Genomic DNA, 122,995 nt, shown 5'->3' on the forward strand with positions numbered 1-122,995 from the left:
CAGGCATGCGGCAAGCTAAATCCTGTACAATTCAAAATATTTACGACAATTTTTTTTTATCATCAGTGGTTAAAGAACATTGGTAAAAAAAACACGATACATTTTGGCATAATTATTTTATTCATCTACGCATGAGATACAATTTTAATTTTCACAACATCTATGAATGATATATGTATATACTATTGAGACAAATTCATAGTATACACGAATCACGACGAATATATAAATACATAATCGATTCCCACATGCTCAAAGTACATAAAAAGTCTTTCAAAAATTTCTCATGGTTCAAGATTTTGTAAATGTAATCTCATAAAAATATCCATCATTCAGATCATATCGTCAATGCAGCCTCATTTTAAAACGATGTCCGTATATTCAATCTGCTGTTGAAATTCAACAAACTATAAGCTTCATGTTCAGGCACACTTTCAACAAACAAGAATTTTTATACTTTCAACTTCGGCTATATAATGAAATATAGGTATGATACTATATTTGTAAGGTCAGGGTCATTTCTCAACACATAATTTTATAGAAACACGAATTGTTGGTAAAAAATAAGCATTGTAACAGAGAACGGCAAATCACATAGATAATTATTTTCATTATTGTCTACATTCTTTTACACTTGCAACATCTTGACGTGGAATACATCAGATAAACAGATTATTATATTTCACATTTATGATTACAACTGCTATAGCTAAGTCATAATGTACATAGATTTTTTCCAACCTACACATTTAAGCTCAGAGACAATTTTAAAAACACCTTATTACCATCTCAGATAAGAGTTAATGCACAGATGGGCAACATACAATTGAAATTACTCGTGACATTCATAATAATGAAAGCACATATATTCACGGCAATTACTCAATAGTTTGAGTTGATAGCAGTTACTTTTTATAATTTTTTTCCCATTAAACTTTTGAACCTTGCAGAACAATTCTAGGATTGTTTCTGTCTCGAGCCGGATCTCTCTCGAAGCAGAGCAGCTTTCGAAAGGCACTTCGGAAATCCGGGCTAAATATCGTGTATATAATGGGATTAATCATTGAATTGATGTATCCAAGCCAAAGTAATATACTTGCCGCCAAGTTGCTTATTTCCAAATTTGGACAAAAGGGCATAATCAAAGCCATCAGAAAAAATGGAAGCCAGCAAACAACAAACACTCCGGTGATGATCGCTAAAATTTTAGCAGCTTTTTTTTCACGCTTTGCCTCGATGCTGCTGCGTTTTGTTTTCTTACGGCGTTTTTTCTGGTGAATTGGAGTTGTAGTATTACTGTTTCCTGCAGTACTGCCGTTGACTGTACTATTATCAGAATCCTGAACTGATACTGAGAGCTCTGATTTTGGACTCATTTCTAATGCCGGGGGTGCCAAATTCTGAGCAGAAACTTTTTGTGTACCCAAAACAACTCGATTTCCAGGACGATTTCGTATCCTCTGTTTCGCTACTTTGTAAATTCTCCAATATAAGAATAGTGTGAGACTCAGAGGACCATAAAACGTAGAAAAAGTAGCGAAAACTTGATATCCCACATCTTGGCTTACCAAACATCGTTTATCTTCAAGTACGCGCCTCCCAAAGTCCGGATCCTTCCATCCAATTGCTGGAGGTAACGATACTGTGCAAGCTATTGCCCAAGCGGCAGAGATCATACAGCCTGTTCTGAATCCATTTCTTTTCCTAATGTAATCTAGCTTAGTAACAGACCAATATCGATGCAGGGCTATAGCTAGAAGGTGAAGTATTGAAGCTGTGCAGCAAAGAACGTCAAAGCATGTCCATAAATCACAAAGAACCGTTCCATACGGCCATTTTTCGGCTACTTCTGAAATTACCGCGAAAGGCATAACCAAGCATGCTACCAGAAGATCAGCAACTGCTAGTGATACAACCAAGGAATTTCCTACGCATTGCAACGATTTTTCCTTAACAATCGAAACAATTACCAAAGTATTTCCTGCTATGGTCAATAAAATTATTGTCCCTAATGTGATACATAAAATTATCTGCCTTAAAAAACGTGGAGATACTTCAATGAATATCTCTGTCGAATTGGTCGTATTAAGCTGGTCATCCATCAGTTCCGCGATGAATGATAAATTTTCATTATTGTTATCGTTCATATCAGTCAGATTACAGCTATCGAGGTTGCCGTCTATTATGCAGGGAGTGCTATTCATGATTATAGATCGCTTCGAAATTGAGCTTGTTTCCAAGTCTGAAAATATAGATACATAAAAAATATTTTAACGTTTTCCCAATTACAAATGTAGGAAACCTAGAAGTGTAAAAAAAATATAAATCGGAAATCAAATAAAATATATATTTAAATCATAACACACTACCTGAACATAGTAAAGGTCCGTTCACACGGGTTAAGTAATTTAAAAACCAAATATAAATTTAAACATAAATTTTAAGTGAGTTCAAGCGTTAAACAGTGTGTTAAGTAATTGTAAATTAACAATTTAGAGGTTACGTTGACAAGTAGAACAGCACACCCAGCCCATTTATTATATTAAGTAGGCACTATGTGCATGAACCGGTGGGCATGGCCTCGTAAGCTCGTTCTTCTGGTTATATACTAAACTAAAATACTTGTTTACTTGTTAATTAACGTAGGGACAAAACTTTTCTGCTTGACTACTTAAAACTAAGTTAACTAAATGTTATTAAACTAGTGTAAACGGGCCTTTAGGGGCATGAATGAATGAACGCCTGAACTCTGCCGACGGACTTATCCCATTGCCGAGATCTCCTCCAGGTCAGCTTCGTGGAAAAGTCTGGAATATGTACCTAACATTCTGCGTGCGCATATAGTATGGTATCTGATTTTTTAGTGCTGGCATCTATATTTCAGAAATGAAGTGAGTGAAGTGTAATGATTGAATTATTTGTATCGTTGTAAGCCTGTTGTTTTCTGTGGCAAGACTTTTAAACGGGGAGATTGGCTTGCATTCGCGAAGTTGGTAACCACAGAAAACTAACTTCACAGGCAACCGTCACTGTGGCACCGGTGGGGTTAAAACCGGGGATCTCGCGAAGGGCCTTTATGGCCCTTCGCGAAATTTCGTGAATCCCGAAGGAAAGGATCGAGCTTTGGTGCCTTATCAAGGAGAACGGACTCATCGTTATCCCTTTTTTAAGAAAAAAACTGGTTTGCCACTCCAAGTGGCATCTAATCATTGAAAAAAAGAGCAGGATAGCGAACAGTGATTGGCTATAGCGATAATACTGACGTCACACTTTTGCTCAAAAATAGCAGTTGAATCCGCTTAGTATTTCAATGAGATTTGATTGAGCTGAAAATTATTGGCGTAATGATAAAAATGAATGATTCCTAAAACAGAGCAGCAGTACAATTACGGCTGAATTTGCGGTACATCGTTTGGTCATATTTAATTGCATCTCATACCACCTCGTTCTGTTGTACATGCTGCAATATCATCTGTCGAGGAGTCAAACAGACATGCAATATTGTCCTACACGGCCACTGGAGCGGCAACTACACGGTTATTAATGGGGATGCGGTTTGTGCTTCCACTGTTATGACTGCAGGATATACGATGATTCGTATATTGACAACACTTGGATCTACATAACAACAGGTCACAATCTACGTGTTTGCATAGTTTTATTATTGCATAACTTTTACTTCGTGGTGCGGAAATTTCATTATCCGTGAGTGTACTCGATGTACATGATAAAAAAATTAACCTTACTTGATTTGGATATTGATTCAACAGTAAACGGGTAATATCAATACTGCTTTTGATGACGATAAAAGCATGCTATTCTAATTATCGTTTTTTCAGATTTAAGATAAACACTATTTCTCAAAGTTCTTCCAGAAAAATCTTCGGGGATAAAAAAGAATGTATGATCCGTGAGAAAACAACGTTTAATTCTATCTAAAAAGTTCAGGAAGTCGAAGAACATCCAAGTAAATAAGACGATAGTCTTAGTGGCTGTTTCCCGTTCCCTCGTCAAAATAAACACATGATACGGAAAAAACCACATCCACAAGCAGGTGCATAGGAAAGCCTAATGCGGTGACTGTGTGAGAATATGTCAACTTTTTATTCTTGTTCGGAAAGTCAATAAAAGTTCCAGACATGCGGAAATGTGCCAAAAAAACTCGTCTCAGAAATCTCCCAAAGGAAATGTTTAGAGCTTTTTTCCCCTTGTCTAATTGGAACTATAAATCTGGGTTATTACACATTGCATGGCGTACGTTTATCAGATTGTTTAAAATCAGAGGCAAAAAGAAATTGAGAGGCCACAAAAATACCTAACCTCTACGGATATTACTTGGTAAATCACAACAACAACAAAAAATAAATAAAGCTGAAATATATTGCCGGCCATGCCCGATCAAAGCATCAGGACGTGTACCTCCTCCCCCATGAAATTTCACAGTTCAATAACAAAGTTTTTTTTAAATGTCAAATCCTTATTTTTTCTTTGCATCCTTAATCACCCTCCCCCCCCCCCAGAGTTTTTCCCATACCCCCGCTACTTGTAATTCTTGTTATTCAAAAAGTAAACTCTTATTAACGTTGAGGGAGCCAAAAAAGGTCATTTACTTGGTCGAAAATGCAATGGCCGTTAACCAGTACACTTTAGATAGGCTTGGGGGAAGGACGGGGGGGGGGGGTTCGTGAGCTTGGATGAGAAAACAATTTAAACATTGTTTCTACATTGCGATATACAGGACTACCTGTTACCCGCGGCTTTACTCGCGTGGATTTGGTAATCTGAATATTACTCGACGATGATTCTCCCCTATAACAGAAGTCCTCATGGCCCCCTTGGGGGTTGCATTTTCAGAAATCCCAATTTATTGGGTATCTATATTATAGAATATAATACTGAACACAAATTTCATATCTATAGCTTCAGCGCTTTCGGCCAACACCACCTATAGAACAAGGCCTCCGCACGAAACTCGTGACGTCACTGAAGAAGGCCATTTCCTCTATTGCCATTGGATATAGTAGGCCGACGCATGCAATATCTTTACCTTTTCTTGCAGTATATACATTGGCAATACGAGAAATGGACTTCTCATTGACGTCACTAGCTTCGTGCGGAGGCCTTGTTCTGTAGGTGGTGTTGTTTCGGCTCGGCCCTGATAGCCCCATATAAACTTTGAACTGCCTTATGGATGCCCCCCCCCCCCAGAGGTGAAATTCAAAAAATCACTTCTTAATACGATTAAATACTCGACGTTTGGGTTTACCCAAAATTCAAAACGAACACGGCTATACGCGTTTCAGAACTAAAAGAAGTTCTTTCATGAGTAGCAGAAACAAAGAAGAAAAAGAAATATTGAAAAAACTCCTTATAGCGGGAGTTACTCGCTGTTGTAGGCAAGAGTCAAATTCAAAATGAACCGGCAACAAAAGAGCAAGAGGACGGAAAAAAGAAGAAAAATGGCGGAGCCAATCACAACCGAGAACGTGATAGTGATGCTGATGGAGAAGAATAATTATTGTAGAAACTGTTGCCAGATTTTTGAGAAGGGAGGTGTGCTAGATAGGTCGTTGACCAACTGGTTTGTGTTTTTGTTGATGTGGAGTGATTCGAAGAAATCCAAGTCAGACAGTGAGGGACATTTTTGGATGATTTTGGCAGAAGAGAAGTCAAATTTATGGTCAAAGGACCAGCAGTGTTGGGCTATGGATGAGCGGTTAAGGTCTTGGTTGCTTACGTATCTTCTATGCTCATTTAAATGTATACGTTTTTTAGAGCAGTTTTATTGTCGAGTTTAAACGAACACAGCGTATAACCGTGTTCGTTTTGAATTTTGGGTAAACCCAAACGTCGAGTATTTAATCGTATTATCAAACCCAAAAGGTAATCCTTTTCTAAATCATTTCTTATCGAGTCTCTACATTATAAAATAAAAACAGTGACAAAATTTCATATTTATAGCTTCAGCGGTTTCATCTCGGCGTGATTTTTCTATATGTTACCTTTGAACCCCCTTATGACCCCCTTAAGAGTCTACTTTCAAAAAGCCCCTTATTAGTTGGTCTTCACGTCATGAGATAAAACTACTGAACAAATTTCATAGTTACAGCTTTAGCGGTTTAGGCTCGGCGTGATTTATCTCTTACCTTTGAACACCCTTATGACCCCCTTTAGGTGTAGAATTTTGAAAAAACCCTTCTTATAGTGAGTCTTTACACCATGAAATGGAACTATATACGGGGTGATTATAAAAAAACTATCCCGACATATGGGCCCCTAACTATCATACCATTCACAGAAACTGAATGAAATTTTGGCATAAGGTATTTTGAGGTATGCGCTCAAGAATGATATGGAAAACAGCAGTGTCACTTTAACAGTTATGGTTACAGTGAGAAAATTTCGAAAATATCAAATGGCAACACCAAGTTTTTTGTATTGGAATGCGATCTCCATACTGAAAAACACTAAATAGCGTTGGAATGGAACCTGTAGCACGAAAATCCCCGGAGCTAGGCAAGGAAAAAGTAAAAAGGACTTTGCCGTGCACCAGAGCATTAATGTTCGTTTCATTCGTCACACCGTTTCTTCGGCTGAGATCCCAGCCTGATTAGTCCTCCACAAGGTCATGTGGAAAATTTGTGAAACACAATAAAATGCTTTATTTTATGCTGCTTCTCTGTCCTTATTGGTTGTCCTCATTTTTAGCCTATCTACCGCCGGTGATTTTCATGCTACAGTTGCCGTTCGAACGCTATTTAGGGTTTCTCACAATGGAGATCGCATTCCAGTACAAAAAAACTTGGTGTTGACATTTGATATTTTCGAAATTTTCTCACTGTAACCGTAACTGTTAGAGGGACACTGTTGTTTTCCATATCATTCTTGAGCGCATACATCAAAATACCTTATGCCAAAATTTCATTCAGTTTCTGTGAATGGTATGACAGTTAGGGGCCCATATGTCGGGATAGTTTTTTTATAATCACCCTGTATATATATATACTAACAAAATTTTATATTTATAGTTTCAGCGGTTTCGGCTCGGTGCTCATGAATCAGTTAGTCAGGGCATGTTATTTTATATACAGAATATTATTTTGAAAAGGGAACGTGAACTTCATCTTACTACTTTACCACAACACCAACTCCGGTCATATATCGCCATACGACAATTTCCAACCAGTCGAGTTGGGTGGGAAATGGAGGCGCCATCTCTCGGTGGACGCCCCAGGCTCGGCAGATAAAGAACTTGTTTCTGATATTCCTGTCCAGATTCGAACCCGCGGACCTTGACGGCAGCTTTCATAGTGGAAGACGAGCATCTTACTACTGCGCCACTCAGACTAACTTCATCTCACTGGCACATACTGTCGGTTGAACACAAAACGTTAAGAACCTCTAGTAAAACCTCTTACACTGAAAGAGAAAAATAAAGACGTCATAAAAAATATGTTTAAAATTATAAATTTAAAGTTTTATGGTGGTGATGTAATGGTGGGAGTTCAGAAAAGTTCCACACACAAACACAAGCCTTAATAGAAAAACTCATTCTTAAATTGCTCCCTTGTGGGGCGTGGGCCGTACGTTGGGAACAGGACCGCCACTACAGGGCAAATTGTCACCCGGGGCAAACCAGCGTTTTGGCGCTCCTTTCCATGTAGAAGACGCAGTTGAAGGGTGAATTCGGTGGCCCTTCTGGTCCGGCGCCCGGGACACCAGACCCGCCTGTCCTCCCCCCCCCCCCCCCAGTTGAGCCCTTGTTGGGAATATCATCGATCTATATGAATATATATTGGTAAATAAACGCATCCCATTAAATAGCTTGCTGGAAAGTACTTGACGGAAGACTAATAGTGCACAGAGAGAATTATTATTATCGACTTTGGCCTAAATGTGCTCGATGGGTTCAAGTTCGGACAAACCGGAGGGAGAACCAGAAAATTTGTATCTAAAAGTCTTGATTTTTCTAAAATTTTCAAACATATTATTGCCAGATGTTATGTCGTATTACCGTTCTGGAAGATCTCATATAATCCCAGGAACATCATCCGAGGAAGCAACCAACGATTTGCCAATCAGAAAAGAGGTCCAATTTTAATATTGACTTCCAAACTGAAGTCGATAAAATTGTATTGAAGCAACTTCGCTACTTTGGTTTCAGTAACTATTCATCTGCTTTTGAGCACCATACAAAGTAGGATTCGCCACGCTGACGTTTGAGATAAAAGCCCGGTTTTTCCCCTGGTTCATCTGGACAATGAATTGTGGACACTCAACTGTAGAGAGGCTGTTGGATCTTTACGTCCCTTTTCGTAACATCCACCTCTCGCATGCACTGCGCTTGCTGCTACGCTATCTTTACTTCAGTTAAATGCAGTGGTGTCATTTGTCCAGTTACGGTGCACTTCAGCGACAACAGCACGTTTATATCTCAGAAAGATATATTTCTTGCTTATCCGCTAAATGTTTTGTCACTGTGTTTCTAAAAATATTGAATAAAGGAAACTTTAACTTAAAAAAAAAAAATTGTCTAGTTCCAGACATAGGGTGATGCTTGGCTGGAAAGCCGATAATCATCTTTTTTTTTTAAAAAAAGATAAATAGCTTATTCAACGTGTCATACATTTACAGAATACTTACACCTCACAGCGTATTTACAACAAACCAGATTGGGACACTTGCTATACTACAGCAGCTACACACAGTTGATGTTAGAAATAGGAAGTGGCTACAATAATGTGACTCGATGGTGTACTTTCACTTTGTATGATGCGAATGATTCGTATAAGGGACTGATTGAACATATGTATTTGAGTTCTTTGGCAAAGTTTTTGAAACTGACTTCGTTAAGTTGATCGTTATCGTGTTCATGTAGCTACTTGGAAAGGTAAATCAATCGCATTATTAGACATAAGAAGGACTTTGATGAACAAGTGTGAACGAGCTTATTCTAACGATAGTTCTATGAATTGAAAACGCAGCATAAATTACACTGATGCGACTTTACTAGAGAAAAAAAAGTATGTATGTGAAAAAGAAATGGTGATTTTGGAAGAAAGGGAACAAAAAAAGAATTAATTAAAAAAAAACAACTAAAAAATAGTATAATATAGACTTCTCTATATTTTTTGAAACTTTGCGATGGTGTGTTCTGCCTTATATAATTATTTTGAAAAGAAATTTACAGAGCACCCATCGCACCTCAACTTAATAAAACACCGGACATTAAAAAATTGCCAGTCGCCACCTCGGATTGTATATGAATTAAAAAGAGGTTCTCCAGATCAGCTGGAGCTAATCTTATGTGAAATTCATTCTAAAATATTCATGAGCTTCGTATTAACAGACGTTGCAAAGCTGTATATTTGTTCGCGATGATCCTTTTTGTAGGTTGTTTGTTAGTGTCCTTTCGTTTTTGGGAAATGAAATGAGCTTGAGTATCTTGAACAATTGAAGAGCTGGTTGCGAAATACACATATAAAGTGGAGCATCTATTTTGTAAATTAAAGAATTATATACAGGGTGAACATAAATAAAGTTCCTCTGTTCTGAGCAGTCTGCGGCTGTAATTATCCATCAGAAACATACGGGAACTTCGGAAATGTCTTAATGGAGAAATAGGAAATAAATTAGGAGTGGAATGAAGAGGCTCTTAAATTCACCATTAGATGGTGATTTCTATGCAAATGGTATAGTACACATTCTATGTTTTTGCAAGCATACTGACCAAAAAATACCTGAAACTTGACCAAACTGCTCAAGTTTGAGGGCAGGGTATCTAAGCAACCATCATTCTCATTTCTTCAACAAAGAGTATGGCGTGAGTTTACACGAGAATGAATGCTTCGCTGGTGAAACTCTTTTACGAACACGGTGATTTCACACCAAAAGGTATGTGTAGATTTTTCGTATTTAGAGAAACATTCTTTCCGATCCTTCATTGAAACGTTCCAAAAGTCTTTTAATTTTGTGATGGGTAGTTAAGGCTTAAGAAAGCCCAAAACGGAACTTTAATTATATATACACTTTATAAAACATAGAAAAATAATGTATTTTAATTTTACTGATTCTACCAAGTGTCACCATAATAAGTGTTGAATAACAATATAAGTATATCAGATATATATATAAATTTAAGTATTGATACCGAATCAGTACCAAACAGTACCAAAGCAATTTATTTCGAAATACTGACTTTAGTATTGTTTCTTGTGTGTTCTTGTATCTTAAATAGGATATCTCTCTTCGAAATAGGATATACAGTACATGATTCCTTGCTACACTATATACGATAAAATAAGTAGAATTTAGTTTCTCGTGTTCTACTGCTCAGTAGATGCTATTCAGTTCCCTAAAGATAAAAGAACAGCGGGAGTCACATATCCCTCCTAAAATTACGTACATCAGTATATTGTATGGCTAAACCATGAACCGGAAAAAAGAGGGTTTTTATTCAAAATCGTTCATGCCCCTTGTTGTATTTTTTTAAGTCAAGCTGGCCCACGAAAAACTCAGAAACAGTGCAATGCCAAGTCAAGAAACAAATCATAAATGCATTTTTAAAATGACATTTAAGAAATAAAATTGTATTTCTATTCATGATATTAGAAAGATGATGGATTTCTAGCTTAAATCAACTTAAAAGTTTAAAAAAGAAGTTTTATAAAATAAAATGTATCTATATACCAAGATTGAAACTATGATAACGTTAATGTTCGCTAACGGATTCACTTTCCTGAAATTATCACATCAAACACATAATTACTGTTAACAAATTAAAATTATCTTAGTTTGTTACGAGCTAATATCTATGATAGAACAAATAAATTTTCATGTTACACAAATCATCATATATGTATTACCCAACAACAAATAGCAATTCTGTGAGGAAAAAGGGATGTAAAGGGTTTATAGCAGGTTGTAAACAAGATGGATTTATCGCAATCAAAAATAAAATCACTTGGCGGTTCACTAATGGTAAACGGAAAAATTTAATTTCCGGAATATTTAATCATAGTCATTTTTATAGCAATTAACTTAATAATTATTAATCACTTTCAAAGAGGGTGAAAATGAATTAAAACAATTAGTATCCATAGCAGCCGCCCCAAAAGCAGACGTTTGTCTAGACTTCTTTTCATGACGGTCTGATTACATATTAGATTGAATCAAATAATCCAAATCCGATTATTCACTTATTCCGACTTTCATTACATAACATGTAATTTTGATGGATTTTTTTTTGAAAAACATAATAATTTCTATACATAGAATTATATATTTAAGCTCTGTCAAATACCGGCAAAAATTTCTATTCGTCATACATGATTTGAACAAAACAGAGCATCAATCAAATATCTTATTGAATTACGTGGTTTCATTGGAATGGAAAGAAATTTGTAACTTTTTCAAATTTCTGTTTTCTGTTTCAAATCTAGAGAAAATAATTTTCCAAGTGACGAAATATCTGATAGAAAAAAAATTCCATATATACCGTACATGCAATACTTTCTCATGAAAAATGATAACTCATTAACTGATCCGTTGGGCAGTGGGTTAGCATATCTAAACCTGGCTTGACAGGCCTAGGATTGAATCCCTGCTTGAACGTGAAGACGTTTAATCGATCACTATCGATTGTGCATAGAATCGATGTTCGTGTGCATAGAATAGCCTTGATGTGGCAAAACGATGTGATCCTTTGGTAGCAAATGGTCCTTCGATTTGTCATGTAAATTCAGATTACAGTTACTGTAAAACAATTATGATTTTGAGATGTTTATGTTTTTGATATATGCCAGAAAACGATTTTGGAAGTAGCCTGAGTTTCTATTTAATGACCTACAGAATAATTAATGTCAACTTTAAAAACGAGTGTTATTCAATGAAATATCCTAAATATTAAGCGTTCGCTACATTTCGCCGTGTTACATTTTTGACAGATACTCGCTAAACTCAATGTTATTAAACATGAGAAAGTTCAGAAAAATCTTGTGAGGATAGTAATATGTAAATAGATTTATTTATATTTAAAACTAAACTAAATGATTGTCAATCACTTCAACAATGATTACGAAACATTGACAGATTAAAAAACAAATTGCAAACGACATTTTCAATTTTTTGAAAGGAAATGTCGGAAATATATGGCTGATTTTTCCAACTAGATGTGCCATAAATATTCAGTGGTTATAAAACTTTTTAACCTGACATGATTGTAATGAATGATTTAAGGACCTTACTCATGATTTAAACATGCGGATCGTTATTGAATTTTCTTAAAAGTATGTCAAGATAACGCTTATACGTAATTTCAACCAGAACATCTTTAAGGAAAATTTCGATCCATTCGATTCGATCAAACTTTGATAAAATTTATGCATTTTCTTTTTACTTTGTGTTCTTTGGATACGAGAAAACAAATGAGCTATAAATGTTACATACTTTTCATTCTAATTTATACGATGAGTTATTGTTTTTATTTACACATTAAATTTGATATTTTTTTATTTTCTGCATTGTTGGTTTTCAATAAATATGGTTTGCACAAATGAAGGACACTATTTTAAAAAATTATTCTCAAAACCATTTCACATAACCAGTGATACATAAAAATCAAAAAAAGCATTCGGAATTTTTTTTTTAACATTGCACAATAAATGGCAGCACTTCCGTAGTGTCTGAAATTAAAAATGGTGGCAATGAGAAAAAGTTTTTGTAGAATATGAAAGTATTGTTTGCGCTACTTTTGTGCAGCGTGCATTTAGAAATTTGTAACAGAAAATGAACAAAACAATGGCTCAGTTAGTTTCAGTCACTGCATTTTACGGAAGTGCTGCCATCTATTGAGTGATGTTGAAAAAACTTTGAATGTTTTTATTTTTATGTATCACAGATTGTACAGTATTATGTGCAATAGTTTTGAAACTATAAATTTTTAAAATCGTGTCTTTAATTTGTGCAAACCCTGTATTATAGGAACAGTTTGTACTTGTTTCAATTTATATAGGCGTACGTACACAAGCATCCAAGAAGTCTTCTGATGTATTGGTCTCTATTTTCTGGTTACAGTAGCTGAAGGCTTTGTTTCAAGATGTAAAATGAAGCCTCCATCAAGAACTCAGCTATGTATATCGAACTTTACCATTGCTTTTGTGTTTTCGTGACATCTGATGATGTACGTCCTGACAATCCTATCTTGAGATTGTGGTGTTATGCTAAAACAAAAGAATCTATCCAAATGCAATCCAGCTATTACAACAGTGTGACAATGGGTTGAGGTCCTATCCATATTTATGCCGAAGACCTATTGATTCAATGTCTTGATGCATAAAATCCATGATCAAAGATGGCCGCAGTACAAGGTATTCTTTCGATATCAGCACATGATTTTTATCATACTGTCCAAGTAGATACACACGTAATTTCACGTTTGTAGAAAATTTTGTACCCGTAATGTTAGACTTGTAGGATTTTAGGTTTGTATACATAACCAAAAAAGACGTACAACAATTATTCGGTTAAGTTTATACTCATTTGTATCAAAGTATTTATGCAATAATCCGTTGTAAGTCAGATGTTCTAATTTTTTGTAACAAAAAAAAAAAAAAAATTTGACATTTTAGAAGGCATTCAATCTGATATACGCAAATTTTTCACAACTAATATGCTCAAGAAGAGCCTCTTATAATATGCAAATGACAGCCAGACCCCAGAAGTTTTTGCTTTCCAACATGAGCATTTCATAAACTGCGCTCGAGAGTTTCTGGGGTGTTCTAATATTTTGAAACAAACGAGAATACATTGAAAATATTCTTTATTCGACTACCGAGAATGGAAGGTTTAGAGAGTTCCATTTCGAATCTCATTCGTATTTCTCTCTTAAATATATGTTTACGCAAAACATATAGGTGCATTAATGCATCGTATTTTTTTCCTTCCTCCAAAGGTATTCAGGAAAGAACAGGAAAGAAGAAAGATAGTAATAAATGAAGCCATCATAATCACAACTACGTGTCAGAAACGGGAACAATGCATTGAAAAACGTTCAGTAAAAGTCAACGACACGCACATCATCACAGAATACCCCCCAAACTCATTTTCTGTTATGACGACACAGGCAGTCGTTTTGGCACTGCTAGATTTCGATATTAACTGAGTCATCTGTATCGATAATGAAGAAAGGGAAAGAATGGACATAGAATTATTTTTGGAATAAGAGTTGGAGAAGAGTGAACAGGAAGAAAGAGAACGATGGTGGCCGTTAAGAAATGAAAATGGACATTTGCTAAGACGCTGGGTAGTATTAGCGAGTATATCATTGTGATTACACTACCGTAACCCTGCCTTCATGTGCCTCACCCACACGGGGTTATTAAATGGAAAGAGGAAATGAACGGCATTGCTCTTCTGAGTGTATGTCTATTAAAATATATGTCCAAAATCACCGTTGGAACGTTTGGATGTTTCGTCCTTTTCACGAAGTTCGAAACTTTTTTAAATTAATCATTTTCTGTGAATAAGAGAAACCATTTTCTCGTTAAATACAGATTACTGTTGTTCGCTGCAGTTGCTGGATAAACCTTTGACAAACTTTGCTTGTATGATTTAATGCCCTTGAGAGCTGTTTAAGTACTGTAGACCTTCTGACGAAGAGAAGCTTTCATCAATCAAGTTTAGGTTCAAAAATTAACGGCAAAGAATTTGACTTGATAATACTTTGAGTGAAGAGGCCAGAAAACGTAACGTATGGCTGTAGAGTAAGAATGCGAAACTTTGTCAAAACAGTTGCTTAAAATTTAATAGCGTTTATGAAGAGAATACTGATTCATACGTATATTTACGTTACTTAGTACTTGGTCACTCAGAATTACAACAGGACAGGAAACTATAACACATATAGAGAATTAAATATAAACAATTCAGTTCATTGAATCGTTTTTCGTTTTGCAACTATTCATCAGGTTTAGTTGAAATACTAAAATAAAAAAAAAGCATTTCAAACAATCAGGTGTGAAACACTATCAATATCTAGAAACTGGAAACGAAAAAATTCATAAATTTAGGTGCCTTGGGCTCACGTGAAAAAAACACCCAGTCGACATTTCTGCTTTTCAATATACGTACGTAAATTAGGATTTGATCGTCCGACAGTCACTTTGCGAGCTAACAATAGTTTTGAAATTTCCAGCATTGAGAGAAGTTTCATTTGACGATGCATATGATTTGTCCAGCACAACAAACAATTTATTTCGTTTCGAACAAAATAATTTCATCGTTACAAATGGCCCAAACATTCAAATACGCAATGTGCTAGACACTTTACAAGTATATATTCAAATATACTTGTATTTAAGGAAACAATTATTTTCCGGATATTATGCTGAGGTGAGCTCGGAAAGAAAAGTCATCACGTCTCCGCCGGGACTTGAACCCAGGCCCTCTTGCATACCGGGCAAGGTATGTGTATCTATCTATATCTATATCTTCTAATAATAGAAGCCATCTATATCTCTCTAATACTTGTATTTGTTCATACAAAAATGTAAGTTATTTGCATCTAGAAATCCAAGCTCTCAAAAATTGAAAGTAGATAATGCTTCTTGCATTGGTTTTAGAACACGATACAACCTTCGGGAAAAAATATCATCTGGTAACTGAGATACCCGTTAGAAACAGAAATACGTATATGTAGTGCTCGAGTAACTCTACACTAACTCTCACTAACTCTATATCTCAAAAACAGCTGAGCAAGATGCTTTTGTCCAAGGATTAGGCTGTATCACTCAAAGTAGAAGAAAAAATAAGCGTTAAAAATAGCAAAATACTTCAATAGACTACATACTTTCAAAGCGAGTGCTGCGTTCTCTTTTATACTTGGTCCCTTGTGAGTTTTATGCGAAGTTGGTAGAGCAGAAGGTCTGAAAGCGTAGAAAATTGAAGAAAAGTTCCCTCTCGCGTATGCCCAAAAAATAAGTTTAAATCTTTAAAAGTTCACTGTCGGGCAACAATGGCAAGCAGGAGAATTCTTAAAAAATTGGAAGAATCGCCTAGTAATGCAAAGCATGGGGAGTAACCGAACGAATGAGCTAATACCTTGGGATGTTCTACTCTGTTCAAAATGATATGGATTATACTTGTAACTGTTGTTGACAGGAGTGTATTTGCTTTTGCGTGTTTACTTTGCTTTTTTTTTCAATCGTTTCACCCCATGAATATTCACACTCATTTACATTTGTTTTTCATCGTACCCTCTACTTTCAGAAGCTAAGATTCCAATTCGTCTTTTGAATATGCATATTCGTTAGTTAGTAACGTGTTAATTTCATTAGTTATCAAATAATTAAGTTACTTTTGAAATTCCTGCAATTCGTTCTCACACATGAAAATATAAAATTAAATTAAATAAAAAATTATCCTTTCCCCACAATCCTGTTTGATGGATAATAAAAAATTATGAAATTAAGATAGCATTAAACGATCAAACTAACGAAAGTTCAGTTTTTTTTCTTCACAATAGAGTCGAATTTTTGATTTGTGAGTTTTCATCGAGCAGTTTCACTGATTTAATTTGAGTTGAATATACTCAAGAATTTGATAAAGTTGTTAATAACGTCTGGTACAGCTTTTAATAATTTTATTCTTGTTTTTTTATGAATCATGAGTAGGAAGATCAGCAATATTTTAATACCCAACAATTTGAAATAGAACTTTTTCAAAATTATCTTTTCATCAGTTCTATTTAAATGACTTGTGGAGGATATGAATACAAAAATATATCATACATACAAACAAATTGGAAAGAAATTTTTGCTATTATCATCAAGACATATACAGAGTGCATAGCAAATAAGGGGTATGGCATTTTACTGGCGAACCGTTGATCGTAGAGGTATACTTCCAATTAGAAAAAAATTCCCAAATAACGTGTATAGTACTCAGATATGTCATTCATAATTCAAGGGGTTGTATAGTTATTAAAATAAAAGAATGAACTTTTTATACAGTCCCCTTGTGCCCAAGAATCCAATAAGAAAGTTGTAGCCCTGTCTCTCCTCATATCAATAAAAAATTTCATCTTTCTAAGTGCAATATTCATTGCAATAATCGAATTCGAAAAACGGAGGAAAGGTGTTAAAAACAGCGTTAAATGCGGAAAAAACCATTTTACCCATATTTAAAGCAGTTCTTAGGAACACGGAAATTTTTTTGTTAACATCAGACAGGGAAACAACGTCCTAATTGGGTTTTGGGGCACACGGGGACTGATTAGAAAGTTAATTTTTTTTATTCTAGTAATTATACAACCCCTTGAAACATGAATTACATATCTGAGTACAACACGTTATTTGAAAACTTTTTTTAATTGTAAGTATACCTCTAGGATCAACGGTTTGCCAGTAAAATGACATACCTCCTGTTTACTATGTATCCTGAATATGACTGCGTATAATGTTAGGTCAACCCATTAGCTGCCACGATCCTCATTTGGGGATTTTGGAATTTTAAGTGTTTTACGTTTACAATTTTTTGCGTATATATATAATTTATCCGGCCAAAAATTTCAAAAAAAATTTTGGAAGTTAATGGGCTAATATAAATAATGAATACTTTTCATGAGTGTAATAATTATCCAACAAATTTTTAATGTCCAAGAAGGCATGTTCTAGCAAACTGAAATGATAAGATCAGAAAAAGCAAGCTAGATCAAGCAGCGAAAAATACAGAAATTTAGAGAATACATATCCAGCAATGGAACGACAACGGTTGATGAGACCTTATAGTGATAGCATGCAATTTTGAAATCCGTGTTACTATGAATCATCTAAAACATGGAGATGTGGGGTAATAAAAAAAAATATTTCCGTAACGTAATGCAACCCGTAATGGATGGAATGGACTAAACGTGTACAGTTTATTAGTTTTTAATGAATAGATAGAAAAGTATATATATATATAAGTATATATATATATATATATATATATATAAAAGGCCAAAAAAATTAAATTTCCATTACACATTTTGTACTTCCCTACATTATTCTCAAAATTGCGACCGCATAAACAAGTTTTCAATCTCGTGGGAAAATACACTGCTAAAAAAAATTTGTGATATGTGTTATTCATGTAAATGTATTAAAAATTTATATATTTTATGGACGTTAGGATGTTCAGAGGTGTCACGAGTTCGATACCCTGCTCGTCCTTGTCAGAAACATTCCTGACACAGGGGTACAACAGAAACGGCGACATGACCACAGAAAAAGAGTGCTACCGCAGGTAGTCCTACATTGAGGGGTTAGCGCACCAACCTCTCGATGAGTATAAAAAACAAGCCTGCCGTTCGGAATCGGCAATAAATTGTAGGTCCCGGTCGAATTAGCCCTCGTGTGTGTAGAAAATGACCGTGGTGCGACAAAAATTATCAAATGATTCAAGTAAAATCATTCTCATCAAATCTTGTCATTACTAATAAATACATAAAATCACAACTAGTTTGTTACAATGCATTTGGTGTGATTTTAAAAGGTAGTACGATGATTAAGGGAGAAAATTATTCATATTCGTTATTTATGAATTGAAACATCCCCATATATTTAATACTAATGACTAGAACTGTTACTTGGATCATATAAACTTTGAGACGGAAAGGGAAGGAAAACAATGTAGAGCACTAGCAAATAATAAATTTTTCATCACTGGGCATATGTTACTGCACTCATAAAGGCCGAACCATATGTCAATGATAGAAAAAAAAAAATACTATTTGCTATTTTGAAGTTTTTGTTTTAATTTGTAGAATATAAATTCGTTTTTTTTCTCTTCTAAATAAACGTGTCTCTAGTTTTTATTTCGAATGATGTATGCAGACTCTTAGGGTGGAGAGTCTTTACGTCATTAGTTTATAGCTCAAGGGATATGAATTTTAACATCTCGTGAGAGAGATCAATAATTCAACACTAGACTGATATTTGATAAAGAAGAAAAATATGTGAAAAGTTAAAATTTATTCTTAATGCCAAGAGCAATAATAAACATGTCAGATGCTATCATTTTATTTTTAGTAAATGAATTAAAAAGAATGTAATTAAAACAGTTTTTCAATGTTATTCATTTGCAGATAAGTTAAATGATAATTGATATTTACCCGACTGTAGTTGAACGCGCTTTCTATAAAAAATATGTAATGAGAGAGAGAGAGAGAGCGATATGTGGAGCAAAATGAACATTGATTTAAATAATTACTGTATTCTTATCAAGATTTGATACAGTGATAACTCATGCAATAAACTGATTAATCGAAACAATTGAGTTGTTATGACTTTCAAAAAATGTATAATCATTAAATTGTTTTCCTTACGTCCTAGTTAAGAAAACAATTTAATAGAATGCATATTGCACTTAAATGATCATTATTCGAAGTATTTTTCTAATCAGATTATATATAATCTGCCCAATCACATATAGAGGTAAGGAAGAAAATCAGAAAGTTTAGATTGGGAAAGTCTAGTGGTTTAATCCATTTTCATCTTCCTTCAGTTCTCTGATCAAGCGGAAAACGAAGTATAAAAACAAGATTTTTCAATAAGAAATCCTAAGTTTTCAGTTACAATCAAAATACAGTAAATTGTTATTTACCCTGCGGAACATAAAATAAAACGGTGTTGATCAACGAAAGGAATGTATATCTGTATGCCGGAGGTAAAGCGCTCTATATGTCCATTTTTTTTCAAAATTGGGATAACGCTATTTGCTGTACTTTCATTACACTACACATAGGTACTGTGGACACCAAGTTCTTTATTTCGATAAAGTCCAGAGATATTCACTTCACGAAAAATATCATGTCACAGTTTGTTTAGAGGCAAACGACACCAAGTAGACTTGAAGCCGTGTACCTCTATGTATACTAGTGAAGGATAGAGCACCATCTGGACAAATTACTATACATGGTTTCTAGATACAATTATGCACTATTGATTGTGGGCCAGTAACTATGCAAAAGTTATTCCAGCATCAATTGCACATTTTCAAATCAATTTTATCCCTGTTTTCATTGTCATATGGCCCGTGCGAGCCGAAAAGTTTGTGCATCTATGTCAAGATCCGAGTTAGACATAAGAAACTGGGGAGGGATCCGTGACCTGGATAAAAGACGTTTAGTTAGTCAGTGAATATGTTGTTTAATTGTTAGGGTCCCTATAATTGTGGGAGGAGCAAACTCATCACCTCCCCACGCGGAAATTTCACTATTTATGAAAGTAAAATTATTTCTCCAGCTCATCAGCATATTGCATGACGTGGATAAAAGTAAAGGGGCTAGTGGCGGGAAAGTACTACTTCACATAACTCTGGCCATATCGCAATTTACTGCCATTGATGAGATGGGTTGAAAACGAAGGCGTTGCCTATTGGTGGTCGCCTCAAGTTCGTTAAAGAAAATATCTATATTTTCCCGCGGGTTCGAACCCGGAACCATGACAGCAACCTTTACAGAGGTAGACGAGCATCTTACAACCACGCCAGCACTGGCTTCGTGTCCGTTAAAATGAGCAAATAATGTGATACCTCTACCATTCAAGAAATAATATGGACAATTGTTATGATAAAAATAAGAATAAGTCTCTTGTTACGGATTTTTTTTGGATTTTGAAAAGCTCCCACAGATTCAACGAATTTTTCTTAAAGAGCCACACGCTTATGGAAGCTGACGCAGTTCATGATCATACAGAAAGAAAAAAACATCAAACATGACAATACGGATGCCATGAAACTGGCAACAACTTGTACGCCAAACATCTACCAAATACCTAAATACACGGTACACAATATGGGGAATGCGAAGACTTCACCTCATTGTTTAAAAAGCAAAGAAGCTCTTTTTGTCTTGAGAAATCTTGATACTGATAAATAATCTATTTTAATGTGCAAATGTCTTCACCTTCAGGTGTGTCAAGACATGACCGTCTGAAGAGCATCATGGACCCACGGGCAAAGGTAATTTTTCCGTGGCCCCTTACTTGAACAGAAATGACTGCCTACCTATTTACATGCTTACTGACGAAAGTTTTAAACAGATCTGATTTTTCATGAGGTCCCCTCTGCATTGCATGCCCCCTGGCCGTGTCCGGGTGGGCTCATGCGTCAAGACGGCACTGCGCCAAGATGATATTGGAAAGTTGTTTTTTAAAACTTCTTTTGATGATGACTTCAAAGAACTTGATTTAAAAACGAAAGTCATTAGATGGCCTGAAGCTGAAGCTTTACTGCCCGTCACTAATGATTTATTACCGATTTTTAGGTAAAATATGCAGTTTTGATATCGTTGTTGCTGTTTCTACCTTCTGTGTGTCATGGTTTTTATATGAATTTAACAACGCCTACCAACGCCCGAGATTACAAAGAAGTTCACGAACATAAACGAGTTTGACTGATATACAAAACTTTTTTTTTAATATCAATCAACATTTTTACAGCATTGATGTCATTAATATTATTTAATGCATATTATTTGTCGTAAGAGTGGAATAAATCAATTTTGCATATGATAGAATGAATTTTTATTAACAATCAAACGTAGAAGCATTATGCACTATGTCCGAGGTAAAACGTCACCATATCCATAAGGTTTATTAAACTAATAAATTACTACCCTAAAACTTAGTGTTACAGTCCGTACTTTTTTTAATAATAACGTGATCCTCATATATTCCGAAGGGATCAGCATGATCCGCCCAGGGAATTTCATGGGTCCTTCTAATGAATAAATGTAGAAAAGTTTATTGAAAAATACCCATAAACAAGCAAGCTATAAATAAAGAAACAAGAAAAACCTTTAAACTGCTCTCCTGTAAAATTTCATTTTTGTGACATGGTGCCCTTTACCTCCGATATAGAGATATATATATATTTTTCATTTCCAAGTGACGGTGTGTTATGTGATAATACATTAATAACGTTGACATTACTAATTGCTTCAATGTTAACGAGGAAGTCTTCCACGTCAAAAAAGCGCTTAATAAAATGCACTTTAGGAAACAAATAATTTTTTAATGACCAGATACTAAGACCATTTCTTGCAAGAAACTAATTCCGAAGAGCAAAAATTAATTACAAAATTTCAGAAAAATATATGTTTAAGACACGAGTATTAGAAAATCATATCTTCAAATAAAAACAAAGAAATCATAAATATCGAAATTGTAACTTGTAAAAGCATTTTTTGTCCCTTTCTCTTTTAGACGACAAAAAATGACTTGTTTGACAAATAAATTTAGAAATGTATAGACGTCATTTGTATAGTCTTCTTTACTTGGTAAAACAATGTAACTTTCTCACTACCTTATACTTAATGAACAAGTTCAATGAAATGTTTGTTATTCTCTCATGTTCTACAGGAGAAATAAAAAGATAAACAGAATAATCTAACAACTAAATTTGAACCCCTATTCTGTTTAGTTTCATTTAAAAGTTGTTAATTACTTCGGACCAAAACCAAGCGGAAATTCAAAGTACCACCACTATTCGTGTGTGATTGATTTGAAATTAAAATTCTTTTCTTGAAAGCGACGAATACGTCTGGAATTAAGTCTGAATGTGTTGTGGAGAATTGGATTTCCTCTGTGATGGCTCCTTTTCAAGCAGCAGTGAAATTTTCTTATTAGAAATAATTATTTTTTTCTTCTATGTGCGAAAGGATTTTGGTTAATCCGTCACCATGTAAACAACTATTTTACTCTGGTGACGATACTCTTCTTTTGTGCTTATCTGTTAGAGTAACTTGTCACAAAAATTAGCCGAAAACAATCACAAATTGTTTCAGTTAATTAATAGATATTTCAGTTGATTAATACAAAACAAATAAAAAACGTGTGCCTTACACATATAATGATTCTTTGAGGAGATTCACGGTAATCAGTAATCACATACGAAAATAAGAAAATAAATGCTTTTATGTAGAGAAAAATGTCCTCTCTCCACTTGCTAATATAAGATATACGGAAAACTGGCTATATTTAGAGATGCTGGTATTTTTGGGAATAAAAATTCATCTCCGACTCTACGGGGACATGGACCTGCGTCTCTCGTAAGAGAGACCGGGGGTTCGTGTCTCCGTGAGGCAGATATGGATGTTTCTTTCCAAAAATCACCATCGCTACATACAGCCAGTTTTCCGTATACCTTGTATTAAATGTTTTTGGATTGCATAAATGTTTTGTTCAAAACCGCTTTTTTATCAAAATTAAATGATAAACAATGTTTCAATTTTTCATGATCTTTTTCACAATACCGTGTGTATTACATACCTTCAATTTTTGTTATTTTTCAAATGTTTATCAATTTCTAGCTCATTTTAGTTGAACCTCGTCAATCCTTAAAATAAATGATGTCATTTGAATAAATTTTCTTATTTAATAAACATTCAATGGGTATTCGAGTTATTTCTTAAAATATTTTTCACTTCCAGATCATACATACTTGCAAAATTTACCACTTCCCCTTGTGTAGCATAATTTTCAGCGTGATTCACTGAATACAATTCAATATGAATGAACCAGTTCTGTTACAAATATACATGATTTGAACGATACCACATGAATTATCCAGTTGATAGAGAAAAACAAATACGTTTATGAGAAAAAAAATAGTGATAATAAAATTTTTATTAATTAAAAGTGCAAAGCGTCAGCTCGGTAAAAAAACAAAAGCTTTTCAACTTTTTCTCCTATGATATGCATAAAAAATAATTTTAATTTTATACCTTTGTTCAACACTGAAAAAAAACTCCTAGAAAACATAGAACTCATCACGGTAGAGAATATATTGTTTTCTTTCAATCAAAATTTTCAATTGTCGTTCTAGACCGTGAAATTAAGAGCTACAAGTTCACTTCTATAATATGACAAGTTCAATTTATTTTCATTTTCGTTTTCGTTTGCATGAGAGCATTCAATCTTTCTCGGAAGAGCATGCAATAAATACGGACAGTTGTCGGTACGCACGCTTTTTTGAAGTAAATTGTATGAACTCGAATAACTAACTAGAAAATTGTTTATACAAGGCAAAATTAAGTAAATTTAATCGCCTTCTTTAAATTATATGACTAATATTCCCCAAAAATTACTAATTCAAAGAAAAAACCCTCTGTTTTAATTCATATTCCATGGTTTGAGATATCTATAGGTCAGAACACATGAAAAAAATTTCTGCTAGGCTTTCAATATTGGAAGTAAGTCCCTATTTCTATTTGCAAATCCTAGTAGTGCGAGTTTTTCTCATTGAAACAAGCAGTTGAGAACAATAAACTGAAAGAAGATGAAGGAACTTACGAATACAAATTTATCTATGAACATAATGATGAAATGGGAGTATAGTCGAACCTATACTCAAGGTAAACTTGCTCAATATAGTTTTCGCTTAATACGAATTAAATATTTTTTACGTTGGACATAATCGGTTCACTGTTTTGTTGGTAAACCCTCTATCCGCTGGAAACGTGAATATTAGGTTTCACGTATTCTATAAAATTTCTCGGGGTACGCTATTATCGCATTCTATATGCATAGCAGATAAAATAATCCACGCCCTTAAAAGGTTAATACAAAATTTGTTAAGTACGAAATTTTTTTTTTGTATTTTTTTGACTTTGTAGCAAAGTTTGACTGTATTTCGTCTTGATTTTCTGTACTGTGTGGTAATACACATATAGACAAAACCACCTACTGAATTCAAAGACAGACGGCAGCACTTCTTGAACACAAAACATCGATGATAAATCAATTTAATCCACGGAAAGGATAAATCAATTAACTGCTGGGGGGGGGGAATAACAGTGGGGGGAACAACAGTGGGGGGAAACAACAATGGGAAGAGAACTGGAGGGATCACCAAGTAACCTTGAAGATAATACTAGCGCGTGCAACAGGTCTACTTTGTATAAAATTCTGTCTCTAGCTTTAAGAAAAGCGGCGAAGGAATTACTATTGTTACTAGGACGAATATGTAAAGATGTTCTGAACACTAAGATCATCCTTTTTTTTTTTAAAAATCTTGACCTTGTATTAGTCTTTCAGTAAAAAATGACATGGCAAGAGGAAAAAAATGACTTCTCATTGAAAATGCAGAAATATGCAAAATAACGCCTTAAAATCATTAAAATATGTTCTATAAAGTAAAAATAGTGAAATATGTAGTAAAATAAAAATAATGTGCAGAAAGTCATATAAATCCTAGCCCTATTGATCGCATTCTTTATTGAAGGAGTTTTTAAAATTACTTTCAAAAACGTTTAAAATTCATTTAATATTTTGTCATTTGGAAGGGTCAAAGGTAATTTTGGAAGGAAATATTGATTTTCTTTATTTCTTTTATTTATTTATTTTTAATTATTATTATATACTGTGTTTACTGTGATTCCAAAACAAGCCTAGTGTTGCGTTTTTACATACAAGTAATACGTGAATAAAAGCTTCTATTTTTCACATTTTACTCGAGTTTGAAACATGATTTCTAAAAATCTATTCATTGTATCATTAAATTTTAATATGATATTCTGCTGTATGTTGTTGAGATTATGAACCAAAATCTAAGACTATCTATCGTATATATTTGTCTAGCTGCAGTGTTTTACATACGGTACATATAGAGTGAAATTTCAAAAAAATTCCCACGTACATTAACAGATTTGAGTGCAACTTATGAGCATACCTCTAACCTTTTGATTCCTAACTCGCACCATCACATGCTGAATGTATTGTAAAAATAACAAAATAACCCATTCGTGGAATGTTTTGGCGATCGTGTTTCGAATATTACATGGATTTTGCTTAAAATCTGGCATAAAAATTACTTTTTCGTAGAAAATAACATAGGAAGCCTCCCACCCAAAAAAAAAAAAAAAAAAAAATTATTGTTTTCATCATTTCGGGAAACCTTTCACCAAAAATAAAATGGTAATAAAGTGAACTTTATTACATTTCATAGAAAAGTTCCTTCGAACGTAGTCTGGATACCTTAATTGTAAAACCGCTGGTAGATGATTCAATTGCCATTTTTCCCCTATACTATTTTTAAACCCAAATTTCATAGCGGAAATTACAAAACCTCGAGATCTTTACGCCGGAAAATACGGGTTATCTCCAGTTGTGGGCAAAATTCTTACTTTATTGCTGAAAAAAATGCCAACGAGAAGGAAAGTGAGGACTTTACATTTGTCGGTCAATTATTATCATGACTTCACGAAAAAAAAAAAAAAAACAAGGAAAAACACAGCTAAAATTTCCATCAGTGGCGTTGGAGTCAGGAAATGTGTTATGAGTGCTTGAGAATCCACGGAAATTTATAGAACAAAGACTATTTTGTGTTTCATAAAAACTGGATTATTTCACTTTATATATTGCCGCCATATTTGTTATGGGCATCTTTTTCTCAGCCACCTCGTTGGGCATTTTGCCTGTTGTGGCGTTGTTTTTGTATATTTGTATTTGTCTGAATACACATCGTGAGTTGCTGTTACTTTGCATACAATTTTAACAATTTTATAGTGTTCTCTATAAAAATCAGATTTTTATTATTTTAGTTATGAAAAAATGCCAATTACTGCTTAAGGTTGTGAGAAATTCATTTTTTAATAATTGTTAATTGTTTGATAATAATCTCCTTAAAAATTGCTCTAGAAATTATTAAACAATTTTTACTCAGATTTAGATGGCTTTTTTCTCAGCCAGAGATATCAAGGAAAATAACTGTAATAAATATCCGGAAAATAACTGTTTCCTTGAATTTTTACTCATTTTAAGAAAATGTGAAAAGATGAGTTACTCGAGGATATAGGGTTACTTTGCACACATTATTTTACAAAATGACATGTCTGGGATTTCCATTGAAAAAATTGCATGAAAAAAATTCACACAAAAAAATTCCATTGAAAGAAAAAGTTCATTTTGCAGCATTAATATTATAATACTTATGCCGTAACATAATTATGTATTTGATGCGTTCAGTATTCTCAATTAATTTTTATGCGTTACATGTTTTGTAGTAGTTTGTCCAGAAATTTCATTACAGTTGAAAAATTGGGTGCTCGTATATATGTGGCTATTTTTTTCCGCAATGTTTTTCTTTTTAGAAATGGTTTTTCAAGAACTGTAATTGAAATTTTACATTTACAAATTAAAACACAATGATAATTACATTGGATTACAACGCCTTCTCAGAAATAAGTTTTTATGAATTCAAGATGCCAAGGATGAGGGGTTCGATATTTATTTGTAACCGCGCTCCGAAGTTATAAGATAACATACGAATATGTCTACATGGTATTTAATTAAAACGTATATTTGACCAGCGTCTATATTCCGCGAAATTATTAGGGAAAACCACAGACTAGTATCAAGTTTGAATTATGCTCATAAGCAGTCCGGAGTGATTTGGGAAACAATTTTCTCTTGGTTGGCGTATGTCCTCATCATGCAACTTTATGAACGAAATTGTGAATTTTAATTTGAGGAACAAATGTCATTTATGTCATGATTTGAAGTAATGATTATTCCACGAATTGCAATCAATGTGCTATTAGAATGTGGTATTCTGAGGGCAAGATGTTGACCATTCGCTAGAGTTTTAGGAGAAGCGAACAAATCCGAGCGTGTAAATAAATTAAAATAGAAACTCAATTAGGTCTAGATGAGAGAGAGAATCTCAATTTGGAAGGGTTGTAAGCAATAAGATATGTGGATTAGATTTGTCTGCGTGGTAGTGGTTAGACTAAAGGAAAAATCTATCAAGTTCGATATCAGCAGCATCAACAGGGAAAATTTGCCGGTTGATTTTTCAGATCTCTATTTTCTGTCTATATAGCGAAACTAAATATTTCATGTATTCAGAAGTTGAATTGTTTCATTGGAAATCTGAAGTATTTATTCCAGATAATTCCAACGTTCAAAATTCAAAGTGCAATATTCACTGAGATGTTCGAATTCGAAAAACGGAGGAAATTTGGAAAGAAACCGCTCTCAATGCGGATAAACCATTTTAGCAGCATTTAACGCTGTTTTTTTCCAAATGTCCTCCGTTTTTCGAATTCGAATATCTCAGTGAATATTCCATTTGGAAACGTGGAATTTTTTTTTGCTGGCATCAGTGAAGACAGGGCAACAACTTTCTAACAGGGTATTTGAGAACAGGGTGTCCATATAATAAGTTAGATTTTGTATTTTAAATAACTATACAACCCCTTGCAATATGAATGACAGATCTGAGTACTACATATTATTATAAAACTTTTTCTAATTGGAAGTATACCAATAGGATCAACGATTCGCCAGTAAAATGCCATATACCTTGTTTGCTATGCACCCTGTAAAATTAGAATGTAAATATTGAGCACAAAATTGTTTCCATTAACGGATTAGCTGCATGCATTTACATTTATAAATGGAACTCTGAAATTAAAATAAAGCTTTTAAAATCCAGTTACATTATCAGAAATGTCTATCCGAGCACTAGTAAATCTTTTGGCAAAAACTCAGCAAGTTTACAACTACATACGTATAAGGACGAAAAGTATTTTTACTCTCCAAAACATAAAAAAAGAAAAAAAAACTAGCTCCATTTTATGCTCTTGAAAAATTTAGGCGTGAAATAAGGAAAGACACATTACTTCTTCACGAATACCAAGAGAAATCTGTTTACGAAACTGTCGATGAAAAAGAAGAATTGTCTATTCAAATTTCTAAATAACTACACAACAGATCTTCCCTTTTCATCGTTTTTCAAATACTCAGTTCAATATTGAATAGAAAGAAATTCAGTAAAGCGATGAATACAAAAATAGTATTAGAAGTTTTGAAATTGCCCTAAAACGATAAGATTCGTAATGTTCAGAAAACTCTAGGAATAAATGCAATTATTTTTCAACAAATCTTTTTTAGGTTCTCGTATTTCAAGAACGTTTCGAATTATTTCCTGGGCTTTCAAATCTATCTATAGCTTATTTTGCAACACTTTCTCCATATAACTGACACTCATTGAGCATTGATCAAAAGAGGTAGATAAATCTTTTTACAGATACAGGCTCTTGTTTGCTATGTACGTGAATACATTATACAATATTGAAAGTTTATTATGTTACTATCACTCGCAGTTGTGCGAAATTACTTGTCATTGGTTTGATTGCAATCCGAGAAGGATGATTCGAAACTTATCGTCTTGTTTAGTTTCGGTTCTTTCATAGTAAAAATATTTTCAGAAGAAACAAAAACCACGGAAAACTGCAAATTTTGCATGAAAAAATATCATGACTTCAATTTCCCGGTTTTTTTTTCATTACAATCAGTTTTTTTCTCTACGTAGTATATAAATGTATGCTTTTCAATCAATTAACATTCCCTTCATCGTTCACAGCATGAAGTCTTTAGGCAATGCCGAGACATTGATTGCCCGAGAAGTGTATGTCTGCTTTGCTATTGCTGGTTACCTCTCTTCTATCAAGTTGACGATACTTAGAAATTGAATAAACATTTACCCAGTCAATGTTCAACCAACTCATTAAAACGATTAAATCGGCTGGAACCCTGGTGCAATTGAGAGCTATTCCATTGAATGAGGAGAGTGCAACCATTATAAATACTCACATTTATCACTGGGAAAGTTTCACTTTACTTACGCAATATATTCCTTTAGATTCTTTCAGAAGAGAAAGAACACAGCTTCTACCTAGGAATACTGTGGTTGAATAACAAAAATTTAGACTATATTTAGTTGTCAATATTTGATGTATTCCGAATTTATCTCAAAGATTTGTCTGTCTGTTTTATATTTGTGAACGCCACATTTTATATATACATATATATATTTTTTCCTTACTTATTTTAATAAAACTTTTTATTCCATAATATTACTTTACAAATAATATATAAGATATATTATATTTTATACAATATATATACAGAAAATTATTCCGTCTATTAGCCTAAATATAAGCTCCGACAATTCCAAGTTCAATTTACTCGGAGTTAAATTCTTATCTTAAATTCTGGATGTGTTTTCTGTTATTTTTTATTTGTTTTTCATACATTGGTTTCTGTAAAAACAACGTTTAAAGACAAATATTCAAAATAATAAAGGGGCTAAAGCGTTTTGGCACTAGTGGGTGCCGTAATGAAAAGTTATGACTAGAATGAAATAACTATCAATCGTAAACTTCTAAAATAAAACATATGTTGTATTCCTCACGTTGATATATCTCATATTGCATCTCCTGTTCCTTGTACTCGAACATCGTTAAGTTGTTTGTTAACCAGTGAGTCAACTTTACGTGGGAAGTCGTTATCACTATTAAAAAAAATGGAGCGAAGAAATTATTAAAAACTCTATCACATGCTTTTGATGTCACCCGCTTTCGACTTTTCATACCAATTTTAATCATTCAAGTAAAATCATGCTTAAAAAATCTTCTCATCATGAGTAACGACATTGTCAGTATGAAATGCTTGGCTGTCGTTCCGATTATCTAAACCAGTGTTTCCCAAAGTGAACAATATTACTCCCTGGAGTTGATAGATGATCCTGGGCGGGGGTGGTAGAAGCTACGAGGTGTATTACTTGGGATCCTATGGACTGATTTGGTTTGGAAGGCGATGAAAGAAAAAAAATTCAGAAGAAGTTGCGATGGAACATAAAAAGTTTGGGAAACTGATCTAAATGAACCGTTAGGTTCCATAGGCACCATAGCTGGTGCAGTCAGGTCTTTCATTGCCTTGAGAATTTGTCTTTGAACATTGTTTTTAATTAAAATTCGTATTTCAGGCAGAGTGCAATATTTTCCTTCATCTATTGGTCTCAGTATACTATTTAAGGAAATAAAAAATTATTGAGGTTAGTGTATATGTAGAAAAAAACCATCATATTAAGAAATAATTCGTAACGAGAACACACAGCTAAAACGTTTGGTAATGATGTGTTACAGATATAAACATTTTATTACTATTCATTTGTTTCCCCTCTCATAGCGGAACAACTACTGTATTGAAAAGTTTGACTACTTGAAACCTTATCTAAGCAATATCTCTATAGTTCTATTGATTGAAGAAGTATGCCAAGAAAGTTTGAGATGCTTTGTTTATTACCGACAGAGAATAGATAGTTTTCACGGGAAAAAATAATAAGCAAACTTCCTAAATCACTTCATTAATATCTTGTTCTGATATCTGATATTTGAAAATAAGCAAAAGACTTCACATTTGTGCAATTTTGTACTATTATATTCATTCACTTTGGTAAAAAACAACCCGGCGGAATAAAAGTTATGAAACAACAAAGCTATTTTAAAATATTCTGATCGCGTATTATTACAATGAAATAAAATAACCCGAAGAAATCTGAAAGAATTAAAATAAATATTGAAATACTCAAGCGTCCCGCTTTTATTGTTGAGTTATCCTGCGCGCGTGTAGAATAATCTGACATACATATTATATAATGATGTGGCATAGAAAGAACATTTCACACATTTTTTTTACCAAGTTGTTCAGCGGCTGAAATAATGAAAATATTTTTTCTATTGGGAAGATATAAATAATATTTTCTTTGTCGATATACAACAAAGATTAATATCGAGGTTTCAATGAAATATAATAAATGAGTTTCTAATTTTCCAAAGTTTATTCCGAAATATTTGTAACTGAAACTTTAGTTAGGTGATTAGAGTAAATAAGGAAAGAAAGTTATCTGTTAAAATGCAGGAACCTTCAGGGAAAAAGAAACAAGAAAAAAACAAAGTCATTGCTATAGGTAATAAAAGTTCTGACTGCAATATCCGGCTTCACTTTTTCCCGACCCCAGGAAATTCCGTTTAGGTGTCAAGACTGAGACGTTTTGTCAATAATACGTACTTGCGACATATTTACTACTTCAGGGAGCCTTTGCCAATGAGAAACACGAAATGTTTCCCATACGGTCAAAAAGTCAGAATTTCTTACACATTCAATATTATAATTTTTATATAGAGCGTTATAACAAACCAACTTCATTCTCTACACTTTCAAAGTCAATATTTAATCAACTGAACTGATGAGTGTATCAGCATTTCTTAAACTAAAGGTCATACTCAACGGGGAGGTTACAATTTCATTGTACTTCAGGGACTATCATGAAGATAAAAAATGCAAAAACGTTGACCTAAGTAATAGTTTGATTTTTATAAAATGGGAAAAGGATTAAATTTACAATATTTTCGGTCTTTGACAAAAAATTTTCTTCATTGAGGTTTTATTTTGTTATATTTTGATATGTATCCGAATTTTTTTCTCTTGTGGTGTGGGTAGAAAGAAAATGTATTCTATAAATAATGCGAATTTTCATAAAAGTTTACAGAAATATTTATCCGAACAATTAAAAAAACAAAATTAAAAGAAGAAACAGGACTATACAGGGTGTCCTGTAAGTCCTATAATTCGGCCTTTATCTCATCAATCGTTCGTCGTAGATGTGTGGTTCCAATTCAAAATTTAAAAAATACTCGAAATATGTTCAGAAATCACCCTCAAATCAGCTTCGAAAGTGAAAATACTTTTTTTACGGTCCCCCATCATGCTCTAACTTCCAATTAAAAAGTTATTTCCCTGTGTCTTCTGAGCCCAAAAAATTTTTTTTCATGTTTTTTACTGAAATATTCGTTTAATTATTTGAATTCAAAATCAGAGAAAAGAGAGATGGGAAGAAACAACAGAATAAGGAACGTGTTCTTTAGTTATGCCGTTTTCTCCCACCTTTCTCCGATTTTTTTAGTACAAAAATATCTCAACGAATATTGCACTTAGAAACGTGGACCTTTTTTGTTTTCCTCAAGACAAACAAGGCAACGACTTTTCAGTTATAAGAAGTTAAAGGACAGAGAGAATATTAGAATATTAGATATACAGGGTGTTCTGTTAATGTTCTGCCCACGAACGCATTCAGTAATCAACTGACATCCACCTTTCGTCTCCTTTGGACTCAGATCCTGCATGCGTCCGTCTTTCTCGATTTTCACCCTCTCAACGTGGTTTGCGACACCATGTTCCATTACAATTTTTGTTCCTCTTGATGTCTGCTAACAACCCCTCTGAGTTTGTCGGTCCATTAACAGAACACCCAGTATACAGACCGTTTATATTATTTATTTTGGGACACACTGTATTTTCAGTCTCAAAAGTGGAAGAGGGTGATTTCTGAACAGATTTTGAAAATTTTTTAAATTGAAACCATACCTTTACGACGAATGGTTGATGAGATAAAGGCCGAATTAGAACTTACTGTAATCAGTACTGAAATACCGAATTAGGACTTACTGTATAATATATGATTTTATCTATCAATTTGTTTTGAAGAACAATTTAATTACTTGGACTTTTTGTCAATAATCTTACTTTTGTGCTGATACGCACCAAACTAGGTATTGTTGAAAGCTAGACTCCTTATTGGAAAAATATACCCTACGAATATTAAAAATTCACTTAAATTTAACCATACAATGAACGCACAGATCTCTCTTATTCAATTACCACAAACTGAATAAATATAACGAAGTTTTTTAGGAAAATTTATGCAAATTGTTAGCATATGGACGGTCTCACCCTCAATCAAACATCTATCATGTCATTTCGGTTTTTTTAATGATTCACCAAGAGTTTATAACGTTTATGAAGAACTTTAAACATTGTTAAACAAATATCACCTTAATAAATGATTACAAAAAAAAATTATCATACAGGAAAGTATGAAAAACACGTATGTTTATGAAAATCATGAAAAATATATCCCCGAATAGTTCTTACTTAAAAAATATAATATCTTTCGTATTATGTCGAGCAAGGGTTGTTCTTTCTGCGTACGTATACAGGGTGATTCGGAAAAGATGGGAAAAATTTAAGAGGTGATAGTACACACCAATACAAACAATTGTCATCAAAGAATGCTTGTCTAACATGAAACGCAAACGCGCTAGCGCGTTTCGAAACGGACGCTCCGCAAACGTTAAAACGGTATTCCTGTTGAAACTTATCGGGAGAAAAAGAACACACCATGCATGCAAATATAACCTGGGGAAGAAGAAGAAACCGTATGCAAATCTGCGTCACAGTGAATAAAAGGCACGGATGTCAGTCCTGTGAGGTTATTCCAGCAACCGTTCTAACAGTTGTAGCATACGGGATAATGGCGCACTTTAGTAATACTGAAAAAGCAGACATGCATGAACGAAATGCATGTCTGCGTAATGAATGCATAAATGAAATACGATCACTAGAGCAAATGAAAATGAAACGTAATGAAAACGTAAATGAAAATGAAACGTAATGAAAACGTAAATGAAAATGATCACTAGAGCAAATGAAAATGAAACGTAATGAAAACGTAAATGAAAATGATCACTAGAGCAATGGAGCAGCACGCGTATAATTTCAATTAATACTTGACCCTTCAACAGCTCGATCATCTATGAGTGATCGATGCAATATCGTGAAAATTAATTTTTTTATAAAACAAATGAGGTGACTTATTAGAAAATTACATACTGTGATTCACCAAGAGATTACGATTCTAAACTAATTTTTTATTAACTTAAGAAATAATGAAACTGAAAAGCAAAGGTGAAATTTTTTCGCGCAGTTAAGTGGTTAAAAAAACACATAAAAGATTATGTGCCATCTCATGTGTTTTGACAGGTGGTACAAAATAAAAAAAAAAACACATCACGAAATGCATCGAAACTCTGACATAGACATAAGACAATATACGCCGTATTACATTTGCAAGGATAGCATTGTTTTAACAGCAATAGCCAAAACTTATATAGATATAGAAAATTCTAAAAAAAGAAAGAAAGAAAAGCCATTCATAAAATTAAAAAAAAACAAAATTTTGATCAAACTCCAATCTAAATTTAAATTTTCCTGATTTACACACAGCAATAGTTAAAAAAAGCAACTACAAATTTTTCTTTATATTAAGGAAAATCTATTCTAATTTGTTAATATAAAAAATTTGGTTGATATTTAGAATACATTTCCATAATTTGTTAGAATTCTTTAGAGGAGCATTCTGGCGTATGAGATGCTAACGAACAAATTTATAGCTTTTTTTAAAAAATCTTTTTTCAAAAAAAAAATGTCTCTCCAAGTTTCTTTTTTCTCATTCATGTTACCACTTATTTGAACGAAAAAAAATGATACGAAATAGTTCGTGCTGGAAAATGAACTAGCATAAAAAACCAATTTTTTCCTTTTTATTATTTACCTCTATTTTTGATATTATTTTTTTTCTGCTTAATGGGAATCTGAGAAACATATTGTAATATTCAATTAATTGCAAAAAAGAAAATTATTTCAATCCAAACTCAATGAACACACTATCTAAGAAAGAAGAAGAAAAAAAAAATACAGTGTTAAAGACTATTAATGAGGTAAAGATGGAAAAAAAGTGCAAACGGATTTTTTTGTTTGCTTTCATAAGAAATTACGTCTCGGATGATTTTTTTTTCTTACCGAACTCTAACTAAATTAATTTCACGACCCGAGTTCAAAAATTATATAAAAAGATATTGAACTCGAGAAATGCATACATATACTTCATTATATATATTTTTTTTCAAGAACTTCTGATTTTTAATTTTCGACGTTATGATTAAAAAAAACCTTCCTTACCTGATGATAGATACATACGTATTCATCATAACTCATAGATATGCAACGTTTATTATTTTCGTTTAAGGGTACTTACAACATATGTTTTTTGCTTCTCCCAAACGTGAAGTGTATCTGTGGTATATTTTTTTAAACGATGAAATAATGTGAAGCACTTACCACTGTCAAAAATTTTCGCCAACCCTCATGAATCCGCATATAATTAATTCAAATAGAAGCAAACTGGTATATTAAAATGGTATCTAATTATTCAAAATTTTCAATTGCAAAAAATAATGTGTTAATTACAGTGGAACCCAGTCGACCCTACCCCCTAAAAAAAAGGTATGCCGACTCAAGTGGATGTCATGTTAGCGAGGTTTCATTTGATCTCACTCTCTTAATTTTTAAGCATCCTTTATGTCATGTACATGTACTTATAAACAAGGTGCATAGGTAACAGGATGTATGACATTTTACTGGTGAACCGTTGATCCTAGCGGCATACTTACAATTAGGAAAAATATTCAGAGTGGTACTCAAATATGTCATTGCAAGTTGTTTTATAGTTATTAAAATAAAAACGTTAACTTTTTATATGGACACCCTGTGCTCAAGAACGCAATTGCAAAGTAGTTGCCCCGTCTCTTCTCATGCCAACAAGAAAAAATTCCACGTTTCTAACTGAGTGCAATAATTACTGAAACATTCGAATTCGAAAAACAGAGGAAAGTTAGAAAAAAACATTAAATGTGCGGTAAAACGATTTCCCGCATTTAACAGTTTTTTTAAACTTTCCTTCGATTTTCGAATTTGAAAGTCAAGAAGAAAGCAGTTCTTGTGAAATTGCCTGCTTTTCACCATACAAACAAGACGTCCAGCTTCACATGTTGAGAAACTAGGGAAGTAAAGCTTGGATATAGGTAGTCTTGTGACAAACGGCATATGAAAATAACATAAGTAAACTGTATGTGCGGGGTGTTTAAGAAAGGACTATAACTTTGAAATGACACAACGTGGAAACAGTGATAGAAAACATGAACCTAGTGGTGCGTTTGATGGGCAGACCAAGAATTTTAAATGAAAGTTTGAATATGAGTTAGAAAAAATATTCAATTCACGTGTAGTACTCAGATATGTCATTCATTTGCAAAGGGCCGTATAGTTAATAAAATTAAAACATCAACTTTTTGTTAATTAATTTTGTTCTTTAATCGTATGCCTGAACTGCTCTTTTATCTTGGCGATGTTTCTTTGAAGCATCCTGTATATACTTTCTATCTAGCACTATTTATGTCATTTCAAAGTTGGTAGTTTTCTTTGAAACACCCGGTAAGTATTTACCCACACATACAACAATAAAAGAAATAGATCACAAAACATCTACATTTTGCACGAAAATAGAAGAAAAGTGAAAAAATTGAATGAATTCATATGTACCATAAAGGGAAAAAAAATTCTTCACTTACGGTTCACTGATGGTATTCTGCTTAAACAAGAAATGAGTATAGATCAATTTATATCCTTATGTAAGATACAAATATTTACTTACCTTTCTTTCTAAAGCCTTCTGTGAATCTCTTCAACTTCAGTTAAGAACCTGATATAATATAGCAAATCAATTTTATTTTTTATTGTTGAAAGTGACTCTAGATTATGATACTAGATATGACACTAGATTAGATAGTGGCACTTCTAAAAGAGGTGACAGCTCACTAGACTTAACAACTGCGCTGCCTCACCAACAACTATAATGATCTACAAAAACGAAAAACAAATAAAAAAAATATTTTCTGTTAAACAAAACTGGTTTCATTTGTCGTATGTTTTGATAATCCATGACTGTCAAAACTGCAGTGTAATTTAATAATGAAAATTATATCAAAGATAAAATTCTTCATCATTAATACAATTATTATATTTCATTCTTACAAGATTTAAAATAAAATTTTCGAGATTCCTTAATTACTTAACTGTCTTATGAAAATAATCTTCAGTATATCATGCGATTGTGTCACAAATATTACTCGATTGTGGGAATTAATGGGATAAAAGGTGTATTGTTATTAGGCATTTTGAGTGGGAGTTCTTTTGAAAATTGTATTTTTTTTGAAATATTAATAAATGCCTATATCATTAACGAAACTAAATTTACTTATATTTCCTTTTTGTTGTCTCTTCTCAAGTTTTACAATGTTCGAATTCATATCATGTACACTACTGTAAATTTTTTTTTTTAAATTTTATTACTGAGGCGGCATCATGAATTCATGTTCCGTTTCATACAGAAATAAAAAGAGTTGTTTAGTTTATGAATTCAGACGTGGATTTTTTTCGAGTCATTCAGAGGAAATCGCACATATTACCCTAGAACGTATGATGAAATTATCACCAATGAGATATTTTATTGTCTGTGATATTTTACGTTGATAATTTCACATCGAAATGTATAGGCGCAGATAACTTTTTTTTTGTTTTGCAAATCCACATGATACGTGAGTAATGAAGTTGAAAAAAAAAGTACTGTATATACTTTTCAACCTCATGCAAGAAGCACGAATGTGCAAATTTTCACTTTATCATCTGGTTGGATACCTTATTTTGCTATCTAAGTCGTATTTTAAACGCAAATGTGTATCTCTATTGAAACACATGTTACAAAACATTTTAGAGAAATAACTTCCATAGACTAATCATTCGTAGAGCAAACATTTAAACGTTATTTACCACGTTCTTTTTTTCTAAGGACATTGCACACTACCAGTAGTGCTTCTAGCATGAGGGGGGGGGGGACAATATCTTTTTTCAAAGTTTAACGTTTCGTCCGGAATTTGTTTTCGAGAATATTGGGCCCATTATACATATAAGGCATATGGCTATTTAATTCTATAATTAAAGAAATAATTGGACCATTTTTCATTGAATAACAAGTAATAAGTAGTAAGTCTGTGTGCGTATCCGGACATGAACTAAAATAAAAAGCTCTATATCTGATGAGCTGTAATGTTCAGTTGTTTTCGTTGAATGAATCATCTTTTGACATAGTTATTGAAACATTTCTGGTTGTTATGCCGTGATCGAGCCTCTTTTTCAGCAAACGTTTTATGCACTACTACGACGGAAATCATTAGTGCAGGTGACGGCAGTCCAGGAGACAGAAGCACTTCCTCGAAATACCGTGAACCTTTGGCTGAAGACCCGGTGGAATCTATTTTAGGATGTGGCACAGGTACTACATCGTCTCCAGCCGAAGTAGCCAGAAGTTCGCAGTCTTCCAAGGAGGACGTAGCGTTTCCTGACGTGCTGTCACCTGCACTGATGATTTCCGCACAATTCTGGATGGAAAGTTTGCTGAAAAAAGCGACTCGCTCACGGCATACAACCCGGAAAGTTTCATTATTGTCAAAGAAAGCCGGGCGTGAAAACCTTCCGCTGTAGTAGTTGAGTGGTCATGGTGACGGACTTACATCGCGAGGACCGGGTTCGCGTCCCACCGGCGAGACAGTGATGATTGGCTGAAGTTGGTTTTCTGTCGTTCCAAATTCGAGGCGCGAATATGGGCCGATCTCCCGATTAAAAAGTCTCCCCCTCTGACAACAACAGGCCTACAACGGTACAAATCAATCATTTCATTTCATTCAGAATTTGAAATATAGATGGCAGCAACGCAAAATCAGACACAACAATAGATATACACTCAAACTATTAGGTACACACACACACTTTGTCCCAGACTCTGCCACGAAGCTGGGCTAGAAGAGAGCAACGGAATGAGTCCGGTGGCAGAGTCCTTTCGTTCATTCATTTATGTGGCCGTGAAAACTTAACTTTTCTCTTCAAACATCTTTTCGTTTATGCATGTCTGCAACATGCTTCGGCTGAAAATGTCTAACTATTCATAATATATGAAGAGTGTTAAATATGTTTTTCTCCTTTAAAATGATATGCTTCTCCTACGCATGATATATAAAGAATTAAAGCATTCTGCAGTGAGCTTAGAGTGGTTACATCTGGTATGATATCGCTTTCAACCATAATTATTTCTGTCTTCAAACAATTCCGTGTTATTTGACGGAGATATTGAAAAGGATAATGTCTATGCGTATCAAAAGATTGACATCAAGTTGGTGTTTAAGGAGTTTCTTAAAATACGAATCATAATATAATTTTTAAATATACAGACGCTCTTCAAACGAATATACAATTTTTGTCAACAGCAGTTCATGGAATATTACTGTATGTATACTGTATAAAGAAACGTGAATCATAAACGATAAGCAATTATAAATTCTTCATAGACAAAGAATCATGAGTGATTTCCCCGGTTGAAATTTTTTTAAAAACTTATGAGGCATAGGCACAATTTGCATAATATCAGGGTTAGGCCATGTCTTTGTCTTAGAATAAGCTAAAACTAAGACTTTCTTTTGAAAATGAGAGAAGTTTTTGACGACGTGCTAGAGAAAGAGAATTTCAAGTAATCCCGGCTATCTTATCTCTCATATCAACGTCTGCTTCATCTGTATGAAGACATGCGCTGAGATGACTAGACACAGAAGGATGACTTTCTCATCTTTTCTTTCTTCGAAGTGGTAATTAATCAACTCTCTACGAAAGTTTCAACTACCCTCTTTCTTATAACTTCCAGCAGTTTCTATCAACTTCCCACATTGATATTCATCGAAATTATTTGAATGTACCGATATATTTTCTGTTGATAAAACTATAAAACCGAATAAAAACTAGGAATCTTTGCTTTGCCTTATAAAGTTTAACATATGAAAATTAAATTCCCATGAGAGAGTAAGATCCTTGGAGCTATGATAACGAGTGGTGTGATTAAAAGATAGAATTCATTATTTTCGTTCAGACATATAATGTGTAAAATTATCCATTAACGACATTTCCAGTTTCGAATTTTTAAAAAAAATTACATTACCAAGTAACGCTTTTCAACATACAAAATAATAGATTAAATAATGAGATACTGTGTAAAGTTTAAATTCTGCCAAAGGGATGAATAACAGTGGTGAGATGGAAATTTTTTTTATTTAAAATTCCCACAAAGATAGTAATTAGTCAAATGTTTATGGGGGCAATATCCAATTTTATCTCATTTGGCGATAGTTTTATCTTTATTTTTTACATTTCAGAAAGTTATATCATTATTCGATGCTATTCTAATTTCCTGCACCCCGTCACCCAAGCAGTATAACGAAATATATTGGATAAAAATGTGAAACATAAGTACAATTTTTTAGAAAAGTCATGCTTCTCAAAAAAATATGAGCACTTTTCCGGTGTATTTTTTCTCTCTAACTTTCGGAACTATTTTCTTTTCGTTTTTTTTCATTTTCATTGTTCTATTTTATAAACTGACGCATCAAACTAAAAGCATCTACATAAAATTTTCTTGAAAGTAGAGTGGGTGAGCAATATATTTCAAGATTTCTCTTGGGTCATCCTCGCTTTATAAGAACATCAATGTTCTTGATCTGGGCTGAAAATCTGAACGATTGACGTATGTAAGCTGTTTTTGAGCAATGGTTCAGATTCTCTTTCCAACTTGTATACATCATTTTTTTTTAAAAAGATTGAGCATGAGCCGTATTTAGTTAGATACACGGAAAAAATATATTGCTTTACAGATGTATACGTATTCACGAATAGTTTCGTGAAACATCCTAAAACGATTTATTATAACAGAATTTTCTCTGAGGGTCTTTTTTGTATAGTTCAAAATTCTTTTTCAGCTTTTTGTAAGATTTGAAATTCAATATGAAATATACATACTAAAATAAGGACGACTAGACATGAATAGTTTGTATCTCTTCGAAAATTTGATTAGTTTCTGAGTATTCTAAACACATCGATTACATTTCGTGCTTGATTATTAATATTTTGAAATACAGTCGACGCCACTTATTAGAATCACGGATAATATTAACATTAGGGTATTGTTATCACTTTTGCACTTCACACATGCCGGACATGCCCACATGAGAAAAAATTCGTTTATACAGTCCGTCTCTCAAAAGTTTAGACACCATATATTTTTAACTGTGCCATGGATACCGTTTCCAATTTTGATTTAATTTTTTCGCTTGTGTTCAGAACGCAAATCCTACTTTAAACTTTTGTCATTGTCGAAGAAAATAAGTTTTGTATTTGTTAAACTCAAAATTTTGAAAAATAGCTGTTTCAAAAGTTTAAAAAAACTCCCTATCATGAGCAAATATCAAAGATTGCGTCCATATGGCGTATCAGACACGTGACAGTATAAAAATGGAAAGCTATCTCGGAATGGTTTTCATTAACAAAAAATTGCCGAAGATGTAGCATATTTTGTACGATGAAATCCTTCAAGTACTTTATTTGAAAGCAAAAGAAAAGCTGTCAAAAACATTGCTATTGCTTTGAGCAGGTAGAAATGAAGTTTCTGACGTGTATTGACCCAACATGTGTCCAAAAAGCCAAAACTTGGTTGTGGTAGGCAACGCAGTACAAGTTTACGCAAAAACAAAACCGTTGGAAGATTTTCTTCAACGCAAAAAATTACCTTGCATGAAATTATAAAAGATCCTGGAGTGAAAATTTCAATAGATACAGTTCACAGACAGACAAATCAGAAAAGCTTTTATTTGATTCATAAAAGAGGTTAAGAAATCGCCTTTCATAAGGATTCATCAAAGAGAGGTGGAAAAGAGGATGAAAAATGGGCACGAAATCATGTTTTATGGAGCTTGGTATCATATTTAGTGCTGCAAAAAATGGAACTCATATGTTCCAGACGGATGTTTTCAGCAGACAGTAAGGTGGACCTTCGATAATGGTACGTGCAGCATTTGCTTCTAATGTTCAGAATTCCTTAACTTTTAAAATTGGTCGTCACAATTCTAATATTTAAAGAAAATCTTCGAGAGCAATTCGCTACTGATTGGAGAAGATTTATGAGGACCAAGTTTGACATTTCAACATTATAACGTGTCTATTCATAGATCTGCTGCCGCAAAAAAGCTCTTTAATCGAGAAAATGTATCGGTTTTAGACTGGCCATCAATGAGTCCCGACTTGAATCCTATTAGGAATATATGGGGCACACTTACGATAAATGGGTTTGCAAATGAAATACGGTATTTTCGACTGTTGATGACTTGAAGAGCTCTGTCGTGGAAGCACGGTACAGTTTTAATGTTGAAACCCTACAGAGTTTAATTAGATCCATGGAGGATAGTGGGGATTGGTGTTTGGGGCCATTCAAGTATTACGTCAGCAGATTTTTAGCCTCGTCTCCCCCACTGGTGGCAAAATTCAGCAAAACACTGACCAACACATTGTCAGCAAAATTTTGTGAGCAGCTTAGAATATTTCATATCTTCAAAAAACGGTTTTCGATGACGTAAGCAACCTTCAAACACCCCCTCTACCCCTTGTCATCAAAAGTCGGCAAATCCGGAAAACCCCCTCCCGATGCTGACGTTATACTTGAATGATCCCTTTTCGATATTACAAATATCCTAAATGTTCTTTCGTTTGAAAGTTTTTTTTCCCTATGAATGTAGAAATGCTTCAGGTATAATCAATTAAAAGGCGCTCATTTTACTTGTATTTTTCTTGTTATTTTAAGAAATGTGCATTATCTAAACTTTTGAGACGGACTGTAGTTATGAGGACTTCGGAAAATATTATAAATTTTTTTTTTTAGGCAAAAAATTTTATTGCGCATTTTGAAGCTAAGATTTAACCAAACTTTGATGATTTCTTTTGTAGATTATCATGCTACAAACTATGTAGGAGGCTTGAAGGTGTTTTCTCCTCCCCACATTGTTGACAAACATTTCCGTCCTTAATATCGTTATGGAGTTGCAATTTCCTTTCTATAGTGAAGGCAAATGCATGACAAAAAAAAAGTGTTTTCCTACAGTTCTTGATAGGTTTTGCGAGTTGACCGAATTCAAATTTCTTTTTCCGAAAGACTTTCTGAAGGGATCTATAAAACGTATTGCTCATTAAAAAATATTTCGTAATTCATGATATATATTAGACAGTTCCTTATAATGCCTCACAATGGCTGAAAAAGAATTGCAGGATTATAGTTTAAAGGGAAAAAAGTCCTGTTTTAGAACTGCATTGAAAGAAAATGGAATGAGATTGAACATTTTGCGACCAATTGTGCGAAAGAAAAAAAAAGTTGTCTCATTTTACTAATAATCGCTTACCACAAGTCTCGTTCAACCAAACGAGATGTATGGTCACCGTCCTTGTAAATGGGACTTTTTCGGATATAGAAATCATTGGGTTATTGTTATCAGAAATCCCGAGTCTCGATGGGATCACATTAGGCGGCGTGGAGTGCATATATTTATACAGAGTTACGTGATATTACATATTTAATACTCTTGGTTTTGCCACAGTTAAAACCTTTAAAAAGACAGAAAATTTAATTAAAAGTTCTAAAAATGTCTCAAAAGGTCAGAACAGCCGAATTCTTCGTAACATGGCATGAAATAGACACTCGAGTTCAAATGATGCGATCAAATACTCAAAGTTTTCATGCATACCCCATAAAAATGACGTCATTATATACATTACTTTTTATCACTCAAATATATTCACTCTAAAATATTATTTTTGCATACGTGACGAATGCAACAGATGGTGACCGGCACCCCAGTGGTTAGAGTTTCTTGTTCCTAGGTGTGCATTGGAATGTGAAAACAGTTTTACAGAGTAGGCTTTATGCTTCAACTGCCCTTTTGGACAATAAATAACAAGATCCGACGAAGAATATTTAATAATATTGGAACTTATAGAAAATGCTGTTTCTAAAATTATAGATTATAGTTTTAGTCGATATAATGCAGTTAAAAAGGTTGAGTTTCTATAATCTACACATAATACCTAGTTTTTCTTTTCGCTCATTTTGTAAAACCCTCATTATTCCCTCATATTAATTAAGGGAATAACGAAAAAAAGTTTTAAAACAATTTAAAATGGTTTAACGTTTTCTTTCCTATCGTTCATCTGAAAGAGCAATGTCAGGTATCAGCGATTTATATTTTCTACTCATAGGTCATAACTAAGGCTGGTCCGATTAATCGATTAATCGGGTCGGTTAATCGATCAATTGTTAATCGCAGTTAAAAATTTTAGTTGAGTTAATCGACCCGATCAATCCGATTGAAATTCGATTGAAATTTTGTCTAAAAGTTTGTAAAGTAACTTGTTTTGTTTGAAAAAACCAATTAGATGCTTTACAAATTATGTTCCTATATATAACATTTTGGACAATATTTGAATTAATATTTTCATCAAATTTTTCGACAAGTTTATTCAACGTAAACAGATTATTTCAGCTTCAAATTAAGTTTGATGGGAGTTTTTCAGAAGATAGGACCAAAATTGTTTGTCTCCACTATGAACCAGGGCCGCAACTGGAGGAGGGGGAACCAGGAGGGTCTTGTGGCCTGGGTATTGTATTAGAGAGTGCCCCGAATTCACCCTTCAACTGTTCCTCTTACATTACACGGGGCCGACAAAATTCGAGATTGCGCAGGCTGACAAAGTATCTAGTTGCAGCCCTGCTATGAAAAATAGTTATTTTTATTCTTGGAAGCATCAACTCCTCTTGGGAGGAGGTTTCTAGGAAAACAAGCAAGAGTATGATCGAAAGTAGTTTCGAAATCAATGAGTAACCTAAAATAACCGATGAAAAAAAAAATAAGAACCATGCGAAGAAATTATAGGTTTTGAAAAAAATTATATTCCGTATATTAAATTGCTTTAAGTGGGCAGTGCAGTGATTTCTTAATCTACGTATTTCCTATATTTGTTTATATCTGCTGACAAGGTTTGTGAAACGAATGGAATGATATATTTTAAAACCATCCATTGGTATTATATGACTAAAAAAAATATTCGATTAAATTCGATTAATCCATTAAAAGTTTTTGATTAAACAGTTACAATTTTTAATCGATTCCCAGCTCTAGTCATAACCTTATACGGAGTTCAAAAAATCGTTTAGAAATTTTTATTTTTAGTTTCGATTAACCGGAAAGCTATTGTTAAAACTTTCAGCAGTCATACATGAAAGAAAACCTATTGTATGTAACCCTGTACGACAGTTTAAATCAGTCTCACGCATGAAAAAAAAAAAGAGAAAAGAAATATAAAGCCTACTGGAAAAATACCCATTAATACGGTACACGATTTTCTATGAGTAAGTATTACACAATAAATTTTTTAGGAAGAAATGGCCATAAAAATAATTCTTCTATAGCAAATATTTTATGTCCCTCCTTCATTTCAAAACCGAGTCGTTTAAGATTTGAATGAATGTTTTTCCTCGATGATATACCGATGAAAAAAAAAACATGATGAATGTAAGGCATAAATTAAAAAAAAAATTTATGATAAAAAGAAAACAGAACTGTATAAACATCAAAGTAACCCTTGGAATTGGCTAAAAAAAAAACCTATTTTTATTCTTATTTCTTTGAAACTTTCTTAGTATAAATCCGTATAGCTTATACTTTATGTATTACATATATGTTACGGTAAATGTGATAAATTCGGTTATTACGCATAATCACCGAGCATTGTGGTAAGTTTGATAAATTTCCTTAAATTTTTCATTTTTACAGGTGATTATGCATAGTACTCGCGCGTCGTCGGTAAATTTAATAGGTACTAAAAAAGTTATCACTTTTACTGATTATGCATAATACCCAAGCGTCGCGTCTTTGGTAAGCATGATAAATTGTGTTATATGATATACTATACATGATAATACATACATGTATTGTATCATTATATCGGAGTACGATAGTAAAATTTGTACCAGACCCGTTTTGGATCCGGCTATATTCATCACACATACTAGACTCATTTGGCATTTTTTTTTTCATATTTATCAAATTCACCAATTACACTAGCTATTATGCATAATCACCAGTAAAAGTGGTAATGTTTTCAGTATATTTCGAATTAACCAACGACGCTTGTGTATTATGCATAATCTTCGGTAAAAGTGATAATTTTTTTAGTATTCATCAAATTTACCAATGACACGGGGGTATTATGCATAAATTCCGGTAGAAGTGGTCATTTTTTTAGTATTCATCAAATTTACCAACGAACCTTGAGTATTATGAATATTCCCCCCGTCAAAAGTGATAAATTTATCAAAATTGCCAAGACAATTCGTAAGCATGCATAATAACCGGTTATAATATAGGCCTATAATAACCGATTTATCACATTTACCGTAACATATACATATTAACTTAGAATTATTTTCTTAAGCTTTTGTGGTCGATAATACAACTGTAATAGTGCGAAACAGAATCTTAAAAGGTATTCCCTCATGATTGAACCGGAATTCAATCTCACACCCACGCGCAGTCACAATTCAGACGTTGAATACTCAAGTACCTCACAATATTTCTTTTGAATTAACGCGTAACTGTATCAATAATTAAATGCGCTATTTATATAATTAATTTCTTATTGCCATTTATTGATAGTATCAAACTACTGTGAATAGCAAACTACTGTAATTGACATAAACATTATTACTACCGTGCTTACACTCTTCGGAAAATGTATATGAATTAAGGCTGGGAAAATCGATTAAAATTTTCAACTAGTTAATCAAAAAATTCTAGTTGATCAAATATTTTCAAATGCTATTACTTTAAAAAACTTATTAGGTAACATTTTTTATTAATTGATGTTACAAAAATGTATTTTATTAACTTTACTCACCTAATCTCTAGATGCAAACAAATATTAGAATAGATTAAGAATTTGAGTCTGCACGCTTGAATTAACGTCAAAAATTTTTGTCAGACCCCAGAATTTCTTCACTAAGTTCTCATCGTTGTTTTAGAAAATAAGTTATTTCAGGTTAGTCACTGAATTTACAACAAATTTCGATCATTTCACTGTTACTTTTCCCTAGAAACTGCTCCCAAGTAGTATTGAGGGGAGGGTTGGGGGTTGATTTTTCCCGAATACGAAAACTGCGGTTCTCAGTCAACTAATTTCGGTTTTGTCCTCTAAAACTTCCATCAAATCCAATTTAAAACTGAAATAATCACTAGTTTTCGTTGAATTGACTTGTATTTTCCCCATGTCGAATTTCAGCATGACCACAGAAAAAGACTGCTACCGCAGAGAATCCCACACCGATTCATTTCACGATTATACATAAAACAAATTGTAGTATTATGTATTCAGGTATTAAATTCACGCATATTATTACTTAGATAGTAAGTGAATGATGTATACATGATACGATAAATGTGATAAATCGGTTATTACATATAATAACCGGTTATTATGCATACTTACGAATCGTCTTGGTAAGTTTGCTGAATTATCACTTTTACCGGTGAATATGCGTAATACCCAGGTGTCATTGATAAATACTTCAAATTGATCGCCTTTAACTGTAATTCAACATAATACCCTAGTGTAATTGGTGAATTTGACGCATTTGAAAAAAATCCAATTGAGTCTAGTATGCGTTATGAATATAGTAGGACCCCGATGTAATGACAGCAAATTTTACGGTAACACCCCGATATAATGATACAATTTAACCACATGTATGAATTGTCATGTATAATATATTATATAGTACGATTTATGAAAGACGTGAAGCTTGGGTATTTTTCGTAACTGCCAGTAAAAATTAAATCGAAAGTTTAAATCAACGAAAGTGATAATATTTTTGTTATTTATTTAATTTGCCAACGACGCTCGGGTACTATGCGTAATCGTGATTAATTTAGGGAAATTTATCAAAATTACCAAAATGCTCGGTGATCATGCATAATAAACGGTTATCATACATATCATACATAAAAAAACGGATTCATCATATTTACCGGGATAAGTTGAAAGTGCTGATTATAATTTGTAGATCTAATTTTTTAGATCTACAAATATTTATAAGATTTTAATAACATATAAATCTTGTTTTGATCAAGAAATAGCAGAAAATCATTTAGATTTGAATCTCCGCAAACGTTGAAATAATTTTATTCGCTTTGCACATTGAACTATTGATAAAAATGCATATTTTACGCAAACTTCATGCGTATGCATCATTATATGCGCATACTTTATCGTTTCTTCGAAATTTCTAGCGTCTCTTACATGCTAGCCAAATAACTATTATTAACCATTCAGAATTTTATCCAATTAAAACCAATTACTACTATTAGTAACCGAATGGTGTGAATTGAATGTGACAAATGGAATCAAATAAAAAGGAATACGAGAAGAGCGCAATTCCAAGATACCATTTTCATGAATACAATCAAACCTTTTAAAAAAAATATATATATTTTGTCATTGAAACTTGAATATTCGAACGGATAGAATTCAAATGAAAGAAATACATAAATTTCAACAATATAATTTTTATGGCAACTTTGGTGATTTACGATTTCTGCTTCTCAAATTCAGTGATTATACGATGCATTATAATGTTAACATAGAGTTTCCCATTACTTTTGCTTATCTCCGAAAAAAAGGGACATTCATCGATATCTCATAACTACCAAATCCAGTTGTTTCGCATTGTTCGAAGATTTAAAAGAAGAAAAAGCACATTTGTTTAACATAGATCGAAATAAATGGATATTTGAGTTTGTTGTAACATTTCCCATAATCATGAACTTATAAATATTTTAGAAACAAATTTTTAACTGAAGAAAATTTTCAACTTCCCAAATATATTTGGAGGTTTTAATAAAAAATATAAATACATAATATCAATACACTCCAAAGCATAGAAATGTAATACCCATCACATTTGCAACTAATATATATATATGTATATTCATACAATTGAAATAAAATTTTCTAAAGAGCAATTATTTTCTAAGTGCACTCATCGATTAAGATACATTGTTAAACATTTATTAGAATCTATTGTTAAACTTTAGTTGAGATCAGTCATTAAAAATTTATTAGAATCAAGTGTTATTTAACATCTATTGTTATTCATTAATTCAGATTATCAAGGAAACAGATATTTTCTGGATTTTGTGCTGAGTTCCCCTCGGCATAAAATCCAGAACTTATCCAGAATCCTGTACATTGGGCTGAGAAATCTCTATTAATTGAGATTATAGGCGTCTATTTCTATTAATTGTGATTATTTACTACAAATTGACTAAGGTTTATTGTTAAACATCAAGTATTTTTTTCTTTCTCAATTCAGAGAATGATTCATTTTATTTCTCATATCAATTCGTTTCATAACTTGCTTCATAATTTGAGCAACTAATGTTTGAAATTGATATTGTTAATCACCTCGTTCAAGAACAGTAGTTTTATTCGAGAAATTGTGTGGTGAATTTATATTATTTCATATATCCATATAGTATTAATTTCTCGGCTACTGTTGTTTCAGTAAAAAAAATTATCTGATTAATAAAATCATTTCAAAATGGTTTTCTTTTTTACAGGCTTATTTCTCCGTTGTTAAGCTAATACATATAAAAAAATTTCTTAGAATAGTTTGATTAAAGCTCTTCTTTGACGAGTAACAACCCTAGCTTTAAAAAAAATGATTTTCAAGCAACACGTTATGATCTTCTCAGGGAATGTACATAAAATACGAAACTTACCAAATTAAAGTTTTTCAGTATTCTTCTAAAGGATTCAGAAAGTCGTTTTCGTCGTAATTTGATTTGGAGAAAACTGACTGGCACCGCGCAAGGCGGATGAGTTAAAAAGTATAGGGTAGTTTTCTTTAGGAAAGATCTAGAAACTTCAGAGTTTACCTGAACAACTTATATCACACTGACACGTAAATGGCAAAGAGTAGCTTTTGTGGGCCGATTTTCTTCTGAAGTTATGTCACGTGAGGCGGGATCTCGATCTCCATGGAGATCCAGAGACGCTGCCCCCTGGTGACTCCGGATGCTCCCAAAATCATCAAGTTCCAACGTAGGAAAATAAATATATTGTATTAACTAAGAATTGTTTGATATTTTTCCTTTGAGATTTTCTCATTTAATACGAATTTTTCTAACTCTAATATTAAATATTAAAAATATTAATTTCATTTTTTCTTACAGAAAAGCGTTACTCAATAAAAAAAAATATTTACTCTTCTTTTTGATTTCCTCTGTATCATTAAAAAAACATTGTTAAATAACGAGTGCACCATTACAATTCAATTCACGTAGCATCACTTTATATTTTAATACTTGAAACGAGCACAAATAGGGTCAGAAATATGTTTGGTCAATAGTTTAAAGAAAAAAATAACAAAAGGAAACGAATTATTTCTGGGAAGAAAGAAAACCTTTTTTTCTTTTCAGTGCACTGTATAAAAATTTCGTGACTTTTATTTGCATAAAAAAGTACGAAGAAAGTCGTTCAGGGGAAAAAAAAAAACGCTATGAAATCTCAATATTTGCACACTTCAAACAAAAGTGGATGCACCAGAAGACTTTTATTCCAATCCTAAGAATAAAAAGGTCTTGCGTGAATAAAAATATGTAATTTTTCAGTTTTTGAAAATGCTGTTTGAAACACATATTTGCCTTAAAGTTACGGTTATAAATTCGTTTATGTTTGTTTCGGCACGAAATTCAAATGACTAAGCCAGTGGATATCGGCTTCAAAATCGGCCATTTGCATCATTTTTATATTTCTATATAAAAGGGATTCAACGGAGAAACTAAGCCCTTATATATGACGGATTTAAACTTCTTTATAGGTGCCATTAAAAGTTATAACAAAGTAATTCTTATTTCAAGGTTTATTTCCTTATAAAATATAATTGAATTTTTTCACCGTGCGGGGAAAAAATTTACTCCAGTTTAAGTTTCTACAATGATTCGAAATATTAATAAGAAATATAAATTATGCATGACCTTCAGAAAAATTACATTACTCGCAACAAGTGAAAATATACGATAATCACGTAATTTTGAATTGCTATGACTGATATTTATGTAGGTATATATAAAACATAAAAACGGCATTTTTACATAAAGATACATATGATGTCGTCTGAGAAAAATCTAAGGACGTCCGCCAATTTTCTGATTTGACTGCATAAAAGGAGGATGCCTGAATAAAAAAAAATGGTGACATAGTAATTGGCTATTTTTTGGAATCAATATCCAAATCTTATGAGCCAAGGTTAATGGTAGAAACGGAAAATGCATTAGTGAATGAAAATAGAAATTGGTCTGTGCTGAAGATGAAATGGAGTCTACTTGAAGAGACGCATATTGACTGCTCACATTCTAGTTAATTTCCCGTTAGCAATAGATCTATAGAGCTTGCTCCATACGGATGCAAAGTCTATTCCAAAATTTAAACTAAAACCTTTTGACATATAGGCCTACGCATACTCTCGAAGACTGTTGCTAGGTGAGTGAATGTTTATAGCCGTTACGAAACAAGTTTCAGCTGTATCGGCTTAGTTTTCAAATACATAACTGAGAGGAATACCTTATTTTCTGAAGTCATTCTACTGTATGTACCAATACAATATGAAAATTCAATCATTTACCATCATCTTCACTTCAAAATATCGAAGACAGATGACAGCACCAGCGAGAACATGAAGCAAGCTTAACTTTAGCAACATATATACGTTAAGGTCACGCATTTAAACACACAAAACACGTTCCTGCATGTACCAATTCGTTAGAGATTCCGCAGAGGAATGTCTGGGAGGTGTATGTACGACTAAGTAGTAGTAGTAGTTGTATGTACCGAGATGCAGATCTACTAGGATATAAAATGAATATAATATTCACACATACATGTTACTAATACAAATAAATCTACTTAAAATACTACTTTTATACAGTGTGATTCCAAATTAGACATAAACTTAAAGACGTGATATACGACAACTGAACAAGCATTTTTGATCATAGAATGTGCTGTCGAATCGCTATAGTAAAGACGATAGAAGATGCTTTTAGAGAGTGCACAACAGCACTTCACCAAAAGCATTTATCATATTTTTCTGATTCATTTCTGCAATAACTGCAATCAACTATTCGAGGGTGCATATGTACCTTCGGATTAGATAGGAGTGTCATTTTTTATTGGTGCTATAGGACCATCAAGGTTATGCTGCGCCAAACAATGATCAAGCAGTATAATTACATGTGGTAGAATTTGTATTACCCAGGTTCCACCATGAGAAGGCCTACCACATTACAATACCATGCACCCTCGAATGGTTGAATGTACTTATTGCAGTAAATTCATCAGAAAAATATTTGATTTAGTGAAGTGCTGTTGTGCACTCTCTAAAAACACCTTATACCGCCTTTGCTATTACGATTCGATCGCACATTCTAGGACCAAAAATGCTTATTTAGGAATCTTATATCACCTCTTAAAGTTTGTCGCATAAATTTATAATTACCCTGTACGGGGGCTCTTCCAAAACAATTACTCCCAGCCAAATTTTTACAGTCTAGAATGCATTCACTGCTCATTATTTCCTCTCTATCGAAGAGACGTTCTTAAGGAACTGAGGATGACCACCTTACAAATGTTTTATTGTATTACTATTTTGTGATCATTTATCAGTTGAATTTACAGATTTTTCTCTCGACATTTAGTCATGAACTAAGAGAATGTATGTAAGAGAGCACACACAATGTTCAATAATTCTTCGACCAATTTCACGTAAAACAAGACAATCGGTATTGGAGAAAAACTGGCTGAATTAGGTAGGTTATTGGTAATTGGTAACTGGAGACTTCTAAACGTGTAACAGTAAACGGGAAAATTTCTGATTGCCATGGATGTCATTAATGGGGATGTCATGGATGTGTCGTTTAGGGCACTACACTTTTCTTTTATTCCTTCTTGATATTCTCGACCAGGTTATCGATGAGGTTAGTCTGTACGTTTGGAGTGATGTTAGCTAATGTGGTTGAAGAGCCCATAGTTAACATCGTTTACTACATAAATTACTACTCATTACATAAGCCGGAAAAAATCACATTTAAGAATTCCATAATTAACATTTTATTACTGTTCATTATCGTTGATGACATTCAATTCCGTTGCTATATCTCGGGTCATTTAGAAATTCATTCATCATAAGTGTAATGCAATGATATGAAAATTATGTTTGGAGGCATTTCACATTTAAACTAGCTTACTTCCTTTATGGGATCCTGTTTTTTATGGACATATCAACTGCGCAGCTTATTTCCAAAAGGAAACATTTCCACTTTTTTTTCCAAATTCATTTTTCAACGGTTTCTGAATCTTAGCTCTATCAGATTGTGAAACAGGTTTTACGCCAATGGAAATATTTTTGGTAAAAATTTCAGTGTAAAGTTAGTCGTTTCTACCAAAAGGGAACATATCCACCTCGTTCATTCTCTTCGGTACTTTTGGTTGAATCTCTCGATAACGGTCACCCATGGAACCTAAACTTTTGCCCGCTAACGTGGTTGCCCGTTAATGGATAGTAAAATACATTGCGTATATACATCTCGTATATACATGATAGTAAAATACGAGAGGTCAGTATGGGTATACCTTCCTGGTCTAATTAAAACCTTCTGCAATTAACAGGTGACGTAGAAATTTCCAATTTTTCAGAGCTGACCAGCTCTAACTTTAATACAAATACAACGCCACAAAAGGCAAAATGCTCAATGAGGCGGCTGAGAAAAAGATGCCCACAAGAAATATGGATGTCATATACCTCAAAAGTACAACAACCCAATTAAAAATGCAATTACAAACAATGTATATACATGATAAAATATTATATAATGCCCATAAGAATACTTATGGTTGTCTTATTCTAAGTATGGATAGCTTCTCGATTTACCCCAACATGTTTATCGTATTTCTTTTTAAACGCGTCAATTGTGTTACAATTTACTACCTCCTAAGGTAGTAAGCTATTCCATTCATTAACAACCCTATTAGAGAAAAATTCCCTGCGACACCATATCCTCGCATTGTCCCTTACCAATCGATTGTTCCCCTTGTAAAAGTAGTCGATTGATGATACCAATAATTCATGGTCCATCCTATCCATCCCGTTGAAAATTTTGAACACTTCGATCATATCCTCCGACACCTGCATTCATCCAATGTAAACATATTCAAAAAATGAAGTCTCTCTTCATAACTCAAGCCCTTATATCCCAAAGGGACAGAGCGGGAGCCATGTTTGGTGTTTGCATAACTCAAGCCCCGTCAACCAAGTCAATGTCCCTCTGTAGGTATGGTCTCCAAAACCTTACAGCATACTCCAGTCCAGGAAGCCTCGGAAAAGCGGAAGAATGAGTTTAGGAGAACGCGAAGAGACCTTTTTGAAAATGAGACCAAGCATTCTATTCGCTTTTTTGACCACCGCTGAACAACGTTCAGAAAACCTAAGTCGCTCGTCCATTAGAATTCCCAAATCGGTGAACCTAGTTGCATTAGCCCTAGGGATCTTAGGGACCTAGAGGACTCTAGTTTAGCGACACCATTCAACTCGTAAGAGAATCATGGGTTGTTCGAACCAAAATGAGCGACCATGCACTTGTCAACGCTAAACGTCCTGCTGCATTCATTTGCCCCTGCTGCAATCCTGTTTAAGTTGGTCTGGAGCATCTCCCTATCCATTGGATTCCCGATTACCCCCATTAGCTTCACGTCATCTGTGAATTTGCTAGCAATCCCGTTGATACCCTGATCGAGTTTATCGGTAAAAAATGAAAAAAGTATGGGGCCAAGGAAACTTCCTTGAGGAACTCCACTTATGACGCCTGTCCAACCAGAGAATTCTCCGTTCACCATAACTCGTTGCGACCTATCTCTTAACCACGATTCTATCCAATTCAACAAGTTGGCCCCAATCCCAATCTTGTGTAAACGCTTCAGGAATTTACCATGTTGGACCCTATCGAATGCCTTCGTGGAAATCAAGGTATGCAACATCTACATTTTTACCCTTTCCCAAATAAAAAGGTAACATTTTCACTAATTTTCTTTCAAAACAGATCATTTCCAAAATTTAAACGAGATAACTCTCTTGAATGTTGATCAAGAAACATAGTAATAGGATAATATACTGTTGCTGTTGTGCCAGACATGATCCAGGCTAAGGATAATATACTAGGGAAACAACGTCGGTTAACCCAAAATAAGAAGAGAATAACAGCTAGGCGCGTTTCGGAACTGTATGATGTTTCTTCTTGAGTAGCCAAGAAAAATTGAAAGACAGCGAAAAAGCAAATACTCCATATAGCGGGAAATACTCGCTGTGCAAGACAAAGAGTCGAAATGAAATGACCGGCAACATGAGAAATAAAGGAGGAAAGAAAAATGGTGGAGCCAATCACAGAGACGAGAACGTGATAGTGATGCTGATGAAAATGTAGAAACTGTTGCCAGATTTTTGAGAAGGGTGGTGTGCAGTTAGTTAGTTGACCAGTTGGTTTAAGTTTTCGTAGGTACGAAATGATTGGTAGAAGTCCAAGTCAAACGGTGAAGGGCATTTTTGAATAATTTTGGCTGATGAAAAGTCGAATGGTTGGTCAAAGGACCATCAATGTTACCAGTCTAGTATTTGGATATTCTTCTACTATTCCTATATGCTACCTGTTGGGCTATTTTCCACTTTTGTATAGCAAACATATTCCGGAGGAATACATTTTTTACTCCTACTGCAAATTTAGCAAAAATGGAAATGCTCCATTTTGAAAATAAGCCCCTCAACTGTCAACAGAGAGATTCTATCTAAGGACTATATGATAACAAAAGAAAACCGAAATCAAACGATTCTTATTCTGATATTATTTTGTAAGGTAGATGGTGAGGTCAGAAATGAAGCTCTGACCAGAGGGAAAAACTAGTATATGTTGGCAGTAATATAAAATAACTGTTGGCATCGTGAGGAAAAGAAGAATGTAACTGCTATTTTAGTCAGTAAATTATTTCATACATTCATTCTCAGATATACTCCCTCTATGAGCATCATTGAAAAGAAATGCTCGGTGAGACATTTCAATTATTATGATACAAGGAAAAATAATATATTTCATAAAACGATATCAAAGGTCAATAATAAATTATAGCGATTGTAATTAATTTTGACGGTGTCCTTATTTAGTGATTTAAAACTAAGTGTAGTTTGCAGAGAATTTTTTTTCGACAAAAATTTGAAAATTGAATAATGAAGTTGATCGTACAATATATAAGCATTTTATTATTAAAATGCTTTTCACCGTATATTAAGATAAAAAGCCATTAATTTTTAAGACATAACTTTTCTTTTAAGAAATCAATAAAAATGCATTCAATAAAAATACCTTTTCTGTGCACGTGAATCTTCTCAATAATTTAAAATGTTATTCTCGATAAATTTTAATTGACTGTATTTGTTTTTATAGATGATTGTATTGAATGTTTGTGTACGAGTAATCGAAAAAAGTATCATATTTCAGGAAGAGCTTATATATTAGAGGAAGAATTAAGAACATAAAACAATTATGGATGATAATAATAATAAAATGTCAATATCTCTTGAATTCACGTGTAAAATTTTACTTTATTTTCCTGGCATATCATACTCGGGAAAACTTTCTTAATAGTAAAAAAGATATTAAAATAATCATATTACAGTGATACCTCGGCTAACGAATGCCTCGGCTTATGAACTTTTTTTGGCTAAGGAAGATTTTTGTCGCGGATTTTTCAGATGCGTTTCAGTGGAGCGCGAACGAGTTCTTTAAGATTAATATCACTCACGTCTCATTAATTTATGTCTAACTGAAAATAATTTTAAAATTGTCTATATTCAGACGTGAAATCGTCTTTTAAATCATCTGACAATACTGGATGCATCCTCGAAAAATTGCGTAATGAAATGCTTTAAATATTCATATCTCGAGAACTATTCAAAATATATTCGTGTTTTTGATGTCTGCGGATAGATCTTATTAAGACAAATCCAACGATATTACTCTGGCTTTAATGTCTTACCTGGAACTTGTTGAAAATGTTGACATTTTGCAGATAAGAAAGTCTACTAGGGCTCTACGTAGCAACAGAAGATCAGGAGGAGCTAAAAAAACTAGATCAAGAAAGAAATATTGAAGATGAAGAGTGTTCTCTCACAGGAAAGCAGCAAAAAAGAAAAAAATGGCAACAGGAGATGTAAAAAAAATGTTACGCTCTGGCTTTTTCCAGTCTTTGGCCAAAAAGTGGCATCCGGATAAAGCTGAAATATACAGACTGTGTGCTTTGGTTGGAGACAAATACATCACTCCAAAACATCCAAAATACTTCAAAAATAGAGAGGTTCAATTGACTTTGGGCAGATTTTTTACTTCTCCTCCAGCAAAGAGGCAAAGGCCAGTTTCTGAAGAAGAATCTGCTTCTGACAAACACACCTTGAGCAGATTTTTGAAGTCCTTGAAGGAGTGTAAATACTTGGATTATAGAAGTTGTGTAAATGGTGTAAAAAACAATATTCAGTATTTTATCCTCCTTTAAATCGTTCTTCACTCAGCTGTGAAGCTGTGGCGAGTATATGTTTCTTTTATAGTGCTTCTTATTGCTCTGTAAAAGTTATCTTCAAGTTTTGGGCCGAACTTGGAACGAATCAAACGCTTTTACATAGAAACTTTTGGGGAATCGAGTTTCGGCTAATGAAGATTTCAGCCAGCGAACGTAATTTTGGGACGAATCATCTTCGTTAGTTGAGGTATCACTGTATTGCATCATAGAGAATAACAAATATATATTTTTAAGATTTAAACTTTTTCATATAAATTTTTTCTGCATTTGTAGATTATTTTCGTTTCGATAATTGTGCAGAGGTGTGGTATTCCAGGTCGATAATATACTCACCTAAAGTACCAAAGAATGTTTAGAGATGTCACGAGTTCGATTCCCGAGTATCGGGCTTGTCAAAAACTTTCCTGAAAGAAGGACACAACAGAATCTCGGAGACATGAACACAGAAAAAATCGCTACCGCAGGGAGTTCCACATCGAGAGGTTAGTGCACCAACCACTGGGTGAGTATGAAAAAAGGCTGCCATTTTTTTTGGAATCAGCAATTAATTGTGGATTTTGATCTAATTAGCCCTCGTGTGCAGAAAATAATCATGGTGTAACAAAAATGATCAATGATAATTGTACAGAAAACAAAACTGACTTAAATTATCATCATATTTGGATTTTGATTGGTACGATTTTAAATTGATCATAGAACTGATGACATGGATAATTTGCCGTAGACTCTCACACTTATATTTTCTACAAGATTGATGAAAAGCTCTGTTTATAATTTATATTTCATCGAGTATAACAGACCAAATGTAGCCGAATATAAAAATGAGGTTTTCTTTCTGGTATAGATGTGACATAATGCCAAGGACGTTATCAAAGGGGTTTCGAGGGAGTTCTTTTACCCCGAAATATAAGAAAATTATTAGTATACAGGTATCCTTGGCTTTATTTTGATCCAAAAAATGATTCTAATGAATCTAGAATCGCCATATTTGCGAGGGGCATTTAGAATTCTATAGCTTTGGAAAGTTTTTATAAAGAGACTAATAATGCTGCTTGTCAGCTGAAATTCGGCTGTTTTCATTTAAAAAAAATTATCTGACTATATCATACCAGGCTCTTCAGGAAAGAAAACATGCGCACTCATTAGAATCAATCGGAATTAGTTGAGACACAAGTAAAAAGTATCAATTAAATTCATTGATATAGCCTATATTGATAAGAACTATTTGTAATTTCGAATAACTAATTCATTCAAAAAAAATTATTTGGCTGCTGGACGTTGGGTTTATTTTTTATTATCTTTCTGAAGGAAACCTCCCCTATCCCTATCTTACCCCAGCGCCGGAACTAGAGGGGGCAGAAGGGCCAACTGATAAGGGCGGCAAAATTTAGGGAGTGGCAATTTTAAGTGGAAACAAAGAAAACAATCCTAAAATGGTCGAATTTCAACGATGTGGGGTGGCAAAAATCCTAGTAACGTCCCTGCTCACAGATATTAAATTCAACTCACTTTATGCGAATTCGTCTTATGTGATAACTTTGTGGAATCAATTAATCACGTAAAACGAGAGACACCTGTATACGGAATCACGTGATGAGTTTTTACTACTATCAAATTAGTGCCTCCTCAAAATAGCAGCGTCTAACCCCGAGAGAAGTTTCTAACTCAGCTATGCCAAATCCATGCAAATATAACCAGAAATGAGCCGTTGGCAAACAGTTCCGTAATTACATAAGCACACAGTCAGATTTAAATGAATTTCAATTTTCAAAAACAGAAATATTATTAGGTGTACAGATGTTTTTCAAGTTCGATGCATTCGGGATATGAATAGAATTTCAGTTTATATGCGGTTTCATTGAATATTAACAGTAAAGATTATAATACTTTTTTTAATACTCTCCAACAAAAGTCAAACAGCAATCCCGACCTGAAATAAAACAATAATAGTTACCAGTGTTGAACACTGCTCAACAATTTTATTTCTTTCGAAGAGTTTCGACATTCTTCATTCAACAAAGCAGTTAGTTTAAGAAAATAATACCCTGTAGGTATCATCTTGAAAGTTTCAGTTGAGGGAAAAAAATTGATTTTTCATAACGATTCGGATTGTCAATAATTTCGACGTAACCGACGGTTTTGTACATCGGATATAATTGAATCTTTGAATCCACGCTGCGGAAAATATCAAAAATTCTCCTTTTGTTTCAAAAGTGTTGAGAATTTCTTTTTTTTCCCTTATGTTCCTCTTTTCTTTAGTTTTTTCATCTTCTGGCAATTTCTCGGAAAATTTAATAAGTTCCGGAGAAGGGGGGGGGGGGTCTTTGTTTTTTTTTCCTTTATGTCTCCAAGACATTTTCCTGTTTCTTTTCTTTTTATCGGCTGCAGCTTTCAGCAAAACGTTTAAGTTCCATAAACATTGTAATTAAATTCGTCTTCTTCTCCCGAATACAAAAGATCAGTTGAATATTATTTTGAAAGCAGATAAGAGCATTAGTTCCTATAATGCGGTTTTTTTCCCGTGAACACTGGAAGATTTAGTACAAACTTCCGTGGAATCAAGTGGAAAAGCATTGACTTTCTTGATTTTTCAATTAATATTCTGTCAATAATTTTCGTTCTAAAAACTAAATTAATGAAAGCACAATTTCGTGCTTTTTTTCACATATACAAGCATTTTATTCGAAAATACATTATAGTTGAGAAAAAAAAAATTAATTACTTTCCATTGTACGATATATTATGGCGTTTTACAGAGTTGCCGAGAGGTAAGAATTACATTATTCAAATTTTATGCTTTGATTCGTATTTAAAAATACCGACGCGTTAAATTTTAATCTACTCAATTTTTCTCACATAATTTAAAATTCATAAGTTTAGAGATTGTGTGGTGCATTAAAATGGAATGAACTAAACGTTTAAAAATGGGTTTATACTTGAAAATCAAATGTTATTATTTATATGCATTTCACTCTCCTAAATCTACCAATATAAATATGTACAGAGCCGATAATTTTTATTCATATAGTAATATGTAATAAGTGATAACTTATGTGGTAAGTAAATTTGTGCGTTTATTTTATTGACGTCTGTAAATGATTCTTATAGCTTATTATATAAAGTAGAAAACACAAAAGGAATGAAACTGTTCGATGAGTGTCAAAACGACATGATTAATTATTATTCTTTTTTTTTCTAATTACTGGCCACATACCAACAGACCATCAGGTCTGGCTTACGATTTTTTAAATAATAAAAAATATTATAACATATCTTTTAATTTTTTGAATTATTATATGTGTTTCACAGAACTTATTATACCGAAATACCATCAAATCGCCAGCTAGAATTTGAACATTTTGCAGTTCATAAAATTATGAAGCGAAGTTTTTATTTTGGAATATAGCAATTCATCATAAGCATTATCACTAAAATCGAAACTGCGGAACTTGGAAGTTCCAAGTCACATATTCCATGACTAAAAACGCTAGATCAATAAAATAATATTTATGAACACATTTTTCGGTCACTTACATTCTATTTATCAACGTTGCAATACACCATTCTAATGAAATTGATATTTCAAAGGATAGGAAGCTGTTGCCATGTTTAGGATATTAGGTTATTATTTTAATAATAGAAACTAACTAATGGTACTATGTGTTTTTCCATGCAAAAAATGAAATGAAATTTCTTCAGAATTCGTTCAAGTCCATCAGAAATGAAATTTCTGACATGTTTTCAAAATCGTAAAATTGTTCAACTTAGTTCCACAAAGCAGCATTAACTGAGGTCATAAATCCAAGCTTTTAATCCGAATGGTTATTTTCCAGAAGCTTTGAAATTTCTTTTGGATAACTGAAATAATGGCGCAATAATATCCACCGGCTACTACTTTTAACAGCGAAAATCCTCTGAAACTCATTATACCTAATCCTTCTCTCAAACTAAGGCTGGGATCTTTATCAAGACATCTTATTTACCAAAAATCAAACATCTCTTTGAAAGATAAAAAGACAAAAAAAAAAGCACCAAAGGTATATAACAATCTTTAAAATAGTTTTTTTTTAACAAGGCAATGTGTGTCGAATAAAATGTTAGATGATAAAATAAAACTGCAAGAAAGGAACATAGAATCTAGCAATGATTATTTTAGCGTGTGAGTTTAAATTTTGATACGTCTATAGGCTAGAAATGAAAGTTTAACTATTGTGTTATTGATTTTTTTAAAATGCATTAATGAAAATGGTCTTACAAGAATGGAAGGCTATAGCCTTCGAGTATCTGAGGGGAAAATACCCAAAATTTCGATTAAAGTTTTTAAAATTTCAGTCTCTGTAAAAAAAATAGATAATATACTCTTCTTTTTCTGTGAGATGTAACTTTTTCTGATATTTGTTATATTGACTTTTGATGTGATATCCCTATGATATAGGCTTTTTTATTTCAGTCAACCCCATTTCATCAGAGCAAAATCATATTTTAGAAAATAATATTGTGTGACCAAATTTTTTCGAAAAAGTTTTTCTTGTTCTAAAATACAGTGAAGCAGTTAATTTCCGCGTGCTCATAACTAAAGTGAATCACATCGAGAAAGATATTTGCTAAAAAAGATGAAAACGAACAATCCAATATTTTCAAGACACTGTTGCACCGATTATTAAGAAAACGCAGAAAATATGACAGTACATAAAAGCCATTGCTCGTCAAATAACTTGAGCACATGCCACAATTCATCACCTCAATTTCCTCTATGAAGTTTTTCTGTTTTTCTAGTTTATTCTCTGATTTTATTGTCAAGAATTGTTTCGTTATGATTGTCGTGATAACGCTTTTTTTTGCAAAAAAATTCAGTTTCTTGTTTCATAATTTGTGTGTTTAATACAGTCTCTCTGCAACGGATCAGAACGAAAGATCATGTGATCATCGAATATGTTCCTAGAAACAGATGATCTAATATCTCATCAGTTGAGAAAAAAAATTCTTGAATTCACATGAAATCATTTTTAGCTTTTAATACGTAATGTAAAATTTCTGTGGATAAAGAATCGCAATGGACATTATTTCGTTTTATTACACTGTTTCTTTGTTATTTTTTTTGATACGTGATATCTGAAACTTCTATTCACTGCAATTTTGATAATTTGAGAAGAAATGCTCCTCCCTCGCAACGCTACGTACACTAGGAATTCTATCAGTTATCAGTGTCAAACGTATATCCTACCATGAAATTCTCATTGATTATTCGGGAAATTGAATTCGCAAACAAAATGTTGAGGCAATTTCTCAGCAATTAGTTGGACCAATTTAAACACGGATTTCTCATTCCCAAGGGAATTGGCTTTATTGCTGAGATAGAAAGTGACATTACAAGAAGCTAAGTGGCATGAGAAAAATCTCAAGAACTCCTTAGTTCAAGAATTTCATTGATTAACTCATTTCCTCAGTACCTGCAAGTGAAAACAAGATTACTAACTTTCTAGAGTTGATGCCACACTGAATCTCCTATGATTGAAAGAACAACCACGTCTGTTTCCCAGTATGCATGAGCAATTCTGTTTGAAAGAAAAAAAATACATTTATTCATTTTTTTCATTGTATAACCATTTTTTTAGTTTTCAGTATAAAAATTCTGTCGAAAATAAGAAAAATACTTTATATTTAAAAAAACGACAGAATAAAAAAACGTGAAATTGAAAAAAAAAATATTATGTGGATGAGAAAAAATGTAAATGTATTTACAAACACTAGTTTAATGCAGGGTTGGTCAACCTTTTTTCATGCCGTGTCACAATTAAGGACATTTTTGATGTCCTTAATATGGTATAGGTTAAAACCATATCATCAATGCAACAAAGAGTTTTATTAAAAAGTGCTCAAACTAAAAAAAATGTCGAAGAAAAAGCTTGATCAGCAATTACGGTTGAAAAAAAAACCCCCATCGAACATCAAAAAGCCTATTGTGCACGGCTTGATCATAAAGATAAGAAGTTGAAAATTCTTCAATCTAGAAGAGAAGGATATCTTTAAAAATAAAAAATAGATATATATATATATTTATTTATTTATTTATATATATTTAACTATAGAGATAAATTAGTCATAAAACCGAATTAACATTTATATACACTGCTGGCCACCCAAATTGCAACACCAAGAAAGACAAGAGATATCGCAACAATATTTATTTTGTAGATAACATGTTGACCAAGCATCAAATGATTAAATTTATAGACTTCTGTGAAGTGTGGTTCCTGCCACAATCAGATCACCGCTGCCACACGCTTCGGCATTGATTCAAAGAGACTTTGGATGTGTTCTTGGGGTACAGCAGACCAAGCAGCTTCCACGCGTTGCCAAAGTTGATCTGGTGTGGCAGCTGGGGATGTAATCTGGGTCAATCGTTGAGCAACCATGGACCACATATTTTCTATCGGCGAAAGATCCGGAGAGCGAGCTGGCCAGGGAAGCAATTCAATCTGGCGATTGACGAAGAACCTTTGAACAATGCATGCCACGTGTGGTCGCGCATTATCCTGTTGAAATATGGCTGTGGGCAAGCCCTGAAGGTAAGGAAGGACAACTGGCTCCAACACCTCGGAGATGTAGCGCTGGCTTTTTAAAGTACCGGCAATGCGTACTAGAGGAGTGCGAGAGTGATATCCAATACCGCCCCATACCATAATACCCGGTGCAGGACCAGTGTGGCGGTGCATAACGCAGCTGTTCAGCATCCTCTCTCCACGGTGTCTCCAGACTCGAATCCGACCATCGTGGTGTTGCAGACAGAAGCGTGACTCGTCAGTAAAGACAATTTCATTCCATTGTGCCGTCCACATCCTTCTTTCATCGCACCATTGGCGGCGGAGACGTCTGTGGTTCTGCGTCAAGGGTAGACGAAGCAATGGACGTCTTGCGAACAGACCACTCTGCTGTAAACGGCGTCGAATGGTACGCGCAGACACTGGATGATGCGGTACAGACTGAATGTGCTGTGCTATGGTTCGTGATGTGGCTGAGCGATCCGTCACTGTCATACGCACAATACGCCTGTCATCACGTGAAGTGGTGCACTGAGGTGGATGCGATCGAACACGTCGGTCCGTCGTACCCTCCTGCATCCAACGATCACATATCCGCATTACAGGTGTTTGGTTTCGTCCAACACGACTACTGATTTCTCTGAAAGATAATCCACAATCTCGGTAGACCACTATCCTTCCTCTGTCGAACTCGGATACTTGATCAAAAGATGATCGCTGTTTTCTACGAGGCATAATTGATCGTTTTTTTGAAAAAACCACAAGAAAAACACAATTGCCGTACTTCAAATCCTCCAAATCTCCAAGCCTTAAATAGCGCTTTGAAGTGGCGCCACAGGTGCGCGTGATGTGCGTCTGCGCTGAAATTCTAATCATTTGCATATCTCACCTCCGCTAATGCATGTTGTAAATTTCATATTATTTGCATGCTTCCTTCAGGGTGTTGCATTTACGGTGACCAGCAGTGTATATCCCTGATGCCTATCCCTGTCGTACTTTTTGTGAACATTTAAACCATTTTCGGGAGCTCTTCCAATTCATGACCAAATTACACAATTTTTTATGTATGATGAACGGTTTTAATAACATATTGGAGAAGTTTTGAAAAATTAGGCATTAGTTTAGCATGTTTGTCTTTGCAATTAGTGTCATTTTTTAATCAATTAATATAAATTAATTAACTTGATTTAATTTTTTTAAAAATGGTATTTATGGTTTTCGTAAGCCTCATGTACCACGCGGCAAAAAATTGGGGGGGGGGGGAACTATTGTTTTATATTTTTAAAAAATCTATTTCTGTGCATGGTCGTGGAAAAAAAAATTCTAGATGAAAAATCAGGATAAAATTTTTGAAAATTTCATTTTTGAAAAATCATAAAAATCAAATGCTTCATAAACAAATCTTAAAATATACCATGGTACAATACAATACAATACAATACAAATACAACGCCATTGGTACAACGCCGTACTCATTGGACCTTTAATTTCATCTCATATAAAAATTTGCATGAAAATTACTTGACAAAATAATTTGAACAAAGCTTTGTGTCAAATGCAACGTAAGTCAAAAATGTGAAAAAAACATGGAAATTAAAAACGTAAAAATATTTAAAATACAGTGACACTTCGCTTCAAAACAATACTCAATATAACGATAAATCCATCTACAACAATATGTTTTCAAGTCTTGTTTGGAAGGGCCCGCATTATAATGTCAAACTGCTGCCTCTCGATATAACGATAATCCCTCTGTAACGATATTTTTTCTTGATCCGCAGAGTAAAGTTATATTGAGGATTCACAGTATAAAGATATACTACACAAAAGTGGTTCTGGTATCGCAAAATTATTATACTATAAAAGAACATATTGAAAAAGACAAAATACCGTCAGAGAAAATTACGGAGAAATCGATTCAACTTACTTTCGTACGATCGAAGTTGGAACTTTCATCATAACAAAGCACAACAACTCATATCACGGAATATCGTAGATATAGGAAGGGAATAAATGATATGCCGGAGGGAATTTCATCTCGGAGAAGCTACAGAAAAGATAATACCGAAAGCCGGAGTTTTAGGTTACAAACAAAAGCCTTTTATTCTATATAAAAAATTTTACTAAATAAAAGTAAAGATTTGCTTTAGCTTTTGTTTTGAAGTTAATTAATTGATACTCGAATACTAAAGGAAACATGAAAAGTTCAAAAAATTATAAAACCAGAAACGCATTTTCTTTAAGAGTCAACTAAAGATGTTCTTGTCATTGAATCATATCGTAAAACATTTTCAAACTTCTTGTGTACTTCTAATGAGTGGCAGAATTGTTAAATTTTAGATTGTGATATATGTCACTATACTGTTATATTGTAATATATGTATATAGACACACTTTACAGTATACACTATACAGTTATATTGTAGTATACGTCACTACTTTTGTTAATCGGGTTATAGCATAGAATTTAATATACACTATACAGGGTAGGAAAAAAGTACGTAGAAACTTTAAAAATGAATAAAAACCGGAAAAATAACCGAAATAAAAAATGGTTTGCAGGGTTAGCATCGCTAAAGATCACAGGAATTTTTTTAAGATAGGAAAAAAAATAACTCAAGAAGAAGCCAATAGGTGGCGTTGACTTACACAAGTCAAAGAAAAGATACGCAAACAACGAACAGAATGCCTCCAAATAGTTTATTACAGCACTATGAAGCAATATTTATTACAGCAGAAATTGTATTGTATTGTATTTAAATGTGTTCCACGTGACCACCACCACAGGGGATAACGTATTGCAGGCGAATCACAAATCCAGCAACGTTCTGTTTGCGTGAAAGAGATGCGCTTTCTACCGTCACGTTTGCGCAAGATGGAGCAACTAGTCACACTGCTACTCCGGTCAAGGCATTCCTGATACAGACGTTCAGGGAAGACAAAATCATTAGTCTCCAGATTTGACACCGACTTCTGGCTATGGGGATATTTGAAATCCCGGGTGTATCGATCCGGTCCATCAAATCTGTCGGAACTACGGACTTTTTGCCCACCCTGTACCATTGTTATTACTCATACATTTCTTCATATTCTCAATAGAAACTAAAACACTTAAACACTTTTAAGACAATGTCTAATTTAGCATGCGCAAATGGTGAAATTTCTACATGAAAAACTTTTTTCATTTTTTGCATTTTAACCCTCAGAATGCTCCCATCCTCCACAGATAATCAGCGTAGTAGCTTGCTCAATCATACTGTGATGATCTGAATTTTTTTTCCTTTTTAACATGAATTTTTTAAAATGACATGTAGAAGGTGTAAGCAGTTGTGGTGTGTGCGTAACAAGGTGAGTAAGGTGTTTATTGTAGGTTATTTTTTTTTATTATTTCTCTATTTTCCAACATATTTGCTTGTACTATGCAGGATGGATGTACAGTGTTGAGTATTGGTAGAGTGCCTACCTGCCACAAAGCACTATTTTGTCGGTGATTGTGGGTGAACTCAGATTCCCTGTTCGTATTACACCTTTTTTCGATAGTATTATACAGTGAAACCTGTACGAAACGGAACGTCAAGATACTGAAATAATATACCATATCGACAGGTTTCCTTTTACCACGTCACGTCAGGGTAGTGTGTAACCACCTTTAGATAAGTTTGACTGTATTTGCAACACATGAGTTTGAGCGTGCCACCTATTCTTCACAAAAGTCAACTGAGAAAAAAGGGATTTTTTCTTACACTGCCGTTTTGAGAGAGAGAAGCACATTTTCTCTCACCTACTATTCCCACAGTCTACGGGTTAAAGTTTCTAATAAACGATTGCTTTTTTTAGTACTCTATGCTTTTCACTGTCCTGGTCTCGTAATTTACGTAATTATTTAAGGCATGATTAATAAACACATTAATCGTTCGATATTTAATTGGAGATGTTAATGTCCAAGCTAACTCGACTTAATGGAAGTGTAGAATATCGTTTGTCACATAATTTTACATATGATCGATTCTTATGGAAGTTTATTATTAGTATAATTAAGGATAAGTGTGTAACATGAATAATGTATAATAGAAATAAAGAAAAATAATGTATAATAAAAATAGTTTTGATGTTCAATCTTGAATTTCACTCATTGCAAATGCGTAAGAAAACTCAAGTTCCAAAATGTCGAATGATCGTAATGCCTTCGAACAATGTTTACTCACATTCCACATTTTCGAATGAGTCATTTGACGTTTTGAAAAAAAAAATTGAATTTTTAAACTTCGAAGAGAATTCAGAAAATGTGATTATATTATACATATGCGCACGTGTGTGTGGTTGTGAAATCTCTCATACATTATTTTTTGTTCGTACACGCAGGTGGTAAGCACTCGGGGTTTATAAAGAATGTTTGGACGTGCTTCAGCTGCCAAAATCCTGAATTTTCATTGAGAAATAGTGGATGGTGACGTCGATGAACGCTTATTGAAAATGATGGAATGACATACCCAAAAAATACGTTAGATCTTATAAGTGGTGTAGGGAAAAAATTTTTATTTAAAAAAAAAACAAGTTGTTGAATGTTCGAGAATTTATCTTTATGGATGTTTGATAAAATCTACTTTGGAGTGAAATAATTCAGCACTAAAAATTGAAATTTCTCAACAAAAAACTATTTCCTGAATGAAAAACAAGTTTCTATTAATTCACAATTTCTTGGAAACTAACTTAAAAGTCAAGAAAAAATAACAGCATTCACAGAAAATTCTAAAAATCTTTTATTACGTAGAAAAATTAGGATTTTACTTGAAAAACAAAATTTATTTCAAGATCTTTCTAAACGTAAACTTTACCAGTGACACTAATAAGCACATCCAAACAACAAACTGCGTAAACAGGAAAATTTAACACGAGATCTCCGAATATTGCTTAAAAATTAAAATATCGTAGAAAGAAGAGTCGCGTAGACGTTGAAAAGGTAATCGGCTAAGCAAGGTAAAACGGGCAGCTCAATGGAAATTCCAAGCTATTCGTGGCTGAATCCAATGCCTTTAGAGAAATGAGAGAGTGGTTGTTATCTCAAATGAATTTTTTTAAAGAACTGAGGTATTGTCGGTATTGTCTAGTATTTGATCGTAAAATAAAATATGTGGACTGCTTGAAATAGAAAGCTGTAAATGCAGTATTTGCTCTTATCACACATCGAAAAAAAATCTCATTCTCTTTTGAATTTCAATGACTAAAAATGAAAATAATTTCAAGACATATTTTTTCAAACACGCTAGACATCAAGAAAAACAACAGGAGAGAGAGAGAAAATTTTTGTGAGAGAATATATTAAAAAGGTTAAAAGGGACCTCTTGGCTATAAAAAAAATATATAAAAGAATACTGATAGCTCGTCCGTGGCTGAATGAGAATGTGGCTAAGAATCTTGATTATAGCAGAAGAGCTGAAGATGTCACCCAGTTTTGATACTTTCCAGTTACTTCTTAAAGAGGATTAACTTTATAAAATTGCTGCAAGATGATACACCGAAGAAGTGTGGAATCTCCAACAACAACTACCTAATTCCAAGTTTCATAAGGCTGAAAAAAAAAAGTATTTTTCGATGCTGATGCGCGACTCTGAGACACATTCTGAAATTGTTCGACCAGTACGGTATTTGAGTAATATTTTCTACTTTACTACATCCTTTCCAAAGCAGGATGTTCAAATTACCGTTTATATCAGTTTCAAAATTGTTTCTAAATAGGTATAATAGTATAATATATAGGTATAAATAGGTCATGATATCACGCATATATACGTACTTTTTCATAGTTCCCGTGTGCTCAATGCGAATCGTGAACCACACCCTCAATCATTGGCGATAAAAAAATGCCAAAAACACATCCAAGAAAAATATCTCCCTAAATATTTCTTTTGAAAATACGACTTATCGGTATAGATCGCCTACATTTCACTAGTTGAAAGATTTATTTATAAACGTTTATATTTGTTATAAAAAGTTATTATTTTTATTTTAAAAACTGTCAAACATATTATTTAGTGGAAATAAAATGTCTTCGTAGAGTCGATTTTATGAAGTAATTAAAAGAAGGCAATGCATTTATCGTTGAAACAAATTCATAGATTAAGGGTAAAATACTGGTCGTATTGCTGTTCAAAGTTTATCCAACTTTGCTTAAGCACTTTCCAAGCTCGTAGTTTTGTTTCAGTTTCCAGAACGCTTTTCGATTTTGAAGATGGTAAGCTTGTTCATTAAACTCACAAACTTACAGTCTGTGATTACATTGGAGCTTTGAATTTCTCTAGGTTTTATCCATAATGAGATAGCAAAATTAGTTTGGTGAGCCGACAGTTTAGAACAATTACCACGACTGTCTTGATAAGGACAATTTAAAAGGACGTGTCTCCAAGCAGTATGAGTTTCTTCTTAAAAGCTAAAATCTTCACTCTTTAACAAATTTTATCAAACTGAAAAGGTAGTTATATTTACATGACACTTTGTCGCGTAGCTTCAGGCTGCAATCTTATCAACTACAAAGGATAGACTCATACAAGTTAATTAAAACGATGGGCATTGAGATTTTGTCTCCGAGATACCGTATTTTTTTAATTATCTTAAGTTATCACTGTTATAGTTCTTCGCGAAAATCGAAGTTAATATTGGACAACTTTCTTTAAAAGAAAACTTGAAAGTAATAAGCTGTGGCAAGACGCCATAGCTGAATACAGTTACGTTTTTATTTGATTCCAGAATGCACACAGGGGAATTACTTCAAAACGCTTAACTGAGTTTCAAGCGTATGCTTTGCTTATGTTGAAACGATTGAATAATGTTTTACAGAGGTACCTTTTGTTTCAGATTTTGTACCGTCATTTTATAGGCCTATACATAGAACTACTACTTTATAAAAGTTAGTCATTCAACATTCAACTCTGAAAATAATCAATTTATCATAATTTTGGAACTCTTAGAACTTTTTCTCGCCTGATTTATTTAACATTATTATTTAAATTGAGAAACATATTTGAAAAGCGGGAAAAACGACGAATTTATTTGCTTCGATTTCGGCATAAAAGCAAAGAAAAGACTTCGAAATTAGGAGTTTTGCCTTATAATCAACTGAGAGACACAGTATTGTTATCATCACAAGATCTTGCGGTGTATAATTATTATTCTCTTGTGTGTGTGTCTACGTGTTTATCAATAAAAGTCATCATCACGAGGAAGCGATCGAAACAAAAAAGTGATTGTGAACATCTCAGAAAAATTCCCAGAAATTTATATAATTTGGCTGTAACAGTTTATAAACAGTAATTGTCTATGAGTTCTTCGTGTAGGTTCTACATTTCACTAATTAAAAGATTTAGCATACGAGGACTGTATAAAAAAAAAATATTTTTATTTCTTTATGTATACGACCTCTGAAAAAAATATGACGTTTAACCCTCGAGTGCACGGGTTGGGTCTGTGAGACCCATGCACCTATAGGAGTTAGTTTGGGAATGTTGGAAAAAATTCGTTGATATAGAGTTCATTATACCCGGTTCAGACTCTGGCTCACAAGTACGTACGGTCATATAAATAATAAATATTATTACTGCAATAGGACCGATTTATCATACTTACCAATACGAAATGGCGATTTTGCATAATAACCGGCAAATATGATGAATTTAGTACGATTTATCACGTTTATACCAACACACACTTGGGCATGATGCATAACTGCCGGTGAAAGTGATAAATTTAAGAAAATTTATCAACGTTACCAAAATGTTACCAAAATTATGCATATTTATCAGTTTATTATGTATAATAACCGTAATAACCGGACAACAATTTACTGTAACATATACATAAATACAACAGATCTCTGTTAAGCCGAAGGTTTTCATTTCGAAGTCATTTGGTAGTCATAATCTACTAAATATACTGTTTTATGCATATATACAAATAAAGAAATGCATGCTGAATGAAGTGATTTCAAAGAGAAGCGGTTAGTCTAGTATTTCAAAAATTGAAGCAAATAGTGACACATCTGTTGAATCCTTATTTTATTTTTTTTTTTTTTTTGTAGAAATGAAAATAAAACTAACAAGACAAGATAAAAAACGAACTAACATATATTATTTAAATATATCAGGCTCTCGAGAGCCGACTCAATTTATCAATGTTATTTCAGTGTCTTCTGTGTACACTTGACTAATACCCCATTTGTCTAATAATGGCATAAACTGTGTGTTTTCCGATAAATAATTGACAGGATGGAAGTGAAATTTTCCGATACTTTCAGCGAAATCAATAACTTGAATATTAAAATAAAATCGAGTTTTTGAAGAGAGGAAGATGAATTTGCATGGCAAATCTACTGCTAAAAATAATAGAATTTTCTTCTGGTCATTCAAAAGATGGAAATTCCAATATATTTTATCATTTTTTATACTGAGCATTAATGCAACTGTCTAATATGAAAGCAATTTAACCGGTGAAACCTGCAATTGGTATGTTTGAAAAATTAGAAACTTATTTTCATGCTTGTTAATTCTTTTTAATAAATTTAGAGCTCTTGCTTAAACTATTTTAATTTTAAAAAATTGGAACAATATTAAGAATTCATCATTATATGTTTTTCTTCTTTTAAAAATAACATGTCATGGAAAAAAACCGGCCATAAATTTACTTTACCTTTAGAACTGTATTTACCTTTGAGAACTGTAATATATGATGATTTATTACAATTATTTATTTATTATACATGATAATTTCGACACACGTTAGTTGAAACAGCCTATACATTGATTACAATTTTTACAAACAAGGTTAAATTTTTACAAACATTTTATAGTAATACCCCCACTTACGCTACCACGAGTTGCGCGATTTCGGAGTTTCGCAATTTTCTGTCAAAAATGCACATTTGTGAAATTCAATCATAATCACGAAATTATTGCTGAAATAGTAGATAACATTAAGTGATAATTATGCAAAAAATTGTTTCATTCGATCAGAACGTGATATGTGACAAAACTACATTGAGTTTTTAAGGGCTATACTCCGTATACAGGGTTCATATCATAAAAGCACACACAACATTTTACTGGCGAACCTTGATTCTATAGCCATACTGCCAGATAGGAAAAGTGTATTCAAATAACGTATATACATTAGGTAAGTCATTCATATTGCAAGGGGATGTAAAGTTATCAAAATAAAAAAATAAACTTTTTAAAATACGGACATCCTGTGCTCAAAAACCCAATAGAAAAGTTTTTGCCCAGCCTCTCCTGATGTCAAGAGTAAAAATTCCACTGATCAGTGGAATATTCACTGAGACATTGGAATTTAAAAAACGTAGAAAAGTTGGTGAAAAGGGGGGCAAATCGGGCGTGGTGGTAAGATGCTGATCAACCACCGTGAAAGGTTGCTGTCACGGTCCCGGGTTCGAACCCGAGGGAGGATATAGATAAGATATTTTCCCTAATGAACTTGAGGCGACCACGAATAGACATCGCCTTCATTTTCAATCCATCTCATTAATGGCAGTAAAAATATGGCGATATGATATGGCCAGAGTTGGTGTTTGGTGAAGTAGCCAAAGGGCCTACTCTAAAATGTAGGGGTCATGTTGATGGCAATGCACCTGGTCTATAACTATCAGTTAATTTCAACTCCTGGCTGAAAGTTGTTTTCTTGCCTCCAACAAAAAAAGACCCACATAGCAATGTGGTCATCCAGTGGGATATTTGAAGAATCGGCGAAAAGTTGGGAAAAGTGTTTCCCGTTAGTTTATTCTGTTCTTTGTCAACTTTTCCCCAATTTTTTTATTCAAATTTTCCATCTCAGTTAATATTGCACTCAGAAATGTGAAATTTTTTTTTGGCCTCAGGTGAGACAAGGGAACAACTTTGTAATTGTGTTTTTGAAAACAGAGTGTCCGTATGAAAAGTTTTTAAATTTTAATAACTATACAACACTCCTTGCAATATGAATGATGTATCTGAGTTCTCTTAAATACTTTATTTACATATACATTATTTGTGCATGTTATTTAAATGTTTCTTCTAATTGGAAGTGTGCCTCTAAGATCGGCGGTTCGCCAGTAAAACGCGGCAAGGAAAATTATGGAAATGCCTTTTATATAAAAATGTCTTAGAGAATCAACTGCTGAGAGACCGAAAATCAAGTTCGCGTTAAGAGTTCTGTTCATTCGTTAATATTAGAACAAGATGATTTATAAAAGACGTTTTAATGCAGGTAAAATAGCAATGCCCTGTAATATTATAACCTCACAGAGCAACAAGTGCAAAATCGTTCATAACGATTTTCCATATAGTCGTTATAACGAAAATTTTCTTCGTGATTGTGAACTGCCGGTATGATGAACTTTTACTGTGATTAATTTTATACTGTGATTTGTTGATATGTAATCATTCCTCCAACACATACACTTCAAAATAATTTGTCCTTACTTTTTACGGAAAAAAAGAAAGAGCCAATAATTTATTTAAATCTTACCTTATATATCACATTATCTTTTTAAATATTTCTTTCCTCAAGGTATCACACAGTTCTCTATCAAGATGTGGCAGACATTTTTTCCTTCCCTATTAGGGTCCAATTAATTTTTCATTAGAAGATGGTCTCATCTGTTGTTAGAATAAGGCCCAAAGCTATCAGTTGCGTTGCCTGTTTCGATTAAAGAAAATTATTTATTTTCTGCTGATAAGGAAGTACAAGCGGTCGTTTTAAATTATATCGCGCATAATTTAACTTGAGAAATCAGTTTATATCAAATTAAGGTTAATTTTATTATTATTTTTCTTTTTTTTTGATTCGATCACATTTTAAGACATCGTAGCTTTGGGGAAATTGGCTCCCTTCCCCTCTATCTTTGAAGGAAGTCAATTAATTTCCTTTCTCAGATAGCAGTATCGACACATGCATAAATCGCACCGAGAAGGTCAAGCCATCTTATACTCACCGTAATTAATTTTTGCTAGCGTATTTTATGCAGCTGTCAAGATGAAGCTATAATCAATCTTGCTCTTTGAGACTTTGCTTATTTTGAGCGTTCATTTAATTTAATGTTTGAGATATTAAATTAACGAGAACGATAAAACATCAAAAGTTCTTAGTTAGCTATCATGTAAATAATGAAACTTAGAAAATTTTTGGGAGTTACAAGGTGTTAATTCTTCTGGTTACACGCGTAACAGTAACACACAAAAAAAAAAAGTTTTTATCCTAAACAATCACGGTGAAGGTGAACTTGGAGGTATAACATCTGAAGGGTATTGAGGGGTATGGTTGATGCTACGTGTTATATGGGGATTTATTGTTTATAATAATTACGCATATACAGTGTGTAAAGTCTCTTGTCTCCTTATATAATCTTCATCTTTTGAACCGTTGGTGATACAAACATACTTTCTATTAGGAAAAATTATCCAAATAACGTGTCCATTTTAGATATGGCATTTCTTCTACTCGGGGCCGTATAAGTACTGAGACACAAAATATAATTTCCTATACGATCTGCCTGTCTCTAACTTCTCTGTCGGAACGCTTCAAAATCTCCCCTAGGGTGTTATCGGTATTCATCAATGGCAATGTCTTTCTTGAACACAAAAAAATACATGTTTCTAAATTCAATATCAGCCGGGGTATTTGAATTCAAAAATTGCTGAAAATGAGGAAACTAACGGCATATATTCAGCCACCTCGTTGGACATTTTGCCTGTTGTGGCCTTGTATTTGTATTTACTTTGCAATTGCAATTGAATTTTTCTAGCTTTTGAGATGCCCCCTTAACTGTCAATCAGCAATATCTTAGCGAATATTGCACATGGAAATATGGAATTTCATTTTCCATATTTCCAGCAGCAATTTCCAGTTGTAGAAATTGCTGCATTCCACAAAGTGCAAAGTCTTGTTATACAATCAACATTGTGCATGAATGATATGCACAAACACTTAACTCTAGATGCATATTTCAGCAAAAGTAGTTCAAAATAAAAGTAAAAAGGAAGGTCAATTTATCTAATTTGTTTTTCCCCATTTATATGTTTCTACAGTGCAAATACTAAAATTAATTCATAAAGAGAAGTCCATTATAACGACAATTTTCCCTCTGATTGTGAACTGACGTTATAACTGACTTTTACTGTACTTTAAATCCTTTTAGTCAACTCTATAAACGGCATCTTACTGCATTGAACTAGTACACTGTTGGAACAAACAACATCGATGGTTAATTTTTTTTAAGCATCGATAAGTTCTGCCTATGTTCACCGAACAATTTCACTTGGTATCCCAATAGCACGCGGGCTATAAATTTATACGAAAAAAGTAAAAAAGTAAAACTCCTAGCTATTTAAATATCACAGAGCAACGAGTTTACTATACAACGATAAGTATGTGTTATTTGTAGATACAATTTTGTCGGGCCTTGATGTATTCCACGATGTCAGCAAGTTCAATGTTGATATATTCAAATAGCATGCACATATAAATTAGACTTCGTTCTTCGAAACTCATGTTAAAACGGATCTTGGAGAGTTGATATTTATCACAGTGATAGAAGCTGTTATTAACATCTATATGTAGGCGAAATACCAAATATATTGTAGAAGGACGAATCTCAAAATTTCGATTCAGATTGTTGCTATCAAACTTCCAGTTTTTTGGGGTTTTTTGGTGTTGCAGTAAGGATAGCTTACTTACTGCAATATAATATATGCAAAAATGGGGTGTTTCCTTATAAGGTGCGACTGTGAAGAAAAAAAATACATCTGAAATCTTTCCCAACGAAATCATCTGATTCAAAAGTAGCATTTTGTATCAATGTCGCGATTCGGATACATTTTCGAATGTCCGTACACAATCGCGTCAACGTGATATATTTCGAATCTTCTTGTCATGAATACATAGACAAGTAAAACATCAATTCATTGCTTGGAGGCGACAATGCAGACAATAGCAAAAAACGATATCGAAATCCGGATCACAGAAAGCACGTAGAAAATACGATTTGGTGAATAAGTTTGCTCAGTGACAAAAGAATATTGATACGAAGGATATTTCTTCAAATGTGAGAAACCTAGTTGTGTTACTGCACTGCGTTGTTGCTAAATTTAAAATTCATTTTAGTGATAGAATTGAAAAAATATAAATATATACTATATGCTTTTGCATTACTTGTTGGCCCTTGAGAGCCTGTATCTTTTTATACTAATATAAAGCCCGAGAAAAATATATTCTTTGAAACTAAATTTTTACCTCAATTTACTATAGAGATTTTTTGATAGAGACAAGTTTTAATTTATTTTCATCTGAAAACTAAATAAAAAGAGAAATGTGTAATTACCAGATTTATTTAATGAATAGTAATTTTATAAAGAACTACTCTTCTGCTTAGCAGATTAATGTCAAAAAAATACAGCTATTTATAAATATCTTTACAGAGTTGGTATTCCGAAATTTACTTGTAATTGTGTTTGAAAACTTCTAGTAATTATTATGTTTAGTTTTTCCTATGAAATGCTTCAAAAAAAAAAAGAAAAAGGGAAATACCAAGCACATTTAGCACTTAAGAGAAACACTTGAACAGGAGTGAAGTGAAATTGTCCTGAGTCAATGAATCAAAGACCTACTTATTTATGAAAAGGAAGTACAAAAAATAAGTGCAACAACTGAGAAAAATTCCTATGTTTTTTTCTGTTTTATATCGGAAATCTTAATCGCAAAAGCAAAGGCTGTAGAGGGTGTTTTCAGAACGTGCTTAACAGAAATTCACCAAAAAACAAATACTGTATAATTTTCTAATGGATTTGCTGTGATATGTGCTATCAACCAGCCGAGAGTGCATATGTACCTTCGGATTGGATTGGAGTTTTGACCTTGAATCATCACTAGTATATCTGGGTGCCGCAGGTGAGACTTTAACAGCTCATACACCTTTATCATCGCTCTGCAATTAAATGCAGTGGCGCATTTAAGCCATGGTTGGCATAAGAGAATAGAGAAGATGACATTTTAAGAGTCATCTCACACTATCTCTAAGATGTCGAAAAATTTTGAAATTGGCCGGAAGAACATCTTTACCCCAGGAATTGACAGTCACCTCCACGTGAACTAATGAATATCATATATTGATGATAATTGATGCTAATTAATTATATGTCATAATAAGATGTAATTTTAATAAATTATAATAAAGTCAACATACAATGAGAAAGATGCTGGAGATGCAACATGTTAATAGTGATGTAATTAATGCTATATGAATATACTAATGTAGATAAAAATAATAATAGTTAATAATACTCAACTTGAGGTTAAATAGGAATATAATACGTGTAAGTCAAAATGAAGTATTTGCAATGATATATGCAGTGTATATCAATTCTGCAGTGCCAGAAGGGAGAAATTAGCCATATAAATACAAGTATATGTCAGAGACCCCGAACATTGGGTCTGGACATCTCGAAAAAATTTTAGACTTTCTAAGTCTAAAAGTATCAATGCTGTTATAATTGGAAATTTCACGAAGATGTTCATAGTCAGAGGTGTGTAGAGAATCATAGCAGTTTCTGGGAAGCCTTTTGGCATAGTCCATGATTGTTTCAATCTTTGTCCCTGCCGTATATGCCTATTTCTGATGAACCTGCAGGACCTGGTAAAACTTCGGAGTATTACGTTTCAAGAACAATAATATTAGGATTTCTAGCATGCATCTAGGCAGGAAGTGCGTAAAGAAATGTGGAACGTATGATCAATTTAATCAAAATGAGTTTGTTGTTGGTAGAAAAGGCCGTATTACACCTACAAATTTTGCTAAGGGCCTCTCAGATTGTTTAGTTTTTTGGTAACTTCTGAACAGTGATGGGCGAACGAAAGACGTTTATCAAAAGTTACACTAAGGTATTCACAAGTATTAGATGGATGAATAATGTTTCCTTGTACGTTTATAAATCCATTTGGGAGAAGCTCAATTTTTTCCAGTTACTCTCATGAAAACAATTTTTCTGGCATTCAATTGGGGCCCCGATTTCGAAGACACCACTCTTCAACTTTTTGGACCATCTCTTGGAGATATGAAGGTTTTCTACAACGAGCTGAAGCGAAGATGAATTTTGGAAAGAGAGGAAATACAACTGCCCTCGCGGGAATCGAACCCACGTCCTCTCACTTTCCGGGTGACCGCCCTAGATCACTAGACTACAGAGACAACGAATATCTCAATCGTTCGTTAGAGCTCGTGTGCACTGAACAGAAAGAAAGCCAATGTCAGGGTGTCTTCCCGATAAGAATTGGTTTAGATGTAATTCAATTTTCAAGGTTTTAATTTTCGTATATACTGCTTTCGAATTCCATATCTTCTCCTCATCAATTTTGTTTTTAATTTTTCATATACAAACAATGAATATTATATATATATATAATGTTCACACACTACACTTGCTTATTTCAGTTACCTATGGCACTGCTATTGGCGAATGAATGAATGCTATTGGCACTGCTATTGGCGAGTTTCGACGAAAATTAATCAGTTTTGCAATATAATGTATATATATTTATAAACGATGAAGGAAAAACTATATACGTATATATATGAAACATGTAAGTTTTTTTCTCAATATTATTATATTCATGAGGTTCACATACATATACACAATCTCTCTCAACATATAGGTATATATGTAAGTAAGAAATATAGGAATATATATTATATTTGAGAGAAGATATCAGCAGCGTGTGATTGATATAGAAGAAACTAAAGATGGAAATTATGGTATTGAATATTGTATTGAATTTCTTAAGATACCAGAAAAATAATACTTAGACCATATACAGAATTGGAGGGGAGACAGTTGAAAGAAAGAGACGGAAAAAAAATGGGTGACACTTCTGTTTTTTTCAGCCGTTGAGATGATCGATTAGTGTATATTGTGCTTGTACAAGTAACCATAATATGGAAAAATTCATGAAAATGAATGCGTAAGATCTGCCCACGCTGTATTATGGTCAGTTCAGTGAGATGGATGAATAGCTATGAATATATGGTTACACAATTGAAACACAATAAAAGGAACAAATGATAATTTGTAAATATTCTCTACAGGATGTTTTATTCATTTACAAAAGTAACCTTTTCTTTATCTCTTATTATTATTATTTTTAGTACTATTAAGTTCTGAAACATCAAACTTTTGTAAATTCGAAATTCGTCACAATTACAGGCATAATAATTCGATACAGAGAGACTAAATTGGTTTTTTAAAATCAGAATACATACATAGACATCATTTTTTTTCTCAATTTCCACATGCATCATCCACAGAATTTACTGCAACTGGCGGAAAGGACATACTCGCTGTCTGCAAATTTATACGTCAAACGATTTATACACGCAAAAAAAAAAAAAAAAAATACAGAATCTAAATTCAACTTGAAGAAAGTCGTTTTTTTTTCTTGAAACTATTCCACGACCCATCTGAGAGAAAACTGAAAGTGCCAGAAAATAAGGAGGCACGCATGATTCATTGAACTCGTAAAAACCTTGAAAGTGAACCTGTATTTGACATTTATCGTCCGTCACGATAGCGCGTTGTAGCTATTAATCTTCAATGCAACTGCACGTGGGGAAAAAACAGAACGAAATGTAGAAAACAGAACCAAACTCTTCCGCGAAAGCAAAAGACGCAAAAACATTTTCAAGCGTATTTATTCGAACGACGTAAAAAAAATGTTTTTCCTGAGTGAAGACCACCTGGTGCTCTTCATTTTTTTGGTTTTTATGCCCTAAAGACACAAAAGAGCGTTACATTCACGCACATTTAGTCTAACCATTACAAACATTTTTAGCACAAAAAGCGCATTCAGTAGTCAACTTTTCCGATATTACTGTGCGTAAAACAGAATGAAAGGAAAATTAAGGCTAAAGGGCTATCACCTGATCCACAAAAAAGAAAAACCCTATACTTCTTGAATAAGACTATAAAAAGGAGCAATAAATTATTGCAAGATTATTGCAACTACTGCAGAAAATTGGTATAAAAATATTATTTTTCTAATAACTCTCATTGTTTTTTCCTTCATCTATATTATAGCCATTTTTTTCTCGATGAAGCAATTTTGCATGCAAAATAACAATTTGTCTAAAGGAGTGTCATAAATTATGACACTTCCTAACTCGTAACATAATTACGCTAAAGCTATGAGAAAAAATTGGACTATATACATAATTTCTCTCTCTCTCTCTCTTTTTATAAATTTCCAGTTGGACCTATTAAAATATTTGTTTACCAGCATTTCACATTTCTTTCTCCGTTAAATAATTAACTTAATAGTTGGTGTAAGCAGGAAGAATAACTGCAACATTTCCTGTCGCAAAGATAGGATATAATTACATTGATGTGACGGGAAACAGCCTTCTTTCCAAACATTATTGACAGGTTATAAATTTATTGATTTTTGTCTCTATTATTTTTACCCAAATGATTTTCTATAGCATTGTAAATAAAAAAAGTGAATCTCATTACATTTTTTTGAATACTGAAGAAAAAGTTTTTTATGTTTCGAAAGATATCTAATTAAAAATATCGTAAATCAGATTCGAAAAATTATTTAGTTCATATACACTGTTTATAACAGGCCTCTCCCAAAACGTACATAAATAACGTTGCAATAACTTTCACATACAAATACAAATACAAGGCCACAACAGGCAAATGCCCAACGAGGTGGTTGAGAAAAAAGATGTCCATACAAGTAGAACTATGTTAGTACAAACCTGGTTAATTCGGATTTTGGGTAATTAAAACTTTTACGGACTCCCTTTGAGTTTTCTATCTAATTTAGTGTTAAAATTAATTTCACATTTTTTTTCAAATGTTTTGGATGATTCGAAATCGAAAGAAAAAAAATCATGATTTTTGTATCAGCAAATTTAGTTTGGAAAAATTCTGCAACTTTGCTTTTTCTCAATCAAGTTGAACAACAAAGCTTTAAAGTCAAATAAAAGTTTGAAAATTCTGTTTTTCTCTACTTTTTCCTTGATAACTTAATGCCCATTCCAACATCGTTCAGCTGGAGTTCATCGAGAAAATGTGTACCAGCCATTTAGCGCCAATTATGTTGTTCAACCTATAGATGAAGGTGTAACATTCAAAATCTGAATCATTTTGCCATCATTAAGAATATGGAAAGTATTGGAAAGTACAAATTTTGTAATACTTAAACAAAGTATATTTTCTTGATTGCATAAGAAAATAAGCAAAATTTGGAAAACAGATTCTTAAGGAATAATTATGAACTGTTTCCGTAAATTAGGCTTTGAACATGGTCAGGAAATGCAGTGATGCTGATTCCGGAACAGTGGAAGCGTCGCAGCTAAGATCAATTATTATAATTATTAATTATAAAAATTTCGAAAACAGTTTTGTAACTGATAATAAAGTTTTAATGATTGATAATTAGTATTATTATATGTATATGTGAATGCTTATGATTAAGTTGCACTTTGTAGTCGTTTTATGGATCCAGGATAGATTAATTGGATAGATTGAGTTATAGATTTTTTTCCAGTGACTGGACTTCAAATTAATCAAGTTCAACTGTATATAATTATAAATATACGTCTAGAAAACAACTATAAAAAAATCTATTCCCTTTAATGGCAGTTCTTTTTGTATTTCTTTTTATCAATTCCGTCCTCAATATTGAATATATTGTGAGACAAGAATCTGTTCTTGGAAATTTTGTTTTATTCTTACCTGTTTTCTTGTTGTTGTTGATACACAGAAAATGATAGGTTTCTATTCTTCTTACACAAAAACATAGGTTTCATTTAGTGAATAGACGAATAATTTATTAGTTCTTGTGGATCGCAGCACGCAAGATGCTTTTTCATTGGTGGTCATTTGCCCGCACAAAAACCTCCAATCAGTCTTCTTCAATCATCGTCTTCATTCTTCGCGAAGAGTTTTCTGGGGTTCTTTCTTTCTTTTCTTGTTTTTTTACGCATACCTATAACCAACCACCAGTGGTTCGGAAATGCCTTCATGAGAAAGTCGATAAACTGCCAAGTTTGGATAAGAACAAAAGACGTAAACAAAAATGTCACGTAACCTGCGATGCATAAGGTAACTTTATGAAGAAAGCCTAGCACCTCCACGTTTGAGTAAAGAAAATAAATGAAATACACTAAAGTTCGATCGGTGTTTTTAATAATATTTTTTAGGATATTACTTGAATCAGTTCTGTAATCAATTCTCAATCAAGGACATAATATACTATTGTATTTTGTATTAATGAGGCACCAGATTCTGTGAAGAAAGGGTTTTTTTTTTCTATCCACTGTATGCATACATTACACTACGTACAAGGGGAGTCCTAAGGTAAGTTCTAATTTTGCCTTTTATCTCATCAACCGTTCGTCGTGGAGGTATGGTCTTAATTTATAAAATCCTCAAAATGTATTCTGAAATCACTCTGTGCCAGTTTCGAGACTGAAAATGCAGTGTGTCTTAAAATAAAGAAATCTAAATTATTATATGGTTCCCCTGTTCCCAATTTCCTATTGGACAGTTGTTGCCCTGTCTTCCCTGAGGCCAAATGATATAAAAATGTTTCACATTTCTAAAGGTATTTTTCTATGGCGTAGAGATATTTCAATTCAAAAATATGAGAAAAGTTTGGAAAAAAAGCAACTAACGGTAATCTCATTATGCTGTTCTTTCAAAACTTTTCTCTGCTTTTTAATTCGATTATCCCAGTGAATATTGCTCTAGGAAACGTGAACATTTTTTTGGCCTCAGAAGAAACAGGGCGAAAACTTTCTAATTGGAAGTTGGAGGATGGGAGGGGAGGGGGGGGGGTACCATACAAAAATTTAACATTTTTATTTTATTTTATGACATACTGTATTTTCACTGGCATGGAGTTATTTCAGAACACATTTTCACGATTTTTTAAATTAGAACCCTGCCTGTACGACGAACGGTTGATGAGATAAAGGCTGAATTAGGACTTGACACCCTGTATACTGACATATAATATTTTATTAAGAAAATTCTTTTTTGGACCATTTCTGTATGACTTCATTCATGTTTCGTTTTCCTCTCTATTGAAGTACATATATTTTAATTTTTGTTTTTTTTTTTCAGTACATGTAGTGAATATCTTATGCAGTTTTTCTATTAGGAAACTTTTTTTGAATTTTTATATTCTTCATTTTAATGGAAAGTAAGCGGGATTTTCACAAATACGACCAGAAATATTTGAATGGCATGAAAGATAACCTCACATGAAGCGAGACTTAGAGGTTTCTCTTCACGAAATCGAGTAAATATATACTTTCGTCCATATCATAGAATAAGAAGCATTAGAAAAAGACTTTTTTATACACAAGGTGTACATAATTGAAGTTCATACTTCTGAAAGCTTTCCGGAAGAACTGTAAGTTAGAATAGTTTGAAATTTTGTATGAATACTTTTGAGAAGAGTGGAATTTCCCCGAAAAGAGAAAAACTTGCTTTAAAATATGCTGCTTGGAAATAACAGTGTTTTTTTACTAGCAAAGACAGAAATGTAAGATATAAAAGTGAATTTCTCTTATGTAGGAGAAATGAATACCGTGTTGTCTTGTTTTTTCAACAAGTTGAAATCGGATGATGTAGCGTTAAACAAAAAACTAAAGTGTTTCTTCCGAGATGCTACAGATAACGTGATTTAAGATTTATCAAAATTCTACTGATACCAAAGTTATAAGTATATTTATACCCACATGCACAGTGATTCATTTCCAAAATAGCGAATGTATTGAAAATAGATGACGAGATTCGATTGCGCTTCATATGACATGAACCCCCCGAGTGCTGCCACTGTACTAAACCAGTTGTCAAGATCTCTGCCAGCCCGTATTTGTGGTAGAGCCTGAAACACTCCTGTGTTTATTGAATGGCGAAAAAAAGTTTTATTCTTTTTGCAATAATATTCCACTTCGTAAAAATCGGGTTTGTTCATCGCACTCTCTCTGGTTAACGGATAACGTGCGTAATCTTTATCTTGAAAAGAGAAGGGCATTCAGAGAATATAAAAGTGGAGGAGGTGATATGCCATGATGTACAAAAAGAAGAATGGCGTTGAAGGAAGCGATAAGAGATAGTAAAAAAGAAATTGAATCTAGGTTGGCAGATAACATTGGCTCTGACCCAAAATGATGTTTGAGATACGTCAATAATGGATGTAAGGGGACAGTGTTGGACCCTTTTTGATAGGAGGGTCTAGGGTAGACAGCAATATTGGTATGCGTAGTGTTTTAAATGACTTTTTCGCGTCAGTCTTTAATAGTGAAGGTGATATACTAAGTGCCCGTGTGGCATGGGGTGACAAAGTCCTCATCGAAATTCAAGTGGAAAATGTAGAAGTCTTGGAGCGTTTACACGAGATTGGGGGCAACTTACTGAATTAGAGAGATACAATTGTGATTAAGAGATAGGTCGCAACGGGTTATGGTGAACGGAAAATTCTCTGATCGGACAGGTGTGGCAAGTGAAATTTCTCAAGGAAATATTCTTGGCCCCCATACTTTTTTCACTTTTTATCGATAAACTCGATCAGGGTATCGAAGGGATTGTTAGAAAATTCGCAGAAAACGTGAAGCTAATAATGATAGTCGGGAATCAAAGCGAATGGAAGTTACTCCAGACCAATTTAAACAATATTATAGCGTGGACAAATGAATGGAGTATGTCTTTTAGCGTTGACAAGTGCATGGTCGCTCATTTTGGTTTGAACAACCAACGTTTCGCTTACGAGTCGAATGGTATTATTCCGGATGCAACTAGGATCACCGATATGGGTATTTTTATTGATGAGCGGCTTAGGTATTCTGAACATTGTGTGTTCAGCAGTGGTCAGAAAAGAAAATAGAATGCTCGGTTTCATTAGAAAGGTATCTTGGCGTTCTCTTAAATGAATCCTCCCATTTTTCCGGGGCTTACTTCGTCCTGGATTGGAGTATGCTGTCAGGTCTTGGAGACCGTACTTACAGAAGGGACATTGACCTAGTCGAGGAGGTGCGGGGAAGAACCACGTGTGCTCTTGATGGCACACGGGTCAAACTATCAAGAGAGACTTGATTTTTTTGAAACTGTTTACATTGGAAGAGCGTAGGTGTCGGAGGATATAATAGAAATATGGAAGAGTAGATGACTTTACCTAATAGTACTCAAAAAATCGTCAACGAATAAGACAAATACCAGGAAATACTAAAAAAATTCTAATGCATTTCAACACACGATAGGTGTCGTCTTCAGAGGATAAGAGTATCACGCTGACCGAGTTTTCCACTTGGATTGAGTACCAAATCTTCAATCTCGGTTGCTCAGCGGAACGAAAAAACAATACGTCTGTTCAAGTCAAACGTCGTGGCAAGAATGAAGCGAAGCACCTGCGTGTGTCTTTTTTGCAACAACCTGATTGGCTGCTTGCGAAATGGAGCTATCCGATTGGTCTATTCGAATTTTCTTTAAATTCCCGCTCGTAATGAATTTAAGTCATTCGCTTCATTCTTGCCACGACGTCTGACTTGAACAGACGTATTATTTTTTCGTTCTGCTGTGCAACCGAGATTGAAGATTTGGTACTCAATCCAAGTGGGAAACTTGGTCAACTTTTCTTTTTAGTATTTCCTGGTACTTGCCTTATTCGTTGACGGTTTTTTTAGTATAATAGAAGTGTTTGCAATTTTCAGCGGAATGGATAACATGGATCTTGAGTTATTAAAACATCGTCAATAAACTGCTTCGACAAGAATTACCGGTATCGATTGGTAAGGGACAAGTCCAGGTTATGGTGTCGCAGAGAGTTTTTCCTAATAGGGTTGTGTATAAATGGAATAGCTTATCTCTTCTTTCCGGGGGAAGTGGATTCTAACACAATTGACACGTTTAAAAAAAATTCGATAAAGATATTGCGATAAATCTCGAGAAGCTATCCGTATTTAGATGAGACAACCGTAATTTTTTATGGAGAGTATGTTTATATTTTTATCATAATTATTGGTTTTTTTATTGCTCTTATTGTGTTGCTGCATTTTTGATATAGTTTATATACATATTTTCGGCATTCATATTTTAATGGGCATGCTTTTCAGTCACCTCGTTGGGCATTTTGTCTGTTGGGGTCTTTGAATTTGTGCTAATCTTAGTGGGCCATTCTAAGAAACCGCGTTTTCCTTCTTCAAGGTTATTCCGAAATGCTTTTGCAAATGTCGAATTTAATTGTATGTGGACGAAAATGTGTTATAATAATCAATCAATTTATAAAGATGTAATGTACATATATCTGTGTAATTTTTTTGTTCGTTCAAACAACGTAACATACTAAATTGGTATTTGTTTACAATCCGCAGTTTTGATTGATTTTGAACGACAAAAATTGATTTGATTTTGGTTTGCAAACGATGGTTAAAACAGGAATATCGCGCTGATCGAAAGATGTGTGTCAAACAACGAAAGCAATTATATTACCTCTGAATACCTCTAGGGCACGCAGTTTACGAGGTTCGTCTATTCTAACGAGCTGTCAGCCAGTAGTGCTTAACAAATACACGTCCATAATGAGCTTCGGTTGTGGCAATTCTACACAGCTTTGTGAGAGAGAGAGAAACAGGAGTCAGGAAACTAATTCTAACTAAAGCACAGCTTGTGAAACGTTCCCGATTCGATTGACATGAAAGAGGAGCAACTCTATATCCACTGTTCTTGCCTCAACTTATTCAACAAACTGCCAAATAATTTATTGATCCTATTTCAAACAGAATTTTTCATTTGAAGCATACTTTATGCCAATCTGATGCGATAATTTTTGTTTTTTGTTCATGATGATAATGCACTGATCTATCCCTGAATCAAAAGTAAATAATGATCTATAACTACGATTTTTAAATTTTTAAAATTATGATTGCTTAGATTTTCACATCACATTTTTTTTATTAACTGAAACAGATTAGAGAATCTCTGTCTCTCTCTACACCATATTTTATTAACGTTTGTGGCAAACGCATGTTCGAATGAATAATTTAAAAGAAATACGATTTTTATAATCGAGATCATAAGACATTGAAATAATTTAAAGTATTCATGAATCAAAAGCATTTGTATACACTTATTTCATGGATATACATATACAGTGTTGGATTAATCATTGAATTTTCAGTTCATAGGTTTTCGTCATCCGGAAATGCTAAAACCATAAAAAATCTAAAATTAATTATTTTTTAACATAATTAACTGATTTCTTACAATTGAAATTCATATGCAGCATTCATTCAATGCTTCATATACCAAACTTTGTTTGATATATTTATATAGACCAATGGTTCATAACATGTGTTCACACGCACTACTAGGGGCATGTAAGGGGTATGCAAAAATAAATCAACAATGATTGGAAAAAATTGAAGCGATAAAAAGTGTGAAATATTAGCAACCATCAAGAAGTACGCATACCTCTTAGGTATTTCTGGAGGATAATCAAGCCGCCCACGCATTTGTTGGGTTTCTGATGGTCAAAAGGCTGTCCGGGGCCAATGAGCATTCTACACATTCTTAGGAATGCGCAAACTTCTACGCATCTCGAAGGATATGCACGCCCTCTTGACATGTCTGGGAATAAGTAAGCCTCTTACGCATTTTAAGGGTTACGAACTTCTTATACATATTTCTTGAGAGTTTCTCTGGAAGTCTCATAAGCATATCTGGGCATTCATCTTGCGCTTTTGCATCTGAAAGAGGCGCTTGAAGCATGAAAGGTTGCGAATTATTGATATAGATAAATAGATATAAATGTTGCTTTTTATATAGCAATATCTCCGATCAAAAACATTTTTCCTATTGTTGGAGTTAAAATCTTATCGTCCGCAAACACTTACTCATTTTGGTTTATTTCCTTTTCAGATCGATGTTTTTCATGTTTTTCGTCCATTGACATTAAAGGCGAATTTCAGAGGATTTACTTCCAGTTCACAACGAACGAGATAACTTGTTTAAGGTTTTAAATCTGAAATGGTTTTAACCTTTTTTTTTTTTACCACAAGTGTTACACACCAGCAAGAAAATTGATTTATCGTTGGACCATACTTTATCTTTCTTCAAACATCCCCGTATTTTTATTGAACAATTTCCAGACTCGCAGTTGGCTCGAATATTTACTGTGATAGAGGTAATTCTTTAAAATAGAAAAGCGATGTAAAAAAAAAATATTCCTTTTAGTTATAAATTAATTCGGATTCTTAGAAATGAGGACTGTTTCGTGTATCCACGCTTCTAAAATAAGAGAAAAAATAATTGAATTATATAAATGTTTGCACACATAAGTTAGTTTGACATTGGTTTATTTATTTATTATTCCAGTTAGATGCATATATTATACATATATTACATATGGTATACTCTTTCTCTGTATTTATGCAAGTATACGGTATGTATGTTTTTCAAAAGTGTTCGAAAGGAATATAAATTTTACGGGTTATTACGAAATTTAAGTAAAATATGAAAAATAATCAGCAAAAAGTGCATTATTGTTATGCGTAGTTGGATTTACATGCCCGCAAATAAAAAAAATGGCAATTAATAATATTTACGGCTCTATTTATTATATAACAAAAACTACCCTAAGAATTACAAGAAAATTTACTGACTGAATTTTTGCTACTATGGAATTTCTTCAAATTCTTGATTTTTCCCACCCACAACAACACATAAAGAGTCTCAAAAGATTTCAGGCCTTCGAAAAATGGCAAAAAAATCACTGATATCCATCAGCGAATTCGCTTCAACGTTTACGGGAAAAAATTCCTTTCTGTAGACACAGAAGCACAAATTTTGCACCAAGCGAAAGCTGCATAGTTGTGTGCCGTACGAAGCAATTTTAAATTTGTATATGATCATTATTATTATGGTTATTTTTATATAATTATTTTTGGGAGTTCCAACCATCACTGCTAAATTTTCTTCTTACCAATTATTTTTCATCGTTTACTTGAGCCGTAGAATTTTTACTTCTTTCGGACACTTTTCATCATCAAATGTATACAAAACTAACTACAGTAAAAGATATAATGTATTAAGGTATCTGCCACTGTATTAGAGTAAATTACATTGTTCACACACACACATACTAACAGGAAAAATGCATCTGTGGAAAGCATTACATGGCAATACTTTTTTTTATTGATATAATTATTTTTTATGATACAATGAGCATAAAATAAATGGAATCGGAATGAAGCACGTATTTCATCCTTTGGTGCGAAAGAAACAGATTTGGTACGTTAGGTTATTTTATTTATCCTGTTGACGTGTTCTGGCCATCGATCAAGTTATCTCTGGCTAGTATGTTTTCATTTTTACGATACCTGTTTTGTGCGTATGACATACACTTGAACAGAGCAACAAATACCCCATCCAATAGTTTTCTTTCTCTTATATTGATCACATTCATTTTTTGAAAACAGCTTCATTCTTACTGATGGGTTTTCTCCTATAACATAATATTTATTTACAGGTGCGTTCAGTTTTTTATTTGGGTTGGTTATTTTGAAAGCTTTCCAAGATTATCTGGAGATTGTTTTACGAAGTGATAAAAAAATCATGTAGTCACAAAATTTTCATGCTGTTCTGTTTCTAAAAAATATCAATTAGTGAAATTTTTGGTTCTATCTATTACAAAAAAGTGATAGAAGTTCAATTCGTAAACATATTTAAAAAAATTAGTCGAGATATCAATGATTAAATGCTATGTTAATATCAAGTTTTCTGATACTCAAGTTTCCGATATTTCAGCACGCGAAAAATGTCAAAAATGAAAAACGTTGCTATCGGTACATTGACGGTTTTAATGCAAATATTATGGGACAAATTTCAATTTGTAGAAAAAAGATAGGTATAAGTTTTACTGATTGACATTTGATTTGATTGGCAGCCTATCAAAATTTTAACTTTCATATTTCTCGAAATTATTATTTTACGGTGGTACCCATGATTATTGTTTAATGTACATGTATTAACAATATTTTATTAAAATCGATTGTAATTTGTTATTAAATTATGACAAAAATGTCCCGGCTATGATGAAGTCACGAATTAGAAAAAGAAACATTTGAATTACCACTTTATACATTTTGGAATAGGCTGAAATGTATTTTTTTTTCAAACTTAATCAAATGTTTTCAAGTAATCATTTTTAAATAAATAAAAATTTTGTCAAAATCATGGTCAGTGGTTAAATTTTTAGCTGTTCTGTGATCCCTCTTAACTCTTGTTTTATTTAATAAAAACTATCAACAATAATCTTTTTTATTTGTTTTAACTTCATGCATCTAACACTGTTTCTAAGAAACTAAATAGACAGCTAGTATATCGCGAGAAAGCTTCCTTTCACGAGCACGACAGGTCTAGACAAGTTTTTGTATAAGTTTAGCACGTGTCCAAACAACAGCACAAAATCTCAAGCCTCTCATGAGGATTGAACGTTAAGGGGTTAATTTTCAACAAAAGTTATTCCCTTTACTGCATTTCATGAATGAGTGAGTTGGCGTTTCAATATTCTTTCAATTCATCAAACTTGGTTTTAAATGCATTATTTGGGTTTCCATAATGTCAGAAAAGGTATAGGACATATTCTTCAGGAAAGTTTTCATTTTTTTTTGTATTCCATTGGTACTCCATGTATATGAAATGTTCAAAATAACGCTCTGCCTCTAGCTCAATGCTAACTGTTTAACTTCAATGAATATGCTTTGGAAAATTCTTTTTCTTTTTCAATACACAATAGCTGCCTGTTGCATTTGTTAGCATAAACTTGAAATGGAATTAGTTCAAGTTTCTCGCTTCCAAGTTTGAATTTGAATTTTGATACATTACAGACATTAGAATCACAGATTTCTGAGGTGAGGAGGAAAAATATTGGATTAAAGCCAGAGATTTAGAGTTTATAATAAATATTGATTCATTCGTGATATTTCAAGATTTAACACATAGTCCTGTATTATGATATTCAATTATAATTTATTATTATACTATTATTCCGTTATAAATATAGTAACTGAATTTTGTTAAACAAAAGAAAGCATTTCTTGTAAGAAAACTAAAAGCTAATGCGGAAGTCTCAGAGAGATACCTTTTGAAATGTGCATTACTATCCGTGAATATCTGCGATCTCGTTAAAAGTCAAAGCCACGTGTTGCTGAAGTCTGATAGAAATTATATATTGTTCAAATAGTCATTGGATTACATTCGAAATGAGTCTTTCCAAGACAAAATCACTCTTTCTCTGACCATTACGATTTAGTTCTTTCCGAATATTTGTTAATCATTTTAAGACTAAAGTGCAAGAAATGAGAAAAATCTCTGAATCCTTCTGCATTTGTCATTGAAATGAGAATTTCAAAACCATTTCTTTTTAAAAGCACGAAAAGGGAGAATTATTTGTTTTTCATTATCTTAGCAACATTTTCATTTCACCTATCATCGAAAAGTTGGATCTTTGAATCTTTTTATTTACTATATAGATGCGTTTATTTAGTGAAATAATATTTGTAGCATACCTAGGTTTCAAGTAAGGAAATAATATATTCTATACGAAACTTTTTTAAAATAATAAAGACGAAACGTAAATGTAATTGTATCTTAAAATTAGAAACATATTTTGAATGTAAAAATAATTATAAATAAACATTCGAACTTTATGATTGTAATCAATTTCATCCAAAACGAATCGGGGGGTTGTACACAAAAGACACAGAAATAATTCTAATGTTTCTGCATGATAACTCTTTTCTTTCACAAAGAATTCTGCTACATGGTTAAAATTAAATTTTTTTAAAACATAAAAGTAAGATTATTTCTTAAGAAAGTCTTGCATTAAATACCATTGCATTTAATTAATTCAACTTTTAACGTTAATGAATTTTAAAAAACTTTAATACATAAACGAAATGACAATATTAGAAAAGAATAAAAGTTTTAGGTATAAGTTAAGTACAAGGGGATGTTTAAATTCTTTGGAAGTTTATTCCGAGAGAAAATCTCATTACAACTGAAATTTCTCGAAAGCATTTTTCTAATTATGTAACCAAAAAATTATAGTAATAAGGTAAAAACTTATAAAGTTAATTTCAGCGATACAAATTTTATCTTGCAATAGGATCAAAGAAAATTAACCAGAAATTCAAGAGCTTCCTTGAAATTTTATTCTTGGAAATTATCTAGTGGAGACAAAAATTGGCTATTCTTCGTTTAATATGAGGGGAATTGATAGCTTCAGAAATATCAAAGAAACCAACTATAGAACATGATATCGGAGTATTATTTTACGATCATCCTGATTAGTCTTTTGTTTTTGAAGCTATATACCCACTGTAATTGATTCTTTTCTGTAATTTCATTTCGATAAAAAAATATTACTGTAAGAAATACATTATAGGTACCACAACAAAACATATTTGTTGTACTATTATAAAAGGAAGTAAAAATACATGGATTGGGGTTTGGTAAGCGGAATAACATTTAAAATTTTATGTTTGACTCATTTTTTTTTCATTAAATTAATTTTTATGTGGTTTTTTTCCAACTCTTTTTCTATTTCTTCTTTTTATCGAGGCATAGGGAGATAGCAAATGTTTTTCGGATAATTAATGTTTTAAAATCCAATACGTGATACGTTTATGATATTTAAATTTACTTACTCTTCTACATTTTTATAGACTCAAATATCATTATAACTACGCTCAGTTAAACGGCCAGATCTAAGGCAACAATTCAAAATTCTATGTTTTGAGATACCTGAATTTTATAGGTTCACTTTGTAGGTAACTGAATGAGAATGACTCGCATTTAATTACAGTAAGCAGAATATAAGCAGAGTTGGGAGTTGTTGCTATTTTGTAGAGGCATTTTCCACTGTTCTCATGTCGTGCATAACACAAAAGTGCAATTTTCTGAGTTGCTGCCTATATGAACTGTGTCGTCGATATAGAAAGTAATGCAAATTGCTGTATAATCACTTCAAATCTTTAAAGTATACATGCTCAACCCATGGTCCACTGGTCAAATGTGCCCCTCGGAGTCATCTGATGTGGTCTACGACCTCAAACTTAATTTTGTAAAAATGAACACCAAGCAGCAAACCAGATTCTTTAAGTGACCCGCGGCAAATTTTCATAGCAGTCAAGTGACCAGTGGAGCATTCCTGGACTACTTAATTGCACCGCAGCACATTTACAGATCACTTAAGTGACCTGCGAAACATTCCCACACCGATTAAATCACCAGTGGCACATTCTTAGTTCACTTCAGTAACCCATGGCACATTTCCAGATAATTTAAGTGATCCTCGGCACATTCCCAGACCACTTAAGTGATCCACAGCACATTCCCAGACCACTTAAGTGATCCACAGCACATTCCCAGACCACTTAAGTGATCCACAGTACATTCCCATACCACTAGAATGACCATTTACATATCATTGAAATTATCTGTAGCACATTTGCAAATCAATTAAGTAACCTGGAGCATCGTTCTAGATAACTCAAGTGGCTCGCGGCGCATTCATATTTCACTTAAGTGGCTCGCAGTGCACTCTTACCCCATCTAAGTGACTCACGACACATTACCATATCATTTAAGGTACCTCCGAAACATTTCCAGATCACTTAAGTGACCCTCAACATATTCCTAGACCATGCAAGTGATCCGCAACACATTTCCAGACCACTCAAGTGATCCGCGGTACATTTACATATAATGGATAGATTATATAAATGGCCTGGGCACTGTTTCAGATCACTTGAGTGGCCCGCGGCACGCTCCCAGATGACTTGATTGGCCGCGGCAGATTTACAGATCACTTATATTTTCTAAGAGTGTATTCAAACGAATGAAGTGGCCCGCACTCTTCAGAAGGTTGAGCGCTGTTGGTATAAAGGAATGTAATTAATGAAATTACCAAATGAAAGCTCACTGTATCGCAAATTAGTTATTATTTTCAAACGTTCCATCACACTATAAAGGATACGTAGTAACACAAAACATGCTTTGTGTCCCGTACATTTCAAGTTATAGAGTTAAAAAAAAACAACCGAAAGGAGTGTGAATTTTATTTTTTAAATTTTAAAAATTATCTGATAGTCTTGCATTGTGAATTAATGTACGTATGAATACACGGTGAACGTGATATGTTCTGCAAAACAAAAGAGGGTGATAGTCGCGCCTAAGTGAAACATGAAACACCCTACCAACCCTGTTCTATCTCGAAACGTTCTCAAGTTACGGTGGATAATCGATTTGAAAAAAAAATGCGCCAAACATGAATAAACCCAAATTTGTGATTTCTAAAACTCCTGCACACAAAATAATTACATATTTGGAAAGAACAGAAAAAATCCTATGAGACAACACACTCAACACTCATTTCATTCAAATATCTGGATTCAATAGCGCTACAAGCCCTGAAAGATTGGCAAAGTTCAAAATCTAATTGTCACCAAATTTTTTAATCGCTAATTGCACAAGCACTCTTGCAGCTACAACCGGTAAAATTTACCAAAAACTTGTCCATTGTACCAGTTTTTGAAAAAGTTTACAATAAACTATATCGGTGTTCTGGTTTATGAGAAATTTAGCATTTTGTTCGCAATGCATCACTGAAATCTGTATTCGACGAAAATTCGGAATTTGCGGATACAGATTTTGGTGACAATTTGATTTTGCCGAAAAAATCATACTAGGTGACAACATTACCTCTATCTACAGGATATCTGTATGTAATGGCGAGCTTCAAGCGCTGAGAGATTGGTGAAGTGAAAAATTGAATTGTCACCAAAACCTACTAAAATTATTTCGACGAACCCAGATTTTAGTGATGTATTGCAAACAAAAGACTAAATTTCCTCTGAACTAGATCCCGCTATGGTTTATCATAAGCTCTTTCGAAAGCTGCTGTAATGGAATGAATTTTTTAGTGAATTTGACGGATTGTAGTTAGTATGGCTTTTGTGTAATTGACGATGTGTGTGTGTGAAAAATTTTGGCTACAATGCGATTTTGAACTTCGTCAATCTTTCAGCGTTTCCAGATATTTCGATGACATCATAGCTGGAGAATGAAATTCACTTCAAAGTCTGGGGGACACGATGGTGATTGCTGGGGATGGGCAGAATGATGGTGATGTCAGTTCATATATATGCATATAGATTAGATCAGTAGGTTCCACTTCTGACGCTGGGGGGGGGGGGGTCCCCATGTCCCCCGTATCCTCGCCTATGGATGACATTTGTGTCTCTCTATAAGTTTTTTTTGTTATTTCCAAATATGTGCTTAGTTTCTGTTTGAGTATGTATATAAATTTAGTATATCATATTATATTCTTTATTTCTCTATATTGCTACTAGATGGCACTGCTATCACACAATTATTATCCCTGTTATTTCCCCCGCCTTTTTAGTCGGTTGTCCGTTTGCATCAGCTTGAGTTTAGTCGTTCCTTTGCTCATGTCTAAATAAACGTTTTTACGCCCCCAACCAATCGGTACACGCGGGAATGTGCGTGTACATGTAGTGAAACCTGACGTGAAGTTTTTTGTTTCTCTGTAATGCTTGTTATGTGTAGTGCTGTCATCTGCCACCAGTTTTTCAAACTATGAGTGAAGTGTTATGATTGAATGATTTATCGTTGTAGGACTGTTGCTCTCTGTGGCGAGACTTTTTAACGGGGAGATCGGCTCGCATTTGCGCCTTGAAGTTGGGAACCACAGCAAACCAACTTCAGCCGACCACCACTGTGAGGTTCGAACCCGGATCCTCGCATCGCGTGTCCGTCACTATAACCACTCAACCACCACAGCGATGTCTAAATTGTGTAATGTCTAAATTGTGACCACCATAACCATTGTCTAAATTGTGTATGTTTTCATAATACGATCCTCCCCAGGAACATATTCCATAATTTATGTTTGAGTAAACCATGCATAGAAGATATCTTTTAAGGAGTTATTATCAACTATGTATTTAAGTTTATAAAGGACTCCGGAATACATTCTGAGATTCTTTATCATTTTTTCACTCTGCCTAAGTACTAAGTACTTTTTCACTATGCCTATAACTAACATTCCTATGCCTATAACTAACATTCCTATGCCTATAACTAACATTCCTATGCCTATAACTAACATTCCTATGCCTATAACTAACATTCCTATGCCTATAACTACATTCTAATATGCCTATAACTACATTCTAATATGCCTAAGTATTCATAATTAAAACTCTACCTATTTCTTCACAACTACATTCTTATATAGTGTGAGATTGACAGTGAGTATGTAATTTCAAGTAGATTTCTGTAGTATCATTTATATTTCTTTTTTCGTGCACATGAATTTAGTTTTTTGTGTATTTATTTTTTAATTTATGTTTAAATAAACAGTGATTTATTTTTGTTAGATCTTTCTCTGTTTTTCTAATCATATTATCTATTTCTGTATCCTCAACATATAAAACTGTGTCATCTGCAAAAGATGATGTAATGTTAACATTGAGATTTAATTTACTTAATGCATTTATGTGAATTAAAAAAACAGTGTTGGCCTCAAATCCGACCCCTGCGGGAACTTTTTTTTTACTTCCCGAAATTCGCTATTTTTTCTCTATTATAACAGCTTGTCGTCTAGTGTAGTAGTATGATTTAAACCATTCTAAGATATCGGCTGAATATAGTTTCTCTGTTAAGGTGTTTAGATCCATATAGTCCAATACTCGTTTTAGGTCCAAAAATACTATTATTGAATACTTATTTTTATTTATTCCATTATTTATCAAGCCCGTTAAATTTAGAATTGCCATTTCCGTATTTTTGTTTTTTTCGGAAGCCATATTCATTGGTTGCAAATAATTTTTGATGATTCAGGAAATTGTGATCAGTTGGTATTTCATACATTTTTCTAAATTTTTTGAAAAAAAAACGGGAGTATCGAGATACGTCTCTACTTGTTTGCATCATTGGTATGTACTGTTTTATAAATAGGATGTACGAAGGAATTTTTTAGTTCAGAATAAAATACTCGCCATTTGTTATTGAGGAATCCACTAAATCCTTTAATACAGTGGTTCTCAACCGGTGCTCCGCAGCCCCAATGGCTTCCTGTACATTTTCCAGGGCGACTCGAGGAGAATAAAATAAATCAGTAAATTTGATAGATATATATAAAAAAAAGCCAACAGGGTTCCTCCATAAAAATTATATACAAAGGCACCTCGAGTCAAACAGAACTTCGCCATAAAAATTATATACTGAAAAGGGCTCCGCGAGTCAAAAAAGGTTGAAAACCGCTGTTTTAATACATCTATGAGGTAGTGGGAAATTATTTTAATCATTTTAGGTGTAATTTGACCGTAATATATACATTATATACATACATAACCACTTGCTTTATTTTCTGCCACAATTTGTCTCAGTATATGACTCAGTTTTGAGATAGAACATGGAATTTATTGAAGTGTCTCTGAGGGACTTTCTTGTTCTATAAAACAATTACAGGAATCCGCATTTCCTCATCATTATTTATATTTCTTGTGATAAATTCATGATAAAATTTATTTGTAAATTCCGTTGGATTTTCTAAATCTGGTAATATATTTTTTTAATCTTCATTTAATACATTTTTTCTAATAATTTGCCATTCCAATCTTTTATTCTTTTCGCAAGCTTTAAAGCTCCTCTGGAAATATTCTTGTTTTGCATTTTTTATGTGTACTTTCAAATTTTTATTATAACTTTTGTATTTATTTTCATATAAGATTATGTGTGGATTTTTTAAATTTTTTTTTGTATAATTTTTCTCTTTGGTTTATTCTATCAAGTACTTCTTTAGTTATACATTGTTTTTTATTTTTCTTAAAGCATTTTTTTTTGTAGTTTTCGTCCAGAGATTAGTATTCATTGTTATAATATCCAAGAGATGTCTGTATTTATTTTGTACCAAATCATTTTCTCGTATGCAACTGAAATTTATTTTTGATATGAATTGTTTAAACCTTTTATAATCTATTTTCGTTATTTCATCATTTTCATCATTCAAATCCCCTTCTTGTTTATCGAAGAAGGTTATACTTCATAATATTGGGTAGTGGTCAGTGTGAAGTTTTGTGAAGTATTTCATTTTGTTCTATAAAAGACGTTATTTATGCATGTATGACTTTCCTTTGTTTCTCGTGTTACTTTTTTGTCTAGTGGTTCGAATCCATTAATGATCATTATGTCTAAATATTGTGATGTTCCATTAGTTTTACTATTTAGATCAATATTGATAACGTCAACAATTAATATGTTACTTTTTAATTTTTTCACATTGATTTCTAGTTCCTTATTAAAATGACTAATTGTGTATGGGTGTGAACGGTACAAGAGCAAAATATTAACATCATATTCTGTGAGGTGTATAAACAAATCTTCTGCTGCAGTGAAATTAATATTTTTTTTCTGTTTATTTAATTTATTCATTTATTTACATAATTACACCTCCTGATCTGTTGTAACTTCTGCAGTTTGTATAATAATAATAATCACTGATATGTTCGTAATTCGATATGTAATAATTAAATTCTTCATTTTCATCAATCCGCATTTCACGTAAACAAATTATTTTTTCATTTAATGTTCTTAGAAAAATCAAAAGATTGCTTAGTTCTCGTTCTAAGGCTTTGTATTTCTTGTGTACATCTTATTACCTTTCTCACTTCTTGAATTTTCTCCCGAGACTGTTTATCCTCGATCGTGTCTGTTTCGTCAGTATCTTCAATTTCCATTGTCGTTTGAGACTGGATTTAGTCTCTGCAGTTGATCTTCTGAATATATTCTTAATGTTCTAGATTTCTCGTCTTTCCAGAGGAAAATCTTTCCATCTTTTGCACCTGCGAATTTATAACCAAGTCTGTTTTTGGCTTGCCTTGCTTCGTGAAAGTTTCTTATTTTCTGGTGTGAGGTGTTCGTTAATGTTCACTATGTCATCCTGAAAATCTGGATTTATTTTGTCAGCTGTTACACTATCTTATTGCTTGGCTTTCTCCATTCCGAGAATCTTTGATTTTTCATTATGGAACCTAACGATGATTGGTTTCGGTTTGCAAGTATTTCTTGTTGGTACTCTGTGAGCATTTTCTATCGCTGTTATTTCTTGTATTCCCACAGGATTGTTTTCATTGTGTTCTTTATTTCATGTATATATTCATGCTTTGTTTCTGGGATTCCGTTTATCTCTATATTATTTCTGCTATTTTTACATATCATTCATTCTTTGTCTCAAATCTCTTACTTCCATTCTCAATTTTTCATTTTCCATTTTCGTTTGCTTAACATCAATATTAATCTGTTCTATTGATCTTTGAATATTTTCAATTTTTTTTCAACATCCTCCATCGATTTAGATGGGAAATATATTGCTTTCACAACCTTTTGAATTTCTTTAGTAAGTTTATCTTACTTTTGGGTGATTTTATTTACTGTCGGGTGATTTTATTACCTCTTGTTCCATGGTCCATTTGACATTTAAATGTTTCACACGTTTTTGCATTTTTTCCAATGGTTCGTTCATATCTTTTTCATCTCCAGAAGCCCAACATGCCTGTTTCATCTCCAGAAGCCCCTTTCAGCTCATTTTTACAAACATTGCACTTATATGCATCTTTTTTTTCTTTGCCATCTTCCTAAAGTTAGATTCTGTCGTTCAGCACACTTCTGATGAAAAAACTGTTTACACTGCATACAACAGAAAAACTCACTCTTATCATTTAACAGACCACTGCAGGTTTTACATTCATCCATATTGATATTTAGCTTGTTACCAGGTGCCAGTTCTGTGTAAAAAAATTTCTAGGAGACACTCTTCCATAACTGATTACCCACCACAATTCGAAAACGGTTCGAGATAAGACAGGGTTGTAGGATGCTTCATGCTCCACTTGAGAATGTCTATCACCCTCTTTCGTTTGGCAGAACATGTCAGGTTCACCCTGTATGGTATCAACAATGCAATTTTTTGGTGATCATTGCAGTCAAAATATAATTTAATTTTTTTATCTACAGTTAAAATATGAATAAATAACTGAAACACACAGGAAAGTTTTTAAAATTACATATCAGCGACTAAGAAACCTTCTGTATGCATATTCTAAGAGTTTCTGAAATATCGATCACTGGTGATAGGAAAAATAGGAGCTGCTCTCGTTGCTCTCAGAGATGCTCCTATCATCGAAAAACCGGATCTGAATTTCCTGAAAGTCTTGAAAGTAAAAAAACTAAAAAAAAAGAAGTAAAAAATGGCACTCTATCTCAGGCAGATTTTACCTGAGGCAAATCATTTCCATTTGAGGTGACATCATTTCGTTTACTCGGATGCACTGCTGGCCTTGATATTGGCCGAAAATGACACTATAAAAGCAAAGCTGATTTCTGATACCGTGGCAAATACCAGCAGTTTCGCTTGCGTCTTCTCGTTTCTTATATCGCTTCAAGCTACGAATATTTATAGGATGAATTCTCATGAATCCTATAAAGACACCGGTAACGCAGTTCGTTCAGAATATCTCCAAAAGCCATTTCTAAAACTCACGAGGTTCGGCGATTTGCATACGAGCCATTTAAACTGCACTCAATATATACAAAGAAGATTTCTGCAAATGCATGTCATGAGGTATAATACTCAACGTCTAGAAATGAATTGAATGCGCATCCGAAATTCTAGTATATTGAAGTTTCTATATGATGTAGTTCTTTCAAATGGTCTTGTATTTGAAAACGGACTGTTTTGAGATTTTAAGGCTTTTTTTATAACAGATAAAAAATCAAAAACATCAAAATATATCCTGTACGGTTATTTTAATTGATTATATGAATATTTTTTGAAGTCATAAATTGTCCAAGTATCCTGCGTTTATATACAGTATATGTTGTACGGTATATGTGATAAATCAAATTATTATACATAATAACAGGTTGTTATGCATAATCGCCGAGCATTTTGGTAAATTTTATAAATTTCCTGAAATTTATCACTTTTACCGATGATTATGCATAGTACCCTAGCGTCTCGTTGGTAAATTTAATAAATACTGCAAACATTATCACTATTACCGATAATTATGCATAATATCCAAGCGTCGCGTGGTTGGTAAACATGATAAACCGTACTATATGATATACTATAGATGATAATTCATACACAGGTATTGTATCATTATATCCGGGTACGATTGTAAAATTTATCACCATTATATCGAGGTCCGACTGTATTTATCACCATTATATCGAGGTCCGACTATATTTATCACCATTATATCGAGGTCCGACTATATTTATCACACATACTAGACTCATTTGGAATTATTTCATATTCATCAAATTCACATATTACATTATGCTATTATGCATATTCGCCGGTGATCGTGATAAGTTTATCATACTTAACAAGTTAACCAAATTTACCAAACTTACCCTGTACACAGTATACAGGATGGGTAATATTGACCGCCCAATGATTACACTCGTGATTCCTTGAGGAAAACATATATGCAAAAGTGGTTTCCGTTTTTTGATTTGACCAATATTTCTTGAGCTGTAACGCTTTATAAATCGATTACGTTACTTCATAATTATGCCAAATTCATCGAGCGTACATTAAACGTATAACTTGGAGCTTTTGAGTGCTGACAATAATTCTATTGGCCCTAAGATAAATCGAGAAAGCAAACTAGTTTTTTTCCTTGTAGGTGCGTGTGCACTTTTCATATTTTTACGCAATCGTTATTGTCCAAAGGTAAAAATGTTTTAGCATTGAACAAAGTTGCACAAAGCATTCGTCTCGTTTGAATGAATAAAGTATCGCTAACAATTTTGAGATGAGATTTTTTCTTTCAGTCCGAATTTGAAGTTTTCGGAAGATTTTCATGTTGGATCACGGCTTTCGATTTTAATTCTACAACACAACTAAATTGATTAACACAATAAGCTTCTTGAATGAAATCGATCACAGTTACAAAATTTCTACGATAAAGTCTAACAAATACAGTTTTAAATTTTTACGACATCTCATTTATGTTATGAGTGCGTGTATGACAGCAGTACTCTCAAAATCATACTTAGAACAAGAAACCTAAAGAGATGGCTCTCATTTTGAAAATTGAGATCTACATAAGGGGAAAGGGCATGATTTTTCAAAACAAAAAAAATTAGAAACGGAACATAAGAGCATCTCAAAGGGGCGAAAAAATTTGTAATCAACTTCGTCACGCTATAATTTTCCCACCCGTCAGCGAAGCTTTGTACGCGTAACAGTTTCGATGAAATTTTAAAATAACTCAAAAAATATTGCCCTGTTTTATTGATGATTATGTGATCTAATTGAAGCGAGAGGGTAAAAAAACGTTCGTGCAATAAACACGCTACATTGCATGCACCATCCTTCAACAGATTTCTCTTAACAGTGAAAGAGAGCAAATTACCACATTTTGACCAAAAAGTGTCGATTTGGTTAAACAATTTTTCAAATAAATCTCAATTGGCTAACCCTTCACAAATCTGGAGATAAGTGTGCCAATATAGGGAATGAAAGTACAGCGTAAAAAAATAACAAGGTTATGACGTCACACTACAGAAAGATAAAAAACACTAATCGTGAAAAAAGAAAGCCGAACTTAGCTTCTAACGTGATTGAATGTTTGAGTTCATTTTTGAAAAGTAGCAACCCATTGTTGGGGCAGAAAAATTTACTTTCGTTGGGTGTTTAGCACGTAACTGACCGTTACAAAATAGACACGTCACAAAAATTCAAAACGTTATAATTCCATAATTATTGGCCAGGGTATATACAGGGTTGGTAAAAAGTCCATAGAAACTTTAAAAATGAATAAAAACCGGAAAAATAACCGAAATTAAAAATGGTTTGCAGGATTAGCATCGCTAGGTCACGGGAATTTTTTTAAGATAGGAAAAAAAATTACTCAAAAAACAGCCGATAGGTGGCGCTAGTACGAGCGACTTCGGTGGTAACATGCAAATGAGACGGTTATAAGAACTTGCGCTCCTAATCCACAATCAGTTCACTGTTGTAAACCGTGTATGGGACCTGCTGCACTCAGCCGTTGCTGGATTTGTGATTCGCCTGCAATGTGTTATCCCCTGTGGTGGTGGTAATATGGAACACATAGTGTTGTAATAACCGATTGGGAGGCATTCTGTTCGCTATTTGCGTATCTTTTCTTTGACTTTTGTACGTCAGCGCCATCTATCGGCGTTTTTTTGAGTTATTTTTTTTTTCCTGTCTTAAAATAATTCCCGTGATCTAGCGTTGCTAACTCTGCACACCGTGTTTTATATATTTCTGTTATTTTTCCGGTTTTTAGAAATTTTTTAAATTTCTACGGATTTTTTGCCCTCCAAAATGTAAAAAAAACGGAAAACATTTCATTATGTTAGTTTTTACAAGGAATCACGTGTGTAATTATTGGGCGGTCGATAGTATCCACCGTGTATATGTTCAGTAAATGTGATAAATCGGTAATTATGCATAATCACTGGTTATTATGCATAATTGCATGTTGATTTTTCGACGTTTGGGTATTATGCAAACCGCCGGTAAAAGTGATTAATTAATGAAACCTATTTATTTAATTATAGAAATACGTATTTATTACTTAAAATTATAATTTATTATTTTAATATTTATTTATTTAATTATAATTATTAATTTATGCATAATTACCGATTCATCACATTTCCTGTAGCAAATACGATATATGCTCCATATTGTATATAAACTCCAGATAATGGGAAATTATCTGGATCACAAGTTAAATGAGCAAGCATTTAGATGTGGTAGACTCACTAACCAGTAATCATATAGTATATATATATATATATATACATTTCGTTTCGTAATCATTACCTGAAAATTAGAATGGAAATATATATGAATGTATTTGGTTACGTCCATATATTATATGTTGCTTTTTCTTCGGCAGATACTACATTGCATATATTGCAGACAAATAAAACACGGGAGGATACTTTGTTAAACTTTTTTCTTAACGCGATCGTCACGTATTCCCAAGAGATCTGTATAATCTGTCCACAGACTTTGTAAATGTTAGTCGAAATCAATGCCCAAACCGGGAGTCAAACCCAGACCTGCACAGTCAGAAGCTAGCTTCCTAACCAGTCGACTGCCAGGTGGAAGTATGTTATTCATTTCCTTGTTTTCATTCAAAGCCTCAGCATATAAACCATTAAATTCCAAAATTAATTTTAAAAAAAACACGTTGAAACTATAACTTGAACAAAAGTATTGAATTTTTAATTTGAATTCCATTGATAAATTTAGTGTCTTGAAATAAAATAAATATTCCACAACAATTCTGCAACTTTAGCAAGTCTGGGAGAGAAATAAAATATTTCTATATGAAAATATGAAAGGGGGCAAAAAAAAAAATTAGATTTTTCTGTTTATTTCTTCAAACGTGGAAAGATAGAAGATTTTTAAATCATTTATTTTTGATTTTCGAAGCTTTACCCATGCGATGACATACAAAAATCTCGAACAAAAGTCTTAACGACAATAATAGTGGAATGTTTTCCTGAATTCGGATTACGGTAGCTGTGTCCAGAATGAGATAGAGACAAGAATCGGAACTGCATTATATTTCACTTTCAGCTTTGTGTGGCGAACAACCAATATATTTTACTTGGAATAAGTCCGTAATTGGATTTATATTCCTGACAGAAGTGAAAAGAAAAAGCAAAATAGGTAAGGAACAAAAATAACATCGCAGTGACGTTAAACAAAACTATTTTCTTTGAAATAACACAAAATCTTTTTATGTGTTCTTAATACATTTGTGAATAGAAAACAAACGCTTCTAACATTAGTTTATTTTCAAAAAAAAATTCTCTCTCTTAACCGAAATTCCTGAAAATTCGTTTGTTACACAAGCAATGTTTTTTACTTTCGCGAGTGAACACAAATAATAGTTTCTAATATAATGATGAAGTTTCTCATATTTGGAAGTGATTTGTTTGACGAATCCTTCCAATGAGGTACTGCACTGTATCAGCACATATAAAATTATCGAGTTATTTATGAATTGATAATTCGGCAATTGAACAACCACGGATTTTGTCTTCTAAATACAGTCGATGCTAGTTATGGAAGTGGGAGTGAGCCATCATGTGAGATAATAAAACAGAATGGCTAGCACGAAGTTTCCAGTGATCGCACTAGTTAACCAACGGGTTTCCCATAGAAGTGACAATGACTTATCTTTTAAACCGTCTATTTTTCATACTCTTTTTTTCTCTAAGCATCAAATATCATGGTCAAACACATTCAACGACGGATTTTGTTCTCTTTTTGCAAAAAAAAACAACAAAACAAACGGTGGGGCTAAGCTGAGTTTGGTCGTTGTAATGGATTGAATTATGTTTACGGGTCGTTATATTGGATAAAAATAACATCATGACAGAAACAAGAAAATATTTGGGACCTGCCGTTTTGATCGTTATAATAGACAGTCGTTGCAACGAGCATCGACTGTATTGTAAAATTTTGTGAAATTTTTAGGAAATCAAAGTTGAACAAAAACGCAGTTTGAAACAAAAAAATACTCATTTATTTTTCAGAAGTTATCTCTTACGTTTAAAAATCAATCTCAACTGATTTTATAGTTTCTGAAACAGACACAGAGTATAACTAAATGAAAGATAAACGTAAAAATAAAAAAAACTAAAACAATAAGAAATGAAACTTAATTTTAAATGAAAAAAGTGGTTGTTATACAAATACAACGCCACAACAGGCAAATTGCCCAACGAGGTGGCTGACTTAAGAACATCATGGATCCCGGAGCCCCCACCCCCCCCCCCCCGCGGAACCCCCCAACGAATCGGTACATGCGGGAATGTGCGTGTACGTGTAGTGCAACCTGACGTAAAGTTTGTTTCTGTGTAATGCTTGTTATGAGTAGTGCTGTCATCTGCCCCCAGTTTTAGTAACTATGAGTGAAGTGTTATGGTTGAATGATTTACCGTTGTAGGACTGTTGCTCTCTGTGGCGAGACTTTTTAATGGGGAGATCGGCTCGCATTTGCGCCTTGAAGTTGGGAACCACAGAAAACCAACTTCAGCCGACCACCACTGTGGGGTTCGAACCCGGATCCTCGCATCACGAGTCCGGCACTATAACCACTCGACCACCACAGCGGCTAATAATCCAATATAAAAACTGAAACTACCCTCTCTTGGCATTTTTCTAAACTTCATATACGTATTTGTTGTTGCGGCTGCTTCTATCAGTTTGACGATTAAAATTCATTCTTTCGAGTCTGTGTTACTACCACTTACTTTAATAAGGTCAATCAATTCAAGTTGAGAAATTTCCTCCGTTCACGAGTTTGAAATTTTTAGACGATGACTGTTTAATCTAATCACATACACACAGTATGAAAAAAGTTGAACGAGAAATTTCCCTAAAGGAACAACGAAGACGAATGAAAATCGTTGCTAAACTCATGTGAATTCTATTATTGACAGGTTCATTTCATAGTTCTTTTATGCAAATTTATGGATACGCTTGGAATGTTTATTATCTTTCGCAACAAACTTTTAACAAATTTTAATAAGTATATATATAAGCAGATTAAATGTATATGTACAGTACTTTCTGAAGTTAATGTTGTAGATGCAGTTTTTTTAGTGCAAGTTTATTTATTTTATGCTTTTGTGGATGTCTACATCAAATTCATCGGAGCGTTTGTCGCTGTGGAAAAGACTAACTTTATTCTTATGAGGTCGATGCCATCTAATATACAAAATGGGCACGTTTGCAGTATTGGCATGCAATAGTCGATTAATCGTATCCTACACAGCATTCTCCAACTTCTACTAATAAAAGTTATAAGGGATAACATCTTCTCAGACAGATATCCCATTCATTTTCACATTTATATTAGTTTTAGTTTATATTTAACGAGCTTTGCGATTAGATCGACTGAAATTTACTTTTTATTAGATTAGACTGAGAACAATTTTCAAACATTAAGGCGAAAAATCTCACGTGTGTGTGCTTCATATGCATCTTTATTTTAATGTAAAAAACTTTATGACACACAAGTATGTTAAAATACTTATTAACGCTTTTGCTCTAAATACACCCACGAGAAGAACAATGAAACTGAGAAAAGAAATTGTTGATAAAATTAATCTAATTGCTTTGTGATAAACAGTATACTGAGTAATTTTCAATAAGATTTACTAGTTATACTGTAGGGATTACTATTACACTTGGAAAAAATAAGCATGAGCTTCAAATAATGAACCATATAGCCTTCTTGTATAAATATATACTCCATCTTTCCTCAATAACCAATGACTTAACACTGGTAAAAACATCGTTTCTTTTTGCAATCTGTACAGTTAAAAATAGTATTCAATAAAAGAAATAGTGAAGCTAAAATTAAGATAAACGTACAAACAAAAGAAAGTAAATGAATTCGTGACAGATGGTATTGTTTATATAAAGGATTCTTGTCCGAACATAACGATGAGAGTTAGCAAAGTAAGCACTGCAATGGAATTTATGGAAGGTATGGTTTGTAGCCTCAGGATTGTTTTTTAGTTCTTGGTCTTGTCTAGTTTTCATTACGAAGCTTTGAGAAATCCCCAAGAATGATATTGATCTAACGTACAAGGTCTTGAAGCAACATGTGATAGAAAAAATAGCCGAATCAGAAATGAAGGCGTTTTTCACTGATTGGTTATTATTAAAAATTTTGTAATATCGAAAATACATTTGTTTTTGTTTTTTTTTTTGGTTTTTGCCTTGTTTCGGCAGTTATGAAAATCAGAGAACGAAATACTGACTTTAATCTTTTTCTTGTCTGTCATCTCCAACTCTTTTACCTCACTTCTTTTTAGAAAAACAGCCAAAAAATTTTATCACTTTATTTAAACCAATTTTTTCAAACTGAATGAAACACTGCTAGTAATGTACACACTAAAACTTCCGTTTACACTAGCGCTACCTACTAAATAAGTCATTGTAATCTATAAGTTCAACACGACTCCAAACAGCACACTTCCAACATAGATTTCAGTATAATTTCTTCTTTTAAAGCCATCTGAATCACATTCAACATAAAGATCAGGAAAAAGTAGTCTAAGAAAAATTTATTGTGTTCCAATAAATATTATGTGCTCATACATGTGTATGGGAATGAAACATTTATTCAGTATACAAATATGATCTTCAAGCACGATGCGATAAGGTGCGAGTGCTTTCCCACAACACCCAATAACGCTTTTGTAGGAAAAACACGGTTCTATATGGTTTTCATCGGTCTTTCGCTAGAAAGCGTTAACTAATAGTGCAAATTTCAACTGAATTTTTTTTCGTAACTGTTTTTTATGTAATACATATACTAGGCGTCTTGGGTTTAATTTAGATCGGGTCATTAAAATAGACATCACTCACATCTATGTACCGTCACTACAATTATAGCCACCTTATATAATATATAAGGTGGCTATTTTTACGCGTTAGAATATATTTTCAAAACTTTAAGGCATATTTCATAATATTTGATAAAAAGTACATTTTTCTTCGATATTCCAATCTCGTTTCAGACTGGTTTTTGCTGTTCCTGCCTCTGACAAGAGCTCTTAGGGCTAGGAGTTTTATGCACTAAAAATGAAACGTCGTTGCTGATTGGTAAAAAATCCTGAAATTCAGGTTTTCAATCAATCAGCAATGACATAGCATTTTTGGAGTATAAAAAATACTAGGCTTTTTCAAGGGCACTAGTGTGTGGCTGTAAATAGATTAATCATCTGAATCGGTGTCGATGATGGTAACTCGTTAGAAAAATTGGCTAAGACTGGAAAATGGGGGGATTTTTCAGCGTTTGTGGGAAATTTTAAGAGTTTTATCAATTAAAAATAATTATTTATTTTAATTTTTGCAATGCTTTTCTAAAGCTAAATACCATACTTGGCTAGGTTATGATTTTTTTAAATCGGATGATTCTTTTTGAAACACCCTGCATATCTTCGCATCAGCCAGCTGTTAAAAACCTTCACAACTCCCATTGCCGCATTTTACTGGCGACCCGTTGATCCTAGAGGCATACATAAAATGTATCCAAATAGCATCTAAACCTCACATACATCATTCATATTGCGAGGGGTTGGATACTTATTAAAATACAAAAACTAACTTTTTACGGGGACACCCTGTCCTCAAAAAACCCCATTAAAAAAGTTGTTGTCCCATTTTTCCTGAAGCCAAAAAAAACTTTTGCGTTTCCAAGTGTTATATTCGTCGAGATATTTGAATTCAAATGTCGGAAAGAACAGCATAAACTAACAAACAACGCTTTTTTACGTGATTTATGCTGTTCTTTCCAAACTTTCCTCCATCTTTTGAATTCAAATATCTCTGCGAATATTGTACTTAGAAACGTAAAATTTTTGTTTTCCTCAGCAGAGACGGAAAAAATTTTCTGATTGGGTTTTTGATTATAGGGTGTCCGTATAAAAAGTCAATTTTTATATTTCAATAACTATACAATTCCTTGCAACAGCAATGGCGTATTTGACAAAGAAAGAGCCCAAAGGTGTCATCCTCAAAATGTTTCGAAAAAATTAGCACCAATTCTCCTCATTAAAAATATGCACAAAAATATAAAATATCCGGCGGAATTGCTATGGGTCACACAAAAAAATGAGTAAATATTAATATATTGTACACGCCAATAGAGGCCAGAAGACTGAATTTTAAAATCCCGCAACCTTAGTCACAGAGTGATATCATTCAAACAACACATGATTAGGTACAGCGCAAACAGTGAAAGAAAGAAAAAAAACGAAAAATAACTAGAGAGTTTCTAGGAAAAAAAAGGTGGAGGCAAGAACAAAAGAGGGAGAAGAATTTTTTTATAGATATCACCAAGAAGCGAGAGAGGTGATAAGTAGCCAACTGTTGTAACTGTTAACAATTTTTTGTAGCTTTAATAATTGCATTCCACCGCTATTTTTTTTTTATGTGTTTCTAGGTGAGATGAATGTACTTGGAATTTTTCATAATTTTTTAGTACGACAGCTTTGGAACCTTTTCTTGTGTGAGTTTTGCAAGTTATTTTAATATTTTTTTCTAATTTCAAGTATGCCTGTAAGACCAACGGTTTACCAGTAAAATGAGACAAAAGGAATTATGTGGAATCACCCTACTTACTGGAAACATCGCTAGCATTTTGTTTCAGCTTCTTCGTGTACCTATTCACGTCACATTAAACTAATCTGCAATGATAGCCATTGTATCGGAAAATATCTAAATCCAAACTTCTAGCAGAAATATATTGTATTTTAGTATTTTTATTTTATAAATTCTTCCTACTATTCTTCAATCTTTGCAAAGAATAAACGTTGGCACGGCAAAATCCTCGTGATATTTCTGGTCATTTTTAGAAATTTTTTTTATCTTCACGGATAGTTTATTTCTAACAAAAAACAACATATATTGCTGTTTTTCTTGTGCTCAAAAAACAACATATTGTGCTCGTGACATATTTCGTAGGCGGGAATAGATTCAGAAGGCTTACAAACACAAATACTTGTGAATCTTTTTCTCCCTCCTTCTGTATAATTTTTGCTTTGAACCAAAAAACGATGTTTGTAGAAAACAGAAAACAAAAAACACCTTCTTCAAATTAGGTAAGGCTGTGAAAGAGTACATTAGAGTGTTCTTTAAGGATATACAGACTTCTTTCAAACAGGTTTCTTGAGTTTTACGCTTCAACGACATTCGCTGCCAAATACCAGAGAATACTATTAAGGATTCTTCTCAAACCTTACTGAATGCACAGAACTGATGTTTAACTTGAACGTGAAAGCACTGAAGTGAATTCGATTTCAAAGACTTTGGGGTATAAAAGATTTTTCTCGATTTCACTATTTTAAAGTCGGTATCATTCAACGCAGCAACCTCGAATTTTCTTTCTGTGTACATTTCTCATCAATAAACTTCAAATGGATGAATTACCACGTATTTTTGAATAGAGGGGGGAAAAGAAAAACTGTTTCTGGAATATTTTTTTTTCGTTTATAAAATTAATTGACTGAATTACAGATAATTGTTATGTTCGTTCATTCATTCATTCAGATAATTGTTATGATAATTTCGGTACTTTAGAGCTATTCTCGATTAGATTCAATTCTTTTTTTTATTCTAAAGTAATGTTTGAAAATTCTTTTAATTAAATTTTCAATTATTCTATTTATACTTTTGCCTCTTGGAATGAAACTGAAAAGTTTTCATACCACAAAAAACTATTCAATATGGAAAAGTAAATCATCAACTTTATTATAATACCTACACCACAAAATTTTTATCGCATACTGTAAAACGGTCGACTTTAATGAATGTAACTTAATGGTACTAATGAATAAAAGAACTTTGAAGGACGTGGATAACTAAAAACAGATAAGAAAAAAAGTTTCGTACCGATATCGTTAAACTATGATTATTGTAAAACAAAACCTTTTAAGTTATGAAGCTCCATAAATGAGAAAAGAAGATGCGGTTGCGCTATCGACCCAGACTTACACAAACACAGTTTAGATGTTCAAAGTAAAACCCATTCAAACGACAACACGAAGTTTGATCTACGATGCATTGCCAAGTAACATACGCACGTCATTTCTGCATCGGTTTGCAAAATTGAAATAAACTGAGCGAAATTGTAAATATGGAACGGTGGATAGTTTCGAAGGTGTTCCTTCGTTAAATTTGCTAGACGAGTGCTGAACACTGTAGAAAATTCATATTCAGACATTACTATTCAGAATTCTAAACGCGCGTTTGGCACGTTTAGCGCGTTGCGAGTAATCGGATTTCACAAGCAGTTCACTTTATAATCAAGATTAACAAATCCTCATTTGGAAATCCAGTTCTCGCTCTACTCATTTGAAAAATTAAATATATGATACATGAGAGCAAGATTCGTACTAACAATGTCTCTATCGTTACGTGATTTCAAATCAGTCTAGTTTCAACTATTCTGTCAAATTTTCCATAAGTAACAAAAATATGCTTGAATTTGACCGATTATCGATGAACTAATGTTAAATGAACAGTCGAGTTAACTTTAGGTATCGTACATATACATTCAAACATGATTCCATCTGAAAACATACAAAATTCCATCTGAATTCCCTTAAAACAAAGCTGTAATGGAGTAACATGCAAGTTATTTTTGCTATTCTACAGTTTCATATGAGAGATTTCGTATAATATTTAGCATGCTTCAAATATTTTGTTTGAGATAGCATAAACTTCGATAACAGTTGATGCGTTCATACCTAATATATAGCTATGCTCAAAAGTTACATACACAAAACTGATAATTCTCCATTTTAACGGAATGATGATTGCTATTGGCAGCTCATTGATCTCCATGTCTTCACTAGAGGTTTAGAGATGGTAGTGCACTATTGAGGCGAAATCCTTGCCCCATATGCTCGCACCATTTCTTTCTGCCATGGTAGCTGATTTCATGTTTATGGATGATAAAGCAAAAGTTAACTCAGTTGGTGTTGTCGAACATTATGTTCATTCTGGAACGCTGACTCGTATGGAAGTCACTCATTTCTTTTGACTTGAACCCAATAGAAAACATATTAAACATCCATGGAAAACATTCAACTGCTCTCCATGGCTCTTCCCAAAGCCTCGGTGAGCTGCGAACAAGTATTTCGCTTAAATGAACCCTGATACCGCAAAACGCCATTGAAAATCTTATTATTGGAATGGATGGACGTTGTCGACGTATCAAGCATAGGTGGTCATATCCCATATTTGCCAACCTTCTCCATTAAACTTTTCTACGCGTTTGTACTTTCTAGTTTCTTTGTAATTTCATCACAGATTATCCTTTGCTTTTTACCTTATGATCTGTGTGAACTTCAACAAAAAATAATTAAAACAACTGCTTTTATAAGCATTTTTGATTTCGTTGCTTAACTTTTGAGCATTAGCGTAGATGACGTTCATATCAACATTTAAAGATGAAAACCTTGTACCAACATCATTGGACAGCTATATCCACTATTTGAAAAAAATGGAACCTGCACAAAAATTTATAGTCTGCAAATCGTGAAATTGGTGAGGTTACTTTGGCCAAACGGAACTTAATTTGGGTAAAGAACATCAAACGAGATTTAAAGGAATAAAAATCAGACTCATTTTCCCCCAACTCAATTTGCTCTTTTTTTTTCTTGTTTAATAAGAGTTGGAATTTGTGTTTCATTTTGGAGCATAAACATTTTCAAATTATCTTGAAATTTATATTTTGGTTAAAATAGCATGAATAGAGGATTTTTCTTAATTCATTTTCATATAAATGAGGCATATTCAAAAACGCTGGTTTTGGCTGCTAAAATTAATGCGCATTACATATATAAATACAAAGTTTTGGAATGTAACATATGAATCAACCACTCGTACATCACCTAAAAATTCTTATTTCAAATATCAGATCGCATATAGGAGAAAGTAGGGGCTAATGGGATAATTGTTTAATGGGACAAGGCGAAATTTCAGTATTTGTTTTGTTTTGCTTTTTTTTTCTTCAAATATTTCTATCACATCTGAATCACACTCAAGATGCTGTCTGTCATTAATCACAAAAAGTAAACCTTTCTTGATTATTAGAAAAGGGGAAAGACAAAAATCGCCCTGAAAAGTAAGTTTTTTTTTGTTTGTTTGAATGATTTTGAAATACTGCATTAAATTTCTTTGCATTGGTGAAGATACCACTAATTGATATATTTTAAATATTTAATTTTTCATAAATCTCAATGAAATTTTCTTGTGAAAAACAGGGACGAAATTTTTGAAAGCAGGTGCTGTTCAGATTTCAAAAATTCAAACTTTCGGGACTTGGGGTTTAATGAGACAAGCATAGAGATTAGGGCCTAACAAAGTGCTTTCTCTCAAGCAAGAAGAAAAAATGAATATTTGGTATTGGCATCAAAGTTATACCATAGCTTAACAACAATTAAAAATATAAAGCTTCCATTTCATTATAATTTAGCTTAATCATGGAAACTCCTGAAGAATTATGCTAAAATAATATTTTGTAGTGTTAATCAATATTTTTGTGAGCTTATTTTTCTTGTTTCATTAGACCCAACCAGTCTAATGGGTCAAAAGAGTCGATGTATAGAATTCATGATGATCATCAATGCAAAAAGAAACGGAAATTACCGTCAAATGGGGTTACGTGGTGACTTGGGTACATGCTATAATTTTCTTCTAATTTAGATGGCGCCATAGCCGCTGAATAAATACAATGAATATAAAATAATAATGTAAAGAATAAATGAACATTTAACGTGGCATTTACATTTTTATGCATTTCAAACACTACGTCCCTTCATTCATCCACTCAATGAAAATTGGCCTCGTGACCCATGCTTTTTTGTATGCTTTCCACATGACAGACAATTTACTCTTAACTTACACTTAACTCTTTACTTACACTCTAGGAATTTCTAAATGGTACACCAGTAAAGGCTTCACTTTACAATCACCACTAGCATTACCATGCAACAAAAGAGTTGGCCTATCTTTCATAGGCTTATGTCCTGGCAGTGCCTTTTCCTCCTGCGTAATGAACGTCTGTCTCCTCTTTAGCATTTTCTTCCTTCTGTCTTGGGAATTTCTCTGATGGGGTTGTTAATAAATGGAATAGCTTACTCCCGGTTGTAGCAAATTCTAACACAATTGACACGTTTAAAAAGAAATGCGATAAACATGTTGGGGTAAATCGAGAAGCTATCCATACTTACATAAGAAAACCATAAATATTTTTTACGGGCATTGTATTATATTTTATCATGTATACATGGTTTGAGCTGAAACATGAACACTCACAACCAAGACGATACAAAGGCACAGACAACACAAAGGAACATGGAAAGATGATGTATGCTAGACATCACAAGGAGAGACAAAACGAATCACTTGGATAAGGAACCACACAAAGGTGTATGATATCATAGAAAGAATTAAACGTTTGAAATGGAAATGGGCTGGACATATTGCAAGAAGACAGGACAACAGATGGACCGCAAGTAATCTAGGTTGGTACCCCCGTGGTGTTAAACGTCCGAGAAGTCGTCCCCACGCAAGATGGATTGTCGAGATCAGGAAAGTGGCTGGAGTGAACTGGATGGCTAAAGTATCAGACAGAGCAGAATGGAAAAATTTAGAGACCTTCACCCAGCAGTGGATTGAAAATAGTTGATGAGGATGATGACGACGACGACAACATGGTTTTTAGTTTTTATAATTGTATTTTTAATTGGGGGTTGCTATATTTTAGAAATATACGACATCCATATTTGATATGGGTATCTTTTTCTTAGCCACCTCGTTGGGAATTTTGCCTGTTGTGACCTTGTATTTGTATTTGTACAAGAGGCCAGTTTCATCACAATTGAAAACTTGTTGGGGATGAATCCTGCAACCTCTCTACGTAATCTTTGAATCCGGTGAACTCGCACCTTCACCGTGTCTAGTAACACTGTGTATGCCAGTGCGCCTCTTGAATTTTTGGAGCCAGATTCTGCTAGCCTTAAAATCACCAAGTACACTAACTTTCATCCCAGGCATTTTCTTAGTGAGATCGGCATACTTTGATAATGAGATCGGCATACTTTGATAATGAGATCGGCATACTTTGATAATGAGATCGGCATACTTTGATAATGAGATCGGCATACTTTGATAATGAGATCGGCATACTTTGATAATGAGATCGGAATACTTTGATAATGAGATCGGCGTCTTTCCTTTTCACATATGATAGTCTCCGAAACAGAATCACCATCTAACTGTTCGTGAATGATCCAAATTAATAATCACTGTTCGGCATCTTCAATTGCTTGCGACCTCTGTTTCGTTAGCACATTCACGCCTTTCACTAAATTAGCTTCCTTCTTTTTCCGCCACAATGGAACTTACCGTGGATGGTGACTTCCCATACATGCGGCCGATTTCAGCAACCTTAATGCCGCTTTCGTATTTTTAAATTTCGAATGATTTCCTTTTTCAACTCTATCGTGTTCCTGGCCTTCTTCTTCAAAGGGCTGCTGGCTTTGGAAACTTTCTTTGGTCCAATGGAATTATTTGGCTACACGCGCGAGGTGATGCTCACATAGCGAGAAACAACGCCACGCTGAGCAGGAGAACGAAAATTAGCAGCGAGATAATTAATAGGTTTCCAGTAATCTAAATACTTGTAATAATAACAAAATTTATGTATTTATAATTTTATTAATTTGTTCCGAATTATATTCAGTGGGTGAGATGCAAACATGCGCTTTGATAGGCAATATATCAAGACAATAAAGTAGTATACCCAAGTCAACCCACCTGCCGGGTGACTTGAGGGATACGACTTTGCATTCATTTATCTCCATCACAGTAAGTTGCAAAACAATTATTCTTACATAAAAAACTCAGAGAAAAAACTTCTTTCTCTCCCCCCCCCTCTAGGGGTACAACTTTCAGTAAAAACATTTAATTTATAATGGAGATAATCATGAAAATATCCAAAATTTATACCTAAGTCCCCCACTTGACGGTATTTGTTTTGAATATTTTTATCATATAACACAAATGTGTATTTTTATCAATAAAACAATAAACGAAAATTAAATTTGTTTATTTCACTTCAGAAAACCAAAAAATTAAAATTTGTCCCATTAGTCCTCAATTTCCCCCATTGCATTTTTATACCGAAATCATAATTCAAAATATATGAGTATATTTTGACTTCTCTCACAGTATACAAAAGATAAAGGGCATAGGTATTTCCTGAATAGAATCCTATCATTTTCTTCCAGATTTGCCGTAGGAAAGAAGTCCGATATGTAATCTTAATGGATTTTACCCCACAACACATTCTCGAAATTCCAAGGATCTCAGGATTTCGCAGACAATAGATTTTCTTTTCATTTTCTTGGATTTGGCTTTCGGTCTAAATAAAGAACGACATGTATCATTTCTGATATTAGAACAATATATTACTGCATTTTTATCCATATAATATCGAAGCATTATTTTTCTTGAGAGCGTTTCCTGTAAATCTCTCGTGGAAAATCAATATAAGTACGACAAAACCTCGATATAACGATATTCGACAGACCAAAGAAATATATCGTTGTAGATGGATTATCGTTTTGTCGAGAGATATCACTTTGACGCGACACCGAAATCATGCCGCTGTGTGTGTTTACATATTTGTTTTCTTCTCTATTTCTTCTTATAGTTTACTAAAAATTAGTAAATACAGTATTACCCCACAGAGGCGTTTATTTCACCGCACTTTTGTATTTTACATATGTTGTGTATATGTCACAGTAAATTTGATAAATCAGTTATCATACACAATAACCAGTTATTATGCATAATCACCAATCGTCTCTTTAAGTTGTATAAATTTATCACTTTTTTCGGTGTTTATGCGCCGTTGGTAAATTTAATGAATACCAAAAAAAATGTACGGAATGATAATTTGATAAAGTAATACGTAATATTGGGGTGCGATCGTAAAATTTGTTAAATAGCAGTTCGTTATATCTAGGTCAGATAGACATTTATCAAATGGAGGTAAATCATATCGGTGTCCGATTGTGAAATTCGTTAAATAGGAATTTGTTATATCGGGTTCTGATTGTGTACGCAGGAAAATTTGTAAAAATTCATTAAATAAAAAAATTTGTTAAGTAGGAGTTGTTTAGATCGGTACAACTTGCTAGTGCGATACAACTCACCTGACACTACTCATCTTAATTATACTGACAGTACTCCGACCTGTGTAGCGCCCATTGTGGTGGATGCATTTCATTGACACTTAGTATATACAGTATTTGGACCGTGGGATTAGATAACGGAGAAAAAAAAAGCACCATTTTTCCATCTGATGGTCAAAAATCGAAGTATTTTTTTTTATTGAATCTCTCTTTTCCCCATAGTATATCCTATATACCATATTTTCCCAAATTTTCATTCCATCGCCCCCTTCTTCAGAAATTTTTTTCCTCTCATCGCCCTCAACTCAAGTGAACCCATAGGATCCTATGTTAAATCCGTAGCTTCTATCGCCCCCTGGACCATTCCATCACTCACCAGGGGGCGATATTGCCCACTTTTGGAAACACTGCTTATATACCAAGTTTCATCAAAATAGCTCCATCAGAATGGACGCTACATATGGCTGAGTAGTGTCAGTTTATTTATAACTACTCTGTATTTATAAAATACTGTACATATAAATGCTTTGAAATTGACTCAAAATGTGTATGTGTGTTTAGAATTTGTTATTTTTCTGCTGTTTAATATTAAAACACTGAATTTTTTTTTCATAAACTATGTCTTGTTTTACGAAAATTGTCATATTTAAAAAAGAAATATTTATTACGTCTCAAAACTTTTAGTCAATTGCACAGACAACTGTTACGGAAACATACTGTATCAAAGGTTTTTAAAAACATATGTTATAGTTCAGTGTTTCTCAACCTTTAACAGCCTATGGCTCCTTTTGGAACAATATTTTCTTCTCGTGCGCCCCCTCCCCGATCTTATACAGGGCCTTCTACCCTCATTCAACATGGAGACCCTTTCTACTTATCGAATTGAATTTAATTAAAACTAAATTTTTTTTTATAATAAACAAACATTTTATAAATTGGATCTGTGATCTGTGGAACCCTGGGCCAGGCACAGATCCGGAGAGAAGGTGGGTGATCGCCCCTCCCAAGAACTGAATTTATGGGGGAAACAGGTCTGTGTGTGATCCTGTCGTGAGGCCGGATCACGACATAATTAGAAAAAAAGAAAATAAACAATACGCAATGAGTATATATACTGAGGCAACATTATTACGTTGTTCCGCAATTAAATTTTAATTATTTATTAAACTTCAAAACAATTAAGCTTCATACAAGCAAAATATAAACGTATCAATTTAATTGCTTAACCTGCGATGTCGGTCGTTACATAAGAAATCAATTAGAACAAAAAACAAATTCATATTACGGAAAAGATCATATTAGATACAAATACAAATTATAATAAAAGCTAGGTTAAATCTCACCAAAAGCCACTCAATGTACAAAAAAAAGCACAACACTCACCCACCATCATCCCTTGCACTTGGAATCACCCCGTGGCAGGAAAATTCTTATATTCTATTTTATTTAATTTTTAAATTGAATTTCAAAGCAATTTCGTGTCGGTCCGGCCAAAAAAGGCCGGACCTCCGTACTCTAAAAGTCCCCGCCAAGAAGTGTGGGATACACTTAGATTCAGAGCAATCTGACAGAGATGTTATTTTCTGATTGGTCAATAGGGATCACGCGTTACTTCTGGAATTTAATCCAAACGTGGGAACGAGACAGAAGAGAAAATGTTTATAATGTGACGGTAGTCACAAAGTGAAAAATACAACAAGTCAGTAAATGAACTTCTAAAGGCTTTCGCCGAAGATAAGAAGTAAAGGCAGGCCTCAGCCAAAGGAGACAAAAGAAAAAAATGTGTTCAATTTTCTATGATTCATTAAAAGGAATTAAAAATACTTAAATAGTGGGAAAACGCTCTTACGACAATCCAACAAACTAAATAATATAAGATATACAGAAGAGTGGATGTTGTGAAGATATTTATTATTTGAGATGTTAATTTTTTTAAGGAAGGAAAAAAACCCATCTCTGCCTCTACCGGGAGTCGAACCCGGGTCCCTCGATTGCCGACGAGTGCTCTGACCACTAAGCTACAGAGGAGATAGAGATTTTCCTTCGCTAGAGCGTTTTTCCTTCCTTAAAAAATTAACATCTCAATAAATATCTTCACAACATCCAGTCTTCTGTATATCTTGTATTAACATAACTAATAACTAGAGCCCGGATTATATGCAAATGCATATGTGCATATGCATTTGCATATTTTGGCATTTTTTAGCATTAATGCATAAAATCAAAGAATTTCCAGTATAAGTGCATATTTTTGAAGGTTTACTTAAGCTCACTCAATTTTTTTTTTTATAATTTTCCAAATAAATATTGTTCATAATATTTTCATAACATCGATTTTTTTCCCGGCATGTGAAAAACATTTAGTGAATTAATACATATTTATAAAGTATTTTACGACTACTAACTGTTTTATTGTAAGGCTATTTCTAGAGATGTGTCAAAATGTTAATTTTGCTTTTAGAAATAGTGTCGAAATTCTTTTATTACTGCTATTTTCGTTATTGAGCGGCTACAACAAACTGAAAACTAAAAAAATGCCTGAATAAAAAATATGTAGAAGTTATTTGCATATGCTGTATATATATATATATATATGAGGGGATATTTTTTGGTAAAAATGAAATACATATGCACTAATAGAAAACATGTATTTTAAAAACACATTCGTTTTTTTTTTGCATGGTGTATTTTTTAATGATATTTTCTCTTTCTTAATGCATATTTTCTCTTTTTTTATACATATTTCGGAATTTTTGACTTTTTCAAGATTTCTAATGCATATTCTGGGGTGTTTAACGCATATTTTGGAATTTTCAGTGCACATTTTACATTTTAAGTGCAAATTTTTGCATTTTTAAGTACATATTTTTGCATTTTTAAGTGCACATTTTTACATTTTTAAGTGCATATTTGCATATTTTTAGAGCATATTTTGCCACTTTTTTAGTGCATATAATCCGGGCTCCACTAATAACTAAACATAACTAAATAATAAATTAAACCTCTGATCATGCCCCCCCCCCCACATCCTCCGTCAAGACCTCTGGGCTCCAATCTTCCACAGGCCCCTTCTACAGTTCATTTATAGTGCAAAAAAATCAAAATGATAAGACTATGTCTTGAGGTACCCGGGCTGGAGCCCCATTAGCCCTATCCTTGTGATGGACATGCTCGCGACATTAGCTGGAGGTAATGGTGCTGACTTCTTTGACGTCTTAATTCTTGGGCAAAGTTGATCAACTCTTCCATGTATATCGCAAATTGTGACACAAAGAAAGCGAAACTTTTTTTGGAAATATAACACTGCACAATTAAGTACCTCGAACTT

The 122,995-nt window shown here is 33.3% G+C and overlaps 1 pseudogene across 4 annotated transcripts; it reads right to left on the reverse strand.

Moving 5' to 3' along the window:
- Positions 1-212: 212 nt before the first annotated feature.
- Positions 213-66,753, reverse strand: LOC149085606 (5-hydroxytryptamine receptor pseudogene; annotated as a pseudogene). 4 transcript variants are annotated; one of them, XR_016192890.1, is made up of 4 exons: positions 66,675-66,753; positions 63,682-63,760; positions 37,216-37,263; positions 213-2,242 (listed from the first exon to the last, which is right to left on the reverse strand). The product of XR_016192890.1 is annotated as a 5-hydroxytryptamine receptor pseudogene, transcript variant X2 (transcript). The 4 variants fall into 4 exon arrangements; XR_016192891.1 differs by lacking the exon at positions 37,216-37,263; XR_016192889.1 differs by lacking the exons at positions 63,682-63,760; positions 66,675-66,753 and adding an exon at positions 50,312-50,470.
- Positions 66,754-122,995: the final 56,242 nt, after the last annotated feature.

The sequence above is a fragment of the Pholcus phalangioides genome, unplaced genomic scaffold (genome assembly GCF_987345545.1).
Source record: "Pholcus phalangioides strain wild (caught in Gottingen) unplaced genomic scaffold, Ppha-v1.0 ptg000007l_1, whole genome shotgun sequence".
In the NCBI taxonomy this organism is placed as follows: domain Eukaryota; kingdom Metazoa; phylum Arthropoda; class Arachnida; order Araneae; family Pholcidae; genus Pholcus; species Pholcus phalangioides.